The 144,179-nt window shown below is 40.2% G+C and overlaps 1 protein-coding gene and 1 long non-coding RNA gene across 2 annotated transcripts; one reads left to right on the top strand and one right to left on the bottom strand.

Moving 5' to 3' along the window:
- Positions 1-38,982: 38,982 nt before the first annotated feature.
- Positions 38,983-65,176, bottom strand: LOC129736278 (uncharacterized). Its single transcript, XR_008732636.1, has 3 exons — positions 64,609-65,176; positions 60,071-60,223; positions 38,983-41,242 (listed from the first exon to the last, which is right to left on the bottom strand). It is a non-coding gene; the product is annotated as an uncharacterized LOC129736278 (long non-coding RNA).
- Positions 65,177-65,304: 128 nt separating this feature from the next.
- PKP2 (plakophilin 2) lies at positions 65,305-109,793 on the top strand. Its single transcript, XM_055712483.1, has 13 exons — positions 65,305-65,709; positions 73,091-73,203; positions 75,809-76,503; positions 82,345-82,483; positions 85,477-85,684; positions 90,806-90,983; positions 99,629-99,746; positions 101,240-101,401; positions 102,116-102,289; positions 102,852-103,005; positions 106,281-106,470; positions 107,462-107,549; positions 109,092-109,793. The coding sequence occupies exons 1-13, from the start codon at positions 65,499-65,501 to the stop codon at positions 109,158-109,160; spliced, it is 2,499 nt and encodes an 832-aa protein (XP_055568458.1). The 5' UTR covers positions 65,305-65,498; the 3' UTR covers positions 109,161-109,793.
- The last annotated feature ends 34,386 nt before the right edge of the window (positions 109,794-144,179 follow it).

Here is a 144,179-nt window from a genome sequence, read left to right as displayed (position 1 = left end):
GTTTTCCTTCCCCTCTTCTCAGCACTGGTGAGGTTCAGCAATGTGTTCAGTCCTGAGCTCCCCAGTATAAGAGAGATGTGGACATACTGTTGAGAGTCCAGTGAAGGGCCATAAAGACAATTAAGGCACTGGAGCACGGCTTTTAAGAGGAAAGGCTGAAAGAACTGGAACTGTTCAGCCTGGAGAAGAAAAGGCTCAAGGGAGATCTTATCGATGTATGTAAATACCTGCAGGGAAGGTCAAAGAAGACAGAGCCAGGGTCTTTCTAGTAGTGCCCAGTGACAGGACAAGAGGCAACGGGCACAAACTGAAACATAGGAGATTTCCACTGAACATCAGGAAACACTTTTTTTACTGTGAGGGTGGCTGAGCACTGGCACAGGTTGCTCAGAGAGGTTGTGGAGTCACCATACTTGGAGATTTTCAAAAGTGATCTGGACATGGTCCTGGGCAACCTGCTCTAGGTGGCCCTGCTTGAGCAGGGATTTGGAGATGTCCTCCAGAGGTTCCTTTCAACATCAACCACTATGTGATCCTATGAAAACAAGGGAACTGATTCTGAGGAACAATACAAGTAAAAAGTCACGCAAAGAAATGCAGTCCCGTTAGACACTGTAGACAGAACATCTGGAGAAAACATGCACAAAGGCTGGAGAATTCTGAAACACAGCAGGGAAAGGAAGAGAACCCAGGCTTCTTGCTTTCTATTTCCAATCTGTATCTACAGATCTGGCAACTTCTCACAACTTTTCTTTAAATCTGAAGTAAACATATTGTTGATGGAAGTGGAAAACTCACAATCGCTATAGCACCTGAGAGTTGTTGAGCTTGGAACTTCTGTGGAAAATATACTGTGTAACTTACTGTAGTATCACTTTCAACCTAATGTCTCGCAGGACATTGCCTTTATTTAAATACATGTTTTAAATCTTTTCATCATTTTACTTGCTTGACGGTTATTAGCAATATTGATTCTTTGGTATTTCTCAGGCTCCTTGCAAATCTGATCAATTGATCAAGCAGGCTTTGGAATCATGAAGGTGAGTTTGTTCTGTCTAACATTTTAATATTTAAACATGTTATATCTTTACTGTATTTATACATGGCACCTGTCCTGGTTTTAGCTGGGATAGAGATAATTTTCTTCTTAGTAGCTGGTAGAATGCTGTGTTTTGGTTTTAGTATCAGAATAATGTTGATAGCATGCTGACGTTTTAGTTGTTGCTATGTAGTGCTTACTTTAAGTCAAGGACTTTTCAGTTTCCCATGCTCTGCCAGTGAGCAGGTGCACAAGTAGATGGGAGGCAGCACAGCCAGGACAGCTGACCCAAACTAGACAAAGGGATATTCCATACTATAGAACATCATGCTCAGTACACAAACCATGGGGAGCTGGCTGGGGGACGCTGATCGCTGCCCAGGGACTGGCTGGGCATCAGTCAGAAAGTGGTAAGCAATTGTATTGTGCATCACATGGGGGGGGGGGGGGGGGGGTTCCCTTGGGTTTTATTCCACTCTCTCTTTCTCTGTCCTGTTCATTACAATTGTTGTCGTCATTGTTGTTGTTATCATCATCATCATCAATTATTAAATGGTATTTATCTCAACCCACAAGTTTCAGCTTTTTCCAGTTCTCCTCCCCATCCCATTGGGGCGGGTGGGGAGTGAGAGAGTAGCTGCATGATACTCACTTGCTGGCTGGGTTTAAACCATGACAGCACCACAGGTATGTTGAAAATGCAACTTCTCATAACAAAATGACCAGAATATTGTGACTGGAAAAGCTTTTGATTCAAATGCATGGGTATCTATCCTGAAGTTACTAGGCTCAGTGAGAACTTAATAAGGATTATTTAGCATATTTTAAGAAATTGAACTTGGAAAATATATCACAGAGGCTTTTTTTTTTTTAATTAGTCACTAAAGCAACTACACTCAGAGTTGTTCTCACAGATTATAGGCTCTACTTACTGAAAATTATTCTCCCAGAGTCAAGAAATGCAATTAATTAAAATTACTTACTCATACTTACTGTATCCTTGCAAAAACTCTGTTTTCCAGAGGAAAAGAGACTCCAAAGAACTTAAAATTAGAAGGATAACTTAGTTGGATATAGGCACACAGTGTAACAGTTTCTTGCTTTTTTCAAAGTCCAGATTTCCTGCAAGTCCAGCAGGAATATCCTTTTGCTGAAGGCTGATCCTGAGCAACTCCCACAACTCAAGTCAACCCAATTTCACTGAAGGAGAGCAAACTAGAGGACAAAACACTATAGGTAATTATTTTATCTTCTTTTCCAACGTAAGGAACGTTTCCCATCTTCTGTTTCATTCTGTTAGGAGTCCAAGTTTAGGAACCCACAGAAGTCACTGTGCTACTGAAGGCATTCTTCATACCGATATCCAATGTAAATAACAACAGTATATAACTATGGAGGTAGCCAGTAAAGACTCCACAAACTATAAGCCAGGCCAGACCTGGACAATATTCAGCTTGCACTGACCGGGTGAGAGAATCGCCATGGTTTAGTCACACACCTAAGCATTCTCTCAACATAAAACAGGTGATGGAGAGGCGGTTTATTTTCATCAAATAGGACAGCTATTATTTGCAAGCTACAGAGTGCTTTCAACAGGAATTAATCTTTTAAAGAATATTTTTTGTCTCTCGTATTATTTCAAAACTGGAAATCTACCCAGTGACTTTGTCCCATATTTGCTGGAATCTGGACTTTCACTCTCTGTATCAGGATGCAACCAAAGTGGATATGTGCAGTCAAGAGTAATGTTAGGATCTTCAGGATCAAGGTTCATGTAAATACTTGATGATCTTGCTTAAATTGGGCAGGATGCAAAGTAAGCTCATTCATTATAAAATGACACAAGAGTCAAATGGAGGTTGGACAGATTTTTTTGGTACTGCATATACAACCTGTTTGGGCAATGACAAGAAGGGCAGACTGCTTCTGGTGCTGCTTCTCCTGCACAGGCTCTGTTCCACAGATTGTACTTTGGTGCTAACATCTCCTCAAGCCTAGAGTGAGTGTGATGTCCAGTTATCAACTATTCCCTTTCCCCAGTAAGAGTGTGGTGTGAGGCCTTCATCTGCGACATCCTCTTTCTCAGTGGGCTGGTGTTGCAGATGTCTCTTTCTATAGCCAGTAGCAAGGTAGACAAGAAGTATAGTCGCTAACAAGCTCCTTGGATCCTAACTTAAGTCTTGTCCATTAGTAACCCATATCCTAATTGCAGAGAAATATCCCAACCACCCTTTCACTTCTAAGTCTGTCTTCATGCCTTTCATTAATACATGACTACATTAAAGGATACAACACTTCAATTGCTCTTAAAAATTCTTCTAAATTGAGCTTCTTTGTGCACAGACCTCTTCAGTGCCTGAAATACTACTTAAAGCATGGACCTGTTTTCCCAAGGTTTACCTAGTAATTGCTGCTGACCACCTCTGTAACCTTTCCAGTGGCATTACTTGTCCCTTTGCTAACAACAACTTCACACAGTTCTTAGTTTCTTCCATTCAGCTAACAAAATTTCTTTCCTATGTATGTGATGCACCTCTCTTCAGCCTGCAACTAATAATAAGGTCTGAGGCATTAAAGTACAAAAATATTCAAAACTTTTCATCTTCAAAAAGTACTGTTTGTTCAAAGGAAGGAGCTAGGCTGATGTGCCATCTCACTAAAACCAACTGTGAAATGTGAAATTTTGATTTAGTCTTCAAGCAAGATTTCCTCATATCAGCTTCTTGGCATAAACCATATGGAAACAAATTATATAAACAACTTTCAGAAGGTGTATGAAGCAAATTTCTCCTTCTATTTCTAAAGGAAACATGAAACTGTTTTCTAATGTTAATAATCCCTACAATATGGGTACAATCAGTAAGAATTACATGATGATGAAGGCAATACAAATATTAATCTAATATTTTTCATGAAGAAGCCCAAAGACAATAGACAGCATGGAATTCTTTGATGGCATTCGGTAGAAAATTTTACTTTCAGTCAGTGATAGATATCTTTTTCATGGTTATATTATTTGAAGCAGCAGCGAATTAAAAAGTTTACTCAAAGATCCTGGCTTTTCAGATCAGAGAGTAGCACTGGGCATTTTTTAATTTTTATTACAGTATTATTATGCATGTTAACCAAATTGATTTTAAAAAGGCATTAATGTTTTGACAACACATTAGGGCACTTGGATGTGATCTGAAGCTCTATGCCAGGGGTCCTCAAACTTTTTAAACATGGTGCCGGCGCATGGATGAAGTGGCAGGCAGTCATCTGCGGCTTCTTGGTTTCACCCCTCAACCCCTGGCGGGGGGGGCGGGGAGTCTGTAAATATGGGGGGGCTGGATTGAGGACCCTGGGGGGCCGTATCCAGCCCGTGGGCTGTAGTTTGAGGACCCCTGCTCTATGCCAAAAACACAAATCTCAAGAAAAGAAATACAGTGCAGAACTGATTTTTTTTTTCCAGATGCTCCCAGCATTCTTCTCGGCTGTACCACAGGTGTTAATACATCTTCTTCAGCTTGTGCTATGCATTCCCAGGCACAGCTAGCCAGGCTATGAGAGTCAGTAGTGCCACAGGGAAATTATTAGTTCTAACAAGACAAGTGAGAATGTGCCTATTTTTAACAGAAATGGACTTCGGTCTCTTCACTGTCCTTTACGACTGAAAAACACTGTTTTGGAGGAAGGCTTAATGTTCAGTGTGTTTCTATGTTCCTCGTCCAAACTGTAAAGCAAGGAAGAGCTTCATAGGAAAAGCTATGTGTACTTTTTAAAAGCAATGGAATGTGTTTGTATCTAAGGATATTTGAGTTAAATATTTGCTTTGAAACAATTTCAGCTTCTTGCTCTTTGTGAAGAAGGAACAAAACCCTGCAAGGAAAAATAACAGCAGCTTATCAAGCCTTTCCTATGTAGATTACTGGTCACCGAATCCAATTCAAGTTAGTGTAAAGCAGAATCTGATGTCTAATCATTGTTTGCTAGCCTTGAGGAACTGAGTTGATCTGAGCTCAGAGCCACAGAGAATGTGATACTCCCTACTGAGAAAAGGGTTCCGTTACAATCGCCATTTCACAAGTCTTATCAGTGAAGCAAAACCCAAGAGGAGCTTAGACGTGATTAATTTGATGAATAATTTTCCAGTTATTTTCCCTTTTAAGAAGAAACTTCTTGGTCTTTGTTCTAAGGACTGTTCGGGTATTAACTGTGTAAATCAGACACAACTTGCTCTGGTTTTGGTTTGGGCACAACTTAGCTAGCAAGTGCATGCTGAGCATGCTTCCTGGTTCAAGCACCTTGGGACAGGAGAGGAACAACTCTTTTGTATGCCTGGGTGGCACAGCCATGAGTTTTAGGAAATGGGCTGCTGAGGTACTGAGGTATTTTAGGAAATAAGCAGAAGTTGAACTTTATGTGCATGGGGAATTTTAAGATGGAGATTCAATCACATCCAAATTAGAATTCAGATTCCAGTTTTGCAATGCACTTCAAAAAGCAATTAGCTGGTATCCCAAATAGGAATGTCTTTATGAAATGAAGATGGTGTAAGGACATTACTGTTTGCCTCGGGCAGTTTGAGAAAATACCTGAATGATTTGGAAATAAGCAGGCTGATCCTGGAAGTGAGAAGACCTGGGGAAGCAGCTATCAAGTATTTTCTCTGTGACTAACAAAAACACCAGGTGGCTTTACTAACAAGCAAAATGATTTTGCCCCACCATCTCCTTCTTTCCTCAGATGCTTTTGTATTCCGAAAGAAAACTCCATATATTGTAGCTAGCATTTATTTAATTTGTGATTCACAATCACATTAGGACAAAAAAGATGATTTATTTCCATTCTTTGAGAGAAATACTGATAAAATAATAAATGGCCTATTTTAAGTGATTTACTCCCTTTCCCCAGGCCATATTGTTATTGTTCTACATTCTCTGGCGACTCCAGAGATGTAGGTTGTCTTTCCTCTACCCTGCTGTTTAAGGACAAGCTTTCCTAGTCAATGGTGATCACCGTAGTTCTTCCTTATCTCTTGTGTTATCACCTCCTGAGCTATCCTGAGGATCACTGGAAGATGTGTCTGACTCTTTGGATGCCCTAGAGAAAGAAACATGCAAGGTTCTGGCTACTGAAATTCTGGTGCAGGACCCTAGTTTAAAAATGAAATGCCATACAGATGAAATTGTGGGATATTAACTATCTAACTTAAAATTAACATAGCCAAAGCAGAAAAATAGTTAAAGTAAATAAAACTTTGTTTTTAAGTTTTAAAACTTTTGGCTTTGTTTTAAACATTTGTTTTTAAAAAGAATCAAAATGGACAACATAGGTCCAAAGATTTATAAAGTCAAGTGACAGGTGTAGAAGTAAAGCTCTAGTCAATTTAGTTTAAGACCAAAATGTAAGTGTCTCCCTCTCTGTACACATCCAACAAGCTATTTAGAACATAACAAGTGAGACATCTGATTTGTGTGCATATACTGTGTCCTCGGATTTAATACAAAGCAGTAAACTTCAGTATGGGGAAGCAGACTTGCTTCTGTATCCCATTTCCTCTTCAGAATTTCTCTGCTGTGTAATTAAATTGTCAGCCGATCATTAGCCCACTGTAAGTAAAAGGCTTTTTTCTTCCTGGCTGGAAATTTTGACAATCCACATTCAGACTTTCACAAAGCATGTAACTTGACAGGCAAAGATTATTCAATCATAACACTGAATTAATACGTTCAGCTCATTATTGCTTTTTTTTTGTGACCAGACAAAACAGTAGCTTATGATTTGGGGTTGTAATAGGGGGTAAATTGTCTTCCTCCTTCTTCTCCATCACTCAGTCCTTCTGAACCTGAATTCTCACTCCTAGAAATTAATTTAGTTATTCCAACTTCCAGAAAATTACATCAGAACTTACGTGGAAACTTGTAACAAAAGGCTAAAATGGATTGTCTTCAGAGTTTTTAAACGGACTATCCCAAATATTATTGCTTTTAAAAAGTCAAGATAAAAGCATAATATCCTCTAGTTGTGTAAGAGTTTTTAAAGATTGCAAAATTATTACATGACAGGAAGTGGCAAAACCCAGTGAGTTCTGTATATTACCATGTTTTACATTAAAAACGGGACATTGTGCTCCTTCATAAAAGGAGCCCACACCTATGTGAGCCCACACCTCAAAAGCTCATATCCTTGTCCTCGGGTTGATCTTTTCTTCCTCTCCTCAAGCATTGGGTCTACAGAAAAGTAGCCATGAATCCTCTCTAACTTCTTTTCAGATGCTGTTATGTTGTTGTTAGGCTTGAAGAGTACCCCAGAGATCATCTTAAGTAATCTTCCCCACCAAAATGAGATCGCATAGGCTTTGTCCATCCCTCACAGATCTTACTGAAACCTGATTTTAAAGATTTCTGGTGAAAGCAGTTTCTCAGCATCTTCAGGTAATCCAGGGCTGTGCTCCACCATCCTAGCCAAGTTTTCTAAGTTTTTTCACCCAAAATTTTCTATGCTGAAAACCAAATTGATTTCTTCTGGCCTTGGAAAACAATTGGTGATTATCGATATTGTAAATACATATAATCAAGTCACCCTCAATCACCTCTCAGCAACCAAGTTCCCTCACAGACTGTGCTTTCTAAATCCTTCAGCATTCACTCTGCTGGATTCTTTTTACTTTTTCTTCACTTTAAAAATGCATTTCCCAGAGCAGAGAATATACCTTCCAAGGCTTCTTTGGAGTTAAGTGAGCAATGTAAGTAGATGTTTTGTGTACAAATTTCTGCTTCATTAATCTAAAATAAAAACTACTGTCCTACTATGTCTTTTCCCACTATACTGTTTTCTTTATGGAAAAATATCCACTTTCAAATTTCAATTTGCTTCCTTTTTTCTTAGATGCAAAACTTTGGTTTGTAAATACTTAAACACAATCTTTTTGGTTTCTGACCAGGTCTCCAAACTGCCAGTAGTATTTTTGGAAGTTTTCCCAAAATACTGAAAACTTTCGGCTTCATACAAGACACAAATTAAAAGATATAGTTTGCATTCTATTATGCACATTTTTCAGGAAGATGCCAAGCAGTATTTGACAAAACATAGGGTCGTAATGGAATTTACTCAGGATGTCTTCTATGATTGATGTGGATCCATAGACAATCCAGTTTTTGACTAGTTATATAACCACCTAAAGGTAATTATATGCATGATATATTTCCTCATCAGATTTTAATGTTTGAAAATGTCTAAAAACTTTAGAAGACTTAATTTATACATATATATATATGTATATATATATTTATACATATACATATCTACTGCTTTTCCTTTCTACACTAAGCTGCTACCATTCTCAAAATGGTAATCAGATAAATTTGATCTGATCTTTCTTGACAGTTTCTTGTTAGCTGCTTTTACAACATTTACATTCTGTAGGTACTTCCAGTTACTTCAGTAATTTGTTCCATATTGTTTCTGGGAACTGAAACTACACTGCTTGATCTAAAATTCCTCGGATCCTCTTAAAAATTTAAAAAATTTTGGTTTTCTCTAGTCTTCTAGGATCTCTTCCATCTGCAGCTTCCCAGAGATAATCACAAATCATTCAGCAATTACTTTGCCTTATTTCTTGGGGTGGATTTCATTAAACCCTAAGAACTTGAATGTACCATTCTTACATAAATATTCCACGAACTCATCTTTACTCTAGCCTGCATTCCAAACACCTTGTTAAAATTAATTTGTTAAAGTATCCAGCACAATCTATGTTTTCCATGAAGGTGAACGTAAACAATTCTGCTTTCTCTGATGAAAGCAAACAATTGTTTTCTCCATAGAACCTCTTATTCAATCTCTTTTCTTTTTCCCATTTTATTTCTAATGTATTCACTGAAACTTTTGTTGCTTGTGGTGTCCCTTGCTACTTGGAACACATACAGCGTTTAATTTTTCTTATTTTATCCCTATATGCTTGTGTAATTCCTTTGTATTCATCCTTATTTATGAACCAGCTTGGCTTCAGTAGTTTAAATAGCAGGCATTTCCTTAGCCAGCCAGCCAGGAATGCTTATTTGAACAAGGCTAGGGAGAGTGTCACTTCTGATGACGAAGCAACAGAGCAGCTGGTGAAACATCCATGAGTAATCTCTTGCTCTGAACAGCTATTTGCAGAACCTGTGCTGCTGCTTGTCCTGAGAGCCTCATGGAGCAAGGCAAGCTGCAGGGCACCCTGACAGTCAGGTGGAAATGATGGAAATGGAAACTGGGAGCCTAATGTGTAGGTTTTACATGTTCCATGCTTTTAAGTTATTGTGCACCTGCTATATGCCCTCTGACAACTTCAGTAGTGATTTTTGAGTTTTTGTTCTTCTCCCCCCACCTCCCATTTCCTTTCTCTCCACAAGGATTTTCTCATAGCAGTGGCATTCTGGCTGTTGCTGGAATGACTTGGTCGCAGAAATCAACACGGACATCTTCCAACTGTCCTCAGTGGGCACTGCTTTACGTCCTTAAGTTGTAGAGGGGCAACAGGCCTTCAGGCAGTAGAGGAAGAAAGGTAGGTGTCATATACATGTCAGACCTGAACTGTTATTCTTGTAATTTAGTTTTATTTTGCAATAGCAATAGTCCAGTCTATAAAATCTCGAAGTGCTGATATTGATTCAGATGAATGGCTTGGTGTCTGCTTTGCAGTGGGAGAAACGTCTCTCCTCCTCTTTCCCAGAGTGTAATTCTTAGAAAGAGTCCACTGCCTCCCTCTGCTATGACTACAATGATCCATAAATTGACAATACGGGTTTGTACTGGACCATTTGATGGTCCTGCGAACCATTTCTGAAAGTGATATGAAAGATTTGCATTAGACATTGAAAGTTACTGATGGCAAATGGCAGCAATCATGCACAATATACCATATCATGCTCAGTGTGTCTTAAGAGAGAAATTTATTTATACTCAACTTTTTTCTGAAAAGTAATGTTAAGTCCTTAAGTGATCTCTGTATAACCTTTTCCCAAAGACATTTCTTCATTTTTACTTTCTTTTTGTTTCTCTAATCTACTTTAACCCACAAAGCTGTTATAAAGATGACTGTCTAAAAAAAAAAAAAACCACGTCTTTTAAACCTGTAATTTAGAATTTGGGGGAAAAAGGTCTCTGACAAAAAAAAAAAAAAAAAGCCCCTGAAAAGGTAAAGATGAAACCAAGAATTCAGTTTCATTCTCAGTTGTTACACTTTTTTTCCTTTCTCCATAAGCAGAACAGCTACATTTTATGCTTCAGAGTAGATTCTGCCTGGCAGGGTGTGTCTTTATAGTGCAGCCAGAAAGCATGTCAAAAGTAAATTAACAGTAATTAGTTATGCACATTCACTGTTCTGGAGATGATAGTTAAGGCATTGAACTAAGATGCAGGAAGCTGAGGTCCAAATTTCAGCTCTGCTAAAGGTCTGTTTTGTGGGTTTTATTAGAAATCACTTTTCCACTTTTATCTCTTGATTTTGCTTTATAGTTAAGACTGCAGGGAGAGAACTGCCTGTGCATGTGCATAGCAAAGCAGCCTAAGAAAATAGGATCCTGAAACCATCTGGGGCCTTTACTTACTCTTGCAGTATCACACAACAAATAATCCGTGATAAATTTCACTTGTCCTCTGCAAAACCTTTGCTGAGACAGATTTTGTTATGTATTATAAATGCAACGCAGATTTCATCACAGCCTCTGCCAGTAGTTTTTTATTCTTCTGGGGTTTGAATGCCACATTGAGCTGCCTAGAGTCACTAGCATTGCTTTGTCCAACTGTTAGCTGAAAATACATTTTCCCAGAGCTGGCTTAATCTAATCTGTCCTGATTATGTACCAAAATAAGAGAGAAAGAATCATAACAAATGCTGGTCACATATTCATTCAAACAAGAAAGCAGGGAACGATTTATGTGGTCATATACATTCATCCCACCAAAGGGGAGCATTTTCACATCAATTTGATGGTCATCTAGCCAAGGAGAACAGGTTGTTCTCAATACAGTGCTAATTCTGGCAAAAGCCATAAATTCTGAACTACATTAGAAGAAAAATGGTCTCATCAGTGAAATATATGTTTTAAGGAAGAAAGAAGGAAGGAAAGAAAGAAGGAAAGGAAGGAAGAAAGAAAGGAAGGAAAGGAAGGAAGGAAGGAGAGAAAGAAATGAACCTTTAAGTCCTGCAAAATAAGCTTTTAGAAATGATGAAAGAAGAGAACTTATGTTTTCACAGTCATCTACTCACATTTTTCTTAAACTGATATACCAGAAAGCTATATACAAAAGGCAGGTTTCAAATACATTTATATACATGGAACAGTTTAAATGAAAAAAGGAGAGAAAAAAAAAAAAGAAAAAAAAAGGAAAGGAACTAAAGAGCTATAAAGGACCTAAACAGCTATAAAAACACAGCAGCACTGTCCCATCACAGGAGTTCTTCTCAATAGGGCAGACTCCTCTCCAGGGCAGCAACTCAGAAAACATTTGACTACTCGGGGAACTAGAAGAGGTGGTCTTGACAGGGTTTTTTCCCTCCTATGGCTTTTACCCTGGAGATTAAGCCTTTTGGATAACATCAGTTAATCTGTTAAATGAAAGCAGATGAATGTATATGTTAGGTCAGATTCACTGCAAGTACTCTGATCTTGGTTATGAGGTATGAACTGGGAGGAACTTAATGAAATTTAAAAAAAAAAATAAAATCATTTAGTTTGCCTGCAAGGGTACAAAGGAGTAGCATCTAGACCAGAGACTCTGACCTGTGGTCTTTTTTTCCCTGTTTGGCATAAGGGTTCTTACTCATGTAGATGATTATTTCTGTTCCCTTTTATAATTTATTGGGTCTTGATTAAGTATTTTTTGTAGGCAACACTTGAAATATGTAAATAACTTTTCTTCTTCAGGAATATTGCTTTAATGGGGACCTACAAAACCTCTGTCCCCTAGCAACAACTCTGTGCAAGTTCTACTTATAAATCAACGTCAGATAGGTGGAACACAGAAGGGACAGAGATATTAAATGGGTTTTATTGGTCAAGACCACTTTTTTACCCATGCAAAATCCATCTTGATTCATTAATTAAATCAGAAAAAAAACCAAAACAAAGTAACATTTGCCGTCTTTCTCTTGGTCTAATACCTACTGATTATCTACCAGTTGTCTCAGAAAGTCTGAACAGTTTTGTAATAATGAAATGCTATACAATATTATATTAAATGGCTACCTTGAAGACTTAATGAGATCTGGGTGTTTCATTAGCAACAATAATAATGATCGATTATTGCAATAACCGTAAAATTTGCTTATTGTAGAGAACTGATGTCTATGGTTTTCAAAGACTAGTTCTGCCTATTCTGGCTCATCTGTATATTTCATTTCCAGAAGCATTTGAGCAAATAATACAATGCAACCTGAATCCTAACTAGAAGTATGAGGATAGATATGCTTATTCTGCAAAATTTTGACTTAAATATCACAGATACAAATGTCATATTCATGATCTAAGAATAATACATTGTCTCCTTGTCTTCCACACAATGCTCCTTACTTAGGGTAAAAATTACTCTGATAAGAAAAAACAGACTGCAGAAGGAAAATCCATTTGCTGTTATTTAGATGAGAGAACTAAAAGATGCTTCAATAGACTAAGGAAGATGTAGAAATACATATAATACAGTTGTGTTATCTCTCTGCAGATGGTGATTATCAACAACTTTGGATGGATTTGTATAGTGAGAATGAAGGAAGCTGCTTAGCTTGACCCTTTTATAGTTCACTTTTCTTATCTTAATACTTGCAGAACCACTGCTGTTCAAAATAATTGGGAAAAACAACCTATTTTTACATTTCATTCTTAAAAGCAAACAAATCCTTTTGAATCAAACTCTCCAGAAAACCCCTAAGAAACATACCAAGAACAGGAAGTTTCAACCACCAAATGGTTAGAAAAAATTGCTATAAATTCAAAGGTGACAGATAGAAAGCATTGAGTAATATGCCTCAGTGCAGCACTGGATATAATTTAACTCAGAATTTGTTTGGCCATCCATTAAATCATTTACACCTTTGAAATGTGTAAGAACACAAAGATGTAAGAAGTCTGCTATAAAGGAGAAGGCAAAGTCCTGCTTCAGAAAGTGGCAGGAAATTTTCTGGGAGCATAAAGGGTCCCATTAACATCTCTATAATTTGATCTTACACCCAATACTGGCAGACAGCTGATTACCCATTCTGCACTCCCTTCAGCTGTAAATATTTCAAACCTGACTGGTTTATGTCCCTTCCCCATAACAAAGTTACAATCTCTAAAATGTTTCTAACCTATACAGCTTGTTGTAAAGGCATAAAGTCCATGGTCTAAGAAAGAAATTGTAGTCAAGAAATCAGCTTTGTTCCTGTTTGTCAGATTAAATTCAGAAGAAATACAGTATTAGTATCCAAGCAATGCAGCCTCTCAAAACAAAAGGAAGGCAAGAACTATTAGGGCTGAAGTAATGGATAATAAAAGCCAAGGGACCACCTGGAAAGTAGCTGTGCTTAATATGACCTTAGAGTCAGAAGTCTCTTTCTGAGCTCAGAAAAGCACATCTGAGATAGCCTTTATACTCAGTCAGTGCCAAACAGCCCCTTTTGTGCTCCATCTGGTTCACGGCACCAGCAACAGGAACATTTTTCTGATGTAAAGTAAAGCAACAATAGCATTTTTAAGTGTTGTAGGAGCTCTGAACAGCCCCAGCATTTCCACTCTGGCAATCACAAGAAGTCTTGTAGCCTTTTCACTGGCATCGCACACAAAGACACAGTCCCTCACACAGTGCTTTCATCTTGTTACAAAAGAAAGTATTTCTCAACACATCAAAAAAGAATCCAGGAAGGTGTAAATTTGGTGACAGATTTGTTTATATTTCTGAGAAATCTGGCTGTGTTTGTGCGTATATCATAGAGTTTTCTTATAAATGCAAGGCAAACTCCAGCTCTGTAATAGCAATGCAACAAGGCTGGGATTTCCAACCAAAAACTGGAACAGGAACACAAAAAGTGGAGAGGAAATGCAAAAAAGTGAAGCTGAAGTACAAACAACTTTCTGCAGAAAGCAGCACTGAACTTAGAACATAACCATCAACTACAGTTGTACGGTGGTATCCTGAAAACCTTCAAGGACAGAGATCCTACAAGCTCCCTGGGCAACCTGTTCCTGTGGTTATCTATCCTAACTGTGAAAAAATTTACCTTTATCTAGGTGGAACATCCCCTGCTACCTCTGTTCTCCCACTGTGCAGTGCTGCAAGGAACCTGGCTCTGTCTTCTCCTGAACACCCCGTAGGCACTGGGGGGCTCATGACGTTCTTTTTAAATATCTTCAGTTTGTGTTTGCTTGGTATTCACTTGGGGAACTGGTGAACTATTAAGATGGTTTAGAGATGGGGCACTTTTTATACTTTGGAAGTAGCTGACTACTGGTTTTGTTGTCTGTGTTTGTGGCGCCTACCTACAACCCCACTCAGGCCTCATGGGACTAAGAACTTAACACATCGAAATTGATTCCTGTCCCTGAAAGTCTAAAGCCCACAAAGAAAAGCTCATGAAAAAGGTACAGTAAACTGTTAAGGAAGCACAAGGTTAATGGCCAGTTCATATAATCACAAAGGTCTCTTACCCATTCTCATTTTGCTCATGGAGTACAAATATTCTGCTACTGCTTGAAAAGAATTGATGTTTCTCCTCATTTTTACCTCTCTAAAAATAAGGAAATTCAGGATGGCTGTCAATAATTTTCCACCTCTGTTCAATAGGTACCGTAGTAGCAAAATCAAGATAGACTCCTATATTTCCACGTCCATGTGCCCTTTCTTTTAGGGATTATTTTTAATCATAAGGAAGGTGATCACTGTCAAAAGCCAATCAGTCCCCCTGCCTTTTCTGCAAAGACATCCATTTCTTTAAGTCACTAAATTTTGGGTTTAATGTAGTTTAAATGACATCCCCATGTCTACTTATAGCCTGCATTGAGATTTAAAGTATATTGTATACATTAAGAGATGAAAGTTCAAATAAAACTCTGCCTGCAGGACATTAGCTTGGTGATTTACATTTGTCTGGAACTGTCTTTAAAATGCTGACATTAAGCAAGTGGGCAGAAACTGCCTCAAAGAGCAACTAATCTGTTGGAGATCTTTACTTCCCCAGTCACCCTGACCTCAGGCAGGGTACAGTCCCCTTCTTGACAATGTGAGTTATCCCCATGACTTGTGTAAAGACATCTTAGGTGGGTGCGTTTTCTGCTACCTCCCACTAATGCCAGCAAGAGTTACCATACGCTTCAAGAAAAGAAAAACTCTGGAAATTTCCACACACACACACACACACCCCAGGCAGGAATCCAGCAGTGACTTTGTGGCAAGAGCTACAAGACTCAAATTAGAAGTGAGCTACAGTTAGGACATTCAATGGTGGTGTCACTGGGTATTAGGGCTGTGCCTGTGTGTTTATTCAAGGCACTGAATTTGTTCATTCCCTTTGTGCTCTAGGAAAACCCAAATAAGTTACCTGCACAGATGGGACAATGGACTGGTTTGTGGCAATTGACCAGCTTAAAACTGGTGATTAAGTGATTGACTGAAGTCCGAACCACCTTCATCATTAAGTATTTGTTCCCAGAGCCATCCAAGCAGAATGTTGGGCAGTTCTTATTCCCCCAGGCAAGTCCTGCTGTACCAGATCAGTGTTATCCTTGTATGGATTATAGATATGAAAGTAACTGCAGTGGTAATATTTAGTTAGGAGGAAGTCAAGGCACTTCCCTCTAAAAAACAAAGCATCATTACCTTCTGGAGCAAACAGAGAATTATTTTGACCAGAGCAACAAAGTTAGCAAAAGTTTTATCATAAGACTATATCGTATGCAACAGAAGTTTTGCAATCCTTGTGGATTGTCAATTGTTTGGTTGCAAACAGAGCATCTCATAAAATAATGTTAACATTACTTCTAGGAATGCAAATCTTAAGACTTTGCTAACAACTGTCAAAATATGGAGAATACATTGGCTTCTACAGAAGCAAAAATCCCCAGTACATTATGGTCATATAGGACACTGACAGCAAATTAAATTGCTCTGTTTTCTGAAATTCACCTTCAGCTGAGGTTATACACTTCAGTAAGGCAAAGCCTTCATGTTTTTCCAATAATATACTAGCTCCTGTTACAACAACAAAAAAAAAGCTTGGATAGAAAGAGCCTTTCTCATGCATTCTGATGCTTCAAAGCATAAAAATTTCAAAATGTTCCCAAGATTTTTTTTTGCAACTATAATGGTGAAAATAGAAGAATCTTATCTGCTTGATTACCTGTAATATGGGAGTTAATCTGCATTAGGGCTGCCTGAAAGTGAAGAAAGTGCAAATGGTTTGAAAATCAACGATCTAGCACCATTTACAGCTGATAATGTAAATGGTAACTTTTAAAAATACCCATGTGATTTAAAGAAAAAAGAAAATCAATATTTTCTTCCTATTAGTTGCCAGTCTTATATGCTACATAAGGGAAAGTGAACTGTAGCTGAATTTCCACTGTATCTTTAAGATTTTAGAAATTTGCAATCATTTTTTCCTCATTTACGACAAGAAATTCAGAATGACCAGACTGTTTTCTGCCAGCATTAATGTATGGAACATGGAGACACATCCTTACAAGTGGGTTTTATGAGCAAATTTTTAAAAAAAAAATAGATAGTGAAGTAAATTGATGTTTTAAAATGGACTTGTTCATTGAGGATAATAAAAGGATGAATTTAAGATAAATATATAAGAAATACTAAAGGAAATAGTGTTTCCCAGAAAACTCTTGAAAACATGGGGTTCATGAGAAAGGTGATCATCCTGAAGCTGAACGCTGCATGATGGCATTTACATACATACATAAGAGATTACATTCTTTCTGTTTTTCCACATGCAGGTGGCTTCTGTTCTTTTTCCTCTTACGTTTGTGCTGTACTCTGTCGTTCTCCCTGCTGGTTTTACTGGGCTCTGATTTTCCTTTGTGGGTGTTAGTATAGGGTTTTCTGAATACCTGAGTGGTTTTAGTTTTAATGTTATTCGGTTAACTCCACCAGACATTTTCTGCCTTAGATTGATAAGAAAATCTTATAAGCCCCATTTTTTTCTGTACCTTATATACATTTCTTTTCAGTAGAAAGTTCAGAATTCCTCCAATACTTGTATTTAAAATTATGTCTTCCACTGATCCAAGTTGACTGAAAGTCATTCACCAAGCAGTTTGAAATGAAATCCTTCCCGGAAACCTATGGCCCACAGATTGTTTGCTACATCTCTAGAGATTTTTAGCTCCTCCGAAGACCTAAGTTGTTCCCTTTGTGTGCTCAAGACACTATCTCGGCCTCTTTTTAATCTTTCTGCAATGTGATATGAAGCAGAAACCTCAGTGCTTAGGCGCTTAATTAACCTCAATTGCACTTGCTGCTCCCTCCGTGCATCAGCAGATGACCGTGACAGTGACTTTACCCTGTAGAGTGACTTTCCCTCTGAAAGCAGGTTCCAAATATTAACTGAGCTGCACAAGACACCCATTACTTTAGGAATATTTTGTATGGGACCGTGAATAGGAACCTCTCTGCAGAAAACTTTTATTGATTCTTTAGGGAGATATCAGCTTGAATTCCCCTTGTACATACATGCACTTGACCTCCTGCAGATGCCAAGAAAGGATATCTATACATTCACAATATTTCCCTAAAACAGCTGAAAGTAAGCTAATACTACTGATTTCATCTATAGCACCACCAGAAGAGCCCTCCTGGCACCATTATTATGTTTGTCCAGCATGTCCCTGATGGCTCCAGAGGGGTCATGTTCTTGCTGAGATGAGCACCAGTGACCCAGCTCCACTGGCAGAGACTCCATATAGCAATATAATGGAAGGTACACCTCAGCCCCTTATTCCAACCTTCTTCAGCCCAGTATACAGCTGAGCCCCAACAGGAACTCATTGGCAGAGCATACCCAGCCTTCTTGTGACCTTGCCAGCAACTAACTAGTCCATCAGAAAGGGCACTTGTGCTGCACCCTTGGCTACATGCTGATGAGCAAGAAGCTGCCTGAGCTCCCTGCATGGCAAAACAACCTCTCCAGGCAGGAAAATATGCAGCTTTGTGTCCTAGCCCTCGGGAGCCAGCAGTCTGACACTATGGCTAAGGTCCAGATTTGCTGAGTGATGGGGCTTCTCAAAGCTGGATGCTCACAGTGCACTTGTGTGTGCTACCAGGCACAACCACCCCTCGGTGGCTGTGCAGGCAGCCCCCTTCCTTCCCCTCCACCAACCAGTTTCAGGCACCTACTGGGAAAGTTAGGGCTGTGACAATATTGCCTTAACTCCTGTTCAGAGCCATGACGAAGAGTAGATTCCCAGTAACAAACTCCCAGTAACTGGACAAGTGACAAAAAGACATCCTAGCAGCACCCTGAGGGGCTGTTGCTGCTGGAGGCCCCCAGGCAGTGCACGTCAGGGATATGGCAGAGCAACCCAGCTGCACCCCAGGGTCTGCTGAGGCCCTTCACTGGGGTGGCACCACCCAACACAGCTGCTATGCTCTCCTATGTTTAGGGAACCAGCTCTCCCTGGTTCCCTAAACAGCATTTTCCACTCACTTCTGGTCTCCTGAGCCTTACCATACACGGATCCAGGGCGACCTTACCGGAAAAGGTCAAAAGGGGGGTGATGAAATAGACCCACAGGTTTATGACCATAGCGGAGATGTACAGTGACTTACCCTGAGGTGGAACAGCCTTTCAAAGATAGGAAGTCAGAAAACTTCAGGATGCAACAGAGATACAAGGCTTTGGAAAGGTCATTTCCAGCAGCAACTCAGAAAGTCACAGCTCAGGATTCCAAAGTCCTTTGTCTTTTACAGACATCGGGCAAATGCCATTTTCACTAAGAACATGTTTGATGGCTGGCTGGTTTAGGTTCTTTGTCTGGTTTTTTTTTGAAGTGATAATAAACAGGCCAAACTAAATACCGACCTTCATTAAACTTGGATCCCATTAGCCTGCCTACAGTAATATTGCTGAACTATTGATAAGACCTTTGAATCTCACACAACCATAAATTAATTCTCAGGCTGCAGCTCCTGGAGGAAAGGGAAAGAATGAGGGAGGGGCAGGAGGTGGTAGTGGCGGTGGGGTGTCCCCCCTCTTTGCCTCAAACCCATCTTTTCACCTTCCCAAGCATGTCAGGCCCAGGAGGGGGTTGCTGCAGCCATGGGTCCACAGGAGGGACGTCCAGCCAGCCCCGCCGCCCCCACAGCTGCAGGCCCTGCAGGCCGCGGTCCGAGTCTCTGCCCCTTCTTTCCTTGATCTGTCCAAAGCACAAGCTTGTTTGTGAGAATATGGAGCAAAGCCACAGTAGTGAAGCTGTATTGCTTTCTTAGTAGCTATAGGTTTGTCATTTAAAGGATTAAAATGATGTCAACCAGGATTATACTGAGCACTGACATCTCAGGCTATTGGTGCATGATTCAGTTGTTACATGATTATGTATGTATGTATGTATGTATGTATGTATGTATGTATGTATGTATGCATCTGCCATTGAGCTGTCTGTCCGGATAATCTGACTTGGGAATGACACAAATGTTCTGTTTGATTCAATATGCTTAAAGTAACTGAACCCAGGCTTGAAGGAAAAAGACCAGGTTCGTACAGTTGGCAAGACACTTGTGCAAGTGTTACTGCGTTTATACTCTTGAATTTTCTTCTGGGGTTCCTCTCCCGCTCTGTGTTGATGCAGATTTACAAATGATACGTATCACAAAAAAGGAGATCCTGAAAAGTCACAAAAATCCAGTGTGAATTTCAATGGATGAAGTAAGTTCTGACAGAAGAGCTGCACTAGAAACATTATTTTTTTTCACTGGTCTGCTTCATGCATTCAAGCATCTTGTGGAAGCTTCAGTGTATGTTGTTCAGCACACTTCAGCAGTAGCTTGCACCCCTGGTCTGGCAGAGACTACTCCTCAAATACAAGTACACAAAGATCTTCTCATACCACTTACAGGACTGATTGCTTACAAAAAACTTTTTTCAGGTTTTGCTAGCTTTTATAAAACCTGTCTCTAAATGGATACCAAAAAGCTAATGGCTCCACAATCCTTTATTTCTGTAGCCTGTATTACACTACCTTAAGTGGCCAGCAAATTGAAAAATAAGCCATAAAACATTTGGGCAGAAGTGGCTTTTTTCACAGAATATTTTAAATGTGACCTACCAAAGATTCAAAATTGAAATTAAAAACAAGAAAATTCATTGTCAAACAACATTTTCCATTGTTAACTGTTTTTTACTTTCCTTATTTCCTTCTGAATACTTTTCTTTGGAAAATAAATTATAAGGAAATTATATAAAAAAAATATCTAGAAAATGTTGGAAGAAGACTTTAAAATTATCACAATTTTTCTGTTCCAAAATGAAACCTGTAAAGTCATACCAAATGCTTAAATTTTGATGGAGCAAACTGCTCTGTTAGAATGTAGTTTCTAGAGCCTTTCTTCAGATTTCTCTGTCCATCACGTTAGAGGAAATAATGAGCAATTTTGTTTGGCCCATCTTAATTCTTTGCCTAAATAAGGTAATAGATTCACTCCCCCTTAACAGAAGACACTTTCGCACCTCTTTGTGGAGTGACATTATTCCCACTGAGACTGCACTGAAATAGTGTATTTCAAGCGAGCAGAAATAACTGAATCTGCTCAAAGTGAATGTTTCTTTTAAAAAACTGCACCAGAATAATCTTTTTGCAAAGTGATTAACACATAAAGAAAATTTTTGATAGATATATTAACATCTTCTATTACCTTTACATGGGGTAGCACATCTAAAATTTTCATTTAATGTTACTTCTATTTAACTGACATTTTATGAGCAATCACTAAACTGAGTCTGACACAGCTCTTCTAAAGGGTTGCAGCAAAGTCCCTTTGATAGCAGAAATTACATCCAAAAATTAGTTCAACTTTTATTATGATAATCTCAAAATTACAGACCATTTGGGGAAAAAAAATCAAAGACTTCTACAGTGCATGCATTTCTCTTAAAAAATAAACTAATAAAAAATAGACTAGTAACATTTCACACACAGGAAAGCTGAGAAAGAGGCAGAGAAGCAAAAATCCTGCACCGGGTCACCTGGAAGACCAGTGGCAGAGCCAGGGGTAATTTCTGTAGAGTAATATCCTTATGTGTTTAATCCTATTGAATTATTCCACGTGTTTGGCCATAGAAGAACTTTTTTTCTGAAGAAACAAATCAGAAAATGTAAAACACAGCCTGGCAATGAAATCCGTACAGACAGAGCCCAATACCCAGCACAGACCCACTAGCATAAGTAAATTTGTATATGCATAGGGGGGATCTCATTGCATATGTATATGCACACCAGGGCTTAAATCATAAATCACAGTCTTAAACCAAGACATTTTAGCATCTTCACTCATAATCCTGCTACCAGGTAGATATATGGAGGACATATCATTTCTTCCTCCTTTATGAGTTGAGGATGCAGAGCTTTGAAATCCTAACAGGTCTGCATCTTTTACAGTTTTGGGTTTACCTGTAGCCATAAACAGAGCATGAGCTTCAGTTCAGTCACCTGTCCTGGGCCAGAACTGCCAAATTTAGTCCAGCTGTTGAATACATAGTTCTCCAAGCTTAAGCAATGCACAGAAATGAGAAGAAGATGTATTCAACTTAAGCTGCACTGTTTCAGTTTCTCCTTTGAGGATTCACAGCTCATTACAGAATGTTGAAAGTGTCTTAACGGCTTAATTCATCAGTCCAGACATTTGTGGATGAGGAAGTGTTTATAAATTATTTGTTCAAGGTATGTTGCTCTAATGAGTGGAATCTGTTCTGAGTCAACCAAGAGCCACAGTCCAGAGGAACAAGTGTTCATTAGGATGAACAGCTCCGAGAATGAAAAGAGAGGTCTAATAAATACAGGACTGGTATTTCTTAATGCTTATTTATGTTTTCATGAGACAGTCATTCAGAGCATCATTTTTTGACAGAATCTGACAGAAATATTTCTAGAGCTTATGGCATTCTTATGTCCACGTTTCCCATTTGAGAATGTAAGCAAGGTCAACAGCGTGACACCTGGCCAGTTTTTCTGCAATTTCAATTGTGTTTGTTTTGTACTTGTTTTTCTTAATCTACCCACGTGATCAGACATACCTTTGCCCTGGGTTCCCAGCATGGTCAGGTCACTCCTGTTTAAATTTAGAGTATGTGTGGGCAGGAAAAAGAAAGTAGCGCTTATGTATCAGCTGCCTTGTATCTGCTGCAGGAGAAGCACAGGATGCTGAGTTCTTGGGAAGGCAAGGAAAGGTAAAAGATCCTGTAATTTCCCTGTATGCACATAGCTCAGGCCCTAAACTTCCGTCTGCCTACCCCTCACTCTGCCACTTGGCAACACACGAGTGGATGCAGCAGACATATCTCAACCCTAATACAACCTCTCAGGCAATGCTGGTAGTGATGACTTTTTTCCACATTATGTTGGAAGGAATATTTCGTAACTTCTAAAAAAATAGTCATTGCAAAGCGTTCTATAAGCATGGTGCTTCTGAGGCTGCACTGGTGCCACATCTGCAGAAACAGTGCTAGAGTACTAACTTCTGGAATCTTTTCTGCGTCTTCTTTCTTTTGGGGAGTTTAAAGGTGATGAGATCTGCTTCAGAGAGCTACCTACTGCACAATGAGTTCAGGAGGTGAAGATGCTTAATTGTTGTCTGGTAATAACCCATTATCCTGTAAGTTTCCACTCAAAGAGAACAAACTGTTTCTCCCAACCACTTGCTTAAACATTTATCCTTGTCAATCCCTCTCTTTCCTTGTAGCTCTAAAACCTTTCTTTACTGTGTAGAAGGAAGAAAATGTTGTGTACTTTTGTGAATGTAAACACATCAGTTGCCATGGAAGCAGGCGCTGGAGCTATGATTACTGCCTGCAGCTGCCACATTTGCTAGGTGCCCAATTACCTTACCTGGTTATTGTAACAGAAAGGAGAATGAGCACAATGCACATTACTTAAGAAAAATGCTTCTTGACTGGCAACTATAAGATAAGTGGCCAAAGGGTTCATGATCTGTTGCTTGCAGCACCCTGTGTCATGTATTTTCATTACAATATATGTTACCTAAGGAGCAGCTGATTAACATAGATGAGAGCAAAACAAAAAACAATGATGAAGGAATGTGTTTATAAAATATGAGATAGCTTTTCAGCTTAGGATAAACAGCACTAGAAGTGGGAAGTGTAACAGTCAATCTTATTTTGATTGTTGAAAAAAGAAGGAAAATATAACTTCCTTTTCTAGAACCAAGTAGCCTCAGAGGCCGTTCAAAACAGGACAAATAAGCATCAGTGTAAGATGATTATAGATGTCAGACCATTCTCTTCCTTCTCCTAACCCTCCTGCTCACTTTGCTCCTTTGCAATCCACTTTGTTTCTACTATAAAACTTTTCATACAGGGCTGAGCCTGATCTAATTAACGGACAAAATAACAGCTAAATTCCGAAACAGAGACCCATGAAGGGTTTGTCTGAGTAGAGTTCCCTGCATCAGTCAGTGTGAGACCTAACACAGACAGCAGCAAGACAACTAGAAAGCCTGGGCTGCACTCACAAGCAAAATAAGAGAGGGAAAGCTTTTGAGCCAAATTGCTGGCAAAGCCTTGAAAGCATAAGCATGCAAACAGTTTTGTCTGAACACAGCAGAGAGCAGGTCTCCATGTCTGCTCTTTGTAAACGTGCAGAGCTGCACACAATACTTGACTCCACCAAAGTTCCCTCTTCTATGCAGAATTAATCCCTCCAGACCCCAATTTCTGTAGACAACAGGTCTACAATGACAGTGTGAATGGATGCTAAATGGATTACTGTGTAAGGACGGAAAGTCTGGAATTTTTTTGCAATCATCTATGAAAAGTGAAGGACCACATCTGAGATGCTGCACTTTCCAGGTGTCATGCTATTACTGATGACAGGACATCAGTCCTGAAAAGTGACATCCTAGAGGTTTAGTCCTTTCCAGCAGGTCTTGTCCATGCAGGTTCTTTGTTAATTTGTTACAAGAAACACACATGGACAAAGCAGATGAGACAAAATGCAAGATGGCTGTAAGTGGTCTAGGCTCTTTACAGTATGTGCAGCATTGCCCTTAAGTCACCTCTCCGTTCTGTCCTGCCTCAGGAGCAAGGCCAGTGTGCTAGAAAAGCACCTGAGCTGGGAAACCAATGGAGAAGACCATGAAGAGACAATACTTAGGATACACTTTGTGGACAACCTCAGGTGCTCCAGAAGACCCAGACCACTGCTTTCAGCTGTCGCAGTCTCCCAAAACCCCTCCCAAAGGCATCCCAAACACGTCCCAACACCAGACCTCCCACATGATCTCCTCTTGTGTAATGCCATAGCACAGTCAGCTTGGAGGTGGTCTCCTCACAGAGGACTACCAGCTAGGACTCTGATTAGGAAAGGCTATATGCAGTGCCACAGTCAGAGTCAGGGCCAGTCCCCACCCTGCCGGTAACAAGCAGAGTGGCACTGACATGATCCAGCCTAATGCCTCACTCATGACCTCAAGTTCCCTTGGGATCCACCAGCTTTGCCCTTGCCTCTCCCATATGGCATCTTGCAGCTGGCCAAATGCTATGGATAACCCATGTGGAATTTGCCTTGTCCCCTTTTTCTGGGGCAGTGGTGGTAGAAATTTCCCTCCCTGTCTTGGGGAAAGTCCTTACTAGGTCAGTCCCTTTCCCCATCTTGAAACATGGACACAAAAGCCCAGAAAGGAACTCATTTCTAGCCACTTGGTATTTAGCACTTTTGATCAGTATTTATTCCAGGCCTGACCAAGATACAGGTCCTCTAAAAAAGAGATTGCTCTGCAAGGAGATGATGGCAGGCATTGCTAGTAAGCCCAGGTCTGGCAGTCTCCTTGAGGAGTAAGGAGACTCTTCTTCTCTTATACATTCCAAAGATGTAGATAGTGCCCGTGGTTTTTCAGATTTGGGGATAAAAAAGCCTCTGGAGAACATCAAGGTCCCCTAGGCTTATCCTTCCTTCTTCTTGAGCCTTTCTCACCTGTCTAAATACACAGCATATGTCAAGCAGTGTCCTGGGCTGGCTCACTTGTCTGAGTACTGTAGACAAGTTGAAGGGAAGACAAAAGCTAGAAGCACTCTACCAGATGTGCCATAAAGCATAAAGGTCAAGGTCAAGGATGTGTTATCCCAAATTTGACACGGATGTGCTCAAAGCCCCCTGGAATCATTTCTGTGGCCCAACATAGAGATGTTGGTAAGGTGGTTTTGTCCTGAGCGCCCTTACAGTGGCAGTCTTTGGGAAAGATACAGGAGAGTAGGGCTGCTATTTAATCATAAAAAGATGGTCTAGCTTTAATTCCTGATTCGGCCTATTATACTGTAAGTTTACTTCTGAAGGCATTCTCTTCTAACCCAATTATTAATGTATGCACTTAGATTGCAAAGGGCGCCCAGGAGATGAAACATGCTTAAGTGTTTTGCCATATGGGGACAGCAGCATGTACATATTTCTGAGGCGTGAGCAAAAGTTTATAAATTAAGAAACAAAACAGTGAATGCCGTTTTATGGATTTCTCTATTTTAAGATAGTTTAGGTAATAAATTATTCCTTCCTGTTCTGGGAAACTTGTTATCCAAAATATTCCTTCTTTTTTTAATAGTTTTGTAAAAGACTATAGCATGCAAAATTGAATAGGGCAAACTGAAGTTAAAACATGGATATACATTGCAGAAAAAGTATTTAAACTTTCTAGTATACTTATTAGTATCCATTAGGATTTTTAAAGAATACACAGAAAAGTGTATTTACATACACTTTACACTTTACATACACAGAAAAGTACTTTACATTAGCAAAGTAAAATAATTAAGCATTTTTGTGAAACCCATTGGATGTGAATCCAGCTGTTACACCTATCTCTCAAAGTCTGGCCCCTGGACCTAAAGCAATTAACCTTGAATCATAAAGGGCAATAGAGCTTCCTAAGTCTAAAGTTTAAGGCATATTGGTCACAGAAGATGTATCTCTCTGCTAGGAAATAAGATCTCATGTGAGTAGAGGTAGAAACCTTACTGCAATTAATCCTTCATGTTTTATGACTATTTCAAGTAATTCAGCTCACAAAGAATTTTTTAAAGAAAAAAATGCATACTTTATTGTTCTTAACACAATAAAATAGTTGCATTATATCCAAAACCATACTTCAGAAAAATAGGTAAGAAACTATCTCACAGATTACCTACTAATTTAATTAATTTACAAGGCATAGTACATAAATTATTAGCTTAGCTAGGAGCTGTGATAATTTAATCTAAGATAGATCTAATACAATTTAAGTTTTCCCTAATGATTTATCAGAGAGGAATTGGAATTGCTTTTAAACAAATCTGAGAAAATTATTTGAAAAGCAAGAAAATATTTTGAATACAGGTAGCTTTTAAAGTTGTGCAAACCAAATTGTACAACAATTATAGTGTTGGATATATTATTATATATTATGTATATTACAATTACAGTATAAATTCTTATTCAAACAGAAGTTAATAATTTGAATCTAGGACTTTGTTCTGTTTTATCTTTTACCACTAATTAACCATTCAGGTATTTTTTTGGGCAAGGGAGAGACCTGTGTTCCAAGTTTAGGACTGGACTTTAATGTATTAGCCATTTATGTTTGTTGTAAATATGAAATAAGATTGTGATTTTCCATCGTTGTTTTACAGAATGCCATGGTTTCTTCCTTGGTTTCTTCTCTTATTCTTGTGGAATTTTGTAAACTGCATGGTGCTAGTAGTGTTTTCCCTGGAATTCAGCTTGCATGCATCTTAGACCAATTTCTATTTTTTGTATTTATTTATATTTTATTTCTGAATCTTCATATTTAGAAGGTGAGTTGTAATAGGGAAAAAAAAATCCACTTACATGATTTAATAAAAGAGTTTTTTATTTATTAAGAACATAAAAATAACCAGCAGTGAGCAATCTATACATTTAATATTAGTACTAGCAGTACAACAGATAAAGCACAATACTGAACACTTCAATGTCAGTAAACACTTTACATTTTCTAAATAATCTCCTAGAATTAATCACAGAAAATTATAAAATACACCTCCCCTCTCCATATTCACAAAGTTAAGCACTCACGTGGTCCCCAGCCTCCTTCACAGCATGTGTGGTTAAGGGCATCCATGCCGTTTTCTGTGGGTGTGGGTGCTCAAGCATTACACATGCCCAGGCTGCTCCCTACAACCCACTCATCCTCACTGCAGCAAGAAAACACCCTACAACATAACATATGCACACTGCAAGTGTGGGTCCCTACCTGCTGCACCAGATACCATCAGTCCAGTAGTTGGGTACAGGCTACTCGCAGCCTCTGACAGAAGGATGCTCCATCAGGCGCAAACAGAACTCACGGCACTGCCAGGATGACTTCTGGCGGTGCCCAACCTGGTTTCATTTTGATACCACTTCTCACACCAACGCCTGTCCCCCTTGTTACAAATTTTCATGCTTCTAATACAATTCAGCCTGCTTCCTTTTCTCAAGAATGTCTCCGGTGTCCCCTGGTAAGTGTTTAATCCTGCAAATGGTCATTTTAGGCAAACTTCATTGTTGTTGCTTTCCTCTCAGCATTACCAGTTCTGAGGCAACCACCCTCCCAGAGCAGAAAGTGTGGAGTATTGCATTTTCATGCAAGGTTTGTACGCCTGCTGCTTTCCTACCCTGCCTGCTTACCCATGACATCTTACCACGAGTGGCTGCACCCATTTCCTCACGATGGATCATTACGTGTAGAAAGCAGCTCGATGGGATTGACATACAGCGCTCCACTGACAAAAGTATGACAGTAGGGAAACTAACGTAACTCACTTAGCTAGCCAAGGTCTGTTTACAACATTTGGTTTATAACCTCAACTTCCACAGCCACTCACCTGTACGTGGAACAAATAGCTCCTGCTCAAAGCAGAACAGCCACTGCATCTGTTCATTAACCCCCAGAGCTGAGCACATAGCTTGTTTGTTCTCTTATCTATTACCGAAGGCTTCTGGGTGCATTTGTTGCCTGGATGCTCAGGGTCATTTGGACAGTGCAAAGCCTACTGGGGGCAAACTAGCCAGCATTATCTTCTCTGTTTTGTTACATGTTAGCTACTGGCTATTTCTTCTTTCTCAAAGAGTTATGCAAATCTAGCAGGTACAGCATTTTGTTTTACTGTTGAGATTCAAAAAGCAAACATGAACAAGATCCCTCCTGATATATTCCCAAACAAACTTGCATTCAGACATAGCATGTAAAGCATTTCTACAGACTATTCAACAGCATCTCTTTCCTTCTCACCACCCAGAAACAGATTTCACATTGTGCTGATTACAGCTGAAGGGGAAAACATCTAAAATTATTTAATCAGACACAACCAAAGGGTGCCCTTTTGCAGACTTATTTTGCATAACTTCAGCTATGTAGTTATGAAGCAGATTTTAAATCATACTATAAGCAGCAATCCAACAATGGAAACCAACTGAAAATTAAGAAGTCATTTAATTGGCTGAAAGCAATAGAGAGCTACCTTTTAACCAGGCAACGCAAATCTTCCATGCCTGAAAAATTACATGATATCGTGACATTTTAATCACCAAAGAACTTTAACGTACCCCATATCTAACTACAGCAAGGAGCACTTATTTTAAAGTATCTTAAATTCCTGGCTATGTCAGCACATATGTAATGTAAATCTGCATGTATTAAAGGAGGATAGGTTGTTAAAGCACTAGTCTGCAACACAAGAGAACTGAGATTTGACACCCTATGTCTTTCCCATGTTGTCTTGGGCAGTTCACTGATGTCCACATTTACAACAGTATCTGATATTTAAAGATGCAGGCAGATGCCTAGTGAGATTTGCAAAAGTTGGGTACAGGCCACTCGCAGCCTCCAACAGGAAGGATGCTCCATCAGGCACAGACAGAACTCACGGCACTGCCAGGATGACTTCTGGCAGTGCCAAACCTGGTTTCATTTTGACACCACTTCTCACACCAACATCTGGTGTGCATAACAACGAACTGGGTGCATAACTTCCACAGTTTTTTTAATTCAGCACATGCTGGAATCAATGGACAGCATTCCTCCAACCTCAGTGGGTTTTAAGTCTATACTTTCATTGCCTGTCCAGAAAACAAAGAAGTCTTCCTTTGGGCTACTTTATCCCACTGTAGCATAACAAATGAACAGACATGATTCACATTAAATGTATTACTTCAGTGACCCCAAATAATTAAAGGTAATTGCAAGCAGGCAGCTAGAGGGAATAGCATGTTATATTGCACTCTGTAATTCACAGCAAAGAAAGTGGGCCCCTGATATACTGGGGCTGACGTTACTCATACTTGGTGAGAAGCAGGTATTAAAAATCCTTTGGTACACATCTCAGCATTGTGTACACTAGAAGTTACTTATTTAAGCATGTACAGTCCTGGTAGTTCCTTTTGCTGTCTCCTCATTAATTAAATCCCTTTGTACTGTATGTGTTGACTTCTAAATTACATTTTGTTTGACCAGTGTCAAACAGGGGAATTCAAAGTGGAGTTTGCTGCTGGTAGAAAGAGCGACTATGAAAAATATCTTTTACATGCAAGTCCTATCCACAGTGCTTTGGCAATGGACGTGGCTCCCAGGCTCTAAGCCAGTCATTACTTCTGCTTACTGGACAAATTAAAATCCCTATAAAAGTAATATTTAACTTGGGAAGCCTTCAGTTCTGGATCAATTCATTCTGATTTAAAACATTCTGGTATAATAAAGCTGCACACACCAGGGTACCAGCTGAACCAAATTCTTCCTTCATAGATATGGAAATCAGAATCTACTTCTATTTAAAATATGTCTTACGTTGCCTCACATTTTTTACATTTTTGTTATCACCTTTTTGTTTCTTCCTTCACTAGACATAAAAGGGAGAAATGTGCATTCTTCTCAGTTTCTCAGATCCATTACAGTGTGGGTCTTCAATTAGGCACTTATACTGAATACAGTTAACAAAACAAAATTCAGTAATCTGGCCACTAAAAAGAAGCAAAACCAAGAAACATTCACCGTAAAATCCTTATTTCTTTCCAAGTACCTGCTAAAGTGTATTTTCTCAATGATCTAGTATGTTTTTGAGTCAAAATCCTGTCTTTTCTCTCATCCTCCATAGTCCACAAGAGGTTAGCCACAAGTGTTCCTTCTAGCACGAGCTCACCTAGACTGTTTCTTATGAAGTAAGAGGAACATATTCTGCTGCCCTTCTTTCCACAGCATACCATAGCTGGCTGGGAAAGAAGGAAGCCCAAAGAAGTTACGTAGCTCCAGTTCCACCTGGTTTCCCTTGGCAATTAAACCAGGTCATTGGAGCGTGGAAGGATGGTTAAGAACACACCTGGCAAAAGTCCAAATCTACAGTCCACTGCCTATGCCATGACTTAGACAAAGACGCTATGTCCTTCAAGCAAGGTTCTGAAGTTCTCAGTGTCATTTCTGAACATGGGTGTCCTACGCAGTAGCACAACTTGCTGCCCCTCTCTATACTGCAATTTGATGTGCTGGTTCATATATTTCCAGTGGGTTTATTTCCTACTAAGAAATTAAGGAAAGAAAAGAGCAGTGGAAGAGCCCTTGTAATGAAGCCAGTGACTTTTTTCTCTTGAGTCAAGTTTTGCCAGTGTATATATTTAATTTTACAACTGGATCATAAGTGAACAAAGCCATTTTTAAATGAAAAAAAAAATCCTTTTTTCATTTTTCAGACTTTTTAATAGAAATTGCAAAATATTTTGTTTGGGATTTTAAATACCATGTTCTTACTGAGCAATCACATCTTCATGGTCCTTTCCTTAGAAAACTAGAAGCATATTGGAGGTTTCCTAAGGACAAACTCTGGTAGATGACTCAGCCAACTTCTGCATCTCATCTGACATCTAGCAGCCTGCCTCCTTGTGTTGTTTTCCAGACTTAACTATGCAAGATGAAATTTTCTTAATAAAAAAACCCCAAAACCTCCCACCATTACTAACACAAGTTTATCTGAAAAATTTTAGAAAATTAGGAGTAAGGGATTGACCATGTGATTTTCAGTACTGCTAAGAAATTCTCTTTGCAACTGAATTTATTTTATATCATGCCATGCAAATGATCTGGAATACAGAAATCCTGTCTGTACCATGCCTTCTAACATAAATAAAGCCTTTTCATTTTCAGGTATCTTGGTACCACTGTGAAATTCTGCTTTTGTTTCCAGGAATGGACAATGTCTCTGTGAGCCACACCACAGTAAAAGCCAGCCAGTACAGCTGATACTGTCCCTGTCCCCTTCCTGCACACAAACCCCGCTGAGTAGTGACTTCCAAACCAGCTCTGCATTACTCATCAGCTGTGATGGGCCACAATTCCCTAAAATTTTGCTTTAGGAGAGATATATTAGCAGAAACTCATTTCATCACCCCATACCAGACTGAGAAATTGTTATCACCTTTTCTTGGCAGTCTCTGTAGGTCTGGAAAAGAAAGTAAGAAAGTCTTGTGTGTGTGTGTGTGTGTGTGTGTGTGTTCTGCTTTCATCTGACAGCCTTCTCAGTCCTCTTGGAGGAGCTTATTTTGAAGATCTACAAGTAAATCCTTTGTACCACTACACAGACACAATTATTCATGGTGGATGCATAGATTACAAGAAACAGCTATTTATAGAGACCACATTTTTCTCTCTTTCTGGTTTGAAAGAAGAAAGGAGAATATTCTGAAGGTCTAAATTGCACCTACATAGGTGGACAAATGCCTTTCACAGGGTGAAATGCATTAAATTAGGAGCTTTTAAGATCCAGCCTGTCAGAAACACTAGACTTAGAGGCTAAGGTTGAATTTAGGCTGACTGAATATGGCAAATAACCTCCAGCAACATAAAGCAGTTCTTGGAAGCTAAGCCCTAAATCACCAGCAATGTGCTCTCAGTGATAAAAGAGTAAGACCAAATGTTTCCAGCACACCAGTAAAATTCAGCTGATGTTTTAAATATAAACTGGAACTAAAGATTAAATCTACAACACTTGAAAGCCAGATTACAGAAGTATTACTTTATGCACAACCAAAGCCCTGTGACTTTTGGTGCACTGTGATTTTGAATGTCTCACCTGTACTCAGGCCATTAATCCAGCTTTGTCCAGACTATTCCTAGCACTGCAGCCCCGAACAGCTTTTAGAATCTGCCTCAAAACAATATCTAATCTCCAGATAAACTTTCCAAAACAGATGTTGGTTTGAGGCATGGGACTGAGTATCGTTTAGTTCTTTTGTATACAAACAAGACACTTTTAGGCTGGAAATATCTATATACATTACTGTAAAAGGGGATGAGTCAATTTTACACTGAGACACAGAGCACTACAGCTTTTACTTTGAACAGTTTTGAGATATGACCTGTAGTGACAACAAAAAGAACAGCTCCTCCGGGGAGTGCTCAGACACCTCAAAAACCTATTTCATGCTCTGTGGTGCCTGCGTAACTGTAACAGGGGTCCAACAACAAAGGTGTCTTTACCATGAAGATGATTGCTAGTACTGTCAAAAAAAAGCTTTACTGAAAAACATACATCAGGTAGTAAACACATGATACAATAATATAACCACCTTCTGGGATCCCTGATTTTATATTCCTCACTGATAATGAAACTATTCATACATAGGCTAGTTAAACTTGAACAGGACACTGTTGTACGATATTAGCAGCAGTGACAGATGAGAGACACAATCATAAAAGGGCTAAAAAGCAATTCATGTTATTTGACTGTTTAAGGTGGGCTTTTAAAGGGAAGAGCAAGTTGGATTAAAGAGAAATAAAGAACAAATGCACATTCTCTCCCATCTGAGCTGGTTACAGCAGGGAAATGATTATTTGGCTATTATTCCAAAGATTTATTTTCTGGATGGTGAATGCAAAATAAATGCAATTAAAAAAAAAAAAAAAGAAAAAGAAAGAAAATATTAATGAAAAGCCTTGAAAAATAAATGACTGGATCTGTATTTTGCTTTGGCTTTTATTTAACCTCTCACTAGCTTACTGCATGTATCTTCCTTTCCCTGGTAGTGGCATGAAGCCAACGTTTTGCTCAGTATCTATGGTGGGCCCAGGCACAGGGAACTGCAGGAAAAGGAAAGATAAGAAAAGCTTCACTGACCGGCAGCTGACCTGGCTGCCCAGGAGGACAAGCTGCTGGAAATACGAAGGCTGCTACCCAGCTTCACAGTGTCACTGGAAAAAAATTGATCCAGCACTGAAAGTAATTTATAACTGGATATTTAAGGCAAGAACCAGGAAGAACACACACACTTTTACACTTCAGTAAATGTCTCCAGGCTTGTTTTAAATTATTTTACACACGCTTGTTGTGGTGTATTGTGTACAGAGCACTGGCTTTGTTTTATTTGCATTGTCATTACCTGGGTTTAATAGTGTTCGTTGTATTTTCTTAGGCTAAGAGAAAACCCATTTTAGCTCAGGCATACCTTTTATGACCTTACTAACAGATTTACGTTTATGGTACCCCTTCAATGTTAAAACCAATGGCAATATTAAGAGAGTCAAAAATAACAACTTTATAATAAAATTGACAGAGTAATATATATTTTCAGCTAGTTATAAGTTATCCTCCTTTTCTAACAAATAACATTTACATTACAGAAACTAGTATTTGAGTGGAATAAGTAAGATAGAAAGAAATGTACTCCATCAGCGACAGAGTCTGTCATTAACCCTCTTGTCATTTTTTGCTCAGAAATATTTGTGAGATATAACTTTATGCTGTGGTACTGTTGGGATCAATGGCTATCTGCCCACAGGCTTCAGCAAGGTCAATATATCTTCTTGACCTTTTGATGAATAGTTAGCTTAGTGGTAATGTGACAAGAGATAAAAACGTCGCATTTAACTAGCTTATTATGCTTTACTCGCCTTTTAACAACTCTTCTGTAACTACACCACTATTTAAAAAGTCAGTAAAACAGTGCCTTACTTTGTCCAACTGTAAGCTACTTTTGTACTTCTACATAGTGACCAGACAAAATTGTCATCTGGGTTTTTTGTGGGGGTTGGGTTTTGGTTTTGTTCTGAAAAGATCTTCTTTCCTGGAAGTAGATAAGCTGATTAGCTGCCCTTTTACAGGAATTCGATCATGGGAAGATATAATACTGCAGCACTAAGTACTTCGTTGTTTTATTATTATTATTATTTAATTGTCTTTTGTGACTTTAGAACACCATTATGGAGACCAGAAAGCTATTAGCAGCACAGTATGTAAAGTGGGAATTGTCTCTTGCCCTGTGGCCGTCATTTAGCAAAGTACTTAAGCCACTTATCCAACTTCATGCAAATCGTCTTACAGTGCTTTGGTCAATGCTGATGTAACTGCTAAATGGGTGCTTCAGTACATTGCTGAGGAGGGATCTAATTATTCATCTTTTCAAAACTGGGCACACCGTGAGCTCTTTCAGTGTAGCAGGTCCTCCTCTTAACTGTCATAGATGCCATAGCTATTCTTTTTTTTTTTTTTTTTTTTGTCTGTTAGTGTTTTTTAAGCAGCTACTTCACAGTAAGAAGCCCAGTACTTCAACATAACTAGCAGTCTGGGCCTTGAGGGGTTGTAAGTGTGGATCTCCAGTGTATCTGGATCCCAGCTGTGCTTTGCTAGGAAATCACCGCCCACTGTAGGATTCATCTTGCTAACTTCAGCCATCTACAAGGCTTATGTCTTCATTTTTATTGATGTCCCTTATAGTCAGCAAAGTGAAAAAGCAATATCTAAGCAATGACTCAAGTGCCTCATTTTAGACATGTACCCAAGAATGAGTGGAAGTACATAGTTCTTTCTAGTGATCATAAAGTCAGCCTGGGGGTTCGGTTCGTGTGGTAGATATTAAGATTCCTATTATGACCACTCTGGCTAAGGAAGCTGTCATATCAGGAGGCACATAAACAGAAATGCAGTCACCCAGAAATGTTAGAGTTGGGCAGACATCTAATCATTTTAGGAGTCTTAGATACCTTGAAATGTCCACTGCTTTATGAGGGATGTTGCCTCACAGTCCACATGACTACATTTTGCTCCAGGTGAAAAAAGTTCTTGCAACCACAAATCCAGAGGTCTTCAGTATATTCTGCATAGGGTCCCTTGCATGCATTGAATCTAAGTGAGCAAACAAGACAGAAAAATATTAAACAGATTAAATCTAGATTCAGCAGAGATACATGATTTGTGTGTGCAGTCACTGGATCCATAAATACTAGGCTGCTGCCCTTTTGAGACAAAGGTGTTTAATGAGTACATACAGTTAACTTCTGCACTAGACATATAAATACCTAAAACGGGGAATAAATCACAGCTACTAAAGTATTTCCTTCCTCATAAATCAGTGTATTTCTAGTAAACAGCTTACACATTATGGGTTCTTCACATCCACCCACATGTATTTTACTTCTATTTAAGCTGAAATAAGAATCTGAGATCCCAAAATGCTTCCTCCTACTGCCAGATAAATAATGAGACAGAGCCAAGAAGTCTGGTTTCAGAAATTATTAAAGCACAAATCTCCATTCTGTTCACATAGCACTCATAATGCTGCACTAGAAAGATCCAGGTCCACAGGTAGCACTGCAAAGTATCTCATCACTGTCAGTACTCATCATAGCCAAACTGGGAAGAAAATCAAAATGTTTTGGAATCAGCAGATCAGTGTTTCTCCATTAAAGGGGTGCTGACCAAGGGAACTAGGCATCTAGGTAGCATTTTAGCTTTTAATACTTCTGTAAATGAAACCTGTTGCCTTAGTACCAGAACATGTGGCTTTATGTATGACTATGTTATTTGAATGGACTCAGATTATGAAACGGCTGCAATTGCTTTGTATTGGAGACTTGCCTGCTTTATTCTTAAAAGACTTCCTGGAGTTTTAACTGACAAAGAATGAAGCAACAATGTTTTCAGATTTCCTTCAAAAACTTTTCATTCCAAGGACTCACTGGAGCTGCCAATGAAAGAAAATTCTCCATTTAACAATTACAGTTTGGTATCTCTGACTTGGGTGATCACCTGATATGTTATACTGATTTTGCATCATTCACGTTCCTTGATCTAACTAGGACAAACAACCCTGCAGAACCCAGGTATAGCACACAGACTCAATTATTTCTATGAAATAAGTCATCATAAAAAATACAAAGTTAATTGAATCAGGTGAGATCAGTTGTTCATAAATTCATACCGATTAACCTTAATTATACTCCTTTCACTTAAATTTGTTATGAGATTGTTCCATTACTTTTCACTGACACCATATCAAATTGACTATAATGAGCCATTTACCCCCTTTACTGCTCTGAGATTGTGGCATCAACTTCAAAACCTCTAGAATATCCCTGTATTTATTTCAATGTAGTTAAATCAGTACTCTCTGTCATGGTTTAACCTCAGTAGACAGCTAAGTACCACTCACTTGTTGTGCCTACTCACTGGCAGGGCAATATGAGGAGCAGAAAAGGCCTTGACACTGTGTAAGCACTGCTCAGCAATAACTAAAACATAGTTAATCAGAGATAGGTTTGTACTTCAAAGCAGGAAGTTTATGTTCCTTTAATAATTTCTGATTTGTGTTAGATTTTAGGTTTATTCTCCTCATTTCATGTGTATTCACCTTTTGAGAGATTTGGTGACAATACAGGGATTGAATTTTACTTATGGTTAGCTGTACAGTACACACAGAAAAGCTGAAATTTCATTTATTATTGTTACAAAACAGGATAAAAATCAGAACCTGTGTGTGCTTAAGCCTCTGCTTTATGAACACCTCTGCAAGTGAACGCATTTAGTTCAAAGTAAGACTAATAATTTTATCAGGCTAAGCATTATGTAAGATATGATTCCATTAAATAAATGGGAAATAGGGGAGCATTTGCTTTGCTTTGGTTTTGTTATCATTTTGGAACCAATTGTGTTGCAATTAAACTCATTTAGGTGATCTATACAATTATTAACACATTTTTGTGTTAAAAAAATCAAATCAACCTGGAAACAGAAGTTTCCTATATTACCTGGCTTCACTACATTGTTCTTCACACAATTACTAATATTTTTTTTCAGATCTCTAAATAAGCATGTGATTTTTTTTCTCACATTAGCCATTCACATTTTTTAAACCACCTATATATTATAGAAGTTCACGTTGTCGATTCATCTGATGAATGCAGGCAGCCCACAAATCTGTTAATATAATCTATTTCAGTTGAAACCAGGACATAATGATTTCTGTTTCAGTAGCAGTCATTCTTTTTCATTTTTGAAAGCATAACGTCTCAGTTTTCCTAACGATCTGTTAAAAATACAATGGAAATTGTTTGTTTTTAAGGTATAAATTGGGCCCTTAAGTATTTCCATTTCAAGCACACCCTGTTGCTGTTTACAATAAATCTGTCCCTTTCAGGAGCACTGATGATTGGTTCCCTGACTTACTCTCATTAATTCATTTTAGGGTCTCTCCTAATGTTATGGAAAATGTTAGAAAACAAATTAAGGGATAATATATAGCACAAGCCTGTTAACAAGCCTGTTAATCTAAGACTATAAACCAAACTGTCTCATTCAAACTCTTAGTTTGCTATAAATATAAAAAAAAATGAGCTTAGGTGAGAACAGAAGGATATGGAAAAGGTTTGCTCAGTCTTTGCTAATATTAAGGAATTATGAGAGGTTATTTTTCAGAACAAAACTGAAGAGGTAAGGAGAGCAGAAATAGTTGATGACATTAAACGGAGTTAGGGAAAGAGGTGACTTCATCAGAGGTTTTGTATTCTGCAAAACTCTGTCCATTAGGTTTTCCTCTTAAAAAACCTGCTATTTTGATGTATCTCTCACCATTATTTTCAACTGAGGAAGGTAGGAGCACTTGGCTAAAATGTTTCGGTTTGATCAAATCTTTAAAGAATGAAAAGGAAACAATGGAACAGTAAAATAACAGGTCTTATGTGCTCGGATATTATTGTTGAATGCATATGTTTTAGGCATATCCTGTTAAATTTATGACTGGAGTTAACATGCAAAAATATAAAGGGTTAAAGACCTTCTACACATGGTCCTCCTGGGAAATTTCCAACGAGAAACAAACAGTATTCGGCTGCTGCCTCCCGTGTCAGTTATATTATCTTCCCAACATCATTAAATGGATCCCGAGCCTAAGAGTGATGTAAAACAATTATTGCATCAGTGGTTGCAGGAAAAAAAAAAGAAGAGACGAAATAGCGTTTAAAATTTTATCGTTGTAGTTGAAAAATATCTCATAAAATATGCAGCAGCATTTTTTCTCACTTTTGCTATTCAGATGGCTTTTGAAAGACCTTATTAAATCTTTAAAAGAATTGTGAGATAGTAACTTGGGCTGTAACAGCTTACAGGAATGTGCGTGATCATCCACATTCCAGCACCGGTCTGCCTGACAGCTTCTGCCAGAGCACTTAACCTCTTTGAATGACTTTCTCCCCATCCCTGCTGCAGAGATAACATATGCTAAAAATCAAGAGGAGAAAGGTTTTCAGACAGAGGTTTTACCAGATTGTCCCTTACTAAGATGGAGATCTGAGGAAAACTGAGACCTCTGGGGACAAAAGCTATCCACTCCTTACTCTGCAGGGAACACAGGGAAGCAGCCCGGAGCTCCACAGCAATTCACAGGCTCTTACACAGTATTTCAACTCAAACTCACAGTACAGATTCCCATAAAAATGAACTATGTCGGAGTGAGACAGAGGCAAGTTGTGGTGCTCCTTTCATCATGCTCAGAGTTGAAGATGTCCAAGATATTTCTGGGAACAATCGCGTTGCCTTCATTAGTACAGTGATGGATTTCAGCCTGTACTTATGTATTAACTGGGACCTTTCTAAAGATAACTCATACGTATCTTCATATTCTCCAGTTTTTGCCCTGTGATGGCTCCACCCTTGTCTCTCTCCCACAGCTTCCATTTTGAGGTGCTGTGTATTGCCACACAGAACAGGCTCTCCGCAATCCACCATACCATCCAGCCAAAACATTTGGAACAATTTAGTTTATTTTGGATCTCGTGCTTGCTTACTGGTTTGTGTTAAATGGTTTATCTATCCCAAAGTTTACTGGATTTTTTTAAAAATTGTTTTAAAATGCCCACAAAAAGTATGATATTTCATTTATCACTTACCAGGTATTGGATTTTCTCCCTTAGGGTTTCCTGCTCCAGTAAGACATTTTAAGTTATCCGTTTAAGGATTACTTGGTGTTAGTGCATTCCAACAGGAAAGGAACTGTGATCCCATTGAAGTCCACAGATGCCTGAAAGCGTGTAGTTTGCAAAGTGTCATACTTCTATACATGGTATTTGTGTGCATAATATAAAAGAGTAATTTTGAATCTGCAAGAGTTAAAATTATGATGGGATTATCGTCATAAAAAGCATTTTTCAACCTGTTCATAGATTGAGAGATGTTTCTTTTTTGATTCATTTTTTCCTGGGGAATATCCTTTCAAAAAACCCATGAAATAAATATTTTCCAAAGTCTTATTATCATTTTTGTTATGGTTTTTATTACAATAATAATTGCTGCTGTAATGATAATATTATTAATATTGATAGTAGTAGTAGTAGCAGCAGTAACAATAGCAATAATGAGTTACCCTCCCAGATGTTTTTTGCTGCCCCATGATGTGAAAAAAACAACCTTTTGCATTTTGGCCAACACTTCTGCTACTGTGAAGATTCACTTAGCACTGAGAATACCCAGATTATGTGAAAACTGAGCAGATTTCATTACCTCTCTGAAAGATTTCATATAGAATAAAGATACTAGATGACATTTAAATCAAAGCAGCTTAAGACCTTGAGATGCAAATGTCTTTAGTCATCTAGACTTCTTTTGCATTGCATAGTGTCTGCATGTGCAGAAGCTCCCAGAAAGTTGCCTTTCTCTTTCTGTGGGAACACCTGAGGATACCTAGAGTCCTCCAGTGTTCCTGGCAGCAAAAGAGTTGCACAGCATTGCACCAGGGAATGGGAAGCATTTCTTGAGGAACACAGTTCTGGCAAGAACAGGATCTCAGGTTAAGACAGGCCACACCACAGAGACACTGATCATAACCGTGTGAAATGCAGCTAGAAAAAGATTCCTTTGGGAATGGCTTTGGCATTTGTCTCAGTCTGTTTTGGTGGTGCTATCAGTTAAAGTCCCAGCAGACAGAAGGACAGACCAGATTACTAAGAAATGGGGCAGGCAAGGTAGTACTTTTTGCAGCTAAGGAAGATGTTTGTGACCATTCTGGCACAAGTATTCGAGCATATTTGATAAGACAGACAAATGTTTTACAGGAACAGATGGCTTCCAGACCACTCTTCCTTCCCTTGAGCCGAGGCCATGGTCTGTGTCTGTCTCAGGTACAAAAGCATGGCCTGACTGATCTCCATACTGTGACACCTGGGCTAGGTGGATCAGCTCCCCGATGGCTCCTCAGAGTTTCAGGAAGACTCAGCGAGCTGTGATTATCCAGACTTCATTTGAAATACTGATACCAAGTTAATCTGTTAAGGGAGGATATTTTGCAGTTAACTCAACATGACAGAATGCCACTGCTACCTGCCAGAAACACAGTATATGGCTAGGTCATGCAGTAATCCATAATCATTCTGGTAAAATATGTGACTTGGGACAGCAGGGAATATGTATCATCCCTCACAGTGTGGATTAGCTTGATGACGCTGATGCTCCTGTCAGCTGGAGGAAAGATGTTTGTTGGCTGTGCTTAAACTGCCTAGTATTGCAGAAGATGTGGCCATCACACACTTGGCCACTGTGAACTTGCATCATGAACTTGCATTTGTGATCAGCAAAAATGCACAATCAGAGATTCCTATTTCTTTCACAAATGCCTTCTTACACAGCCAAGGACTTCTTCAGGTGGGTACCAGGTGGGGATATGAATCCTTTTTGCCATGCTGCATGGGTGGCTCTGCTGAGATCAACTGCAGGCTGATAGCAGGTCCCAGGAGCTGTAATATATGAAAAAGAAACGGGGAAATGACTGGAGACAACAGTCCAATCTACTCTTAAAAACCCACAAGTCTGTCAGAGACCTGAAGCATTGTCAAGGGGTAATCCAAAATGTGTTTGCTGCATTCAAACCTCTCTAGAGGTTTGTTGGTGAAAGAAATGCAAAGCATCAGAGAACATTCAAATAAACATCCCTGCACTGGAAATGAAGTGTCTAAGTCAGGGTTGCCAGAACGAGCCATTCAGAGTCTAGTGTCTTGTCCTGTGGGAAGAACTGAGCACAGCTTGTGGTTTGGTGGGGAGGCTGCTGCCACCTGTCTTTATTAAGATTTAATTTAATCCTCTCCCTGTTTCCTGAGTGCCCTAACTAGTTAAGCTCCCTCCTTTGTAAGTTTAATTTCCTGCTTCAGCCTGCAGGACAAGAAGTCCACTTAGGTTCATCCTTACAAATGCACGTGAGCTTTCCAGGGCTGCCACAATCTCCTCCAGTATAATAAACACATCCTGTGTATAATGCTTAGCTCAGACAGCACTACTTCTGCGTGTACAACCACTACTTTTAGCAAGGCTGGTTAATGAATGTAGAAATTATTCTATAAAAGCCACACATGGAGAATTTCAAAGACCTTTCTATTTTGCAAGGTTCCAAAGCAGCTTGTTGTTTCTGAAAATGTATATTTTAAACCTATTTCAACTTCTTAACAATTTCACCACTAATTTTCTGCGCAAAATTGACAGGAAGATTAAAGTTTGGATAGTATATTCGAAAATGACATCGATGTTTGCAATAAATATCTCAAATATTTCAGTGGCATGTTTGATTTTTTTTATCCTAGTTTCATTTGTAACTAAAAAGTGGGGGCTAACCCTTCTTTTTGTAGGAGTTATTCCAAAATTCTCTAACTTTCTGTACAAGGCACTGGTTTTTTATACAGAATTCAAAAGAGGAACAGTTCCTATACTAAAAGTCCTGCTCCAAGCTCAGCGGGAGAGAGGCTCCCTCCTGTGGAATGTGAGGTCTCTGTAACTTCTCACACATTAAAAATCCCCTGTGGAAGTAAACCATGCTTTATTTAGTTATAAATTAGTTACATTTTTGAGGTGATCAAGAAAATAGGATAGTTAGATATAATTCTATTATCAAAATCTTTGAGATTAAAAACTCTGGGCATTAAATTCTCAGTGAAATCTCAGCAGAATACCTTGCTGAATTTACTTCCACGGAGCTGAAATTTCTCCCTTTATTTGAAAAGATTGGTCTAGAAACCTTACTAAAGGATGCTGTTTTCAAATCTTCTAAGAGAAGGCCAAGCAGATTTGAAGAAAATAATGAAAAAACCCAGAGTAATGTAGGAATTTCCAGTTCAGAATATTTCCCATTATGGAGGGCACCATTCAATAGCTATGAAGCCAAATAGCTCAAGAATAAGAAAGCAAGCTCCCCTGATGGCATCCTCTCTTAGCTCTTCTTTCCTGTTTTAAAAAAAAAAACAAACAAATAGAAGATCTGGAAAAAAGATTTGCAAATGGATGATGCTGACTGCAGTTAATATTTTTCCATTTTTTCTCAGGGAAAGAAACACAAGCCTCTTACTTAAATACCAGAAAAGTAGTAGTTCTTAGGTATATATCTATAGCATTGTCAACCTTATTATCAAAATTCTATAGATTAAAATGCTTGTTCAACATAAACTCTCTTAATTTTCTCTTTTTACCCTCATGTGCTTTAAAAATGTTTGGAGCATTCTTAGGGCACCAGGACATTCGCTGAAAAAAAGAAAATGCTGTGGATTTAATTCCATTAAAGACATTTTGAAACAATTCTGCATTTTTAACTGCATTTGGCTTTTGGATCCTTTTTAATGAATGGTATATATGCAATATCATTGCTACATTTCCAGTGCTCCATTTCTTGTTGTGCATCTTTTGAAGAGCCTAGTGTGTTCTGGTTGTGTAAGATAATCAGAGAATTCAATCAAGGAGAAATATTTGTCTGAGCTTTTGATTAGTCTCATTAGATTTTTTTATGTTACATTGCAACATTACCTAGATATGAAAATATAGAAAAAAACTCCAAATAAACAATATAGTACATCCATTATATTGTTTCAATTTTTAACAACTTATTTCAGCTTACATGAGCAAATTGCTGTGCATGTTATCCTAGATATATAGGAGCTACCACAATGAGAATAAGCAAAACACTCCTTTAATTTTAGCATGCATATCTATTAGGCCTGCAGGAATATAATTTATATATAATTATAGACAGTAGGTATTTCAAAACTCTCATCAATAATTAGTTTAGCAATTTGAAATAAATGTACTACACTGGATCTTCATTTTGAAAGTTGATTATTAGGCCAATTGCTGTTTCTGAATAGGTTAGTCCTATCCAGATGTTGTTGGTTTATAGAGCCAATACCCCCAGGGATAGTAAAGATAAAGTTCAGTTTCTCTCCTCAGTGGCTATGTTCCATTAATTTCACCACTGGCACACAATAGACACCAGCCAATTTGTTTTTTAGATTATTGTATCACTTCTTAATAAAGAAATCATAATGTACATTTTGTCTCTCACATAGAATGAATGAGAAATGTATGGGGAGAGAACAGTAGCCTCAGCTCTGTTCTTCCCCTGAGCATGGCTGTGCTAGACTCTGATCAGCTGATCCAACATTGATCACGAGCTTACATTGCCCTTTTCCTTTTCACCAGAACAACATTTGAAAACACAACTTTATCCAATTAGACGTCAACTTTGATGTCAGTCTCATATTGCAGATTGAGGTTGATGTGTATGTTAGCAGATTTTTTTACAATTCTTTAGACGTTTTGATTTCTATACATCACCTACCTGCTTGTAAGAAAATTTATAGTTTACTGAGATAGAAATGCCTATTTTTATTTTCCAGATAAAGTGCTGAACCTGTTTCATTTAAGCAAATCAAACCATATTTTTAAACACCTAATGTTTTTAATAGAATATATAATACGCATTTATAAATAGACATGAACAAACACTTGTATTAGTATGTGAGAACAATTTCCTCACGTGAAAGATATTGCACCCATGCCCACTGATTTCGATATGCTTGTATGCTGTTCAAGTTACCAACATCCTATTTCTCAACTGAACAGATGTTTCTGTATGTGCCCGGCATAAGCCAGTGGTACATATGTATGTTTATAAAATAATTGTTCTAATACTATTCAGAGAAAGGACAGTAACATAAGCTAAGTGTATATTTACAACACAGCTAGCTCCTCAGCTTAAATTCCATCTTGCCTTGGTAAAGTGGCAAATTATCTCACTCTTGATCAAAATGGCTCTTGAAAGTCTCAGTAATTGCACACAACATAAGTAATTTCATTTTAGAAACTATACAAGAAGGAAGATGAGCATCCACATATTAAAATTCAATATGGCAAAATCAGATGCAGCTGTAAAATTAAAGCTCAAGTAAATAATCTGCTCAGTGTAGCAGGTCTGACTGCAAGCATAATTACTCCTTTTGTAATTAATTTTAATTAGGTGAGAAGAAGATAGGTAGACGGCTTTAGTAAACAAATCTTAATAAACACAATCAAGAATGGTATTACATCAAAATCACCTGATAAAACTTTCTTTTCTGCTATTAGGTACTTGCATTCATCTGTTTTCTCTTTAAATATGTATATTTGAGTTTCTCCAAGAATAAGAATGTTTGTGATATATGATTTATGTTACAGACATAACTGTTTTCCATTACATGCATTTGCCTATGCCTTGAACAGGTGGGTCAGAAATTAAATTGTAGGCATATTATATCCTGAGATTAGACAGTATTATTTCAGTTACATTTTGGAATTTGATTTGGGCATGCAGATACCTGGACTGTCAGAATCAGAGACACACAGAATAGTCGAGGTTGGAAGGGACCTTGGGAGATTCTCTAGCCTGGCCCCCTGCTCCGAGCAAGGTCAGCTAGAGCAGGCTGCTCGGGGCTGTGTCGAGCCAGGGTTTGCATATCTCCAAGGACGGGAGCCCCTCCACACCTCTGGGCAGCCTCTTCCAGCGGATAATAACCCTCACAGTATTCTCTCACTGGACACCAATGAGATACCACTGAGTGACAAAAGTGGCAGCATCAGGATCTGTATCAGAGACTCTTGGCGTAGGCTTGGTGAAAACCAACAGGATCTGTCGTGCCACTTTTTCCCCAGTGCGAAAAAATTTTTGGAATTTTTTCCAGAGTGGGTGGGGAGGATTTCACTGCATCTGCGGCTGCAGCAGGGGGGTTGCTCTTTGTCCTCCAGATCCTCAGCTGTGCCTAAGGCAGTGTGAGTGCCACATAGACTTTTTCAACTCCTTGCTGCCCAGTTGAGAAAGGACAGCAAAGTGGCATCCCTCCCAGCTGTATATGGCAACTTCCATTGTGCAAAGCTATTCTGGCCCCATGCCCCTTTCCTGGTGCCAAAGGTTATGACTTGGGGGCAGTCTCAGCCTGTTACTTCAGTATCAAGGATGTTTTGGCAAAGTATGCAACACCTTTGTTGGTGGTGTGGCCTTCACCATGCTGCTGTCTCACCTGAGGTCTGGCATCACTGTAAAGTCTCCTCAGCTTTGGCCATATGTGGAAGCATCACCTGCACAGGAACACGCTCATGCAAGCCATATTCCTCTGAGCACCTTCCAGTATTGTAAGGCACTCAGCTGGGGGATCTGCCTTCTGTTGAGGACTCAAACCAGCACTTCCAAGTGTGCAGGGTGAGGATGCCCCACCTCAACAGTCCCAGCTGGAGGAGAGTGGTGCGAGGGTGACCAGTCCAGCGATCCTTTTTCCCTTGCTCTGTATTAGTCTGCATATTGCTGATGGAGCAGATGGTTACTTGTGCTCTAACAGTAGGTCACTCTTGGAAAATAAAATCCATAGTGAAATGAAGAATAGTTCAGAAATAAGCCAAAAGACCAGAGTCATACTGACTTGGCACAAACTAAGGAAGGCTTGATAAAATGAAAGGGAAAACATCTGTCTGTACTGTACTTCATTTGCTTACAAATGAGCACTAGGCCAGTTTGCAAGTTGTACTTTTGAACTCCAGCGAGATTAGTTCAGCTCTGTTTTTCTTATTCAGGTGAGGATAAGTGCATTTGAGAAAATGTATCACTCCTGGTGTTCGCTAATACTTTGAGGCAACATGAAGCTGGATTTATTTTATCATTGAAAATTTATATTTTGAATTTTTCTAATTACTCATGAAAGTACACAGTTAGGGGCTTTTAAGATCAGGATGCCTGTTTAATTGCAGAAATGATATGGCAGACAGAACCGATAGTCCAACATTACAATTTTATCATTTGGCTTGACCGAGGTTTAGAGGATTTTGGTTCCAAAGAAAAGAGTGTAAATAAAGCTGTGATGGTCCATTGCATTTCTGGTCTCCAATGAGGCTGGGAATAAAGGTGACTTACAATGATTTGTACAAATTACCCTGGTCAATTAAAAATTGGCCTCACTGACTCATCTTATCTCACACAAACAGCCTAATGCAACAGAGCAATAAATTCCAGTCCCTGAGAGGCCAGCACTCGGATTTGAACTGGTATTATAAATTCCTGAAATTGTCAGCCCTAGGCAGTTTTGATTTTCCCCTTCTCTTGCCTCACAAAAGTCACCACAGCTTGGACGACACATGAATAAACAGATCTCCAGCTCCTGGGTCAGCATCTATAACAAAAGCGAAAGGCCTTTCCTCAGCCTTGGCCATCTCCTTGTTTTACCACAGATATAAGATGCAGCTTCTGTAGTCTCCTTTTCTGGAAGCCTATGGTAAAAAGAGCTGTGACTGACTTTTGAACCTCAACAATATCTGTATCACCTTTCCTAACTGTGTTTTATCTTTTTTCACCATACCCTTGGGTAGCACATGACAATATTTAACCAATCTCAAACCTTTCATGGAAAAAGAGAAGGCTGAAAGGGTCGTACAGAGGGATCATGACCCATGACCATAGACCACTTCTTCCAGACCACCTTTTGTGCCATGTTCAATATACAGACCAGTATTCACCTGAAAAGCTGTTTTCCTTTGCTTAGGAGTACATTGGTTTTTCTTCTATATGACACATATTGAAATGTATTTTTGACATAAGCATTTGCAAGTTTAATGACATCAGACATGGCAATTTTAACATCGTCCCTCTCTCCCCACAGGCTCCTCCAGGATCCTCCTTTGAGGGCCTTCTAATTTTAACCTTTTTTTTTTTTTTTCACTACAGTTTTGTTGACAACCACAGCAGTACACGTTTGAGCCAAAGTCTATTACAGCTAATTGAGGTTTTTGATTGGCATGATTTTGGATTGTATGCTTCACTTCTTTTTACTTGACAATTAAGAAGTTAATTAAATGATTCTGAACACAATTAAAAATTGTAACTCGGCAATACATGAATTGATATTAGCTTGTACATCCCACATAATATTTGTAAAATGCCTTTTTATTTGTCAGCTGCAGGGCAGTTAGCGTATCTGTGATTGTCAGATGATAGTTTAATAAACTTTGAGCATGAGATTAAACTGGTGTTTAAATCAGCCTTACACTTTGGTTTGTTTTTTAATACAGCACAATTTAGCTTTCTTAACAGAAATTTTCCTGTGTAGATTTGAAACACCTAGAAAAAGAAACTAAAACAAAAAATAATATGAAGATGGCTCTAGAAAGACCTAATTTAACATAGGAAATGAGATTTAGAATTAATTCCACCAAGAAAAATTACATGGTAGGAAGAGCCTGACTTTATAAGATACCTGTTTTCCTGCCTTCTCAAGTTTCCTTATGATTATCACTTAGGTGACTCAGCACTGGGATAAAAAAAAACCCAACACATTTTACTGGCATAAAAGCCTTGACAGGATATGCACCCCTGTTCACATTCAAAGCAGCTGTTTTAAAAATTAATAAATAAATGAAATAAATAAATAAAAAGGGGGGCTCCAACAGTCCCTTAATTTTTTTGGTTCATTCCCCACAAAGAGACACTTTTTAATCCTTTACCAGCAAAATAAATTGGAAAGAGAACATGTTTCTATTGCCGTCTTAAAAAAACCTATAGGATTCAACTATCACTCAAAATGATATTGTTGGAAGAACAAGCAAGCAATTGCTTTATAGCTAAAAAAAATACCTAAGTAATCAATATTTTAAGCCCTATGAATCTTTGGAAATGATGGCTTCTCTATTGTCAAGTAATTAAAGTACCCTGCCCTCCCTCTTTATTTGCAAAAATTACTAACACTTCTTTAGACACTCCTGATGTTACTGAGGGTTATGCTACTGAAAAGTCAGCTAAAGCAGGCATCAGGCAGAAGACAGTCTAAAGCACTAATCAGAACATGAAAGCATAGCTGACAACAGAAGAGTGGCTGGAGATAAGAAGCATTATTTCGGCTAATATTACTACCCCGCCAAAGCAGAACTATGTAGAACAGCCAAATGAAAGCGTTGTTTTAAGAATGCTGCTAGCATGCATTAAGACAGAAAGAATGTAATAAAATGACCTCATTTTAACACCAGTCCTGGTAAATGTTACATACAATAATATGATTTTTATGCATGCTGGTTTGAAATAGCTACTTTGAGCTTTCACACATGTAAGAATACAGAATTGTGTCTCCATTTTATGTTTCATTCCCCAAAAATGTCATGAGATTACAAAGAAATACTACAAGTCAATTATTATCCATAGGAATAAAACGGTTTTGTGATTTATACTTTCTAGTTGATGGCCAAGATAGATATTGAGAACAGCCCCTTGGGCATTCAGTTACCTTCAAGTGACATGGAAAACACACACAGAATGTTCATAATCAACATTTTTTGGCAAAGCCATTTTAATTCTTCAATTCCAGCTCCTTCATGTTGTAGTTTCTTTTTCCTCTCTCCACTTTTATTTGGGTAATAAAAATGTACTTGTGAGATTAATGCCACAGCATTAAAGTCTTACTTCCTAAAGAAGCTGGAGTTTATTGCTGAGATTGGACAATCCTTCACTTGAATCATTTTTAAAATTCAGCTTAATGCAGTCAGGTTCATATAAAGTTCTTTCAGTTGTATGTACTGATCAAAATCTAAAGTTCTTACCATATCAACAGGCATTTAAACAACACATGAGTCATTTTGCAATATTTTGGAATAGCCATTTGCTGCCCTATGGCCCTATGCTGTTCCATTGTTTGCTCTCTTGCCTCTTAGAGCTGCAAAGTACCTCTGCCCTTAATTCTTCATTCTGACCCTTCCCATTGCAAATTCTCCTTTAAGTTATTTATAACCAGATTTGCTTTGGTCAGGCTAGAACTGTGCATATTCTATGTGTGTCTTAGTTCTGACATTTCCTTAACTCAAAATCCTTGAATTTATAACCTTGGTGTTCTTTTCCTTTAGTCCTGCAAGCTCTAATTTACATCATCTGTCAATGATTTGAGAATTTTTATGCCAGGTACTAGTTCCCAAGGTGAAGGACCTTTCAATGATGTTAACTGTTATTTCAGGTCCTCTTTCCTCTGACAGTTTCACAGAGAAGTCTCAAAAAAGGGGAGAGGCAAAATCTGGCAAGCACTGCCTTCAGTGCTAATACTGTGTGCACTCTTGCCTTATTTCAGCAACTAGTCCTCAGTAATAAAGTCAGAAAAAACAGACACCAGAAGCTGACAAGTATTTTTGTGTTCACAGAGCTGGATCACCTCCTCCTCTGCCTTTGCACTTCCACCCTGCTTGCCTCTTTGCCTTTCAGCTGAGCCATCTAGGCCAGCCGTAGCACTGCTTTTACATCTTTTCCACTCAACATGACTGGTCCCCTGTTGCTTCTTTTCCTTCAGCAGCTGGCATATGCACAGCTAATAAACACTAACACATGTGCCCAACCAGCCATTCTTCACAGTCTCAGTCGCTCCCTTTGGAGCTCCTTGTCCCTGCTGGTCTTCCTCTTACAGACCCAAACCACCATGATCACTGCACCCCACCCTTGTGCAGAGACCTGCAGAGAAGAAATAGTGACATGCAGACTACACGATATTCTTGTGACCCACATTGTACACACAAAGCAGAAGATTAAATGCTCAACAGCCTGCAAGAACTTACTCTCCTACACTGCCTTTCTGGGAAGTTCAGCACAATGGTATCCTGTTACAGACTTGGTACAGACTGGAGAGGGGTAAAATCTGATAAAAGCTATCTAGTCGACAATTCCTAGGGAAGAAATAGCATGTTTCATAAAGACCCAAAAGAGGGGGGGAAACCACACAGGCACTGTGTGGCAGCACAGGAAGAACAAAGAGCAGTAGACCAGAAAGTCATGAGAAAGAACTGTGTGTATAACACTACTTGCACATCTCTGTGCGACGGCTTAGCCTGATTCTCCTTAAATATGCTTGACAATAACACAGCAGCTCCTCTTGTTTTAAGGACTATAGAGTCATTTACCTCAGTGACTCCTAACCTAAACTGATTCAAAGGAAGAATGAAGGCTGACCCCCCACTCTCTACCATGTTAACTTGCCTGCAGCACTGTAAGACAAGCAGTTACTTGATAATTATAATGTTGCTAATTTCTATATATTCCTATATCTTCTTTACTGCCTAATGCTTGCAGCAAATAGAAGCCCACTTGAGGATTATTTTTTTTTAAGGATTTGTTCAATTATTTGAATTGGGGGTTTCTAAGTTTCCCATCAATATTTCAAGCCAGGTGGTACCTTTCAAGATTGAAGGTACCGTTGACTTAATTCAACTTAGCTTGCCTCTGACACAGTACAGGTTATTTCTGTGAACTGAAGCATCTCTGGCAGATGAATAACCAAAGCGACCCTTTAATTTTTCACTGTAGAAGCCATCTACCTTTGTGAGAGATTTTTAAACCATTCATAATTACCACATCTGAGATGCATCTCTTAGAGGTTGAATTTAAAGCTAAAAGCTCTTCTGATCATCATAGTTAAAGCTCACATCTTTCAATCCATCATCATCTTTGACATGCAAGAAATGTCTTCATTTCAGCCATGACTTATCACTGCTACTTCGATGTAAAAAAAAAAGATGACATTGCTGCTCAAAATAAATCATGCAGCAATCTTCCCACCTTCAGTGGCCTCCAGGTCACGCTACCCAGTCATTACTTAATAGCCATCATATTTTATCCCTGTTTCTCCTGAACTGTTGTGCTTATGCAAAAATTGCTTTCTACAGTTGTAAACTCCTGGATGGCTTATAATATCTCTGAGTGTAATTGTCTTTTTTTACTTCCATGTCATATTGAAAGCATACTACAGTCTATATGTTCTTCAGGCCTCAACCCCATAGCATGTATCAACAAGTGAACCTACAATTCCTTATGGAAATTGTATCAATTTGGTCTCAGCAGGAGAGAAGACACGATAACGTAACCTCCTGCTTTTGGAGAATATAACATGGTGGATATGAAATATGCAAATTCATTGGTATTTTATGAATCTCCAATTCAGTTTATAGTGTGGCAGCTTCAGGCCACCCTTCATTGTTTCATACATAAAATAACTTCCTTAAAACTTTTACTGGCCTGTGTGGACAATCAGAAAATGTCATTTTTCTTTATTATTTGTCTCATTAAAAAAGTATAGAAATAGAAATCTGAAATTAAAGTATCCAAATTTTTAATGAGGTATTTTATGATATCCTAACACATTTCTGCTTTCAGAAATTTATTTTACATTTTCAGATTTATGTTTATTACAATAGTTTAGTATGTTTATAGTCTCATTACTATGCTTGTTGTAACATGTAACTTGCCTATATTTCCAATCTTTTATTTTTTTCCATTAAAGAGACACTAACAATACAAAGGCATAATTGAAAGTTCATTAAAATTTGGAGTAGATGAACTCAACCCCAAGTTCCAATTAATGAAGGCTCTATTTTCAGCATGAATAAAAGCTAACACCTCTTCCCATCCCTTTTTATTATTTTTTCTTCTTCCTGTCCTAGCTTCTGTCCTCTTGAGAATGTAAAAAGTCACTCTTTCCCTGTCTGTTTGCTGGAAGCAGGTTCCATCTTGCTCAGGGTAGGTCATAGCTCCTCTTCTCCTTACCTTCTGATCTTTGGTCCTGCCTAGGAAACACTGCCTGTCTGAGGTCAATAAGATAACATCCTTCTCAGCTAAAAAGAGGACATGTAAAAAGTAAAACTGTCCCCTTCCAGAACATAAGGAACTGCAAAGTCCCTCGAACCCTGACCATCACTGATAGTGCCAATGATGCAATCTTTTTTCTTGCTTTCTGAGGACTACCTCAATAGCTTGTTTTTAGTCCTCAGTGGGCATCTCCTAAGATATCCCTAAATATACAGAACCTTTCTTTGTTCCAATAAGCTATTTCCACATGGATTCCACCAAGTAATTTGAAAGCTCTCCCTTGCACTTACCTTGGCTTTTACTTTTATTCTGGTAGCCCTGTAACACCTCCTGCATTTACTTCAGCTGTACTTCAGCTGTCTTGAATCTTACTTCTCACAAAAAAGCAATAAGTTCCTATTGGCTGATTTGGTGATGACTTTTAACCTTCAGCTGTGTTCTTCTCAATCTGCTCCTCTTTGTCTCATCAAGAGCATGACAGCTGTTGTTGATATAAAGAACAGACAGTACTGACCATGAGTCCATTCTTCTCTTTCTGCTATGTCTGATGATTGTTTCTGCTGGTGTTCCTCAAGCAGAGTTCTACTTTGTCATCAGCAGAAATTTCACTAGGTATCCAGTTTCCACTTGCACTTTGCTACCATTTCTTTTGACAACAGTATTATAGCAGTGCAGCTCCAAATGCCTGAGTGGAATTATATAAAGTGGGAAAGGAGAATAAGAGTTCTAATCTGCATATAAAGAAACATAATGAACTCAGGAGTATAGTGAGTCTCACAGAAATTAATTGCAGTGTTTCCATGTGATTTTGAAGTCAAGTATTATATAGGCACATTTTCTTATAACTCCATTAGAAATGTGATTAGCTATATTCTAAGTTGCCTTTTTCTAAGTTTGTACAAGGAAAATAAACAATACTTTGAGGAATTGTAATTTTAATTGGAGATTCAATTGAGGGAATAAATCTCAGTGCTTTTTAATTTACTTCTCAGTAGGCTACAAGGTTGTATAATTTCTGAAAAGGATTATCACTGTGTAGGAAAAGTGGCTGACAAGTGCAGTCACACTTTTCTTCCATGTACAGTAATCACAAAGAAATAATGTCAGCAATTATAAACCATTTTTTTAAAAAAGAACACAAACAAGACCTTTTGCTTGACAACTGTAGTTGTGTTTAAGCAAAATAATCAGTTTGATGCATAGATTCCTTCTTTTTGTTAATCACATTTGTTTCACACTGAAGCCTGTAATAATATATAGTTATTCTTTATAAAACAGAAGACACTATTTATCTTCTCAAGTACTTCTCCTTCTGTAAAAGCCAAAAACAGGGATAGAAGATTCTCTTATCTACCTGAACAGCATTATTGCTAAAAGATAAGGAGCTATTTGATGATAAATACAACGGAAATGGCTCAAATAATCTAATAATTGGAACAAATGAATTGCCAGCAAAAGGGTAAAAGTCCTGGACTGGAGCTCAGGATTCAAGATCTGTATGACTTTAGGCAAAGTGAAGTAGGCGATCTCCTAGAGTTTTCTATTGTCTCCACTTTCTAACTGGCAAGCTCAAACTTGTCATACAGCTTTTCACCACCCTGGCTGCTGGACTAACTTATTGTGGCTATTTCTGAACTGATGGACTCCAGGCTGTTTCTGAGGTGAAAACAGCCTGTGCCCTGGCTAAATCCCAGTTCATAGAAGGGTACAACACACAGTGGTCCCACCTTTTCTCTCCTCCTTCCTCATACCTTGGCTTTCAGAGGCAGGAAGCGTGGCCACACAAAGCTAAACATCACATTGTGCAACCATGTTTTTCTGTGGTAAAATTCCCTCTCAAACAATCAGAAGACCAGGACATCAGGATGTAACCCAAGACATTTTTGTCCCCCACCCTCAGTGCAAACAGCAATCCATGAGAAGATACAACAATGAGCTCTATACTGCTATGGTTTTGCGAATCTGTTAATAAAAAAAGAGTTAAACTCCTATGTTTGTTTGGATAAAAAATTAATTCCTTGGACTCACATGCAACCAATTAATGCACAAATCTATGCTCTCCACCATAAATTATTTGTTCTTTGGTCTTTTGTCCATGTGGAATTGTAACTGATTAAAAGCTCAACATCTCTGGAAAACTACTGTAGTCCTGTTCCGTAGGTATAAGTAGGCAAGAAATCAAAAATTTCTTCCACTCCAATGAACTTCCTTAGATGGAAGAATGAAAGCATTATTCTGTGCTTGTCTCTGCATACCTGTGTGTGCTTATACAGGTATAAATCACATTACCTGCTGCCATACCTAACAGCATAACACAGCCCAGCACTGAAAGCGTTCAAAAAGTTCAGAGCAGCTTGCACAATGAGGTAGGAGGGGAAGCAAAGAAAAAATCCTAGAAAGCTGATACAGCATCAGAGCTCTATATTCTATAGAATACTATAAACAGTATTCAACTTTCTTGATTTAAAATATTGCCAAGATGTTGTTTCAGTGCTGTGGAATATAGCAGATATCCTGTGAAGACATCTTTTCAAACATCTCCCTATGATGGAAAAAAGAAGAGCTAAATTACTCAGTGCAGGAGGGAATAAACAAGCTGTTGCTGATGGATACCAGTAGTGAGAGGAAAACTAATGGAAAGTAACTCATGCATGCTTTCCAACTGTCTGTAGTTTCTACACAGACAAATTTTCATGTTATTTTTAATCTAAAATGCATACCATTACATGTATGCATTTTACATATATGTATGTCTATATATTTTTGATGAAACTACTTAATTTCCTTCCAACACTGCATTCTCTTATGTTTGGTGTCTTGCAATAGAGCAAGGTCCATCTCATCTGTACTGCTCTATTCTGAGTTATACTGAACTCTCTGGGGAGAGGGAGAAAGGAGAAAAGAGCATGAAGCAGCAACAGGGACTAAGAAACTCCCAAGAGAAGCAATGGGCAGCCTGCAAGAGGGAGCAGACCCATAGCCATGGAGTTCAAGTTGCATGCCTGCCACTCACTGCCAGCAGATTTGATCCTGTGCCTTCATCTGCCAATCTCACAGAAAATTAACCCAACAAAAAAGAAATGGTTAGTTTTTCAGCAGCAGCAAGGTAAGCCTTCCTACCATGTCGCCAGACTACTGCTACACCCCAACACAAGGGAAAAAGCAGAAGCATTTAATTGGAAGTGTGAGGGAAAAAGGGGGAACTACCATTTCAGCAGCAACCTATGTGAGAGGTGACATGAAACAGTACCCTGAAAGAGATGCTTCCTTAGCAACCCAGAAGAGGCTGTATGGGTTTGTTTGATGACAGTTGCTGAATAAGGGTAAACAACCAGACCTGGCAAGGATCAGAGTTGCCAGGAGGCAGATTTATTTTATTGCATGTTTTAACTATAAAAATATCTTAAATAATTGTCATGTCCTTATTTATTATTTTATATTTTAAATGAAACAGTGATTTAATAACTGGAAGCTTTTGGTGTCCTTTTAATATTAATAAATAGTTTAAGGAAGAAATTCCAATCTTTGGCTGCACATGATTCCCAGTCTGGTAAGGCAAACTTTCTGCAGGGCTCTTAGAGAGGTTGACAGGAGGCCTGTCAGTAACAGAAGATGCCCACAGTGATCTTTCCAGTTAAATTAGTGGCCACTGCACTTTGTGCAGTCCCTTCTTCCAGCTATGATCCATCCAAAAAAATATCCTTGTCTGTCTAGACTGCTCTTCAGCTGAATATTCCAGTTTAAATTACCTGTTGCCTAAATTGCCCGTTGAGATATGGGCTTTTTGCAGCAGCAGGAAATAAGTTATCATCGACAGCACATCTAGGGATCAATTACGTTTCATCAGTGTCAGAAAAAGTACAACTTGAATAAGAATAGCCAGCCCGGATTCAGATTATGGAGAGACCAACTGATTAATTTTTAAAAACGCCATAAGCATATTGCCAAAACCAAATGAAACAGATTCAGCGGACACCAAGCCAATATTCATTCTTGCTGTATTTCCATTACTGCCAGTGGCTTCACATCAGGGAGATATTTGGCCAGATTACTTCCGATTTTCAGGAAGTGCTTTATCCCATTATCCCATTCAGAGTTATTGTCTGGAGTTGACGCAGAGGGGTGAAATCCGGTGGCTGCTGGCACAGTATATCAGAGTAATCTGAAGTGTACAAGAGAAGGAAATTCCTATAGCTTCAATTTCATTAAGCTAAAAATGAAACAGGATACTACAGAGGCCATAATGGGACCACATACTTTCCTATGATCTACATAAAAGATTCCACAAACTGGCAAAGGAAGAAACAACATCCAAATCTCCTGAATCTCCTGTTAATATTAAAATGATACTTAACTTCAGAGACACAGCACACAGCAAGGAACAGTCCACTGGCACAGAGAACTTCTACTGTTTAGATCTAGCACCTGGATTAACAGATGGCAGATGCTGTGGTACTGACAAATATACATGAATGTATTATGCAACAAAGGAGCAAAGGGTAGGGAGGACATAAAAGTGTTCAAGTATATTGATCAAGCCATAGCTAAAGCATGTCTGTAGAAAAATCCCTGAAGTTTCATTTCATTTTGCAGATGGCTGTAGGTAGGGAACTATTTGCCAAATATTATGTTTTGGTGATGTTGTCAAGTTCAGTTCATGAATACATGTAAAACATTTTGCAGACTCTGGAACAAAGCAAGCAATTCACCTTGGATTTCTTCCATCACTTACTGCCTACAGACAAGGACTGTGTTTCTTTGAGTATTTTGGTTTAGTTCCTTTTGACCCATGGCTCTTTCCCACAGATTAAAACTATGTGTTTGTGTGTGTGTGCTTAAACACTTGACTTTCCTCACTAAAGCTGATGTGTATCCGACAGCACCATAGAACACCTTGTGAGACCATCAAAACTAGAGCAGTGGTTAGATGTCCAATTGCAAACCTCAGATCTCATACAGAAGTGTCAGGCAAGATATTTAAAAGCAACTCTCAAGGCAAAGTATATATATTACCACCAGCCAGGTCAAGATAAGGACAGCTAACAATAGTGACAAGCTAGGTGAAAATCAGATTCAGAGAGTCTGCCAGGACTGGAAATACCATAACAGGAAAATTTGATTACTCTTATGTTGATTTAAATGTCACACTGGAGCATTTTTAGACATTGTAGAGGAATGTTTCAAGGATAAGCTACTCAGGCAGCTAAAAGGGGAGAATCTGGTTTTGATTCTCTTCCCAGTGGTATTTTTGGTTTGTGCCACAACGATACTATCAAGGACTAACTCTGTAATAGTACATAAAATGTGTTTATGTTCAACATCCTTGCAGGCAGCATTAAGGCCAAGGAAAGAATCCTCTGCACTAATGTGTGACTTGAAAATGTCAGCTTAGAAGCAGTCAAAAAAGCTAACTGAACATAAAGTAATTATTAGGTATAGAATAGGGAAGAAAATAGGAAATAATTAATACATCATCGTATAAATCCAAGGCATCTCAGCTCCTTAAATACTACATGCAGTTCTGGCAACCCATCTTAAAAATGGTAGAGCTAAGCTAAAAAAGTGATGGCTGATAAAGATGATCTACAGTCTGAAACAGTTTGCAGGCAAAGAGTGATTAAAAGGTTAGGACTTTTCAGCCTAGAAAACTAATTGCAGAGGAACATAATAGTGAACTGTATAATCAGTAGCACAGAGAGGATGAATAAGAAACTTATTCCTTTTTTTTTTTTTTTTTTTTCATCTACCAAAAGTAGATGACATCCAGTGAAATTATCAACTGGCATATTCAAAAAACAAAAAAGGGACTATACCTTCTCATACCCTACAATTAAGCTGTATAACCCATTACAAAAGGGCAATAGTGATGCAAAAAACCATTATTCAAATTCATGGAGGAAAATCATTACAGACAATTATACACAAAGGTACTGCCTCTGACTAAAGAAATCCCTGAGCTGCACATTTCTGTAAGCTGCAGAAGTATACTAAGAGAGTATTACTCCACCTTTGTGCTGGTTTTATACTAGGCATCCACTGTTGGACACCATGACAGTGTGCTAGGCTACCTAGATCTTTTGTCTGATCCAGGACAGATATTTTTCTGTTCTTATGTCACTCCCTAAACTGTGCTGGAAATGCCTAGAATATGAACTTTTTCATTGTATTATAATCACTACTACCACAGTAACAAAAAAAACTAAAAAAGAGAAAGAATTATAAAAATCAAAAAGTATAGGAAACAAGGCAGTTATCTATACTGCAGAAATGGTTGCACTTATTTTCAGCCACGATCAGGTTGGACTGTACTTTTCTTGACCTGGCTTACCCATAGCAAATTACTATCAAAAACGCTCCAATAAAAAGTTAGTCTAACCTACCCAAAAAAAAGGAAAGGGAAAAAAAAAAAGAAGGAAAGAAAAAAAAAGAAAAGCCCATTGGGAAATCATTGTGTTCATAGAGCAGCTCTCGACAGCAGTTCTTGCTGGCCAGCTGGACCTGCTGGTTTAACACACAGATTGCTTATAAACTATTCTGGCAACTGGAGCCTATCTGAGAATTTCCTTTCCCAAGGAAACAGGCCAGCCAGCTTTGTGACTGCTTTGTGCACAAAGCTGCTAAAGAAAAGTTAAGGATCTAACCCAAAATGAATATGCATGTACACTTTGGTTTTCTTCCAACTTAATCTCCTGTATGCATTAGTGCATTCTGTCATTTTCTTATGATGACTGGTTTGGATGCATTAATCTGGCATTATGTGGATGTCTATTATTACAGATCTTTCATGTGTGCATCCTCAGGTTGTAGAAAAACAGTATGATACAGAAATATTCTCCCACCATGCATTAAGCAACATATCAAAAACAGATTAGATAGATATCTTTGATATTTTTGATATAGTTAATCCTACTTTACAGCAGGAAATGAGCAGGACTTCTTGAGTCCCTTTAGCCCTGTTTTCATCAACGTCACTAACTATAATAGGAAAAGAAATTAGAATGTTGTAATGAAACCAATAATTTTAATTTTGCCTGGAGGAGGGGTATCGACAGTTCTTATTTAAAAAAAAAATCCAGAAAAAACCTAGTTTTATCTCAAAAGATGCTTTGATGGGGGAAATATGGCAAATAAAATCCGTTCTACTAACAGTAGAAAAAATGTAGTTTAAAATGTTGCTCTACCATTGTCCTCAATAAACACATCTCATACATCAAAATCAGGACCCAAAAATTAAAAAAAATATTTTCAGTTTCTGGGTTACGACATTTCTTCAGGAATAGCGTTTAATTCCTCCACCTTTGACTTGTACATAAAGATAAGACATCAGTCTATTGGATGTATTGTTTACTTGTACCTTAAGGTGAAGACAAAAATCTCCCACATGCAGCCCCTAACAAAAGAGGGCCTTGATAAAATTCAGAGCCTCTAGATGAATGCATGCAGCAGCAACTCCAATATACACTGGTGTTGTGCTCCTGTGTCAACAGTTTAAGAGTATTTATACCTCCACCTACATATACAGCATGTTCTTTTACTACAGTGACCAAAACGCTAATGCATGGTAAAACAACCATGCTTGAGACAACTGAGTAAGCATGTTTTACTCAAAGCAGTGACAGCAGATTACTGAAATTAACTCTGCTTCATTCCTTTCATTCCAAGCCTTGCAAACAAGTCACATTACCTTGTTGCTCTTTTTAGCATAGTGTTTGATAAGACTATTTGAATATGTCTTCCTAGATCTTTCCTGGCTGTCTCCCCAGTGCCCAGATGACTCAGAAACTGACAGATGCCAAGCACACTTTGTTCCAATAACTGGTTGTATGCATCTCTGAGCCTAAAAATAAGTAGAAAGAAAGGAAAAAATCACACTTTTAAAGTATTACACTTGATTACTAAAGGGAGAGACTAGGAATGGTAGGATAAAGCAGAGCACAGGGACCTGGACAGAAAAGAAATGAGGACAAGGCAGCAAGCCTTAGGCACAGGCAATTGGCCAGGGCAGCAGGTACTCAGCCAGCAAACAACCCAATACATGGGCAGGCCATGCTGTCACTTTATCAACGCTTAAATGCAGCATTACAAACTTTGCCCATGATTCCCTGCTGCTTGGTTTTGCCCACGTTGCTAGCAAGCCTTGAGCCAGCTGTGATAAACTGTAAGAACAGAGCAGTCAGGGGAATGTTATTCACAAGATATTGACTGGCTAGGACAGAACGGGCTTTACCACCCCCCCCCTGGAACTTGTCCTCCCCCTCCAGTTCACAGTGCGAAGCTATTCCTGCCGAACACAATGGATAATAAATCTATACTAAACCCATCTCCTCTGCTTTTGTTCACTGAAAAAAATACCTTCCCAATGAAGCTGTGCAACCAGGCTCTCCCCTGCCCGCAGTGTGAAGAGGAGCCCACTAGCAAGTAAAACAGGCCTGGACCCGGTTGAGAAATTGCTACAGAGGTGATTCATAGTCAGGGCTGTTAAAAACCTTATCTCAGTTCTCTCTGTTCCTGCTGTCTCATCCACTGCATCAAAATCTTTTTACAGCATCACAAAGGACAGATGACATTGTACATGAGGGCAGCCACACAGACCGCCCTCCCTTTCCCTTGGAGACTGCTCTATCTACTTCATGTATCAGACTATGATATAACCCCATAACTTGTGCTGGGCATAGCATCCAAAAATATCCCCTGGTTGAATGTATCCTGATGTATCTCTAGCAATAGCAACCCATTCCCATCAGATCAAGCTCTGCGTGACAGTGACAGTATGCAAAACTGCTCAACAGTCAGTGGCTCAAGCAGAGGCTTTACCTAAGGGCTGTAATATCTGCCAACATCAGCTGCCACCCTGATATAGGCAGGTTAGATAACACCTCCAACCACAGGAAGAAACAAATTGAGGCAAGACTGATGAAACAAACATTGCTTTTATCACCCAAGTCAGGATGCAAGTTAGTCCTGTCCTACTACACAACAAAAAAGCCGTATGCCTGAGGAGCCACTGTTATCTGTGGCTTCAGGACCATCCTGAACTCCTGCAGCCCTTGGCTGTGTTGAGATGTAAAGCAAAGCTCATGGCCATATGATAGTTTTGATATGACATTTCTCAAGTCAGGACATTAGTCAGCTCTAGGCTATGGCCTGGGTTTTCCAAACTAGCAGCTGCACACTCACCTTATCAAAGTGAAGAAAGGCTTGCGATGTTCCAATGAGGATCATTGTCATCTTGTGTGTGTGTGTATGTGTTTTCTTTCCTCAAGCCATCTGCCACTCCCTTGAACCCTGTTTAATTCAGGTGGGGAGTCCCAATCACAGGTCTTACTGCTTCTATAGCTACATCTCCATCAGGCTGAGAACTGCTATCACACTCATTTTACCAATGCAAAAGTAGCTCTTTTCCCCTAGGGGTGTCTAAAAAAGTCTTTAAGTTATCCTACAAGACAAAACAGATTCTTTTCTGTTTCTCTGCTTCCGAAAACAATGCTAGGATGAAAGAAATGTATCTGCAACTGTGAGAAAATACAGGACTGGTGACTGGTACAAAAGCCAAATTGATTGAACTTCAGTTCTGTCTCCTATGACAAACAAAATTGCAATAAAATATCGATCTTAGACTTTCTAAGCACGGAGTTAACTCCTTCCTGGGTACTCTCCAAGTCTGCTTTGGAAGTTTTCCCTTCCCAGGAGCAGCGCCTGGGAGCGGGCTTGGTGCGGTTCGGGCGAGGGAACGCGCGGTGGCAGTGTGGCCCCTCGCCGGGCTGTCGCCGGCGGGGCGCGCGGGTCCCCTTTCCCTCGCGGGGTGCCCCGGGCGGCTGCTCCTGACCAACCTGCACTGCATAGAACACCTTCGACCGTAGGATAAAAACCAACCAAACAAACAAACAAAAGCCCACCAAAACCAAATCAAACAAACAAAAAGAAAAGCCAACTAAAAAAACCCCAAACAAACAAACAAAAAACCCAACCAAGCAAACAAACAAAAAAATACCCAAAAACAAAACCACCCTGAGCGGATGGCCCTTCTTTTTCCACGTGGTCCTAGAGACACACAGAGGAATAACGTTGTGTGTATTTAAGACAAAGCCCTTGCTGTGGAGCTGTTTCACGTTTAAACTGAACACCTCAACGTTCATACTTACACCCATTTCCTCTAAGGTCCACCTGCAGCTGAAAATAATCTGGTTTCAGGGTACAAACCCAGCTTGTCCCGTAAGTGCCAACACGGGGGGGGGGGGGGGGGGTGTGTGTGCAGAAAAGTGAAAGCACCAACTACCACAGCTTTCATATAAATATTACTTGTGGGGAACTTCTGATGAAGAAAGGTTACATGCTTTAGGCCAAGCACATCTGGTCAGAATAAGTCTTAAAAGGAGTATCTGGTTTTCTGATCTGCTTGACTCCAAGACAAGAAAGCAAATGTTTTTGTATGTGATTCCTCATCCCTTAGTCACTCATAATTAGATCTTTTTTCCAAAATTCTAACGAGCAATCATTCATGACAAGTTGCAGTCCTTTCAGGGAAAACCCCAACTAAATTACTTTGCATCTGCAAATGGCACTGGTACTATTTCCCTCTCAAAAGACTCAGGGTTGGTGGGGTTTTTTTTTCAATTCAGTCAAAGAGGTGTTAATCCAACATAAATCAGCTTCCAGGAATTGCTATTGATGAGGCAATCAGTTACATGATATTTTCTCATTTTCTTCAGTTTAAGAAAAAGCCTTAATTCATTTCTATTTCAGATCTTGGCTGAGCATTGTCTGAATTGCTGTGCAGGCAAAATTCTTTCTCTCTCCCCTCCCCCCACCCCTACCCCCTAAACTTTCCAGTCAGCATTCCTAGTCACAAGGAGAGAAACCTATGTCAGAAATGTCATTAACAATTGTAAAGCTTAGAGCAAACTGCCATTTGTTTTCTCGGAAGCACAAATAAATATACGCAAGCCCAAATAAATATACACAGTTGCAAAAGAAACCTGTTAACAATTCAACAGTTCTTCCAACAGAGGCAACGCCAATGTGCCAAGAGTTTCCAAACCTGTATGTGGCATCAGTGGCATCTGAGGACAATCTTTATGAGAGTATCTTCTAAATCCTGAATCTATTTCAGGTGTATTTTGTGCGTGAAACCAAATTGCTTTCGACTGTAAAAACTATCCAGAATTGATGTTTGTGCTGGAGTTCAGGAATGAAGAAGACAGCAGGGAAACGGAGGAGGGGGGGAAATGTTTCACATTTTTTAGACTATTTTCTAATCTCAGTCATCCTCACTCATATGTGCTGAGAATGTACTACCTATTGTTTACTGAAAATGCTTTTGTGACTGCCTGTAAGTCAGCAAAAGGGTCTAATATAGTTTCTAACATAGTTTACATTCCTTCCTATCTGTGATGTGTCTTCCCCATTGTTTTTCCTGCCTTATACTGCCTGTTCTTTCGTTGTTTTATCCCTCCACTTTGCTGTTACATTTTTTGCCCGCCCATCGTAGTTCTGCCACATACCTCCAACTTCTTCCTCTCCAGAAATTCTTGCTCCTCTTTCCCAGCTGGTACCCCCACAGCTTATCTCCAACTTTTTTGTTCCTGTACAGAACCTTTCCTCATCTACAAGGAAGGAGCGTGTCACTCTATTTCTCTTAACTAGTGAAACTGTTCTCACGTATCATTAATGTGATCTCTCCAGTGATACTCCACATTAGAACAAAAGGAGATGACATTAGCCAGACTGAGAAGAAAGGCCAGAGCTCCTTCCCCCCTCTTAGAGAAAAAAATGGGAGACAAAGAGTAAATCGGGGGCAAAAGGATTCTCGACTCCTCAGCATGGAGCAAGTTCCTCCTCCCCATCCTGAGTTTTATGAGAATAAGGAAGGTGCCCCAGTTCCTTATGTTACAGTATATCCTGAGACAGGGATCGCCCAGTTTCACCACCCCGTACCCTCACCCCTGCCTGCACTCCTGGTAAATCCGAGCTATGCCAGCTCATTCGAGACTTGGAGTGCCTCTGAAATTACAACACATGAAGATAAAAGCCACTTGAGTTTTCATTTGCTTTTGAAAAACATCAACTTTTCTATAAAAATACCTACATTGCACTTAGTGGGGATTATTACTATATTTTTTCTTGATCGTGCAGTCCTCGATCACCCCCTTCTTTTTCTAAAGCCTGCACTTTCCTTTCCCCAAGTCATTGTACGTTCCCTTTTTCCTCCTCCTTTCAACCCACCGTGAGCAGTGTTTGTTCAAACGGCAGCTCCAGGCTGTGTCCCGAGACGGCGTGAGGGCTCCAGCCTCCCCGGGCCCACGGCCGCCGCCGGCGGCGCAGGCCAGCACAGACCCCGGCGAGGGCACGGCCAGACGAGGGGTACAGCCGTTAATTACGCGATTCCCTCACCGCCTCTTTACAGCGGACAAGGGGAGAAGGCGGCTTCAATTCACCCCTCCGCAGATCCTCAGAAAAGCCTGGAAAGCACCTCAGGGAGCCGGGGAAGCCCCCAGCCCCGCGGCCCGACCCGAAAGCCCCGGCTGCACGGCCGGAGCGCCGAGCTTAGAGCGGTTCCGCGCCTCACGCTTCAGGGCGAAACTGACACGCACGGGACGCAGCCGCGCGTGACGGACAGCAGTACCCGAGACGTGCGACGCGGGATACGCGCGGGCCGGGGCGCGGGGGCAGCCTGCGTTCCCGCGTGTGAACGGCGCGGGGTGTCCCGCGGGGGTGCGCGTGCCGCGGGAGCGCGGGCCGGGGCGGCACAGGCCCCTCGGAGCTCCCGGCGGGCCGGGCCGGGCCGGGCCCCACGCCAGCGGGAGGGCGGGGAGGGGCGGCGGCTGCCTGAAGCGGCGGCCGTGCCGCGCTGCCCTGGGCCGGGCTGGGCCGGGCCGGGCCCTTCGCCCCGGCGGGAAGGGGAGGGGACGGGCGGGCCGCCGCGGCGGGCGGAGCGGGGCGGAGGCGCGGGCCGTGCCTGGCACCTGCGCGGCGGGGGGGGGCAGAGCCCGGGGCGGCGCTGGGCGCCTCACGGCACGGCACGGCCCGCGGCGGCTCATCCCCGGAGCTGGGGTGGCGGCGGCGGCGGCGCAACAGGTTGTCGGCGCAGAGCGGAGCGGCGCCCGGCTGTGCCCATGGCCGGCCGCGGCCCCGCCGAGCAGGGCTACATCCGCACCGTGCTGGGCCAGCAGATCCTGGGGGAGCTGGACAGCTCCAGCCTGGCGCTGCCCTCCGAGGCCAGGCTCAAGCTCGCGGGCGGCCGGGCCAGGGAGGAGAAGGCGCTGCGGATCCACCGGCAGGTCCAGCAGACGCTGGCCAGGAAGAGCCGTGGCTCCTTGTACAGCGGTGAGTGCCCGGCCCCGCGCCCCTCGGGACTCTGTGCTGGTGGCGGCGGGAGCACGGCATGGCCCCGGGGCGGGGGGGACCCGCGCTGGCCCCGGGGGGGGACCCTGGCTGGCCCCGGGCGGCCGCATCCGTGGCCGCGGCTTCTCCCGCCCCGGGAGGTGCGGGCTGCTCGGGCAGCCGCGGTGCCGGCCGTTGGCCCGTACCCGGTTTGACGGAGAATCGTGGCTCCGCCGCTTCTTCCCTTTCTCTTTTCCCACCCGAGTGAGTCAGGAGTTTCGCTCTTCCAACTGCGGACTCGGGCGAGTAGCGGGGCCTGTGCCCTTTTGCCCCAGGGAAGAATCGAGCCAAAATTCTCATCCAGCAGCCTCTTACTGTGCTTATGTTGATACCTGCGCCTTACCCACTGGCCCTGTCTGCGAAATAAAATGGGAAGAAACGTAGGAAAAGTTTTTCTTGTTTTGCTTTGAAAAAAAGAACTAAAAGGATGTTTGGAAAAGGAACGCTAGGAAAGGTGTGAGTGGGAAACAGAGCAATGATGTGCATGATACTAATTGAGGTGGGTCAGTCCCTGCATCTCAGACCTTGTGGCCAGCAGGCCAGGTCCCTCGGCAGGGCCCACGCAGCTGTGTCCTGTCCCTGTGCCCTGTGCCCAGCCGGGCCCGAGTGGACACCAGGCACTTGCAGGGTGGCTTTGTCAGGTGCTGAGGGTTAAGCTGCTTGAGGGGTTTGGTCTTAGCTGTGAATGTTGAAGAGGTGTGTTTTTTCTCAAAGAAAATATGTAAGTAAATAAATAAAGCAACCCTTACCATGAAAACTTTAATCTTGAGTTTAAATAGGAAGATATGGCAGACTTATAGGCTGTCTACCACATTACTCACTTGTCGTTAAAGAAGCTGTCACCTCTCGTTTGCAAAAAGCTGTGAGCCAAAGGTCTTTAAATTTGTAACAGTACTTCACTTATCTATCTTGTCAGTCAGAGGAGTATTTCCCTGTACTTCATCTAGATTCTATGTAAAAAATGTCTCACGCTGAAAAATGTATTACAATGCAGACACATACTCTGCTCAAAAAAATGAAGTACACAAGCCACATGAACAAGTACACACAGCTGTGCCACGTGCAGCTACACATGCAAATCCTTAGCGTGTCTTTTTTCATTTAAATAAGGTTTCTAAACACTTTTAAAGTAGCTTAATTTCTTTTTCGCTCAACAGAGAGCCTGGGAAATGTTTTTTAAGGAATAATGGAGATATAACGTAGTGTCATGACCCTGACATCATGTCTTTAAACCATGCACAAAACACTGTGAAGAAGTTCCCATCCTCCTAACTCATCTTAACTTCTCCGGAATACTTTAACAGACCTGGTGTCTTGATTTGCTTTGTTTTTCTAACAGTCAGGTGTTTGAGCCCTTTGTATTTCTGAGATGCCAAAACTTTTAAGCTTCAGGATCAGGAGCGGCAAATGACATGTCTGTTATATGTATTGTTAATGTATAAAACAAACGTTTCTTTTTTCAAATGTATTCCTGTGCCTAACTCGCCATACATTTTTTAGTCCCACTGCAAAACTCAGAAAAAATAAATGGAAGTGGAATGTATTCCATATATTTGTACATACATACATATATACATCTATGCATATCTATCTCTATATATCTTAAATATATATGATGTGAATCAAATGCCTATCGTGCATTTAACATGTTGACTTTCCTGAAAAATAGGTGTAGTGCATGTGTATCCCAATGTGCTTGCTATATAGACTTGCTCAAAATCTGTTTTTGAAAACACTTGAATTCTTGTATGTAGGGTGCCTTTTAAAAATAAGCACTCTTTCTCTGAATTGTAAGAGAAATATAAAACCCACTTTCTCTGAATTGTAACAGTTTTCTAGATACATGGGTCCCATATTCTTTGCAGTTGCAGGGAAGACAACACAAAGATTTAGGAGCAGGTCAGGCCCCTGTGATATAACAGTCCTATCTGTAGAAGTATTTGAGATTCAGCTCAGCAAGGTACTTAGCACATACCTAATGAGAGTATTCGCATACATGCCTAAAATTAGCTAAGCACATAACCACTGGGTATGAAAAATCAGTGGTAGTAAGATCTTACCCAGTATCATCTGTGCACACCCATTTTCTGCTGACTGTACTGGAATCTTTGAAGCTGCAAAAAGTATTCTGTCAGGCAGCGTAATTTCTCCTTAGAGTTTCAAATTAAAGGTGTTTGCTTAGCCTTCAGCATTAACTTTAAATGGCAAAACATCTTTTTGCCTCCTACCCCTGTACTGTTTGCTGTTTCATGTCCTGTCCTTGCCCCCCCCCCGGGTGTATTTCCTCTTTTTTATAATAGAAATTGAGGTAATCCTCAGATTTGAGGATTTCACCAGCTGCCAAATGATTGAAGCTATGTACTGCCTCAGATCTTGACAAGATGTTGTCAAACGTTGTTAATGGTTTTTCAAGCAGTAGTTTAACAACAGCTGCAACTTTTCCAGTTCATCAGTTGCTGAACCTTTATAACTTAAAGATTACGCAGCCCTTAAAAATTTTGAACAACTAAAGCAGGTGTATCAAATTTCTGAATGCTGTTTAAAGGATAGAAACAGAATGGTAGATGGTTCAGCCTCATCAAAGAAAAACAGCATTCAGAATCACATACCTTAATGACTGGTGTTTTTCAGCTTGCATATGACACAACACTATTGATTTTTTTAAGTGCTTTTTTAAACTTTATTCTGTTTATGAGTCCACTTGCCTCTGGTCTTCTTTCATTTGGATTTTGACTGGCTTTTAAAATTCATCTATGGTATTTCTGTTTCTTTAGTATAATCCCTGGACCAAAGTCTACTTCCCTGTATATCCTGTACATCCTTAGCAGTTCCACTGTACAAAAATAGGGCAGAATTGAGTAATGTGTAACACAAAACAGCCTGATGAACTGCTGTCTATGTAGAGATTATTTGTCTAACACAGTTTTATAAACACAGCATGTTCATAAAAAACAGGACAAAACTACTGTGATTTCCAAATCAACAGCATCAAATACAAGACAGTTACAAAGAAAGCCTTATCTATTCTTCATAATTCTTAATTTCTAAAATTCTTAATATATTTTGTTAAACCTGCTTTTATAGGTTTGGGGGAATTTTCTATCCTCTAGGTGTGTATTTTGCAGAATTCTGACCACATTAAGTGCTTCATAGTGGTTTTCTGTTTACATCTTTGTGAGAAAAGGAAGTAGAAAAATTCCTTATTGGTGACTTCCACTTTTTATTGGTTTCATTAAATTCCTCACCTTTGCTTCCTGAGCCAGAAGAAATTTTTTTCTGAAATTTGAGCACTTGTGTAAATGACCAGCACAAAGTAAAAAATGTTAGAAATCTCCTTTGGGACCAGACATGTGCTGGCAGAGTGATGAAGGAGCACAATCAAAAAGAAAGCTCTTTGATCTTTAGATGAAGTGATTTAGTGAAGTTTTTGATATGCTGTTCTTAAATATCACCATCTCAGTCTGTCGTGAGTGGTGGAATATATATATATTAAAAAAAAGGATTAAAAGATGACAGTCCAGGACACTTAGGAGTCTGTGTTGCGGGTATAATCACACACCTGCCCTGAGCAAGAGTGGACAATGGATACTCAGCAGGTGGGCACTCGGGATGCATGAAAATATTGCAGTCCTTAATAGACTTCTGTGTACAGGTTACAGCTATATTGATGCCTGCAGTGGGGGGTTGAAAGCCAAAATTTGGCTTTCATAGTAACCATTCAAATACAAAAGTGCTGAAAAAGTCTCACAGCTGAGAGTTAACGCTGTACATGATTTAAGGGGAATTTGCTACATCTGACTCCTTAATGGAAGATAATTCTCTTTTTCATACATCATCTTAGAGATGCCTCTTGTCATTGTTGGGTTTGAAAGCCAAGCAAACAGGAGGTTAATCTGTCTGCAGCCATAGGCAGTGATTGCTGGGGAGGAACTTCCAAGGCCTTTGGAGATGTTGGACCTGTCACATCCAGGGGAACAAAGGGGCCTTGAGAAGAGCCTCTGTGAAGACAGATGGGATTTTTGCTCAGTCATCTGTAGAGTCTCCTTCCTGATAGTGCAGTTATTTTGTCAGATCTCAAAATTTTGTCATAACTGTTGCAATATCATGTGATTTTTGCACAGCTTTTATTTTAGGTGAGGAGAAGAGCAAAAGGGTTTAGTTTTCTACTGATCATATCCAAAGCGTTCCTGAGCTGCTTTAGTTCATACTGACGGGGGAGAGGGGAGACTGTGATAAGTGGTTCCTCAGTTGCCCACACTTGGGTGTCAGCTGCTGTCTGAGATGCCTGAGTTTTCCAGAATATCCTCATGGGTTGACAGACATGATGCAGGGCCTGTAGGAAAACCATCCGTTTCTTGACTGGCTGCTGGAAATCCTGTGGTATCCTATGGCCTCTCAAATAGTATTTGTTCCCTATGGATGAGTAACTGAATTGCGTGCCTGTTTTCTGAAGTGAAAGTTTGTGTAAGGCTTAAAACAGAGTCTCACAGTTAGAAAATATTAATCTTAACAGTAAATGAACCCATAATACATTTAAAAAAAAAAAACAACACATGCTTTTTTTTTTTTTTAAGTCAGTTGTATAAGAATGCCTAATTGTTTCTGAATATATGTAATACTGAGCAAATCTGAAAGATGGGAAAGACATGTAGGTTTCTGTAGCATGGTGAAAATAAGCTGAAGGGGGCTCACTGGCAGAGGCAAGTTTGGATCAAATCACCTATTCTGCATCTCATAACTAATGGAAAGACACAGCATTTCAGTTACCATTTTTCCCTTTAACACACTGGCTTTTGGCACAAGTAAACAGCACACAGTAAAGACATATGTTTTATGTCTACCTAATAAATCTACAGTTAAAATGCTGGCAAAATATTTTACTGATGTGGTAAGAGCAAGAAAGAGATACTGTAAATGCAAAGTGAAATTCCATAAGCTAACATATGTGTTTATCTCTGAAAGAGAAAAAATATTTAGTGATGGATAGATTCCCAGGGAGACTGAAGGTTAAAAAAATAGAAATGCTTGAAGATAAATAACTGAGAGTAATTTCTCACTAAGTAAACTGGACAAAAAACACTGACTATAAAGAAATAGAAATGTTTGTGTACTTGTCTTTAAGGACTTATATGAAAGTACTTCAATATGCAGCAGTGAATAAAGTGAATCTTTAAAAAGCAGGCATAGGCGATAGCTGAGATATGGTGTCTTACTGGGCACCTGAAATAGTCCGTTGATATGGGAATTATATTACACAAATGAGAGATTTGTATCAATTTTCAGATTGTGGATGTTGATGAACATTGGCTGGAATTTTTTGCAGTATAATACAAGCTTCCTCTTAACTGTTTTCTCATGTACTTAGGTAACCCTTGGGCTATGATAACCTTGTAATGTTACACAGGAATTATTACAATCCACATCATGAGTGAGTTTGACCAAGCTGCATTGTTCCACTCTCATGACGCAAAGTTACAGTGAATGTGTCTTAACAAATCACCTAATACATGTTTAAGTCTGTCTCATGTGGCCAAAATGAAAGAACTGGAAAGCATGAATAAATAAGCAAAGTAACTGCAAAGTATGATTGAATTGTGCCTCGAATGATGGCAGTCTGCAATTATATTGTATTGTGTTATACCATATTATACTATAATTTATATTTTATTATAAATATTATATATTTTATCTAATATATATTTTATATCTCACAAATTTGTACTTACCCAGGTAGCTACATGCTAGTGAGAATAATTCATAAATTATTGTTACATGAGTATCTTGTTTATTTTCATCCTGGTTGAGCCTTTTACTAACTACAGACACCAAGGATCAAAGATACAGGTGTACTGAAGTTCCTAGGGATACTCACGTGCACCTTATGAAGCCCAGGGACTAACTGCACAAACTGAAAGCCTCAGTTATTTGGCACATGTACACCAGGTGCTTTCAAAAATCCTAATAGGCACTTGCCCACAATTTTTTGGCACCTGAATTCGCATGGGTGTGTAACTCCTACTATTTTTAGAAGTGGAGACTTAAGCAGTTTGACAAGTTAATGATTGGCTCTTTAGATTTCTTTTCTGTAGGATCTCAGGTAATATCTGCTATTTTAAAAATTCATGGACAATTAACTTCCTCATTGACCACTGTTCTCTGTTTAGCCTAAACTTCTGTAGCATACACCGGTCCCATTTATGGCCGATTTGAGGTATATCTTGCTTTCATCTTCTGTTTCACCTCTTTAAACCTGTCTGTGTTATTTATATTCTTATATGCAGACTCTCACTTCACTTTTCTTTGAAAATGCATTGTATCAGTGAAAAAGAAACAGCCTGAATTTGTTGGTTGATTGGTTGGTTTTTACTTAAAAGAACAATGCAGTTTTAATGAAAGAAGTAATCACAATGTGCAATTTTATTTTCAAAGCTGAGTCATGGAAAAAAAGAATCAGAGCAGATACACTGTGGATCTTCTACATTATTTGTAGGATTACTGAACCTTTTGGGTGCAGATTTGAAGTGTCATTAAACAACCCTACTTTACAGCGTCATATGCCATGTGTCTCCATAAAGCATATAATTTGTTTGTGGACTCTTCATGCTCTTTGGGTGAAGCACTGAGTAGTGAAGCATTACTTGCTCTGGTATATTATCATTAAACTAGACCTAAGGGAGAAGAAACATCAGCAGTTGAGGTAGACAGCTATGAAATACACAGTCTATACTCAATGTTTGCTATTTGTTTACAGTGGTACATTGTGAAAATTACATCTCTAGAGTGTACAGTAACAGAGGTATTACGTATAGCCCATATTTCTCATCTACAATCTACAGCTGCAGTATTTTGATTTCTTGTGCACTATGCATGTTATAGTCAGCCTCTAATGTAAACCATGCATATATATTCAAAGTGGTTACAGTTGGAAAGTAAGTGTTCTTAGTAGCTGTTCAGTGATACTATTTCTCAGTACTTAATCATCTGTCATTATCTGGGATATTTAAAGTATCAGCTTGCTTTGCTAAAACATTTTTCATTAAATAGCTGCATGAACAACAAGACTTCTAAAAGTTAAAAATATGTCTTAAGTTAAATAAATAGGAAACTGAAAAAATGGCTTGTATCCTCAGAAAGGTTTGCTTAGCCATGTTTTGAATGCAATACACCAAATGCAAAAATCTTTCCATCATTTTGCTGTATGATTTTCAGTTTATATTCTAGTAATGGCACTGAACACTGGGACATTTGCCTAGTACTGTAAATCATCCTTTATAACAATATCGTGTTTTGTTAATATCTTACTAAACTTAGTCTTTGGTTACAGGCAGTTTGCACCGTGCATCCAGTGTTCCAGAGCGTGTCTATAACATGGGGATTACTGAAAATGATTTTGTACCAAGAACTCCCTATGGTTTTTCATATTACCAGTCAAACCAGGTGAGGAAAAGAAGGAAAAAAATATAAATAAATATAATATCACATGTATAATTTATTCATTTTGTTACCACAGATAGTAGCATGTAGATGGTGTTTCAAGGTTTGCTTGCTTGTTTGCTTTTTAAAGCCTGATTTCTAGAAAATGAGGTTTTTACAACTGAGATCTGTTAATGTTTTCCCCCCTTCCAATGACATCTGAGACCAGTGGCTAAATTCAACTTGGTTGTACAATCCTGTGGGTTTTGTGAGAATTGGTGTTAGGGTAGAAAATGAAAAACCATATTAACACCTCACTAAGGCAAAGGGTGTGACAAGTCAGATCTTCATCCATCCCACCAGGCAGCAGCTCAGTCAGCACATCAGTAGCTCAAAGAGGCCGAAGGCCCTACTGCTGCTCACCCAGCCTAACGGTTGGAGGTTGCTGGAGGAAGTCCAGCAATCCCACATGGTAACAGGTGGCATGGGTAGGAGCTGGGAATGTTGGTGAAAGAGGTTAGAGAATTATGTATACAAAGACACCGGAGAACCGATTGCTTTAGTTTCACAGTTATTTTTTTCATTTTCACATTCACAAAAATTCAATTCACAAAAAAAAAAAAGGTAGATTGTTCCTTATAATTTAAAATAATCTTGCTGTAACCTGATTTAGCATTATAAGAATTTCAGCAGTACAATCCTTGCAATGCAATGGTGTTTCTAAACTGTCTAATCATAAATTCACTTGTTATTTTAACCAAGTTTTCTTGGGCTCCTGGCCTGAATGCTAAGATAAATAATTGGTTTTCTGCAGGGTGTATGACACAGCTTAATAACTAGTATGATCCTATCTGAGGAAGCAACCATATGACTTGGAAATCAACACAAAGCTCAATAGCAATGCTGCTGCATGATCAACATTAGTAAACTGAAAGCAATTCAGCTTGAGAACAGAACTATTTCTTTAATAAATAGCTGTATATGGAGGGACCAATTCTTTCTTAGTTTTAGATTACTCAAGAATGGCTTCTCGTTGTTAAAGAGAACAGCCCAGCTTCTGGCCAGTTAATGAGGCAGCTCTGGCTCTGCATGGAGAGAGTTAGACCTGTTTACATAAATACATTACCTTCTCTGTCCTCCTGTCCACTGTTCTCACCTCCATAATTTTTGATGTGAATCCCTTCTTTCTAGAAGAGAGCAACAAGGGGAAAACTGGAGGTGTCATAGTAACCACAAGAAAATACTATAGTTTAGCAGGTGGGATGGGTGGAATAGAATTAAAAAAAAAATTTTTTTTTTTCAAAAGCAACAGTATTTGTCTTGTGTGAAAGCCAGAAAAAGCCACAAGGTCTAGTATTTCCAAAAGCATTTATTTCCTTATTCCCAAACAAGAGATAAAGATATCCTTGCATAGCTTCTGTAGAATGAACAGATAGGTCCAGTGATCCTTGCTAGTTTCAGCAACCTTTACTCCTTCTGTGAGCAAATTTTTGCCTTTAGTAACTCCTCAACAGTGAAATTAAGGAATTTCAGTCTGGCAACTATCTGCTAATCACAATCCCTTCCATTAATAATTTGTGTAAGCTGCTCAGTTTACCTTAAGAAATACCTTTAATGTTATGAAACTTTAATACACCATGGAAACAGTATATATGGGGCTTTGATTTATGGCTGGATGCCACTATGCTTACTGATTTAAAAAAAATATTTGGTCATGACTCCTCTATTTCAAGGCCAGATGGTTTCCCAAGTTGATTTAGTTCTGGAAAGTCTTGAATAGAGTATGATGTCTAATTTAGAGAGTAAGAAAAAGGTAGAAAAATTCTAGAGGCCTCCAATGGCACCTAAAACAGAGGTTGAAGAAAGAGGGTTTGTTGAGTTTAGAAAAGAGAAAATTATAAAGCAATATGATGATCCATTACTGTCCATGCCTATTTGGGACAGGAAAAGAAAAATCATCTTAAATTGCAACTCTAGAGTTAGGGAAACTGTTGAGATGGTGAAATGGTCATTTTGGTTTCCTGGGAATGTTATGTGATATCCTTCTTTTTTAAGGTTAGACAAACAGGGAAGGGACTATCTCTTTTTACTAGATCCTACCACAAAGTGAACAGGAGGGCTAATAACCTTATATTAATAAGATTAATAAAATTAATAAGAATAATAATGCTGACACTTCAGTATGATATTTCAATATCTGACTGATCAATTTTCTCTCTATTGGACAGCTTTGAATTTAATTTTAGTAGCAGATGTGGGTGTTAATCCCCAAGGTGTTTCAAACTGAAATTAAATCTCCATTAATAAACAGACTGTTCACTACCAGATATAATTGATGTACACACCTATTTTGAATTAATGACAGAAGACTTGATGCTTAAACTTTGTCTTCTAATGTTTAGACCATACTTCTTCCTGCCTTTGTTAAGCAGATGCAAAGAAGTGTTGCAGAATCTGATTTAATACACAATTTTGGTGATGTTCACATATTGTTTTCTGATTCTGACAGCAGACCTTAGAATTTTTATCTTTACTTTTTTGGTTTGGTTTCTTTGCTATTAACCTTTTTAATATAGATCTTTGCTATGATCTTGCTGTGACTCCTGTTATTTTATGCACCCTTGAACAGGTGGCCTCACCATCCTCTTATACAAATGGCTGGGGGACGAGGATTACTTACAAGACAATGGAAGAGAGAGCTCAAAGGCAGCCTCTGAAGAGACTAGAGGTTTCACCCCAACAAAGTCCTGAAAGACTGGCATATGTGTCCAATGATTTTCACTATGATGGAGGGATTTCAACTGGATTCTCCATGAGGCATGGAGATAACAGGAGATCCAGTGGGACTGTCCCACCAAGATATGCTCGGTCTGAGATTGTTGGTTACACCCTTCATGATTCAGTGAACAGGGGACGTTCTTTTAAGAGACACTCCCACATGGGGGCTGTGAATGATGCCATCCTTGATGGTGTCTACCCCAGCCCCACTGTACCTCTGTACCATCAAGGAGGCAACAGTCACAGCATGACCAACCTTTTGGAGAAAGAGAACTACCTAACCTCAGGCAGTGCAATGGGACAAGTGAGATCACCAATTGCATCACGTTTGGGGTCTCAGAACAGGCAATCTTTAAGGTCCAGCTTGTACCAAACTACTTTCAGAAGCACACAGACCAGGAGGGAAGCTTCCCAGCCAGCTTCAATAACTAGTGTCACTGCGGAAACAGATGGGAAGAGGATGCCATTGACAGCTGCTGTGGCAGCAGCAGGGAGAAATGGTTTCCTGCAGACTGAACAAGCCACTATCAATGGATCTCAGCTAGGGTAAGCACAGTGCAGGACCTCCTTTGGTTCTGGGGTGTCACAACTGAAGGGAACCTGTTTGTTTAAAAAGAGAAAGTAAACTAGCAGCTTGTGGTTCAGCAGCCAGCACAGTGTATGAAATGTCAGTGCAGAGGATGCAGAACATACATTTGCTTTTAAAAATCCACTTCCAGTGCAACAGAGGAAAGGGAGAAAAAATGTATGTGTATGTAGATACTGCAGGATCCACACCTCCTGCTCAGGTTTGGGACCTCTTTTGCCAAGAGTTAATCAATTTTATAAGGAGACATGAAGTAGTGACTGAGTAATTTGAAACCCAACTCACAATACACAGCAATGGATTGGCAAATTTTGTGCTCATAAAAGACTGGGTGATTTCAGCATTGGTTCTCATGAGAATAGGTCAGAAATCTACTAGTGAAGCAGCTTTTGGCAGATTGACAGTTTCCAGTTAAAAGTCCTTCATGGTTTGAAGGAAACTTTTTAGCTTTGATAAACTTCAGTTAAAACACAGGCAGAAATTTCTTTTAGCTCTGCAGCACCATCCATCCCAAGAACAAATATAAACTGCTCTGAGTCCCAGGATCCCAGAGCTTCTCACGGCCTTGAGATCCTACATGCTCTGAGGACACTATCTTAATTTGAAGCCCTTCTAGCTCCATGGCAGAAATTCCCAAAGCTGCACCCAAACGTCAGGAAAATTGTTTAAAATCTGATGAATTTTTTTTTTTTTAAATTACCCCCACCCTCTGCCCCGAAATTCCTATCCAGGCAAGATTTCAGAATGTCTAAATATGGTTCCATTTTCAAAAAAGAAAATTTTTCAGTTCTGAAATTCCCCTCAGGAGTGATTTTTTTATTATTATTTCAGAGTAATTCTGAATGTTTCCAGAGCTTTTAACGTTCTGTGGACAGAACAAACCACTGGGTAAACAGGAGATGGTTACTTGCACTGTTTACTGTGGTTTCTGTTGCTGTTTTATAATCCAGAAAGGAAAAAGGATCACAGGGTTTCTCATATAAGTTGATCATGGTCCAATTTACAACAGTGTTACTAAGAAATGTCTTTTTCTGTAACTGTGTAGCTGTTAAGTTCATTGTTCTGAAGGCCACCTTTCTTCTTTTTCTAAATTTGCTACCGTGTGAGATGAGGCTTCGTCTGGTACTAGTGCTACATATAGATCAGGTATTTTCTGTCATCAACTACATGTTGTGTGTTATGACTAGATTTACAAACACATACAGTCTTGTGCCCACATCTGATCTAGATTGAAATTTTCTCTTCTGTGTGATGCAAGAGTTAAGAGATCTGGTATTAATGATGTGACTCTTAAGTATTCAGTCTTTCAGTCTTTATAGCAAGTAAGTCCAGAAAAAACAGCTGAGAGCTCACAACAGCTAAAGATTTGGGAGTAGTGATCTTGAAAATAGGTACTCAAGAGGACTTTGTTTCTCAGTAAGACAATTTATAGACACGTATATATCCTACTGACTTAATCATTTCCTTTAAGCACATTCCTGAGTGCATTTCTGAGCCAGAACCAGCAATTTTGGTATTTAATTTTGTGTAGGAGCAATTTTGGTTCTTTTGCAGGTGCAGACACTGCAGTCTGGTTGCCTGCACAAACGTCGAAGCATTTTTCATACCTGCAAATGCAATCATCTATATTCAGTCATTATGCAAGTGGCTTGCCTGAGACCATGCTGAACTCAGATGTAAGATTGGTGACCTAATGGAAATCTTTTAGACAGCATAATTCCATAAGTTCCAGTTTCTCAGTTCAGCTTTTGCTGGAAATTACAGAGGAAAATGATTAGAAGTGCTGTGAAAGCCTCTAAAGTTCCTTCCGCAGATATTTACAGATTATATTTATCTCTGTACTTTTATTTAATTTACTTGCCACATACCTTGTTTAGATTTTCAAATATCCTACATTCTACTTTAGTTTCATAGCTAGGTTTTTGAGGGAGTGAGGGGCTCTTTATTCTACCCAAAGCTAAAAAAGTTTCTGTATAATATAATAGCTGATATTAGTGAAGAGGCTGGTGAAAAGCAGCATGTAAAAAACAATTCCACAAGAGATTTGCACCACTAGGTTCGTAAATGATGAAGAAGAATCTATAGCCATTTTAGCTGACTGAACTCAGTATTTGTTACACATGCTTATATAATAACGTGTCTGTGGTATCCACATGCATTATTACCATTTTCAGACATCTAAAATACACATTTAGTAGCTCCCCTTTGTAATTCTCACCACTGGAAGGGCTTGATGCAGAAGTCCTGTTTTGGTTGTAGTATATTCTGGTTCATCCACCTCCAGCTACTATACAGTTTAATGTAGAATTATTTAAAAAACAATAGACAATTTTGCTTTGGGACATACACTGCTATCAAATCAGAGATACTTCACCAAAGTCCATCATTTCACCAGTAGTACAATAATCTCTTCTGACAAGACTTCTTAGTTTCAGAAGTTAGTAGAGGCTTTTGCATTTCTTGTCATTTCCCATTGTCTTTGATTTCAGGTTCTCATTATCTGCTATATTGCTCCATTACCTGTTGCTCCCTTAATAATGGAAGCTGGGGTAAAAAGATAATCATGTTTTCTAAGTAAGTTTTCCAGAAATTTGTATTTTTTTATGCAAACCGCAATTTAAGTCTTTCCAAGGTTAATTAAGAGGATGTAAAATAGTTGTGTAAGGTTAAAGAAAAGTAGTGGACTAGCTGTGTATAGTATTTAAAATGTAGAAGAATTAGCTCATGCTATGAAATCAAAGTAGAAAAATCAGAGTATAGAAACGTTGTCTCTGTATCTTCTGGTAAAGTGAAGCATTTAAAAAGATCCTCATATCAAGGGCTTAGGAAGAGATTCAACCTGAATCTGTCTGAGAAACAGCTCCTTACAGAATCTGACCTCTAAATGTGCTGTGAGCTGGCACGAAATGATTAAACAACACAGTGTATATATCTAAAAAATGTTATATTCTGGCAATTAAGGTGAAGTTAGGACTTGTCAAATCATTCTTCTGTTTATCAACCTTTGTCTGAATGTCCATTTGTTTGTTGTCATTACACATGCCAATTAGAAATGTAGCGATTAATTTTGCCTGTAAACATTTTGACTGTAGGAGTCATTCATTGCATCAAATTCTATTTTGATGAGACCTAGGACACTGCATAGGGTGCTGCAACTTTATAAATACCATTGAGAGTCAAAGAATATATTGCATTACTTATTACTGTCAGATGGACTGTTAGTGAATGTTATTTTTATCCAGTGAAGAGCAATCCTAGTATGGCAGTGCACAATAGGAGAGAAAGATTTTGGCACGTGAAGTATCAGCCGCGAATGGATAACTGGTGAATGGTGGGCTGTTCTCAATCTCAGTGCAGATTTACACATCCAGCACTTGGTTCTCTGGCTGTACGTGTGTTTTTCTCAGCCTGGCAGTGACTGCTGATGGACCTTTACTACTCTGGGACATCCTTGGCGTCCAGGGGCTAAGTTCCCATGTGGATTCTCTGGTGTCCTATGAAGGATCAGCTCATGCAGCAATCTTGACCTTGGATGGTCAGAGTCCTTGGACAGAGTCCTTCTCTGCTGTTAGTCACTGAAATGACTCATAATTTAATACATTGGAGATGTCTGCCGCTTTGTAGAAGGAGACTGAATTTGGTCAAAGTGGTCCAAAGTTATTGCAGTGACTAACAGGGAAGTAGGCATGCTCACATGTGCACATAAATAACATGGTCACAAACCCCTTGATTTAAGAAACCTGACTTAAAACCCAAGCTTGAAAAGCCTGTCTTTCTGTTCTACTTTGCAGGAGAGGAAGAAGAAGAAATATGATCTGGCTTTTTTCCATTACTCATTGTTCAAGATCTTTAAGTAGGTTTCTGATCAGTACATCCAACTTGCAACTTAGCTACTTAGTAGCTACTTTGTTGTAAATGCAGGCTAAAGTAAACTCTGCAATCCTGGAAGCAGTAAGCATTGCCAGACCAGAGCCCAGGGCACTAGAGATACTAACCATAGTTCTGTCTCATTTCACTTTGCTTTAACCTCTCCATTGCCATCCCCAACACACTGTCCCCTTCATTTCGTCTTTGTCTTGCACAAGCATGCCTCAGCACCTATAGATGCAGCGTATTTGATCAAAACACTAACTCAGGGGAGAGGAGAAGACAAAAAATAACATGATTTATACCAAAGGGAAATATAAAGGTGGAAACCTCAGGGTATGGGAATATAATTTCATTTGCAACAGGTGCATCAAAATTGCTCTTTCATTTCTTTGCTGTCCTTGCAGCTATACTAATTGTCTTTTGCTTCAGCAAAAGCAAGCAGCAGATGATGATTTGCCATGTAACAGGCAGGAAAAATTCCAACAAAATCCATTTTTGTGTCAGAAACCATGAGTTCATTATAAATATTTTTTATATTTATATAAAAGTTGGATTTCAGTGCATTTGTAGTAAGATTCCCTGTGAAAAATTTTCCTGATTTCTGCCTGGTTTGTCCACCTCGCTGCTCCGCAGGCCATTCTGGGCAAGCCTGGAGGCTCTTTCACTCCTGCTAGTCCATGATTGCCACAGTCTCAGAGCTGAACTGTTGACTGACTCCTGGTGCAGTCCACAAATACATGCTTCGGAAATGTTTGTTTTCTCAGTATCAAAACATTTCATGTTTTGCTTTTGTGAACATTGTTTATTATTTAATATTTCTGCTTCATTTAAAAAAAATCAAAAATCAATTTAAGCCAATTTAGTTCCTTTATTTTGGCATTACATGTAATTGTGTCAAAGTTTTAATTTTAGATGCACTTACTGAGATGATTATCAGGTAAACCATTCTGACTTTAGTAGCTCTGAAGTAGGGAGTTATTGGCAATGATTACTTGTTTCACTGTGGTTCACAGATTGCCCTCTTGTCCCTGTCTGGCCAGACGGGGATCTGGTTCTACACAATTATTCAGTGTTAAAAAAAAATAGAATACTCATGGGTTTGTCCACTCCCCCCTCCCCCCCCTTTTTTTTTCTCTTTCTAGGTGGAGAGTATTTGAAACAAAAAGTAAACAAAAAGCCTGGGGAACATAACCACCTGTCCTAGAGCTAAAGCACCTGATTATGCCATGAATTGTTTTGTGTTCCATTTGCTGGGGAAAAAAATGGGTCTGGTGACCTCCCTGTCCAATTTTTTATATCATTGTCTAACAGTTATTGTTCAGGGAAACATACTGGAAGTTAGGAGGAAAGTAGCCATGCATATTTTTAATCCTATCACAAGTGATGTATACACTTGATTTAATGAGTGATGTTTTTATTTTGTCCCACCTGAAAAAAGGCTTTGCCTATCTACTTCAAACTGCAACAACTTCTATAAACTTGAAAAAAGCAGGTACTGAGCCCTGCTGGGAACTAAGAAACTGAAGAAAGGCATGAAAACAAATATAAAAAACAATTGTCCTATTACTGAGAAAAACATCAAGGTATCTTCATGATCAGTAAAAGATACTAATTTGGTTATGACGTTCTTTGGATCTTAGTCCTTCATCCACCGGTTTCCATTTTGTTTTTATAATTTGAAGCATGACTTGCTTTGTCCAGAACCTCACATTGTTGCAACACTTCCATTTATGATTTTCTTTCCCCCCAGAATATTAGTATATCTTAATGCTTTTATAATATTTTCTGCTGCTGGAAAGTGAATAATTTTCTAAGAAAAGCTAAAGTTACTTGAAAAATACAAAAATTCCTGTACTGCAAGACATTTCACAAGCTAAATGATAATTTTTCTGCAGTCTTGCTTCACTATATTTCCTGTCTATACTTTTAAGGAGCCCAGAAGGGGAGATGACTCTGGAGCGTGCAGTAAGCATACTGAAGAGTGAAAATACACAGTCCACACATAGGATTCTTGCTGCAGTGACTTTCATACAGCATGAGTGCTTCCAGAAAGCAGATGCCAGAAGAAAAGTAAGTAATTATTTTTATGCAGTTACAATCCAGCAGCGCAAATAACTTTCTATACTGTATCGCACTGTGTACCAACATGAAAAAACAAAGAACACTACAAGAAACCTTGTAGGATACTGATGTTATTTTCCCTAAAATATGCTGATGCTTTTTGCTGTAGATTCTTTTAAATCCATGGAATGGCACTGGTCTATGCTAGCAAAAATTTGGTCTTCAGCATTTTGTGATAGGAGACATAGAAATGTAGAATAAGAATTCACCCAAACAATCTGTAATTGCAGATGTTTATGACCAACTTTTGAAAAATCCCATTGATTAAGATCCCACAAGCCTCTGCAGGCAGGCAAAGAGCTTTACTGCCATTACCAGTTATTCCTAAAGTATAACTTAAATCTCCAGTTTGCAAACTGAGTTGATTAGTTTCTATCCTATCTTGATGGTTATGGAGAAAAATGTCTATTCTTCTGTCCTGTTGATAATAGTCTTTCATATATGTAAGGACTGATAAGTGTGTATCCACTTAGTCTGCTCTTTTTCAGGCCAAACAAACATAGTTCTTTCAGCCTTTTATCATGGAGTCTGAATTTTTTGTCAATATAATTGTTCCTGTCTCTCATTTCTGAATGGCATGCTTACACCATTGGTACAGAAATATCCCAGAAAAGAAAGCTCTGGGAGTACAGTGCAAACTTATTCAAGTGTCAGGGTTTTCTAGGACTGCACAAATGTGTTAATACAGTGTATGGATTAGCCAAACCGGTAAGTCCTTGCTGGAACCGCACACATACATTTATACATTATCTGGATCAACCAAATTTATTAAGTCTCATATGAATGACTTGTTAAGTCTCTGACAAGGATTTTGAATGGGCATATTAAAAATATTAATTTCTTCCTTTTCTTCAAATTTCACTATTGAGCACAATTATGGCTCTCTGGCTGAACAGTTCTATACATTAATGTGTAAGGTGGTTGTCTATTTCAACCATTAAAAAAAATTCTTACACCTGCTTTGTTTTGTATTATCTCAGCGTTAACTCCATATTCATGTATATGCAGTCCAGTTCAGTGTCAGCCAAGCATCACTCAGTCCTTTGGTAGTTTTAACTTGCTTCACAGTAGATCAAAGTCTGTTTTGGAAAAAAACAGCAGTACAATTAGTGGTCTTCTGTCTGAGGACAGAGCTTCAGAACTGGATGTTTGAATGTGGTTTATTATTCAAACCTCTCTCTGGCAGCTTCCTGGAAAAACAAGTGGATGAGTAAGAGTTCAAATTGGAGCAGTCAGCCTGAAGCCTTCTTCTATTTTCCTGTCTATCCCACTTTTCCCAGCTGATATTTTCTGTTTGGTGCCCATCAGGCTTGTTCACGTTGGCATTGTCATTTCCCCTTTTTAGCCATTCATCCTGCATTCCTTTTCTTTGTCTCCCGATGCTTTGTGCCCTGATACTTGATAGTCTGTGGGTCTAGTGGCTTTTCTTTTTCTTGTGAACTTTTGGTCTTACAGTGTTTTGGGGAGTTTTGCCTACTGATGAATATTTAGGAAGACCAATCAACAACTTTTGTAAACTCTTTTCTGTATATTAGGTCAAAATAACATCACTTTTTTTACAACAGCTATAAATCCCTTAAAATTACCAACAGAAATAGTGCATAAATGTTTTAAAAAAAAATCAGCTACAGTATCAGTGTCAAAAGGGCTTATCTACTGTAATAAAATAGGTCGATGTGCCTTCAGCATGCTTTATGCTCCACTTACCTTTAAGATATATATTTCCCTATATCATTCTGCTAGCATCTAGACGATCGCTGAATGAATGCAGGGGCAACCAGGTCAGCAGCGCAGTAGCAAGAAACTGTGCCTTTTGTACAACTGAATCAGAGGGAAGGCAAGCAGGCAGTATAGTCTGTCAGGGCATGAAGGGCAAAAGGTTTTGTTACATTTATTTTCTTCATGTTGCCAACACCTGTTGGCCATATTGAATTCTTTTTATCATTAAACTCTGGACTACTCAAAACAGTTGTATCAGATTTCTAAGTCTTTCACATGCTGTTGATTCTACACAAGGATGAGTTTGTCCACAAAACCATATGGCATTTTGAGATGCTGGAGGAAACCGTCCTCCATTGTACATGAGTGTAAAGTATTTTCCATAGTAAACTCATTTCTGAATGAGCCAAGGCTTGCTTATGCCACATCACAGCTCATGTGGGATTCATCATTTGCCACAGCATGTAGAACTTGGAAACTATTTGTTTCCGTACAGCTGCTGTAAAGTAACATCTTCTTAATTCTTCATTCATTTGAGGCCAAAACCCATTTTCTAAAGAGTTAGACATTGAAGAGTAGTCTTTGTTAAATGTGGGTGGTTCGATAGTTAACTAGCTTACAGTGTTTAATGGTCTACATTTTGAAGTTTGCTACGTCATTATTTTTTTTCTCAGTATGGCACAGATAAGAAGTACTAAGTATAATGTATTCTTATTTAATGCACTTTCAATACGTGCACAGAAGTTACCAGAGAAAAATAGAAAATATTGTCTTTCCATCAGGCTGGCTGCTGAGAAAAAAACCCAAACTTGGCACATCAGGAACATTTTACATCCAGAAATCTCAGAGCAATTTATAAAATATTCTGGAGTTAAATCTCAAACATCCATTTCACCAACATGGAAGCTAAAATACAGAGCGATTAAATGTCTTGTCAGAGAGTAGAAATCTAAAGCAAAGCTGGAAGAGATTTAGTTTAATTCTCTTACATTAATTATTAAAATATGATGCCTGCCTTAGTTGTGGATTTTAACTATGACTCATATGAAATCCCAGAAGTTAACAGTCATGACCAGATGATTAATGATCTGTGGTTCAAGTCTTTCAAAGAGGAGCAAACAAAAAAAGTCCCTATGACTATTTAAAGTTTTGCTGGAGGGAGGAGTGAAGTTTGTCATTTACAGTATCTAACTATTCTCTGCTGTGTTTTGTTTTCCTCACAGGTTTTCTCGCTTGGTGGTATCCCCAAACTTTTACAGCTTCTTGATGTTCAGAATGAGGACATTCAGCGGGCAGCATGTGGCGCTTTGAGAAATTTGGTGTTTGAGGACAATGACAACAAACTGGAAGTGTCAGAGCAGAAAGGGATCCCGCTCTTGCTCCGCCTACTCCGACACACAAGGGATGTAGAGACTAAAAAGCAAATAACAGGTAGTGTTTTCTGCAAGTCAAGCACTAAGTTTTAAGTAACATAAAAATTTTCCCTGTGAAGTACCTGATTGTATAGTGACAAAATACAAGAACATTGTCACCTATTCTAAGGTCTTCCCTTATGGTGAAATTCCAAGGTCCTTACTCAAGACAAGTCTTTAAGACAGTAAGAAGGGACTAAGAACTGCAACTTCCCCTCTTAAAAACTTCTTCAAAAATGACATGAGTCTGTTTGCAGGAAGCTTGAAGTCCTAGATATTCCAGAAAAGAAAGTGAGGCTCCAAATAGCAAATTCTGTAGAACCATTTTGGTGAGCAGTGATCAGAGCAGTCCCAGAGATGCCTGGGACCGTAATTAATGCTTGCTACTTAAGCAGCAGCTCAGCCCTCACTTTTTGACACTGTGCTGCCACTGCATACTGGGACCTCCTTGTTGAAGACTGTCCCCCAGAACTGTCAGGTGTAGTAGGTAGAAAGTGGTCGTCCTACTCTCCACATACCCTACTGCCCCAAATTTCTGCTCTGAGCTTTCTCATTTCTATCTATTTACACCTGAGTCTGTCTGAGATCTGTGACAAACAGAAAACTGCCATAGCAACAACATGCTTCCTTTCTGTGTGTAGGAGAGAGAATTCCTGCTGGACATCCATTGGCTGTAAATATCTGTGGCACCATCTGTGGAGTGACCTGTATTGTGGATTCATTCTTTGCAGGGCTTATGTTCTCATCCTTTTATTTCCAATGTCCTTGAGGAAGAACTGTTAAAAATTAGTAGGGCCCACTACAATTTTGAAGGAAGAGCCCTTTGGATCAGAAACCCCATATTATACCCCTTGTTGTACATCAGTGCAGCAGAAGGAATAGTGGGATGAAATGTCCACCGTTACTCACGAAGAAACCTGTGGATACTGCCCTGTTGGCTTTGCAGCAACCAGTTAAGAAATGTCCACTACTTCATCCCTGCCCCCCCTGCTTGAATCATAGTGTGCCTCTGGGAAGTCAACTGCTTGTGACCCATATTCATTCTAGTTAGCAGGCAAGGGAAGAGCAGGGTCCTATCTTATAAATAGAAGAAAACATTATGAATAAATGAATGGGGATTTATTTCAGGTGATCTTTAAAGATACGAGGAATGCAAGCTATTAAAATAACAGTGCTTGAGAAGATACAGAGAGTGTCAAGCAGCCCTGCCTTGAAGCAAAGGCATGTTGAGACCTTCTGTAATTTTGCATTTTTTTAAGTGTTTGAAATACTGTGTTCCCTAAGCTGGAGAACAAAGCTTTGTATTGTTGGCTCTTTTGGCTCGGTTCTACAGCTCTGCAACATTAAAATGTTTTAAAGTTTTTCACATTCATTAGATGCAGAATTGGGTCACTTAGTAACAGCATAGTTTGTTGTCTTTCAGTGCTATTACACACCAGTGAGGGAAGCAGTGAAAATGGTGGTACAGTGACCAGAAAGCTAATGGTCTTTTCTTGATAGCAATTTCATCATTTCTGACAAAAGCTTTGACTGTTTGTGCAGGATAACTTATTATGGATATCGTGAATATTACTGTCTTCCCCTTCACCAGTGTGAAAATGGATTAAGGAGCACCTTCTTTCTGCAATTACTGCTGTCATTGAACATGATTACTTACAAAACATACAAGGCACCAAGAAAATATTTAAGCAGTATGTTGTAGTTTGTGTAAAGCAAAATACTCTGATATACTTCTATTCACATTAGTTGCAAGGGATGGCTTTAAAAATTACACCAGGAGAGAAGTATTTCTTGCTTTGTTCAAGACCAAATGTGCAGTCAGGAGGAAGTGTACTGGTGAAAATGACACTAGGGCATACTTTTTGCCATCACTTGAGCGATTCTTCCAGCTCCCCAGCAAGCTGCAAGGAGCCTACACTGCAAGGGGCATCCTGCCTGACTGAATTTCTGTGAGAATATTAACTTTGCTTCCAGCCAGTTTTCCAGCCCACACTTGAAAGACAGGCACGAGTGGACTGCAGACAGGAGGTAGACAGTCACTGTTAAACATATGCTTACTAAGGTCAGTGCTTCCAGACGATCTTGACACGTACAGTGATATCTAGGAAACACTGGAATTACTGTCCTGTTCAGACTGACTGTCTACCCTGAGAAGGGCTGTAATGTAAGGGTTTTCCAAGCACAATGCAGACCTCTGAGTGCTTTTCTACCAAAACAGTTAAACCCTGCTGACCAACAGTTTCCCTGTCCAATTGATAGCTCACCTTCAAGTTTTGTTTCTCCTCTTGAGTTACCTTTGGCTTCCTGCAGGACTAGTGGAATATGATAGCTGTGTCTGCAATTGCACTGCGGTGTTGTAGCGCTTCCAGGTTAATGCTGAAGTTTTGGACTTCCACCTGGTCAGCATGACAAACCCACCTATCTTTCCACATCATACTTATTACTTCCCTTCTCTGACTGTAAATTAGAGACTTCCAAACGTGTGATATGATAATTAGCTGAATGTGTTCCCTCATAAGAGATTAGTAAAATAGACTTGGTACCTAATACCACACTGAACTCTAGCAAAAGACTCCTGTCCAAGGATTGAAAGTGTATGATACTCATTAATAAAGATGTCTAAGCTCAGCTTTTTTGTTTCTGTTGCTGTGTAGGAAGCATGGCACCAGAGCACTCCACCTGACAAAAACACACAAAGATAAGGAAGTTGTTGGAGAGCAGGAAGTTAAAATTCCAGGACACAGAGGTTTTCACATCCTATACTTCATTACCTGTCAGAAATGTCATCTAATACTTGTGCACGTGAAATAAGTACACGTCAGCCTTAGAAGCTTATCTTTAAGGTCACTGGCTTATTAGTATCTGCAGTGTTAATACAGCCAAATGCATGCCTAATATTAATGCCTAATATCATATCATATATTCTTAAAGAATATTTTGATGGCCTGTATTTTCTTCAAGACCTAGGCTAAGGAATACAGTCTGAGCACAGTGAAAAGACTGAAAGCAATGAAAATGTAGGGAGATAAACGATGATTTCATCAAGTGCTGTGCTCTGCCTCAGCCTGTGGATCCCAGGAGAATGCACAAAAAGCACCAAACCAGTACCCCCACAAAAGTGGCTTTGTGCTTATGACAATGGTTTGAAAGGTGCCAGGGACATGTTAACCTAATGCCCCTGTGCAGAAAATAACTGCCTGGTTTCTCTGTCCAGTTTCTGTGCTTATACGTCCTCTTCTTAGGGGGAATGAGACCTCCTCAAGATTACATTGACTGAATTTTCATAAAATCATTGATACAAGTAAGTAAAAGAACAAAGGCTTTGTCCTTTGACATACAAACAAACTTCTTGCAAATCTCTTAGGAATGAGGTTACTCCTGAATAGTAGGAGAGGATGTCATTTGGAGTCAGTGCAGGAGCCAAGACAGGAATGATATTTTGTAGTAGTTGGAGAGCATGCTGAGGAACAGTAAAATGGCTGTGGTATGAAAAAACCAAAGAAGATTAGCTTTTGAAGGTCAGCCAGATGAGCCTCCAGGCTTGATCTTGTTATCATGCAGCATAAATCTAAGGAATGAAAGGAAATTTTTTACTGCAGGGAAGATTACAGCACAAACATAACTGTCATTAAAAGAAATGTAAGTTTAAATGGAGACCTCACCCATTTTCCCAAATAACCATCTAAGGGAAAACTGTGCCCCTATGAATGCATTATAGCATAGCTGCAAGGAGGGAGCCCACCCCTAAAGACATTTTCTAATGTGAACAAATTCATGCACATGCAGAATGTTACTGAGAAACTTTCAGAGCCCTGTAAGACAGTGCTTGTGCGTAAAGGTAGGATTTTTGTTGGAAAATTTACAGTGTAAGCAACATCTCAAATTCTGTTCTGACACCTCTGTTCTAGGTATCTGTCTATAATTCAAAATGCAGTTGTGCCTTTCAATATGATATTCTCCTCATGCCCTTGCATTTGAGCCATTCTTTTCTTAATCTGCTTCCCTCACCAGTTCCCTTCGGACTGCATGTCTGATATCTTATATGCCTTATTTATCCTTCAGGAAAGTACATTCTTCCTTTTATCCTCAAATTCAGAGGCTGAAGAGCTGATCCCAGAAGAAGGAATGGGCTCCTTCTGGCTGGCCTTTGTTTTGAATTTACTGTTGCCCACAATAGATGAAATTAAATTCAAAGTGTAAGCAGATACAGAAGAAACTTTTTTTTTTTTTTTTTTGCTGTGAACTGATGGAAGGAACATACTCTGCTAGTATTTGGAGGAGGAGGCCTGTGAAACTTAGAGCAGCAAGATGGGGAAACAATTAATGCCTTTGTAGTGAAAAGCAGAAATATATGTATTTGTCCAGGGGAAGAGTACTTTAAAAAGAATTGTCATCTATTGAAATAAAACATAAGCAAATCTGATCGGTGATACAAGTTTATAACTGAGAGTTGTTTTGGTGTTTGGAGACTGTGAGTAGATAAGGGATGTGGCATTACTCAATTATTTGTTTAGCGACAAATGTCTGGACAGTAACAGCGAGGCAGTGTTTAACAGCTTTCCCTCTTACGAGGAATTTTGCTATCAAGTGTTAGAAAAACTTGGTAATAGACATCTCTTGTATTCCAGCAGATTTCCAAAGACCTGTAAGCTCACTCTCTGTACCTCCCATCTACACCCTTTGCGTGTGATTTTTTTCTCCTGCTCAGTGGTCTTTACTTGGAAGTGTTACTAGTCCTGCCAGGTATCTAGAAAGGACAAATTCCTCCCTGGATGTGTGGAGAAAGATCACTCGTGTCAGTGGTGTTAGCTCTGTTTAGCTTGTGTCACTTTGGTAATGGAGAAGGTGGTTGCTGCAGATGGGCAAGGCACATGAAGAGCCATGGGAAATCTGTGCTTCTTAGTCAGGTGTTAGGCTAGAGAGCTGACTTCAATTACGTGGATAATTGTGCCCCTTATTTTGCCCCATTTCCATGCCCTCAGATCGGGGCTGATGAACTCTTATCACCCTTCTGCTCCTCTTCAGGGTATCAAGTGCAAGGCAGGCTCCTTCACTCATTAACATCAAGGAGTTTGAGATTAGGTCTTTCAAACCATGGGGGAGTCTTTTTGCCACTCTGATTTTATTTTGGATATTGCAGGTTTGTTGTGGAATTTGTCTTCAAATGACCAGCTGAAGCACCTGTTGATTAGAGAAGCCCTGCAGACACTGACCGAAGCTGTTCTCATCCCTTACTCGGGTTGGCCAGATCGAGATTACCCCAAGTCAAGTGTTCTACCTGACCCTGATATCTTCTACAATGCCACAGGATGCTTGAGGTGAGCACTCAGTCTACAGGTGCACAAAACAATAGTAATGACAAAACAGTCCTGCACACTTGTTTTCTTTCTTGCTTTGAACTTTGATGGCTCCAAGAGAAGACTTTGCAGACAGATCATATTTTGAAATGCCTCAAGTGTGTCAGACCAGAAGAATTACTGCTCAATACAATGAAAACAGCTTGCTTTATAAGGCTTGTGTATATTGATTTGTTGGGTGTGCTACAGACTAAATATACTCACAACAGAAGATAGTAATCAGAGGGGTGGTTGCAGTGCATGCCGGTATTGAAGTCAAAGAGATCCTTCACTGGATAATAGTTCTTGGTATGATGTATAGTATTAGCCCCTGACAGATGATAGTAGTAAACCCAAAGCTTTTTTTAAATGGTTGTAGGAGTGGTTTTACAAATGAGCATTGGAGAAAAGCTAGCAGTAACTTAAAAAACCCTAAAGTTGTATGATCTGCTGATACAAATGCAAGAGTGACACTTTCATAGGATGTACAGTTCTTTGACTTACATAAGTATCCTTTATAATTACTTTGTTAATACCTTTTTTCATAAGCAATTCCTGCTTCATTTTAATTTCTAAAATTTCTGAAGCATAAGAAGAAACTGAAGTCACATGAAAATATACCTACTCTAAAAACTTGGAACAATTAAGACTCTTATACATTGCTTGAGTATGTGTCTATACTCCTGGCTCACAGAACAGATTAATGATTGCATTTTTTGAAAAGTAACAGTGCAAAACCCCGTGAAGAGTCCTAGACTAATGCAGGTAAAGCAATAAGGTTTATTTCTTTGAAATGCAATTTTGTAGTTGTGCTGGAGCAAAACACAGTTATAGGCAACAATAGGGTTTTTATCATTGCATGCCTCCATTTAGAGAATTTGATTCTATGTGAACAAGAAACTAGTCTTCTATGAAGAGTAAAGAAAATTCACTGTATACACATGTCATTGTTTCAGGGTAGCCTCAACAGAAATTTGTTGTCATGTATGTTTTATTCAAGCAGTGGCAATGCTGTTTACAGTGGATAACTCGTTGTGGATGGTTCCTTTGTGCAGTCTCAGGTTCAGACACCCAGGAGTGTTAGCATTCCCCATAAGAACCACAAAGTTGGCAGCTTTCTCTCACAATTTCTTCCCTTTGTACTTTACTGTTCTATAGCCCTGTAAGTGCCATTTGGGCTACCAAAAGACTAGCATAGTTGAAGGATTAGTTCTGGTGTCATAGGTCCATCAGTGGGACAATTGAAGTGCTTGTGTACCTAGAATTTTCTTTCAAGAGACTGAGCAAGTCGTCTTCATCCACAGCAATATTAGGTATTAATAGAACCACAGTATTTTCTGCCACTTGTGCTGGGTAAACTCTGCTCACCTGCTGTAGTACCTGCTGAGTCCTACCAGCTTTACCATGGGAGCAGTCCTTTGGATAATAAGCAGAACATGCTCATCAGCGGCCAAGCCACCCTACTTTTCTCATCAGCATATAAACCACAACTAATAGTTACATTCCATAGCATCTCCAGGGTCCCTTTGGATAAATTAATAAAGTTAACCTTCAGCCATAATCAATTCTCATCTAAACAGATGACTCAGAAAGGGGACATGGCACCTGCAAGCACATAGAAGTATTCAGTCTTCAGCTGCTGCCAAAGATGCTTACTTTGATGTGTCATAAACTACAGCTAAACTGATTAGAAAATGACTTAACCTAAATTAGGAAAAAGCCATTTTTTTAAACCGAAGTAAACGCTGTCCAACTTTCTGCATGTATTCAAGTAAATTGAGGCTAGGTTGCAGCCAAGGGGTGGATGAACAGATTTATAGTTGTACATTTACTACTGCAGTCAGCTGATAGCCTCATGAACACAGGGGCAGCTGAAGTATAAAAATCACATCTTTAATAAAAACACCTTTTAAAATAACTGTCCATGAAACTGTGGCCCTTTGTGAGTTTAAATTCATTGCACGTTAAGTAAAAACAAATATGAGTATAAAGAGGTGCATGTCTTTTGTTTACACATTCAAAAATGCATGAAAGGACATAGTTCGAAATAATTAATGAGTAATGTATGAGTTCAAAGGTGTGGCCTGAGTTTTAAACTCTTCTTAGTAAAGTACAAGGAATTAAGTTTGAAATTTAGAGTCTTTTAAGCTGCCCAATTTTTCCTTGCACATACATGCTTTGCTAATGTGTCCTATAGCAGAGTAGTTGTATCTATATTGTATGAATTTTTACTGCGTAAATAGCTCCATATCTTACTCATGTGGTTTCAGAGGACAAATGAATTGTTAGCTATACAAAATACTCAACAATAAAGCACCTTTTTCTGGAGGAACTCCTGTCAGCCGACTAACTACTAATTAGCTTCATCTCTAAATAGTAATTAAATTTTATTTACTCTGATGGCTCAAAAGCAAATAAAGAGAAACATTAACTATCCATAATAAAATGTCTCTAGCTAATGCTAGTAGTGCAAGCAGGTTGTCTTTTTTCATGTTAATTATCCAAAGCTGCATTTGTACAGAAACCAGTCTGGCTGTTAGGTGTGCTGCTCAGTGGTGGCATGACCTGTTCCTCTCCTGCATTTGGACTACAGAACCATCTCTTCCCTTTGAGCCAGCTGATGGGGGCACATCAGTTTTACTGTGTTATTACTCTTTCTGAGCTTGTTGCAGTGATTTGACGTGACTTGATATGTGATAAATAAGGCATAACAGTAGCTGCATTGTTTTTAATTAAAGTAAATCCTGAACATACCTTACACTGTACAGAAAGTCAATGAGAGAGGCTGCTCCAGAATCACGGTTAGCTCTGCAACCTTAATGAAAAGTAGCTCGGACTGGCCTTATCTGGATGCTCAAGGATACATTACCTATTTTAAAAGTACAATGTCCTTCTCATTTAAGAGCTTAAACACTGGAAATTATAATTAAAAAAAGAAGGGCTTGAAAATTCACACGTAAAGTTGATCTACAGGATTGACAACATACTTTCTAGTAGAGAATAGTTTTTTATGAGGCTTACCGTATTTGTACAGACCAAAAATCCAAGATTTTTAAGATTAACCAGTTTGCATCTGTTTATTGGAAATTAACACACTTCACAAATTAGGTCATTGGAAGTATTCCTTCCTTATGTATTATTAAAAAAAGAAGCAACAACTCTACACAAAGAAATGCTGAAGACTAAAAGAAGAGCACACCACAGAGTAAAAAATACTGTGCACTGAGGGAATGATGTTACTAATGAAGTAGAGTATATATATTTGCCAGAACATAAATCTGTAATTAGTCTTCCCTTTTGTAATGCTAACATGTTTGTTGTGCATGTTGATAAAGTCTATAGCCTGCAGCTTCTATTACAGGGTAAAAATAGTACTTTGAAGTGCAATACATTATGCATAGTACAGTACTTAGTCATAGAAGAATGCCAAAACTTCTTTTCAAAAATGTACATACACCTATAGAATGAAAGGGACACCCACAGTTCAAATCTAACACTATCATCTGACATGGGCACATGTGCTGTGCCACACAGTTACCAACTAATAAATTAAAGTTTTCTTCATCCTTTTTGACAGAATATCAGGAGAAGTGAATCCACATCTAACAGATAATATTGCAGATACTAACACTGGAATGAGTGAATGACCAGAACACCCCCCATTCTGCTAACCAGATATCTAACAAATAGATAGAAGTATTGCAGAGTCCTGAATTATGGCTGCCGGTGTCAGTGTATGCAGTCAATGATAAGGAAGTCTGATGTTAGAAGGATTTGTTAATCCCATTCTCTAGGTCTGTAGTTTGTTTTAAAGCTTTGCTTCTGACATAGTTTTGCAGAAATCACAGGTCACAAAACTTAACATAATAAAAGAAAGCAGTATACACCACACAATTCTGCAGTAGCAGTTAGAATAAATAATGGTACTAGAATCATAGAATCATTTAGGTTGGAAAAGACCTTTGAGATCATCAAGTCCAACCATTAACGCAGGGCTGCCAAGTTCATCATTAAACTATGTCCCTAAGCACTGCATCTATGTGTTTTTCAAACTTCTCCATGGACAGTGATTCCACCACCTCTCTGGGCAGACTATTCCAGTGCTTCACCACCCTATCAGTGAAGAAATTTTTCCTAATATCCAAACTAAACCTCCCCTGGTACAACTTGAGGCCATTTCCTCTTGTCCTGTCGCTTGTTACCTGGGAGAAGAGACCTAGCCCCACCTTCCTACAACCTCCTTTCAAATATGATAAAAAGCACTGTGCCCTGAACAGGCAGAGTAAGTCAAATCAAAAGACTTCACTGGTTGCCTGACAGGCTGAACAAGTAGAATTGGTATATTGAACTATCTAGAGGGGTATTGCAGAATTTTGCAGACAAGTCTTGTTGTTTTTTAAAGGTAAAGTCACTTTTTCTTGGCCTGACAGTCCTACACTTAATAGTTCTCTCTCCAGTTCCAATACAAATGAGTAGAAGTCTTTAAGATACTTAGTCTCCTCCTCCATACTCCACTGAGTCTGAAAGGGTAAGATAGCACCAGCATGCAGAATATATGGGTTTGAATATTATTTATATACATAAGTGGATTTCTGCCATAACTTTTCCTCTGATTAAAAGGAAGGCTTAGTAGAAGATTGTGTTATAGTTTGAAAGCTGATAATGATCTTGTTCAGTTTTTACCTTCAAATACCAGTTCCCAAAAGTTCTGCAATGCTGAAGTCTGTCCCTGCTCCCTTTTCAGCTCTTTGTGAATTACACAGTAACCCACAAGACAGTGGAAAACTGTAGTTGGAGGAAGTAGTATCATTGCATTTCAGACCACAAGGCTGCATAAACATCAACTTCCATTTGCTCCGAAGAGAAGTGAAGCCAAAGCTCTCGCCGTGTGTAGAAAAGCGTAGTGGCAGCTCAGTTTCATAATAGAAGCTTCTAAAAGAACATAAAGCAAATGACTGATGATAAAAAGTCTTTGAACCAAGGCCTCTTGCATATCATTGCCATTCCTTTAAGTTTATTTCCACCCATTCTTATCTTCTCTTGCCTCCTCTTCAGTTTATCTGCTCCCCCAATTCCTGAAAGGAATTTTGTTATTTCCAGCGAGCAGCTTGCAGCCTGGTGCCTGTAGTTACTGAGTAGATCCCAGATACCTTTCCCTCCCTGTTGCATTTTTGAACTGTGTAATGCATGAAGGGAATAGAATTCCCCAAACTACTTCAGGAAATTTTTATCACATAATTGAGTTAAATTCAAATCACCAGTTTCAGCAGAATGAGTCTGAGGAGCAAAAGCCCTCTTCTTATCAGTCATGTGGATCATTTACAGCAGTGCAAAAACCTTTTCAAACATAGTCACCAGTGTGTGACTCAGTGCTGGCGTAAAGGGAGTATCCGTTTCATTTGGTGCCATTCTGTTTCTTCCAAAATCACACCTGATTTTAATATGTTACATTTCTTTGTATTTACCTCACATCTCTGGATTAAAACAGTATTTCCCAGCAGGAAATTAGCTGATCCTCGACAAATGCCACAGGAACATGGGCAAATGGCTATTTCAGTTACAGATATATAGTTACACCATGCATGTGTGCAAGAGAGAACAGAAGCAGCAGATAAGGGATGAGATAAACAAGGCACATGGATAGATACAATGCCTCCACATTAGCAGGTGGTATAGTTAGGGCATGTCACCAGGATTACCATATTTAAGCATGCCAGAAGTCAGAGTGTTTTAATAGTTAGATGATGCCAAAACTAAGTTCTGAGTCATGCAAAGGAGAGCATTCCTACAAGCAGCAATCTCCCTACGGCTGTGTTCTCTCCAAGCTCTATTCTCCCAACCGTTCAATACCAAAACAGAGCAGAGATATCAGAAACAGGGTAGCAGAAGAGTTTTTCTATGAGAAGACTCTTGATCTTGACTCCAGTTGATTCTTTTTTCCACAGATGTATTTGTCTCAGTGTACTTCTGATGAAAATGAAGTAAAACAAACTTGCACAGCAGACCTGAAGATTTCTAGGTAGGCTTGAAGTCTCACCATGGGGGTTGCCACAAGCCACATTACTGGGCCAACCCAACCATGGCAATTGTCCAAGCACTGAATATTTCAAGGCCTTCAGGAGCTCCACTACGAGAGTCCAACTCCTGAGCTCAGAGGGAGGCATTCCAGTTGACAGGAACCTCAAATCTTAGGAAGCCAAGATGAAGTCAGTTTTGCAATTTTCATTGTTTCAAAAAAATTATTTTTTACATTTATGTTTCTGTGACACTTCTCAGAAACATTCATTTTTTCCCAATCTAATATGATTTTTATTTCCTGGAATTTCTCAAGCTTCAATTAGCAAACAAACTTTCAACAAGGTTTTGCTTGAAATGCTCTTCTCTGCCTTCAAACCAACTCTGACCCTATTCAGAGTAAGGTGTTTACAACTGTACTTGGGTGAGCAGGAGAGCAGGAGCTCTTCCCTTCCCAGCCCCTAAAAGGTGAACAATAGAGTGGCCATATGTGTACAGACGTACACACAAACACCAACATCTCTGACTGGATGAACAGTAGAGCATAAGCTCCTTAACGAAACAGAGTTCATTAATTTATTTCCTTTGTACAACAGGACAGTGCCTCTGATTCAGGCTCTTCTCTGCCTCCTGAGCTATGAAACTCTGCCCCACCGTATCCATGCTGGATGGCAAGGCCAGGTGATGGCCTCTCCTCGCACAGACTTTCAGCATGATCATAGGTGTCAAAAGTCCAGGGATTTCTAGAATAATGTAGTGTGGCGAAACAAAATACTGTATCAGTTGAAGTGTCTTTGGTGAGGGAAATTCCACACTTATCTTTTAATAGTATTTTTAGTCTGTGTGCCTCAGAAACTATTTTTGCTATGATCTAGAAAGGCTGTAACATGTACATTTCTGTCAGCGTAACCATAAACGTATGAAAGGGTGACATGCCTCGAATGTGACATATATAAGTAAAATTAAATTCCAAAGGGATGTTTATAGTAGGCTATGCCTACTACAGAGGAATCTGAATATTGGTTCTGTGTTATATAATTCCATGAGAGGATAAATGAACTCATAAATAGGGATATTGTTAAAAGCACGACCTAAACTAAAACTGTAATTACAGTGCATTAGTATTTAATCCAAATATGTACTTCCTGGGGGGAAAAACCATAAGAAATGCTTTGGCAGTATATAAAATGGTACATTCATTTTACAATCATAAGCCACAGCAAAGTTTAAAGCTGCATCTTACTGGCATTGTCATTAATAAAATTTTAAACCTTTCTAATTTCCAGTGGGTAAAGTAAGCATGCAAACTAAACGCCCTGAAATTATCTAAAGCAACATGTCCCTCTCTGTTTGTGATGGACGCTGAGTGGGTTATATTTAATGTTACTTCAAACAAAGAAGCTGGAATGTGATACTGCGTGCAGCCTTTTGGCCAGCAGATCTGTGGGAGTCCAAAATAATGAGGTCTAGGTTTGTAATTTCAGCATTCCATAATTAAGAGTTTGTTCAGTTATAAAAATAATTACACGCAAAAATTGCGTTGTTACTTCCCAGGAAGTCAGTAGCTTAAATAGAGCCAAACTCAAGCAGCAATTGTATGTTTGGCTTTTCAAGAGTTTTCAAGTTGTACTTGGATTACCACAAAGCATGGAAAATGTTAGTGGAAAACAGGGCAAACAGTGTCTTTCTTAGAGTCTGAGGAAGCAGAAAGTGTGCAGAGCAGTGTCTGAGCTGCTGTGATAGAACAGAAGAAGGCATCTGCAGACGGCATCTGGCATTTTCCCCTCTGACTAAGCAGCTTCTAGTGGCTTCAGCTTTTTTCTGCTTAGATGCCAGCAGCTTCTTTGGGAAGCTGGGAATCAGCTGAGCATGGGGTATTTTTTCTTCTTCCTTGTCTCACGCTGCTGGTGAGCAATGGCAGTGGCAGCTGTGTTGCAATTCATCTGCTCAACGTTTTGCCCAGCAGTGGGGCCAGGCTGCTACTCTGACCTACCAGCTCAGCTGCACTCGTGTCCCCTCTGACCTGCTAGCACCCCTCAGAGCATTTCCATGAGCACCTGAATTGCCACATGAATTTGGCCTCATAACTGACATTGGTTATCCTTACATGTTAATGGACAAATGTAACTAAAACTCTTAGAACGTGTGTCTGTTGATGAGTCATCTTGGATCAAAAACTGGTTTAGTGTAGGTAAATGCTAAAAGACGTTTGTGTGCATGGAAAATTTTGCAGGTATCTTTCCTCTGATATTTTGACATAGTTACTGTCCTAAATATTAAAAATTTAACTAAAAATGCAATAATGGAAAAAAGATCTAGTTTGACTTTTAAAATGATTAATTCAACTTTTAGATTAAGATTTGAGTCAGGTCTTACTTTACCCATCCAAACACAACAGTTTGTTTTTCTGGAGTATTTGTTTTTGTCTGGGAATGCACTGAAATGCAAGTTTTACTTAGCAGAGGCTCAGATTATTTTACAGCTCTGAAGAAAGGAGGAAGTCAACCTTAACTTCAGTATCTTTAAGATTTAGCTGGAAAAGTTTGTCGGAGGGACACAAGGAAATATCTTTGACTAAAACTCTTCTCACCAACATATTCCTTCCTACACAGAAACATGAGCTCTGCTGGCCCAGAAGGAAGGAAAAAGATGAGAGAATGCAACGGATTGATTGATTCTCTTGTGTATTATATTCAAGGAGCTATTGCAGACCATGAGCCTAATGACAAGGTATTCTTTCAGTTGAAAAGCCTTTTCCTAGGGGAAATTGCTAACAGAACTTCTGAGTTTTTTGTTGTTTAGAAACCAGTGTTCAGAAACAGTTGTGATGTAATTGCCAAACTGATTTCTGGGACTTTTAGAACTGCCACCAAAGACAAAAGTTCAGTAAGGAACTTTTTGAAGTATTATTAACCTGCAATCTAAAGGAATCACATACCATAGCATTGGGAAAACTTTTTCAGAATCACTACAGCGCACTAGAAATTTCTGTCTTTTTTAAGAAGTGACATAAAGTCACAGCTTTCAGAGATACTGAAACACTTAGAGTCAAATGTTATGTTTTTGGTTGTCTCAGGGAGCTAGCCGGAATTAAAAAAAACATAATCTGGTTACTCTCCTGTGTATTTAGTATTTAGTGCTATATACCCCTTAGGAAATGAAGAACCTAAATCCCTTTGGGTGTCAGTGTAATTAACAAGCTTGCATCATTTAGAATGGGATTAATTTTCCTAAGTTTTTTAGAAGTTATACTTGCTGCCTAAGCCAGTAACTACAAGGACATTACTCCAGAAGCCAGTTCCTCTTATTCTTTTCCTCCCACCACTGACTGCAGATGAACCCTGAACATTGCTTAGGCTAGATGCCTGTCTATTATCTGGGCAAAGCTGGGTGAGAAGACCAGCTGTCACTTATGAGAAGGTTAGCTGCAGGCTGTGAGGCACTTCTAGCGTGCCTGCTTTAAGTTGTGCTGTGTAGCAGTAATTACTGCACTGTTGTAGCTCTATTCAAGGATTAGTTACTTGAGCTTCTCCATCTCCCTGTATTCAATGCCATTAGCTTCAGGGAGAATCCAGCACATTACACTTGTGCCAATAGCTCCCTGCTGCATTTTGTCTCAAACCCACTCATTCCTTTTTTACTTTCGAAAATGGAGGAACAGGTAATAAAGGTATTTGCCACTAGATTCATCACTCAGAAATTGTAGACCTGACCTTAGCCATGCCCAGAAAGGCACATCTAATTTAAAAAAAAAAAAAAAAAGTTCTACGATAGAAAAGGGCTTTTTCCTTAGGAAAGATACAAAATTTTCCTTTTACTGACACTACGGCGAGGTGTGTACATGATCATCTTTACTCTTAAGCTCTTAAACATTCCTTGGCACACTTCTGGTCTGTGCCAAATAGCACTTGCCCAAACAATTCCCAGGCACAACTCAGGAATTATAATGTCCCAGGACCATTTCCAACAGGCATGCACCCTGCCCCGAATGCAAGCCCTGTGTGCCAGTTGGCCTCAGTGCTCAGGAACATCCCAGGGCATGTTTAATTTATCAGTGTAAATGCAGTCTTGTGGATGACTGTGGCACAAAGACTAGCTCTTCTGTAAGCCATTAGAAGCAGTTAGTTGTTGAAGATCCAAAACTGAAAGCTCTTCCCATGTCTCTACATGTCCTTTCAACTCATGCCAAAGCTTTCAAGATTTCTATTCTTTTGTTATTTTAGGCCACAGAGAACTGTGTGTGCATTCTTCACAATCTTTCCTACCAGCTAGAGATAGAGCTCCCTGAGAGCTTTGCCCAGAGCATATATATGCAAAGAAGAAATATTTCCAGCAATGATAAAACACCGGGCTGTTTTGGAACACGGAGCAGAAAAGTAAAAGAGGTAAAGCACATGCTGAGTTACATCACATTTTGTTGATCAGTTGTAGCAACTTCTGGATAATAAGGCTGTAATCTACTTAGCGATCTGTTATTGATGTATCTGGTTGTGTGACACTTACTGGCCCCAAAAATGTAAATTTACTGACAGCCTTTCCTAACACCCATTATCTTGTTCAGCTACTGCTACTGAAGATGGCATAGAAATTCACTTTTTGTTAGTTGGGGAATACTGCCACTCAGTTTCATCCCCTCTGATGGATCAAAGTGGTATCTGAACCATGTATAGCAATTGTGCAAGTGCCCTGTCTATAAGTGGGCATTCTGATGGTTTCACCAGTGAAACCAGCAAAAGGTGACTTGTCACTTCCGTGACTTGCTGGGTTTGGCACCACCTCAGGACCTCTTCTTTTGATGCCATGTGGTACAGATCACAAAGATCCTGGCAACTGGGAGTTCTTGGAGGAAAAACAGGTATTAGGCCCTAGTGTCCGTTGCTGAGAGATGAGAAGCAGCTCCCCCCATACCTATCTCCTCTTTTTGGACAGAGTGGCCAGTATAATTAAATATTGAAATATTACATGTAATTTGAGTTCACAGCCTGACAATCTGCAAATAATTTGGTCATAGAGAGTTACAAAATGGCTAGTTTCACTTGTGATACATTAAGTCATATAAGGTCACTATGTCTAAAAGCTTGATCTATTTATGTGTTTAGAAGCAGCAGGATACCCCGCTACCTGAGGAGAAGAGCAATCCCAGAGGTGTTGAATCGCTCTGGCATTCCACACTGATTAGGATATATCTGTCCTTAATAGCAAAAAGTACCAGAAACTATACCCAGGAAGCATCCCTGGGAGCTCTTCAGAACCTCACAGCTGGCACTGGACCAGTAAGTCAGCTTTTTTCTTTTTCTTGTCATTTAGTTCTGAGTGTGATTGCATAGAGTTTAGGGCTGCAGTGCAACATGCGTACCACACTGAGCTCAAATAACCACTGAGGAGTCACTGGCTCACAGACTTGATCAAGCAGTGCAGCTATTTCTTGCTTGGTAAATACGGGGACTGCTTCTTCTCAGTCTGTGTACACATCCATGTGTGGAAGTTGCTGATTCACTGCACAATGAGGCATGAATAGATGTTAAAAGCACCAAAATGTGGTTTTGTGGAACATAATCAGTCTTGCGGAGAGAAAAAGGTTCTCACACTACCACAGATCACTTTTGTGGTGGAGAAACTAATGGCCTCTGTCTGAGGAACTGGCCGAAGAGCACATGGGAGAAAGAGAGCTCAAAACTTCCTTTGTATCACCTTCCTTTTCTGTTGCAGCTCATAGGTAGCTCTGGATTTAAACTATTTTATGCATGCTTAAACTGATGTAGAGAACCTGCTGCATTTTTTGTGAGGCTATACATTCACAGTAATGACACACTATTGCCATGTACCTTATAACAGATGCCATTTGCAGTGGCCCGGACTGTTGTTCAGAAGGCAAATGGCCTTCCAAGTATTCGAACTATGCTTCATGTAAGCCACCCGACGGTAAAGAAGACAGCAGTCTCACTGCTCAGGAACTTGTCTCGCAACACCTCTCTTCAAAGCGATATAGGTGAGCAAAGACTAACATTGTCTCTTGGGCTTTCTTTCTCTGCTCTTTGTACCTTAAAGTTTTCTTCTTTAAAAAAAAAAATGTGCAAAAAAACCCAATATGTGAGGTTAATAGATTTTTAGGTCAGATACTTGCAGTCATTATACAGGGTTGAAAATAAAAAGTTTTGCCTAAGTGTGGTGGTTTGACCCTGGCTGGACTTCAGCTGGCCACAAAAGCTGCTCTGTCACTTCCCTGTGCAACTGGACAGGGGAGAGAAAATACAACGCGTGGCTCATGGGTTGAGGTAAGTACAGGGACATCACTCAGCAATTACCGTCATGGGCAAAACCGACCTGACTTGGGGAAATTAATTTATTACCATTCAAATCAGAATAGGAGAATAAGAAATAAACCCAAACCTTAAAAACATCTTGCCCCCACCCCTCCCTTCTTCCTGGGTTCAACTTCACTCTTGATTTCTCTACCTTCTCCTGCCCAGCATCACAGGGGGATGGGGAATAGAGGTTGCGGTCAGTTCATCACATGTTGTCTCTGCCACTACTTCCTTGTCAGTGGGAGGGCTCCTCATGCTCTGCCTCTGCTCCAGCATGGGTTCCCTCCCACAGGAGACAATTCTGCAAAAAATTCTCCAGCGTGAGTCCTTTCCACAGGCTGCAGTTCTTCACGAACTGCTCCAGCGTGGGTCCCTTCCATAGGGTGCAGTCCTTCAGGCACAGACTGCTCCAGCATGGGTCTCCCGTGGGGTCACAGGTCCTGCCAGAAGCCTGCTGCAGCCTGGGCTTCCCACAGGGTCACAGCCTCTTTCAGGTATCCACCTGCTTTGGCGTGGGGTCCTTCATGAGCTGCAGGTGGATACCTGTTGCACGGGCACAGCCAGCCTCACCATGGATTTCACCATGGGCTGCAGGGGAATCTCTGCTCCAGCACCTGGAGCACCTCCTGCCTCCTTCTGCACTGACCTGGGCACCTGCAGAGCTGTTGCTCTCATGTATTCTCAGTCCTCTCTCAGGCTGCTGTTGCTGTTGTGCAGAGGGTTTTTTTCCTTTCTTATATATGTTATCACAGAGGCACTGCCACCATCACTGATGGGCTCAGCCTTTGCCAGCAGCAGATCTGTCTTGGAGCTGGCTGGTTGGCTCCATCAGACATAGAGGAAGCTTCTAGCAGCTTTCCATAGAAGCCACCCCTGTAGGCCCCTAGCTGCCAAAACCTTGCCACATAAACCCACTACACTAAGACTCTAACCTCCAGTTTTCTGTAAATTGTGTATTCCTCATCAGATACTTCCATTGATGTTACTTTCAAAAATAGATAATGGAATTATCTACACAGATTTGGAGAGGGAGTTTTTCCTCTGCTTAATATAGGGTAAAGGAAGATGAGTGCTGAGTTCTGTGCTGCCACAGCTATGTAATCCTTTGCAAGAAATCATAGAACATTTTTAATTCTTCTAGCGAAGTTCGTTTCTTCTTCTTTTAAACACAAAGCTTTGGAAGCTTGCAGCTTACAGTTTTCCTGCATAAGTTTTTTGAGAATGGAAGCTAGAAGATGCTATAGACAAAATAGTTCAGTCTTTTTAGAGAACCTTATTTCTAATATGTTATAATTATTTTCCCATCGGAAGCCATTTCTATTCTGAGTATCCTTATTTCAATGTAATGTACATTTGAAATCTTTTCCTACTAATAGGATAAAATTTACATCAGTTGTTGTCCTTGTCCTCTTCTGTGTACCCACCAATGGGGGAAGGGGAAATTACTGGCATACAGCTGCCTCATGGGGCTGATTAACCTCCACAATTCTGCAGAGCAGTCTCCTGAGCACCATTTAATCCTTAGAGAACATTCCCTATTAATAAAAATATTATAACACATTGTTGGGCTGATTTCAAAGGGATAATCCACAAGATGTTAAAAATTACAAGAGGTGAATCCCCCAGAAAGAGTAGAAATTAAACTGAGGAGAAGCTGGAATTTCATCAGGAAAAGCAATTTATAAAAGAATGTGGGAAAGACAGAATAGCAGGAAGCTTTGGAGGAAAGGGCTTCGCCTCACAGTCATTTTCTTGCTTTACCCATGGTTGAGAGAACTGGGGGAATTACAGATAAATCTTATCTCCATCAGAAGGTGTTCTTTTTGACTGACTGAAAATATGCGTGAATTCAGTTCAAATTCTCCAAACAATTTTGACCAAAGAAAAACATTTGGAAGGGCACACTGTTTCCTTGTGTCTGTATTTATCAAGCAAAATGAACCTTTGATATTAAATTGAGATAAATCTAATATAAAACATCTGTGAAAGTAAAATTATTGAAAAGCATTAGAAAAAATCCCATTTTACTTGAAAAAATAATGTTTGATCTGAACTGATATTTCCATGAATGGAAAAAATGGACTATCATGTCTGACATGATTGCTTTGACTAATACTTAAGCATAGAAGGTGGTTCATTCCATTTTAAAAGTCCTTTTCTAAATGGCATGTACTTTAATCTCAATATGCATGAACCTTGTCACACACCCATCTGAGGAATGAACAGAACTGACAGAGCAAAGCACTGTGTCCAGGTGAAACAATGGATAGGGAGGGGAGAATGGGCCGAAATGCCCCAGGCTATTGCCCAGCGCTACTTCTTACAGTGGGAGCAGCTGGCATGAGCTCTTGCTGACTGCTGTGATTTTCTCTGTCAGCTCTGGTCCACGTGGCACGGATGTCACAGTGTACGGTAGGGCTCAGCTGCTGTCTAGAGCTGTTTGGTTGGCTGGTGGGGTCACATTCAGTGCGGTCAAAGTGATGGGGTGTTTCTTGAATAGGGTTGGACTTCAGGGTATGGCATTCTCATTATATAACTCACACACTGGCTCAGAGGCTGGGTGTGTGCATCCGCTTACAGCCGATCACTGATAGGTGCAGCACTAATTGTGCTGTAGCCAGCCTTTCTCACCTGGTTGTGTTCCACTATACCCATGATTACCTATAGGACACACAGGGTTCCTTGGGAAGTGGCAGCCTGCTGCTAGCACACGCCTAGTGACCTCACTACAGTACATGAGGTATTAATATTCTGTAAGAGGCAAATTACGTACTGTCCAATTTAGTGTGGATGCAACTCAACCTAAATTCTGGGGGTGTAATGCAGGTATGACCATGACTGCTGTGAGAGCACACAGCATCCTGATGTGTGGCAGTGGGAGGAATAAGGTCTTGTAGGACCCCTAGATAAATCTGCACCTGTTACTAATGGCATTATTTATCTCTCTTCCAACTTACAGCTAGAGAGGTTTTGCCTGATTTGGTCTCAATACTTCCTGAGTCTGTCCTGGTTTCTGATATTGTCTGTGAAACCACGGCATCCATCTGCTACACCTTGTTCAATTTGACACAGAACAGTTCACACAATGCACGGCTTCTCCTGAATGCTGATGGCCTACCAAAGATTATTACCATCAGCATGAATGACAGGTAAGATGGTTGAGAAGCCTTCCTCTCTTGCTTTTCCTTTCCCTGGGGAAAAAAGAAACTGCAACCTCTGCCACTTGTGAGGGAAACACCATTGCATCTCACGGTACAGGAGAGCTTAAACAAGTGACCAAGATGTGAATAGAATTGCACATACTGGGAAATGCAGAAAAATCTCTTACAATAACTCTTGTATCCACAGCTAAATGTGCCATGTTCCAGCATTTTAAATAACTCCTCAGAAGATAACTGCACAAGTTTGTCTATATTCTGATATATATATAGTGGCTGATCATCAGATCTTACCTGTCCCCCAAAAATTTCTATCTTTCCTGTTCCTTGTAACACAGTCCTGAAAATCTTTAGGAGTAAAGCACAGGGATACATTTTACAGAACTTATAGAACTGTACTTAAAAAATGTTTGTAAAGTGACATTTTAGAGAATATATCTGAAATTCCTTTAATCATTCTTTAATATGTAATCACATGTGACCAATATTTACTGGAAAAATAATGTTTTATGAATACGAATAATTATTCTGTTTGCCTTCCTATCTTTTTACAAAATGAAAGAGGAAATCCATCTCCGTAAAGGAGACCTCATGAGGCCCTGAATAGTTTAAATCCTATCTAACTAACCAGAGATTTTACCTGCTAGAAAGATCCTTTTGAATGCTTGTTATGCTGAGGTGTATTTTCCTCAGCTGAAAATGAATAGTATGATAGCTGCTCTAAGATGAAGGCTATAAAGAAGTGCTTCATTTCTCCCTAATTTTGAAGAATGAGTGAAGCAGGGAGGCATGATTCATTTGTTTCAGTAGTGAGGACAGCATGAAACACGCTAGAATACCTACAGAGCAGTAAAACAGCATTTAGGAGGTAAGAGAGACAGAAAAAATGCTACAAGGTTATGTTTGCTGAGGTCTGCATATGCATTGTGATTATGAAGTGGGAATTTAAACATGTTGTATCATTCTTTTTGCAAAATCACAGTAACGTGTTCAGCAAAGCTAGTAGGGCTGCTTCAGTCCTCCTCTACTCCTTGTGGTCACATACTGATCTCCACAGCGCTTACAAAAAGGTAAGATCTGGGTTAAAGAGAAGGCATGTTATCTGTTCTTTCAGAACTGGAACCCTCTCATTTGTCCTTTGGGGCCCTCAGCACTTCTGCACTGTTAAGAAACAACCTATGATAGGATTTCAAGTGGTCTCTGAGTTTGGCATTTCTATTATCTATCTATATATCTATCCTGCACAAGTAATGCATGCCCTTAATTTTTTCTCATCTGTGTTCATATTCTCTCCCTCTGTGGTTTTATATCCAGTGGCAAAATTTATAAAAAAACCTAGCTGCTGCCTGACAGAAGTTTCAGGTGGTGAGAGGTGATGCTCAGTAGGTGTCCATCCACCACTGACTGAACCAACCTGACGCAGAGGGCCTAAGGTGCCAGCAAAAGCAAAGGCAGGGCAAAGCAGCTTCCTGTTTTAAAAACAGAGCCGTTTTGTTCATGTTGTTTGTATGGTTTGGGAGCCCAGATGTTACTTACATTCAGACAAAAAGCTAGGACCTGGAAGGGTACTAGCAAACTTTTACTGCCACAGTCAAGCTCAAACTGGCATGACCACCATGAATCAGCCAACAACCTAGTTTGTTTCTTTCCTTTTGAAGTTCTAGGACTGCTTTTTCAACAGACAGCTGGGTTGACTTCAACTGACCTACCTACCTTCAACCTGTATTTCAGTTTTCATTCCTTGTTCTCTTGCCGTTCAGAATTTGTCACCTAAAATTCCCAATAGCCTAAAACTATTCAATTTTTTCAAGCTCTAGCCTTTATCATTGATTAGTCAACTTGTTCCTTCTTGCAGATCTTTTGTTGAAATTTGCTCAAAAAAAGTTGTAGTGTAGTATACTTTAACAGTTTTACATCACACTCAGCATTATACTGCCTCACAATCCAGAAATCTGTGTTCAAGAATAAGGGTGCTGTACCCATATAAACCCTTAACTGGATTTTGTCATCTGTTTTTTTGCAACTGCATTCCTGACTTGACTGTACAGGATTACCCCTGATGGCATGAATTTTCTGAAGTTACTAGTACTTCAGGTATACCTATAAGACACATTTTTTTGGATCTGAGTGTCAAAAAATGCTGATTACTTGCTGTTTCTGTACAAATTGGATCCTCTAGAGATACCAGGTATGGCACTGAAAACTGTAGGCAACCTAAGGCCTAGACATTTTTGAAAAGTCAGTGTAATAAGCAACAGAAATCATTGATCAAATGAGAGTGATAAAATCCTGAGTAATTTTGGCATTGCCCAGTACTCTTAATTCAGATAGGGTTAATATCAGTTGACATTAGTCACCTAAGAGTCAGGAGTCTGTAGAGCTGAGCTAGAAGAATAGGTCAGTGGCGAGAGTTAAGCAACTCAAATGATTCATCCCACCTATCTTACACTGAATGGAGTCATTCCTGGGAGATGCCTCTTCTGTCCCTGTAGAGGACTCTGCCTAGACCCCTACCATGGCTCCATATCAAGCTTTTAGGCAGCGGAACCCACCCTTCCCTTGCAGAACAGGCACTGAAGATAATGAATTATTCTGTTTCTTTCATTCCAAAGGCTGACTTTAAGAAGGCAGATTTCATCAATACCCGGACCACAAAAGCCTATAACTCACTAAAAGATTGAATCACAGCATACCACTGAAGACAAATGAGATCATACGTCAGTTAACGTAACTATCTTCACGCGATTGGTGTTGCCATCATGAACCAGAAAGTATCTCAGAAAAAAGAGGCTGATTTTATGTAAGACTTGAGTGACCAGAGGGTAGCTGTTTTATGTTTTTAATTCTAATCACTGTGCTGTTACTGTATATATCAACATAAAAATAACCAAAGATGGATTCTTCAGGATGTCTAGGTGAAGGTTCATCCAGGTTAGTTTTGTCATTAATCAGACCTTCAGATGACTGCCTTTAGTCTAACAGACATTTATACAGAAAGGTTTGAAATGCTGATTGGCAGCAAATTCTTTTCAGACTATTTTATACAGATAGTTTTCTACAGTGGGTAAGCATCAAGTACACTGCTCAGGAAGGACATAATAGTTTTTCACCCTTTTGTTTCTTCTCACACACTAAATAAGAATCTTCAGACTGTGAGTATACACAAGAAGCTGTTTCACTACCTGCATTATAAAAGCACGAATGAAGTTAAAATTATTATTTTTGTATTGATTGTGTTCACATGCTAACTGGTTCTTAAGCCTCTTTCCTTTGAGATTTCATCAGCAACAGCAATAAAACTGATTTTACGTAGGTCTTATCACTCCTTACTCCTCTCATCCTCCCTCACGTGGCTGTTGGAATTTATAACCGTGTCCAGAAAGGGTTTTAACTAGAACCACTATGTTTCAGACACTATGTTTCACACACTTTGGGCTGCACCCATCATTCTTTGCTAGTTGGTGGAAGAGTTATTTGCTGGTGAATCAGTGATTATTTTAAGAAAATTATATTTTCAAAACAATTCTGTTGATAATCTGTGTATAACAAAGGGAGTGGAGTCTTGCCTTTATTTTTTAATAGATACATACATACAAGAGGTTAGGTTCTGTGCTACTTAAGGAATTCATCTAATCCTGCTTCATATGCTTTTACTTGAAATCATCCTCCCTACAGCAATTACGTGCAGTGTGATAACTGAAGGACTATGTCTGCACATGTGAGAATAGGTAACAGGAGGACAAAAATTCCAAAGCACCTAAAGGATGTTCCCATTATATGATCCTCAGAGAGGGAAAAGAAGCACTAAAAAACCCCATCTGATACCTTTAGTAAGCAAGATTCATCTCAACAAACCAGTAGTTAAACTGTCCATTAAATCAATGGGAAATTTATATAAAAATATATAAAAATCTGTGGATTGGATTATCAGCTGACATGATCTGGCATTGGTCTTCTGAAATCAAGGGAGTTAAGCTACATTTTTGGCAACCAAGACTTTGGCATATGTATTTACAAGCCTTCCTGCATGAACAGAGCCTGTCCTGTACCCCCATGCTCAACTGTTGGCACGGGAACTATTACAGCTGCTCTTATCAAGAAGGGGATGCATAATCCTTCGAGTTCCTACCAGAAACTTACCACCAGCAGACTGTGACATTACACTGTATCCAAACTTATTTCTGGATATTGGGGAGCTAAATTCTGCTGGTAGATGCACATAGCTCTCATAGGGTTCCCAAGAAGTCCCACGTGCGTGCAGAACAGAATGTGTCCTGGGGAGGTAAGCAAACAATGCTGCTTCCCCACCCCAGATCATTTTCACAGGTCTGTTAGTCCTCTGCATTTGCTTTGAATAACTCAAATGAAATGCATTCCAGTAAGAGGTTTTAAAAATACTGTCTTTTTAAAGAGGTTGTTTTCAAAATACTCTAGGTCCAAAAACAACATGGGGAAGGGAACTTGCAGCACCACACGTTGAGGGAATTGTTTTTACAATTTTGAAAAATATGACAGAAAACAGACAATTAAAATTTAACTTTTTCTTCTAACTTGTTAAGCCAAGTAACTCTGCATATGCCATGAATGAATAAACACCAGGAAACTTGGATAAGTCTGCTTTTACTGCCCAAAATTTAATGGGAGACAAAATTAATATACAAAGAGTAACCTGAATACAGAGTAGCATGGGAATGAAGAACTGGCAGTGTAAAGATCAGGAAGGGGGCTTTTAGAAATACTCAAGCGCTGGTTTAGTTCTGTGAAACTCACACGTTATTTAGAAAAATACCAATGCTGGGCATTTTTAAATGCCCTACTTCTACCAGTAAGGTGTCCTTAGGAAGGGGTTGCAAACTCTTCTACATTGCTTCTATTGATCCAGTGATCTTAAAGGTCTTTTCAAACCTAAATGATTCTATGATACTATAATAGTGCCTTTTGAAAATCAAAGCAGTGTTCAAAAGTCATGAAGTATTATCAGATCTGGCAACAACTGAAAGCTATAAACAGGGATGAGAAGCAATGACACACCTTATTACAACTGATCTCCTACTCGTATGCAATCAAAAACATTTCATCAGGACTCCAAAGAAAGCAAAGAATGTTAGTCAGAGAAATAATAAAGTGTTCTCTTTAATGCAAAAATAATCTGTCTTTGGTCTTTGTTATTAGTGAACCTACTTGCTGGGATGCAGCAACTGTATTTTCAAGCATTAGCCCTTTCTTTAAAAGGGAAAATTCATTTTTTTAATTCAATCTGGTTACAGAGACTTAGACTTCTATGACAGGAGAATGTTATTGAAGGCAAGCTGTGTAATGCTCCTGTTGGCATCAGAGTACAAGACCTGTCACAGCTTTATTTGTCCTGTATTGCTGACTTATCAAGCACTTAGCATGCTCTGTCTTCACCTCTCTTTAACTGGTATTTGCCAGTAAACTTTACCATGGGCCATATCACCTCACTGGAGATCACAAACATAATTAGAATCATCCTTATTGTAGGGACTTGAAGAGTATAGCCTACTCACTTGTTCCTTTACAGAGAGGAGACTTGAAACCTTGAATTTAAACATACTGGGTAGTTCCAAAAAGTCTTTGGCTGAGCAAGGAACTGACCCCACATCCTCTTTTCTTGAGATACTGTCTCAACCACAACTCAGTACAACCACCTTTCACTGAATTATTTTAGTAGAAACTCTTAATTAGTATGGGTAGTGTTGTAGTAGATACCAAATAATATAGACAGTCATTCATTGCCAAAGAATTAGTCATTCCTCATTTAATCCTCTTAACTTTTTTCTACTGTCATTAGTTCTTAATATTAGTGATTTTTCTTCTCCCTCTCTTGCTAAATAGAATTAAGCTATGTAAAATATTTCATTATATTGTGCATGGACATAGGCTTTATGTTACTTTGCTTTTTTGTGGGGTTTTTCTTTCGAGTAGGAACATTCTATCTATTAAGAATGGTTCAACCCTCCGTTCTGGTCCCATACAAAACTGCAGGTGAGATTAACTGGCACCATCATGAGCCACAATACAAGAAGCCCAGCCCTTTCACCAGCTACTGCTTGGCCTGGCAGTACATCCTCAAAAGGCAACCTGTTAAAGCTGAGGGTGTCTCAGACTGCCTGTTTGCTTCTTACCATGTTTAGCTCTTAGGCTGCAGCTTGCCAGAGGCATGTTTTCGTGCCTTTAGGATTCAGGACCAAAATGCCCAACAGTATTCCTCCACAGCCCTCTTGGGGGGTGGTTCATGAGGTCGCCCAATGAGCACAATCACAATGTGAATCACACACAAGCTGTGCAAAGTGATGAGACAAATGTTGCCTAATTATTTCATCTCCAGTAGCTGCTCTTCCATTTTTTTACTTTAATTGCTTCTGATGAAAACCTCAGTTTACATTCCTGACTCATACTCGAGACCCAGCCCATGGGGAAGATAACATGACCTTAAGGCATCGTCTGATATGAGAAAAAGATCTGGAGACAGCAGCAGAAATCTGACTGGAGAAAATACACATCTGAGCTCAACATCACAGTGCATCAAGGACAAGGCATGAAGAATCAGGTGTTAATATGATCGTGTGAGTTTATACCTAGCATTTTGGTTTAGATGTTGCACAGCATCTGCCCATTGAAAACCCAGCAGGGATATCTGCTCAAATATACCAACGACAAAACTGGTTTTATTGCAGGTAGTATAGGTAGATCAGGATTTTGCAGTTCTCTACAGTTATACTTTGGATATTTTAATAGGTTTGAGCATGATGAGGAAATAAACCTATTTTATCTCATTTCACATGTTCAGAGCCAAAAACATTTTATTATACACATTAGAGGTATTATCAGCTCAGGATCTGGAATTAGTTTGCTTGCATTCTTTCTTCAGCTGTATCTTCCAGTGCTGTGTCCAGTGTGACTGTGAATAATTCAAGTTTACAAATTTTTCCATTACTTAACCTAAGCTCCTATTCCCTTATTTGTATCCTATTATTCTTAGTGATTGCTCAGATCAGCCTAAATATCCACAGATACAAAAAAGAGGAAGCAGGCATTTGCCTTACATGTCCTTAGCAGCTACAGTTTAGAGCCAATACTGCAAATCCCCCCCGAGGTATCAGGGCCTTCTGAACATGTCCATGCCCTTGGTCACAGAGCAGGCAGCACCATGACCCTGAAAGGGAACAGGGACACACCAGCTGCAAATACAGTGCTCGTCCTTAACATCTTTTTTCCACACTGACTACATATTCCCTCTGAAATTGCACAAGGCTTTCTCTTACCTATGCCCGCATTTGCAGTCCCTAAGCTGTAACCATCTATAGGGCCATAAGCCAAGCTGCCACCACTCATGACTTGAGAGGTGTTGGTCTCAGAAGTCCCCAGCCTGTTCTTACTTTCAGGGGCTCAGAAGGACACCACTACCGCCTCCAATGTATTTAGGCATCTGGGAGCCCCTGTAACTTAAATAAGAGATTTCAGGTGTCTCTCAGTTCTAGAGAGATTAAAGGGCATTGTTTGACCCTCACAAATAATTCTTACTGTGTGTTCACCAGGAACTGAAATAGCCAAGCCTGCACCACTGCGTGAACACACAAAAATTATAAGAGTGAAATGGGCTTTTTTAGCTGCTGCCTAAGAGGGTAATATCTTTCTGAAAGTTTAAAAACTTTCTGAAGCCCATGAAGGTCATAAGATAATTGGCCCCCACCAGGATAGCTGTGTTTGGCTTGGAATAACAACAAAATAAATCAGTAATGTTGTATTATCAGTGTTGAGATCCGCCTGGAAAGTTCACACTGTGCCTCAGGATACATGAGATACATGAGCACACTTGAGTTTAACTCAAAACACTGGACATTGGGCATAGCCCAATTAAAAACCGCATGAGTTTAAACTCTACACAACTTTTTAAGGCTGGAGAACCTTGGATGTGGAATGCAGAATGACTGATCTGTAACTGAGATTAAAACAGACTTTGTAGAAAATAAACTGTTAACTAAACATGAGGAAATAAGCTTTTTCATCATAAAATTTGCCCTTTGTACTAAAAACGTTGCCACGTAGTTAGGATGGTCTCTGTGATGTTTTTGTGCTGTGGTTAACTTTGCATTTGCATTGTAGTTACACCACTGTAACACAGGATGCTGCGGGGAGAACAATGGAGGCTTTCAAAGACAACCTTTATCGCTGAGGGGGGACAGGGTGGCCACGCAGGCTGTCTGCTCTCCCTGTTTGCTAACATGCTGGATTAGGTGTGTTATTCATCGGCTTCATGCTTAAAATGAAAGCTAGGATTATAGGAATTTTAGTCTATCTCTTTGAAAATTAAAATAAGGATCCTTAGGAAGTTTCATCTTTTCTGATGCTAGGAAAAAAGCTGCTCTAAACATATGATATATAGCCTTGAAATAATATTTTATTAATAGGATCATATTTCCTGCTTGAAAAGCATATGGACAAAGATTAGAGGTTTTAAAATAAAGGGAGGCTATGATGAGAAACCCAGGCCTAATCATACACGTGCTGATGAAAAGGAGAATCTACGAAGTAATGTCTATGAGCAGCATGGTTGTCTTCTTTTTTTTTTTAATTATACTACTACTCAACCTGAAAATAATTAAAACCTGGAAGTCAAAAACTGATGCTTTGCATAGCAGTAATGTTCCTGCAGGTATTATTGCAAAAGTTTTGGCACAGCTTAAATGACACGAAGAGACGGTGGGAAAATTGTCTTCTGATGTGACAGATTGGAGCAGAGGCATTTGAAAGAGGTGTGAGTGCCAGAGCAGGTCAGTGAGCAGGGGGCAGGAAAGCCGGAGCATGGGGAGGAGGGAAGGGAGCTGGCTTCTCTCTGGTGAAGAGTGAGTGATGCTGAACCTCCGGTCAGAAGTGTTAGTGGACAGGGCCAGGCAGCAAATGCTACCCTGACAAAAAAAATTATGAGGTGGGCAAACTGTGGAAGTGAGAAAGACGAAACAAGTGGTGCGGAAAGAAAAGAGAAATTTCAGAAGTTCTGAAATTCACTTGGCAGACAGCAAAACCATCTGGTTGCCAGGTCAGAAGCACTTCAGCACCTCCAGCAAGGACTCATCTCAGGAGACCATCACTGCAAACCCCACAGGATTGCACACAATTCCTTTCCCAACCTGTACATGGCGCGAATGAGAAGCTGGAGTGAATATTGCCATGGTTGAAGGGCTGGGCATTGCTAAGGGGTTTTGTTTTGCAAGATTCTGAGGAACTGCAGATGGAGCTGGGGGAAGCCTGCACTGGTCTGGCACTTGCCTTTCGTACAGCCACGTCTGTGGGCCAGCAGCCTAACCAGTGCGGTGCCTTCCAAACACAGCACAGATTACCCCTCCACCAAGGATTTTTTTTCTGTTATGAAGAAAGGTGGACAGATTCACCATTACCTGGGATTAGGGTTGTAATTAAGTTACTGTGAGAGCAATTATGGGTAGTAAATAGGGCACAATGAATTCTGTATTAGTCTATAATATGCTATAATATGCTAATATATTAGTCTGTAATATGCTAACCTATAAAAGAAGAGGTATTTAGTACACCTGAAAGACATGGAACTGTGCTTTACAGGCAATCCAATGCAGTGGCTACAGAGGTATATTTCTTAAATTGACATTTTTTAAAAGACAGAGAGGAAAAAAAAAAGAGAAAAAACGTAAGAACCTGAGATGGTGTGATACAAGAAGGTGTTTATATGTAGATTTAAAAGTTGGGCCCCACAGTTGCAATTTTGTGTATTTTTCAATGGAAAAGTGCTTTCAAATCCTACTGTTCTGACTCAGAAAGAGAAAGGCCCAGCACCCCCAGCCTGATCCACCACAGCACAGCACCGGAGCAGCTTTGGAGGAACGTTTACTGGTTCACATGCAAGTTTTGCCATGTGACTTGAACAACAAAATGTCAGGCACATGGTGGTTGCTCTGTCCTTGTGTACACCCAACTCACGGCAACCACCCCGGCCCACCCCTGAGCCATGTGAGGCTCTACCTGTCTGCACATGGTGTTGAACAGGCGCCTTTTTTCTCTCTGCTGCCACAGCAAAAACAATGCTCACAGCTAGCCAGCTGCTGCATGTCATCGGGCTGGCTCCCCTCCTGTGCCTGCTGTACCAGTGCAGAGCAGGATGCCACACAGTGGGGACACCCGTGGGGAGGCTTTATGGAGCAGACACGTGGCCTGTGGGACAGATGCTTTGGCAGGGATTATTTGAACAAATCTGGGGTGGGCACAATACGGCAGCTGTGGGGGGCTCTGCGCAGCACAGAGGTGAACAGTTGGTTTCTACCTGTCCTGTGGGCACTCACTCCTTGGGAAAAATGCGATTAGCAGCATCGATCCAACAGTTGTCGCAACTGCAGTTGGCAAAATCCTTGGAAAGTACATTTCTGCTCTCAGGTTCTCCATTAAAGTCAGCAAACATCAGCTAGTTGGTTCCCAGCTAGGAAAGAAAACGAAGGTAAATAAGGTGTAGCCCTGGACAATGGTCCCTGATCTTTTATGTGTTTACACCAACCACCTGCACTGGATAGATTATTTTGCTCTGTCACGCTTTAAACTCGTGCAGTCTGGTTGTGGGGCCTTAGCTAGAATCTACTTCTCTGTAGACACGCAGCTAAAAAAAAATAAAAATCAGTGTAACATCTCAAGCCAGAGAATCCTTTTAGCCCAGTTCTTGTTAAACATTAAATTCTTGTTAAATGCTCATGACCCTGTGGTTTGGGCAAGACACTCTCCTGACTGGTAACAGAGTCACTGGCAAGGATTCTTTCCTTCACCCCAGGCAGTCCCCCCAGGATGTTTAACTCTGGCTATGAGCAAAGCCCCAGCATGACCTGCTGTCTTCACAAAAAAGACAGCAAATAGCCCATAGCTAATAACGACTTTCAGCAGAAGCATCGTTATTGGAGGGGGACAGTTTTACATTCTTGTAATTTAACAATAGGTTTTTCGGGGTAAGAAGAGGGAGGTGAGGAGGAAAAGAAAAGGAGGGTTTCTGTCTTCCCAACATTTTTTCTCTTTCTGGGCCATTAACAATAACTCTTTTCTTAAACTAAGCAAAATATGATTCTTCCCTCATTGCCTTCCAAGATAAATCAGTTAATGTTTTTTTGGGAAGGCCTTTGTACAACATGCTTGCTGAAAATTGCACACACGATGTAAAGTACAAATCATCTTTGCTTTGGCCTAGCAGACAATTTCTGAAGGTGACATTTCACTAACAAAGTTGAGACCAGAAATAATCCAGCAGTTCCATCTCTTCTCTCACATCAAAGTCAGTTCCGTCTTCTGTAAAATTAGCAGTGAAGTCAGGGTAATGTATTGCTTACCTCCATAAACCCCAAAACCCATTCCCAGACACAGGAAGGTCAGCACAGGGTGGAAGGAAAGGAGGGTCCCAAAACAACGGATGTTGCAAGCATGGCTGGAGGATTTTCTTGCCAAAACAAAGTGAGATACATCTGTTTGGGTCCATCTTCGTTACAACAGTAGCTGAGTTAAGACAATGGTCGCTCACAGGTCTACAAGCTCCACCCAGGTAGGGAGGGTTAAGGTTGTAACAGTGCAGGAAAGCCCCGTGGGCACACAGAGACACACACACTGGTGTCTTGCAGTACCTCTGTATACAAAGACCTGTATCCTTCAGGGGGGTGAGGGGGAATTTAAAAACATGGGTTCTGTAAGGGATACCCCTAAAATAAGGGGTAGCTCATTGCCAGTGGTAAGAGGTTTCAGAGGCTCTCAGGATTGCTTTCCAACCTGCCATTTCACTGCAAAGGGGTACATCAGGAGATGCAACCTAGCTCAACTGAAACTTTGTTCACATGCAGGATAATTTCTGAAGGCCAAGAGAGCCATGGCAAACATCTCATGCCTGTTTATTACTCCTTGAGGAGCTTTGATGTGAAGCATCTTCAGAAATATTTTTCTAGTTGTTGGAGTCCTGTATTTCCCCAAACATACTTCTCAGAAGTGGTACCATAATGTCTGTGGGAATACCCCAGATCCAGCATTTCTGTGTAAAGTGGTGTTTAAAAGCCCTGTGTGCTCATATTCCCTCTTGATGCCAAGTCACTTACATGTCACTGGCTTTCACCCATGGCTGAATTCAGCAGACCATCACCATACCGCATCACTTGCCATTGTCTTCTTCCTGCTATGACTTTCTCAAACCTGTGAACCCTTCCCTGTATAGCTCTGACCCTTGTAATTTGCAGGTAAGGAGATGCAACCTGTGCTGTGCAGTACCTAGATCTTTGCACCTGTTTGATAAACTGCATCCATGATAAAGATTTCATAGGATAAAGTCTGATTTGGAGTCTTTTTTCAAAGGTTTCTTATAAGAGACACCTGTCCCCATAAACAGCTTTCTACACTTAACAGCTTTTGAGGATGTGGGAGAGGTAGTTGTGTGAAAGTTGAACTTGTAGTTTGATATAAACAACGATGTAGTAAAACCTCAGGCTGTAAAAAAAAATTAAATCACCATGCCTTGGATTTTCAAGTTCTGTTAAAAGCTTGCTGTAACTGAAGCTATTAACTTTTTTTTTTCACCAGCAATAAAGCAGCATGAAGTTTAGACTGTTTAAAAATCCTTTGTGTTCATTGGCCTATAGTTTTTAAATGCTTGGCCTTAAATACAGCTAGTTTTAGAAGCTCAGGAGTTTTGCCATCCTGTGCTTTCATTGGTGTTCCACAGACAGGCATATTTCTCTACAGCATCTATCCCTGTTGTCACATACGCTGTACATTATGCACATATCATTACAGGTGGTCAGCTCTTCCACGTACACCAAATCAACTTGTTGCCGTCCAGAACAAACTTTCCATTTCTTTTAGCATGTATTCTCACTGGTCTTTGCAAAACACAGGCATGCTGCTCTCACAGTTGCGCTGCTGCTGATGATGCCTGCACTAGAGAGTAAGGGCTTACTAGTGGAGATAATAGTGATCTTGCCACCCAGGAGTATTATGAATAACTGAAAAAGTGTAAAAATAACTTCAGGTTTGGATGTTAATATTATTCAAGAGAAACAGCCTACAAGTTTTCTGAAATCAAGTTTCCTAGGAATACTGTGACCCTCCTCAGGAGCAGAAACAAGACTCAGCAGTTTGAGGGTCTGCAGCAGGGGCACACAGACTCAAGCACTTGGCCAACAGATATCTCAGTGTTCAAGAAGTGCAAATCTCTGCACTGAGGGTGGAATAACCCTGGACATCAGTGACCAGCTGAGCAGGTGACCTGCCATAAAGGGCCTGGGAGTTTCAGTGGAAACCAAGTGAAACTCAAACCAACAGCACATTTACACTGTGAACTGGGGAAACAGCAAAATGGGCTGTGAGGAGAAGCATGGCCAGCAGACCAAGGGAAGTTATTGCTCCTGTTTGGCAGGGAGTAACACTGCACTGGAGTGCTGTGACTTGAACCTTCCCATTTAAGGAGAGAGATGCCAAGAAGCTGGATAGGATCCAGCAGAGAGCTACCAAGGCAGTGAGGAAACTAGAGCACACAGAGTGTAAGAAGAGGTTGAAGGAGAGGAGGCAAAGTGAGGATGTAAAGCAACCTACAAGTACTTGAAAATAAGCCCCAGAAATGGCAGAACCAAGCTTGTCACAATAGCGACAGGTGGGAAAGCAAGGGGCAACAGGGCAACAGCATCAGGCTGAGGTTTGGAATATTCAGGTTGGGCATTTGTAAAAAATTTCTTTCCAGGAGAGTGGTGCCAAACTATAAATGGCTACCTAGAGAGGTCAGAGACCCTCCTTCCTTACCAATTTTGAAAGCCTGGCTAGAAAAAACAGCATGGTGACTCAATACTTCCTATTCTGTGCACAGTGCAAATGGTGACATATCCAGTGCTACCAAGACAGTTGCTGACAGCAGATGACATTTTGATGGTGCTTCTGTGTGTGCTTCCCTTTAGTACCACATCATTTCTACAGGATTTTAAAAGCTTCTTGGCATAAAGTGAAAGAATAACAAACCAATTTATGTTCATTGGGATAGAAAGATAAATTCTTTGAGCTAACTTTAGCTGAAGACTAGGAAATATTTTCCAGTTGAAGGCAATCTTATCCACTAGCTGGGGATTCAAACTCCATGTGGCCCTGCCTAGCTACAGAAAGTAGACCAGGACATTTGTTCCAATTAACATTAGCATTAACTTGGTTTGGCCAATAACACTAGAACAAGATGTTTTGACGTAGTAGCATGAAGAAAAACACTTACTTATTCCCTAGCACAAAGCCTAGCTTCACAGCAAAGCAGACAGTTTTTCACAGGTTTTGAATGCTTCTGTACTTCTGTGTTGTTATTCTAATCAGTCCAACAGTTCTGCATCCATGAAATTTCATACAACCCTTACCTAAAAGAAAAAATACATGTTGAGGGAAAAAAACCCAACACTAACTTACAGACTTTCCTGAAGTGGCTCTTAAAATCATCACCACAAAAAAGCTTCCCCATATCTATTATCAGAACCTACTATACTTTTTCTTGAGCTTTGATTCTTCACAATTCTGACAGCTTCCTTTACCATACTTTTATCTTTTTGTCCTCTCTTTTCAGTATAACTCTCACATTACAGTTCTAATAGTCACCATCAGTCAGACCAGGCCAACTTTGGAAATTCCTTTGATCAGTTCACTATTCAGGAGCTTATACGTGAGCCCCACATCAGAAGCAGCCGAGTCTCTTAAAGGACTTTAAGTCTTGCCTAGCTGATGAATAACACAGTCAATTGTGAAAAGGTCTCAGACAGAGGAAACCCAACCTTGTTAGTTTGCTGTTTTCACAAGCTGTAATCAATAGATGGCTTCTAGATGGATTCAAATCTTGGATCCTCAGTGCAAATATTTGCATCATGTGGCACTTGTTTTTCTCATTACAGTTACCACGTTGATGTTAACTACCATGTTCAGTAGGTAAAAATATTACAGGTGATCATTAGTTAAAGTGCTAGGACTTGGATGTATAGATTCATTTTGGCTTATGGACCTTCATTCTTTTCATTCAGGGGGGGAAAGGGGAGGAGTACCGTATACTGTTGTATGTATAATGTACCGTAGAGTTCATCTTCGTCTGAAATTTTGGAGCTTCCTTTGTCATTAATATGATAAATTAGAGATCAGTTTTGTTGTGCTCCTTTTTTTCAACAGCTGTGAGATAGAGATGCTAGTTCACCTGGCAACCTATGTGTAAACAAGCCATGGGTTAAAAATGTGTCCACGGAGACTGAGCTTTTATTTTTAAACATATTTAAAAACCTAGTTCCTTCTTAGGTAAAGGGAATGGGAAAAGACCTGGGCCTGTGGGTAGCAGTTAATAGCTGGATAAAATTTGTACTGCATCTGTCACTTAGCAAGTGCTGAACAAAGGAAGGAACAGAATCATAGCTCACAAGGGAACAGCCCAAAATCATATGAAAGAACTTCGTACTGAAATAATTTACTTGTTATGCCTCCGAGGCAGAACGCTATAGTAACTGGCTATTCTAACAGCAGTAATGAAGTTGGAGGTACTTCATTCACAACATAAATCTTGTGTTTATTTTCTAGTTGACACAAAATTTAAGGAATATCTGCTAAAAGCCCCATGTCTCAGCAATTATGCTGTATTGACCAGCCTCAGTTATAGTTCTGTGAAAATATATGAACTAGTCAGCAGTAATTACTAATAGAAGAGTTAGTCCTGTCCTTACAAAACTGAGATGCATGTTACCCTGCAGAGCCCAAGCACAGAGTCCAGATACAAGGTAATTGAGTAAATGGAGGTAAGTGGTTTAGGAACCACCTGAGACCTGATCATGTAAGAAAACTTTATCCTGGAGTCTTCCTTTCAAGATGTTTGAGGCCTCAAGAAGCTTAGTTGCCATCACAAGTCACATATGAAAACTGGAATTTTTATTCCTAAGACATAAAGGCACTTTAAGAACAAATCATGTAATACCACTTGGGAACAGAACTATCCTTTAATATTGCATATCTAAACATCCGCATATACAAAAGTACAGAGGAAATAGCCTGAACACTGTGCTCAAACTTCATTCTCTGCATAAATGTTATGGTTCAGGATGTACTGCAGGAAAAGACCAACAAGTTTTACCTGTTCTTGAAGAGTTTACTGGATTCCTGCACCCAAAGGTAATCTATTTATTGTTGCTCACTTGTCAGATCAATGAAAGGCTCTTGTCATCAGTAAAATCTGTTATGAACTAGATGCCCTTCAAAACAACAAGTCTTCTCTGGCATTGTCTAGAAGAGCAGTGGGAGAATTAACCTCATCTTTGCCATCTCAAACACACAGACACACAGCTCCTTTCTACCCAAAAATATCCACCTCAGTCTACTTTCCAGCGACAATCCATGCCACTTCCTCAGCAAAGTACTGATGTGATAGTTTGTTGTTGATGATGCTTTTGAATGCTTTGAAAAGGCTTATGGAAAGAACTATTTGCACCCTATGGAATTTTCTCAGTGTCTGCTAGAAGCCCACGTGTATGTGAAATGAATGTACAGGGCTGTAAGCCACAGGAGAAAGCTACTACCAACACTGTTCTTCAGGGCAATGGGAATATCCATAGCAACTCAGCATTTCAGAGCAGTGTAACAGTTTAGAAACAAAATAATTACTGTTCCTGGCAATACTCACTTATCCCTGCAGAGCTGGAGGCAGTAATATTAATATCAATCAAATCTTTCCATTAAGAAGTACACAGTTATATGACCTAAGTATACTAACTTGAAAATCTGCTTTTTTTTGTTTGTTTTTTTTTGTTTGTTTTTGTTTTTTTGTTTTTTGTTTTTTGTTTAATAGTCCTCTCTGATTTCAGTAGATACATTGCTTTGGAATAGAGCTGCTCTTTACTGAAGTTCTGTATCAGCAATGGACACTGTGGAGCCCTCCTGATCATAAAGCACACATGGATGCAAGGCCATACATCACCTTCCCATCCTTACTGAAAAAAATAAAAAAAGGAAGGTCCGCATAACTTACAGCTATAGAATGGACAGGCATTAGCTAAAACAGAAAAGTATTGGGTTTAGTGTTTTTTTCATAATACATAGTTTGCTCTTCCTATTAAAAAGTAAATCATAGATTTTCCAAATGTGTAAGTAATCCATCCATACTACAGCTCAACATGCCTGAACATAGCTGTATAAACCAGCTTGATGCAGACGCTCCTGCAGCCCAGGACTTAACCACAGACTAAGATCAGGAAAATTACACAACTGCATATCAGCCGTGTAACCAAAGACCTGGAGAAATTTCTCGAGTGATCAGAAAGGCCACAAGGACATGGATAAATCTGTCATTTAACACCACTTTTTAACAGCTCAGATGATTTTTATCTCCCTGATCTGACTTTGGCCACTGACTACTTGAAGACACCTGCAAGAGGGTGAAGCTTACAAGTGCTGTGCTGCTTTTCAAAAGTGGCATTCAGCAGACGCACAGTGCACTAATCCGGTTTATTTTCGGAAACATTGATTATATATATACTGACATGAATTGTAAGTACCTGCTTCAGATAAAGTGCTTTCTTTTGTGCTTTCCTGACAAACTAATTTTGTAGCTATTAAACAAACTTGATATCAAAGAGCATCAATGCTCCGAGCAGCACTACCTGCATTCATGAGCATTCAGGCTGCTCTAACCACAGCAGGATCAGGAGCTGGTTGGGTGCTACTACACCTTTAAGGTCAAATATCTATCACCTTATATATATATATATTTTTACTATTTCTGACAAACAAATGTAGATTAAATACATTCAGCAACTCCCACACATGTTTTTTGTAGGAGCTTCCTCATGCAATATGCTAGCTCAAGAGCACCTTTTTGCCAAGAGAGCTTTCCTATCACCTACGTTGTTTCTAGAAAGGTGTGAAATCTACTCAGGCACAATGAATGCCAGTGTCTCTCTATATATATGTGTATTTGTGTGTATCTATACAAATTTATGTACATTGGTTATAAGAATGTCCTCAGGAATAAGGGAAAAAAGTCAACTGTTGAAAGTTAGGAAGGACCAGCAGTAAAATTACATTTTTAGTCTGTCCTCTCATGTTTCCAGCATCTGCTCTGCATTGGAACAGAGAGGAAGAGTTTAATCTTGAAATGAAACTACAGTCTTAATGACAATCTAATGTCTATGTCCACAAGAATTCACAGTAGTTTACAAGTAGTTCAGCCTGTGTTGGCAATAGCATTTTTTGACCCTGCCTTACTGCTCAGAAACACTTCATCTAGCTGAAATGCTGAGATGCCAGCTGCATATTGGCAACAGACTGTCGTTCTAAAAATTAGTGCACTTTCTTTTTCTCAGCAGTATTAAAAACCACACAAGATAATTACGGCAGTTCTGCAACTCGAGCAGAATGCTGAACCTGCCTGAGCCATTCTCTCACTTGAAAGTGACATACCAATTACGAGTTTCATTTGGCTAGAAGCTTTAATTTATTACATCTCAACATTATGCTGAAGTTGTAACTTCATTTCACACTGCATAGGCCCATCCCATGCCAAGACAGGGCCAGATGCACAGATAAATGCTGAGGAGAACTTGCTTTGGCAACCCATTCCTGCAATCCTGGAAGGAGGCATTTAGGTGCCAAGTTTAGATATAAGCTTCTGCTACATTTTGAATGCTTCCATTGAAACATGTCTGCAGTGCATTTACAACCTTAAAGCGAAGTCCCATGCCAAAAGGTATCTGTAGAAAAGTAAGAATGTGGCATATTTACAATATTACTTTTAAATGTCCTTCTCAGGGACAAGAACAGCAGTGACTTCTCCACCTACCAGCTCCTCAAATTCACCTGGCGCCTAAAAGAGTACAAATATAGAAAAACAACAAGACCTTGTTTCTCACTCACATTACAGAGGAGATTTAGAATGGCAAGCAGCTCAGGTAAACTAGAACAACTAGTTTTTCTAGCCTGATGTGGGCAAGGAACCCCTTCTAGAAACAAACCCTTCTCATTTCAGAATACCCTTCTCACAATGACAATAATAATGATAATCATACATTAATGCATAGCCTTCCAAAACACATTTCTGCCAGAGTCAGAAAAAACACATAAGAAAATGGATTCCTTTAACATGTGAATTGTTGAAGAAGCTACTGCTCATCTAGGTCAGTTGCAAACTTTTCCAGAGGGAAATAGTTTTACATTGGCTGCACCAGAGATGTGTCAGCATGTCAGAGCAACCCTCTGGCTCTGCAGACAGCTAACAGCAGCTTTCCCACATGGTGTGCATGTGTACGTGTGCATGCACATGCATGTGTGTGTGGTGGGGAGGCTGCCAAAAAGCAACACAGTCTTTATAGGCAGCGTCAGTACAGAAACCTGCACCTGGGGCTGCCGCTGAAATAACCATGTGGCGTTTCACTGCTCGCAGGGGTGAGCACCCACCGGTGCTGCCACCCTGCTCCTCTCCCCTGGGAACACAAAGCCAGGCAGGTCTGCCTGCCAGGGAGGACAGGATCCAACTGGCTTTTTAAGAACTGTCTGGAGATCCTGACTGCAAACTGATCCCAGTTCATGCTCAGAGCATTTAAGGCTTCATGCAAATGTAGCTCCCTTAAGGAAAATACTAAAAACATCTTCTAAGTGTTCAAGAAAACTACATTTCTAGCTTGGCCAGAATGAAGAAAACAGCTTAATTAAAATGGCCAGATAGGATCATAACATTTTGTATTTCAACTCTATAGTTTTATAGCTCTGCAGGAATTATTTTGCAGAAGCTGAGATCTGCTCAGATTTCTTCTTAAGATACTATGTTTCCTTTCACAGGGAACTCTCACTTCAGTATTTGTGCTAATAAAACCATTCCTCACACTTTTATTTCACCTGTGCTGCGTATTCTTTTCCAGTTCTAAAAAGGCAAACGAAGAAAATTGTTCCAGCAGGGCTTGGCACATGTCTAGCTATGTAGCCATCTAAGAAGTTTGAACTGTATTAATTTCAGTGGCCTAATTGCTTTGTTGATAGTCTCAGTACAGCATCAGAACTGGCCAAGTCAAATAAATGCCTGCACTCATTTTCAGCTTTCCACATAGATCAGAACGTGCTCTAAGAGGACTCTAAGCTACACACAAGATCTTGCTAAAATAAAGGAGATAGATGAAACAAGACAGTTTGGATGTAAAACAAGTTAATCACTGGTCTAATAAAATATATATTGCAGGTGTTAGGGTCTAGTAAAACTAGAACACTTAAAGCCAAATAATCTCTGGAGATAACTTATTATCTCCAGCACAAGTGGCAAGGTTCAAAAGAACCACAGGATGGTGAGCATAATGCTTGCCATTAGAGCAAGTAAAAGGCAGGAATTTACAGACCAGTCAAACCAACCTAATCTCTGGCAAGATATATGAAGCTCCATTCCAACCATAAACAAGGACAGAGACCGAGAGTGCCTAATACACTGGCTGCTAAGAATTTACTAGGTGATCTCAGAATGGCTTCTGTGACCCACATTTGAAAAATGTTTCTCCCATTGAAATTAAGCTGGAGCAACAGTAGGCAGATAGAGTCCCTGGTTTGCCATCACCACTGTACCTTCACTCAAGCTCAACAAAAGAAGACTGACATCAAGAAGAAAGATGTCCTATGATTTAAGGTGAGATTTAATTGAGTTTAAATTGAACTGAAAGAGAAAAAACAAATGGATGAAACCAAAGAGTGATTGCCTCAAGGTATTATGAACCATCTGTTAATTGTACTTTGGCTCTCTTTGTAAAGGACGCCTCTCCAGTCTGACTAGTTTTCAACTAGTTGTAAATAGCAAGTATTCGCAATGCTTCCTTAGTGAGGTTATTCAGCCCATGATCATTCAACAGTTTTATGGAGCACTCAGAAGCCCAAAGCTTGTGTTGAAAGACATTTACTGTGGAGAACAAAGTAAATGCAGAGAGCCGCAACAGGACAGGGAAATCCTGTGTTTCAATCTGGATGTCACTGCTGAGTGTGGTTTTGTAATAGTTCAAACTGACTGAAATGGTTGCTTTTCCTCCCTCATGATTATGCTTTCTTTCTGCCTTCTCTTGCACCAATTCCTCCATTTATTTGATGCCTCATTCTCTGTTTTTGACCTCCTTTGCTGTGGCTCCTTTGAGCCTGTGTAGCTCTCCAGACAGCTTGCCTGGGTGTCAGACGTGTGTGGCGTTAGGCCAGGGCAGGCATGCATGGCCAGGGGCAGGCTGGGGCTCTGCCTGCAAAGGCCCCAGCACGTTTCAATCTGGCATGTCACCAGCCTTGGCTATGGTTCTGACATGCATGACCTAACAGGCACCTTTACTCATCAGAGGAGGAAGAATTTTGCTGTTGTCCTGAGGAAAAATCAAAAACATAGTGGCAGTAACTGGATCTTTTAGCTATGCTCTTTCTTGCTATTCTTTCATGCAGTTGATATATATATGTGCCTTTCAGTGAGGTCGCTGAGTCCCATCACAGGTCTCCAGCCAGCCTCATTGCTAGTCCATTTGCGGTGCTACACCTGCAGGTCAGGGCTTTCATGGGATGACAGAGTGAGCCAGGTCCTGTGAAACCCAGTGTTAGCTAATCAGAAGAGAAACACTCCAGGAAAAAAGTATGTCAGTGTTTGCATGCATGCCTGCCATACCACCCCATCAAGCTCCATTCATGTGGTGACCCAGGAAAGTGGGTCATAACCTTATATGTTAGAGTCTGGAAAGAGCTTCTCCCTTCCTCTTTCCTTCAGAGGACAAGAGGAGTCATCGTTTTCAAGTCTCCTCTTGCTTGAAGCTATTTGACTCAGGTCCCAGACCTGTACTTCCTCCCTAGGAAGATGAAAAAAACCAGAAGCCTTGTTGCTTGCATTGTTTTGTGATCATGGATAATGTTAATTGCCACAAAAGTAATTAATTTCAGGAAGCATTCTCTTAGATTGCCCACTGAGTCAGGAACATAACCACTAAACAAACCATAAAGATACATATCATAGCCCATTATTTCATTCATCTTGCAAGAGCTGCAGTAGCACGTATAACATGCAACTCACAAAACCTAAACTGTTTGCCTATTACCTGGTAACTTAAAGCCTTCCTTCTGACCTGCCGGCCAAAACAAGCTCCTCTGCTGGATTAGCTGAGGACTTGCATGGTGGAAAGTTGCAGCATCAGGCCTCCAGGAGGGTACAGCATCCCAGCTGTGCGTGGTCCGTGCATTGGTAGTGCTGAGTCAGAGCAGTTATCCCACAAGAACTAACAGGATTCAGGGAAGGACCTAACAGAGTATTTTGAGGCTAGAGCAAAGTGGAGGTGCCTAAGTCAAAAGCTGACCTTGTCAAGGAGGGACCTCATCAGCTACTGCCAGGACTTACTAGGATGGTATTTGGATATATATAAATAATCTGGAGAAACAGGAATATTTGTTAAAAGAAAGGGCTGTGTATCAGACTGTGTGTTTTCTCCTCATCTATACCTGCTAGTCAGGGGAAAAACTGCAATTCTGTTGCCCAAAATACCACTAAATAGTGCTACCACATTTCCCTGCTGCCCGCTCCCCCCATCTTCTTGAACAAGCCTTAAAGGAAGAAAACAGAAAAAGCACTCAAGGGGAGCCTGCCCCAGCTGTGCAGGCATCAGCCATTCCAGATGTGGGATGGGAATAAGAGGTGCAGCCTCCAAGTGCCACTGCTCAGGAGGGCCTGAGCACAGGGGAGATGGAGGTTCGGGGTGGGGACGTATGTACATCTCACCTCTGCCATACGCACCCAGCCAGGGACTGACTCATGCAGTTTCACTCCCCTGAGTCCTTTGTCTACAGCTGGGATACAGGACTGCAAACCACAGCGTATCTACGCTTGACAAGCTATATCTGATTGCTCATAGGAATAAAAGGCGGTTGGAGCTATTTCATTCATAGCTGGCCAATTGAACTCTGGACAGGAAAGCTGCACCCTTCTCAGTCTCCATTCAAATGGGGTTACTCTGGGTTTTCACGTTTCATTCCCACTGAAGATCTCTCCCATGCTTTACCGTAGCCGCAGCTCATGCATGAGCAACCGATGCAAGCGTGCAAATTCACAGCTGTGCAGTCAATCCCCTTGCAGCAGGAGGAGAGCATTGCCCCCTCCTGCCAGCCCCAGCCCCTCCTTGCTGCTGGGACCCACCCGCTGGGTCTGCTGGAAGCCAGCCCAGCAGAGCAGCAAAGGGAAGGCGTTGGCCTCTGCCTGGGAGGTGCCGCCACGGTGACTTACTTGGCACCATCTCTGCTGCCACACCTGGCAGGCTTTCCAGGAGGGACAATAATTCCCAGTAGAGGTATTGATGAAGCGATCCAGCCTCGCTGCTGGGACCTTGCAGCTGTTGCCACCTTACCTATCACGGCAGCGACAGCAATGGCAGCACAGCTGCAGCAAAGCCATGTGCGCAGACTGAGGGTGGGGGAAAGGACACCACACCAGAGCCTTCTGCCCTGCTGCACCATCTCCCCAGGAGCCGTGTTGCAGAGCAGGCACAGCTCCAAGGGCTGCTCTGCTCTCCTGAGACACACGATTGCCCGCAGACCAGACACTGCACATGACAGGCACTGCAGGGCAGGGGGCAAAGAGGCACCCCCATCCAGCCTGGCCAGCCTGGCCTGCAGCAGCCCTCCCCAGCATGCCAGCCAGAGAGCACAAGCAGTTCTGTGCCACCCCACTCCATTCAGCCCTGCATAATTTTCCCTCATTGCTGGGCATGCATTCCCACACTGCTGCAGAGCAGATCTGCCCTGGAAGGGAAAGCGTGGTGATTTCTCTTATAAACCAGATCTCTATAGCATCAGGTAAGAAACCACCGTTTCAGAAACCCTGAAAAAGATTTCAATTAAGATCTACAAGAAAAACATCTCATTTTGGGGCCAGAAAAAAGTTGTATTTCATACTGAACAAACTATTTTCCTACTTCTAGCTTTTCCTTTCTTCTTTTTTTTTTTCTTTTGTATTACCAAAAGGGAAGTGGAGAACAAAAAACGAAAAAGGACCAGAGATGCACAAAAGTCCCCAGTGACCAGCCATAACATATCCCAGTTAAACTCAGAGGTAGCTCATGCTGGTGGCAGAGTCCCAGTTAAACCACTGCAGCTCACGTACCCTAGAAGCCCACAAAGCACGTACCAGTGTGTCCCTCCACCACACAATGTAACAGGACCAACCAATCTCTCTTTCACAGATGGTGCTATAAATATTTAGGCCCAAGCTAACAAAACAAAATAAAAGAGGACTAAATGCTTCCAGAGTGCTGGCAGGGGGGACCAGGCAGTCCAGGCCCACTTCCAGTGAGCCGTGAAGGAGTAATGTAACTCTGCTGGGAGCCATTTGCCAGGAACAATTAATCAGAATCCCTGTGCTGCTGAATAGCAAATTTCCAGAGCTAACAGCCTGCTTATCATGAAGCCCTTTAGTTGAAGTACCACTAACCCCACCCTTCCTTGAAAGTCCTAGTTCCTTTGGTAGGGTGGACTCCTGTGTGCTGTCCTAATCACCAACATATTCATCACTTCTCCAGGAGTTTTGTAAGAGGACATGTAGCCACATAAGGCAGTTTTAGTGAATATGAGCTGGACCCAGGAGCATTTGGACATGAAATCAGTAGCTTTGACATAACAGAATCAAACTATTGAAGGCATTTAGGGTGTGGATGTAACATGAACCATATTGAGGAAATAAAACCTGACAGGCTACCAAAGTACAAAGTAAGAATATTGTTTTGGGATCTCATAGGTCCTCTGATTCTGATAAGAAATTGTCCAAATAAAACAAAAGGAATTATGACAATAAAATCAGTGTTTACCGATTGAAAGTTAAGAGCTATTGTCTTCAGTTTCATGTGCAAGTACCCTTATTCCAACTGTGAAAAAAATAGAAAAAGAAAAAAATGCATTCAGCCTAACGGGGTAAACACACTTCTAACTGAATAATCTTATTCCTTTTCATTATACAACACCTTTGACTGGTGAAACTCCTCTGTGACAGTTTGACAGTCCTTTCAGATGTTATTGAGCACTTGAGACTTTGTGGGGAATGAGAAAATGTTGTTTGGTCCAGAGATGCCGCTGTTGGAACGTGCCCCTGTTTCCTGCAAAACAAGCATGTATAAATGAGGAGAGGAAGGAATTCAGCCAGAAATAGACACTTTTGACCCTGGCACTCTATTCAGCTTGCAATACTACTGCTGAGGAAGTAAAAACAGCTTAGCTACAAACTCCTTCCCACATACCAGCAACTAAGCTTTATAAAGGCACAATTTTAGTGCCTTGTAGCAGTTCTCTGAAGAGTCACTTTAGCCAGGGAAACCAATATGGGGTCAAAAAGAGAGCATGGGATGGGATAGACTGGAAAATAAAAGCAGGATGATGAGGAGCAATACGGGATGAGGAAGATGGCAATTCCAGGTTTATATTCCATAGGTGTTAGCTGTAGCCAATGGGACTCTTTGCTGGAAGGTGCCTTTTAGCTCGAGTGAAGACAACCTGAGTGTGTTGTGGGGTTCTGAAGACCCAGAAGACACTGGTTTGGCAGCCCTGAACGCCTCAGTGACTCCCGAGATGAACCGTAGTTTATGGCCACGTGCAGCCTATGGAGGTGCCCCAGCGAGAGTACATCAGTGGTATAAACCCTATAGACATCTAGGTTTTTTGAAGGGGGTTCTGTTGGTTTTTCTTTGGGGGGGGGGGGGGGGGGGAGGGGAGTGTGGGTTTGGCTTAGTTTCATTATGGTTGGGGTTTTTAAAGTTTTCTCTTATGCCGGGTGCTTGGAAAACACCTTGACATTGTAATTTCAAATTCAGCAGACCGCTTCAAGCCTGTGTTGCCTCCATTTTTCATGTATTTTTGTCAATGACTGTATGTGAACAGGCTGAGCTGGATTTCATTACTTTTTCCAATGTTGACTCAGACTGCTGGTACCAAGCCAGGTGCCAAACATCCTAGAAGGCAGGAAACTGGCTTCTGAATCTTTCTGATGAACTCCATAAAAGATAGCAACTCTTTAGGGCAAGGCTGCCCTCCGCAGGACTTCTTGCTGAGTGAGGAGATGACAAATGAATGGCACAGGCCACCTTTCCTTTCAGCTACACAGAATTTGGGGATATTTTGGTTAATATGGAGTACATAAACTTTGATTCTGAGGAGAGTTAAATGCCAGTCAAAGGAAAGAACTACAACCGGCATGACTTGGGCAGAAGGCCCCTTAGCCAGGCAGACCATGGCTGGGTATCCCATGTCAAGTTTATAGAGGAGAATTTTCATTTCCCATGGGGGAGAAGGGAGAGAAGAAGATGGAGGCCAGGGAGGTGGGATTTCCTCTCTCCCAAGCTGAGGGAAGTTCACTTGGGCTCAAACCATGGGAGGGGGTAGCCAAACAGAGAGTTACTGGGAAGGGCATCACTACTGAGCACAAGTGCTGTAATGCCTTCAGCTGGATAGAGACAAAAGATAAATAAATCACGTTTCAGATGCCAGGAATGCTGTAAAAAGAAAGGTAAGCAGGAAACAATGGAAGGCTACTGGGCAGCTGCCTTATTAGCACTTCACAATTGTGAGAGGAGAGCTTGAGGCTGGGCCCTTCAGCAGCATACCTGAGGGGAATGCACTTATTGTGCTTAAAGAATATTATTCATGGAGGTCACCTAGACAGATGACCTGGGGAGAAATGAAGTGATAAAATGAAAACCTCGTGTTCCGTTAGGAAATTTGCCTCTGCAGTTGTTTTTTCTGTGCCTCAGACTGAACTACACTTCAGTATTTATGCCAAGTAGTTTTTCCTATATCATATATCTTTGGGTTTAGCCAGGCAAAGGGGAAGTAATAAATTTGAGCATATAGAACAAGGGAATAAAATGCAGAAGTTTTATATTGCCGTCCCATCAGTATGAGAAAACATATGAGATCTTGGCTCAAGCAACAATCGAGCAGCATTAATCTCTCTCAAGTGCTTTCTTGAGAAACAGTGTCTCTTATCTTAGCCCCAAAGTTACCTTTGTTCCTTGCAAATTTCTGCCTTAATCCCAGCAGAGGGATGGCTACGCTTTCAGTAGGGAAAAATTATTTGCAGAGATAACAAACCTCTTGTAACTGAAATGACAGATGGAACTCCTAAACTCACAGGGAGGAAATTCACAGAACCCAGTATTTCCCATTTTAATCATTTTCATGCATCCCTCACTCAGGCAATTCATCCCACATCAGCACCGACAGTGGGGTCACAACAAGTTCAAGGCATGCTCGCACCAATACCTGAACAAGGGGGTTTGTGCTGTAAAATCTGTTTCCTATCTGGATTACAGGAAGAAGCAGGATCTGTACCAACTGTTTCTAAAACTGATGGGAGATTAAGACAACTGTTTTTATATACAGCCCAACAACAGATTTATTGCTTTGAAATATGTAATCGAAAAGTCTTTTCCTCTGCCTCTTCTGATCAAAACACCTGGGCTATAATGTCCTGCAAGGAAGTCTGTGTGTTGGAACTGCAGCCAAAATTTTAACCAGACAGGCACAAGCAGGTGTTGAGTGGAAGTCACGGACGTGATTTGCATCAGGTGAGCATTACTATGGCTGTGCCAGGGCAAACTTAATGGAAGCTGGTGTCTCGCCCTGGCAATATCAAAGAAGAGAGAGACTGCTGCTGGCCCGGAGTCCCGGCACGCTTCAGCTTCTCATGGCCAGCACAAGTATTTTGAAAGCTCAAAAAGAGCAGGATGAGGCCTTTTACAATTCTGTATGCACATACAACCTATCTTGAAAACCTCTCCATAAAAAATGAGCAAGCCCTCCTCATCCAGGGGCAACCTGATGGCTCTTTCTGTTTACCTCAATAGGAGACTTCTCCCAAAGTTGGTCTCCATTTGTTGCAAGGAACTGACTTGCAGGTCATGGCTTTTAGTATTGATTCTGCCATCCTGTTAAAATCACATTCCTACACAGGCTTTCCAAAGAGATCTATCATTTTAATACTGAAAAGCTACAGTTCCAATCTTCACACTCCTAAGGTCTGTATGAAAAAAAGCCTGCAGTAAAATGACTGTGATTTGCATGGGGCACTGCACACACTTGAAAGCCAACTTTATCTTCAATATTTAAAATGTATATATATTCAATTCGCCATTTTTGCTGTACTTGAGAAACAGTAATGGGACCCCCCTCGGGGCTAATTTAATATAGTTTTGTGAACAAAGCATCTGCTTCACGTCTCCAAGCAAATAAGTTTAAAGTCTTTTACAGAGTAGATTGCATTAACCTTTCTAATTATTTTTCTCCTGAGAAAGCACTTCCAGATTTCTCCTGTCAAAACATATTTCACTCCTGAAGCATATTTACCACCAATAATTAAAACCAAAATGGAGCAAACACACACAAAGTCTTGTAAAATAGGCAGCCCAACAGCAGAACCGTGAATGCTGGAGAGCCTCACGGCTCCGTACAGCCTTGGAGCTGCCTGTAACAGCTGATAACAAATTCCATCCAGCACGATATGTGTGCTAGCTACAGATTAACCAAAATAACCAAACCCCTTGAATTTGAGGTCTGAGACCAGGAATGCGTTTAGTCCTCTCATTTAAAAAGTCCTGTGTTTGTGCGAAAAACAGATGCCCGATTGCTCCAGTGGGGCACTGTCTGTGCATTCCAGCGTGGCCGAGGATCAGTATTTATCACCAAAACAACCCCAGGATCAGCCATGGCATCTTTAAATGACTGAAAACAGAGTGTGTGTCCTCCCTTTCTCCCACTACCCCAGATTGTATACAACTGTTTTATGTTACTCCACAGAGCAGCTAAGACACTGGTGTCTTCCTATGATAAATACCAGCACATACACTGGGAACTCGGCGCGTCTACAGCAGCGAAATGAACAATGAACAACAGTGCAGTGAGTGACCCAGCGGCTGCTCCCTTTGAAGGGATATGGAAATCAGAGAAGGCAAACTAGCAAGGATCACCTTTCCTCTGCCTCCATAAATGCCATTCACATACCACTTGAATTTTTAGCTCAAACCTACAAAGGAAAAAATTCTTTCATAATGGCCACATTGAACTGAGAAACAATGGAAAATTGCTGATTTGATTCTATTATAAAACACACAGAATTATTTTGTACTAGGCACAATAGTACTAAATTCTGTTTCAGCTCGGTATAATTATAACCGGCCATTCATACGCTGAAATTACATCAAAGAGCAGTTTATTTTGAGTAATAGTACATAATTCACCCTAATGTATGTAATTAGAAATGAAATGCAACATGGGCCCAGGCTTTCTATCAAGGGAGAGTGGGAAGTGCAGACTTTTGAATTCATACTTTGTAGGAACTGCTTAATAACACAACTGGTAAAGATTAATAATCCATCACAGTGCAACAGATCAGGTAATATTAAACAACCAAACAAAAATTAAGCTGCTCAGCACAAAGGAAACCAATTATAAACACAGTGGAAATTATATGTGCCAAAGCTAAATTAATTTCTGGTATAACTCCACTATTAAGGGAGGGGAAAAAAGGAAAAAACATTAAAAATGCACTTGGGGCTCAGTTTCTGCAGCATGTGGTATTCCCAAAGACAGGCTGCAGCTCTGCTTTGGTCAGAGATGGCTGCCCAGCCTTCCAGGACTGCAGCCCTGGAGCAGCACCCCTCAGCCACATCTGGGATGGCAGGAGCAACAGGACAGATGGACAGCAAGGGCAGGCTGGAGCCCACCACCCACCCCCTCAGCCCTCAGCAGGACCATGGAGGACACCACAGTGGGAAGGGTTAGGGTGACCACATCCTAGTACCGTGGAGCAGCTGCCCAGCTGCAGGAGCCTCCGGCCAGCCCTGAGGGGTCTCAGCTGAACCAGCAACTGCTTTGGGCTACAACCACCCCTGAGTGCCCGAGAGCAGCTCTGGGGGCTCTCCAGGGGTCCTGGGCCTGTACTGCTGCTGCTCTTTGCATATTATACCTAGCCAAGTGAAACGATGTCTTCATTTCCCTGTCAAACCCCTCCACACCATAAGCCTTTTTCCATCCCAAAGTACTACTGACTGGCAAGTCAGCATTTTTTCCCACCAGCATTTGACACTGTTTTTTTAAGTTTTTAAGATTCTTTAAGTAAGCACTTAGAGATACAAGAACCATGCTACTGTGTACCAGGCAGCAAATAAAAATAATAAACAATCTGAAGGAAAGCTGCTGACACGGAAACCTCTCTGTAGACTGGAAAGAATGAGTGGAATACAAATGAGCAAAAAGCAAAAAAGGGTTTCAAGTGTTAAAGTGCAGTCTTACAAAAAAAAAAAAAATGCTGCCTGCAATAAACGAAGTAGAAATGTCACTACGATAAAACATCTGTATCATGCAGCACATGGGGAACAGGCACAATTCATAGCTAACGACTGCCTACCTTTCTAAGTACATACTTTATCCCAGCAGCTGCTGCATAGTATCTTGAGCTGGTGTGCCACCAAAGCTTTTGTAACTGCTTTATAGTCTAATAATTCTGATTGCATTTAATGGATTTACCACTTACTTCTGAATGGCTGCATTTAAAGCCTTTTTATCCTGATCATTTATCAATGTATTCTGTGGTTCTGCTTTGCTATCTGTCATTCAAATTAACGCTGAAATTTGTCTTCAAGAAGAAGGCAAGGTGATGTTTATTTACCCCGAGAAACAAACGTTATCTTACCTAGACAGCCAGTCAAGGGGCTACAGTGAACAGAAAGGTTTCCCTTTGGTTTTCAATATTGCTTTTGACAGAGGACAGTGGCCACACAAAAGATATACAATGGTGACAAAAGGCTGAAGAGATCCTGGTTGGTCAAATACCACCTTTCTCAAATTTCTCATGTAAAGACAGTTTCTCAGAAGTATCTTTTCCACAGATGTTTTTCCCCACCTGACTTGACTCTTCTGCGCTCTTCCCACTTCCCAGCTCTGACCTTGTTTATTCCCAGGACTTGTCATCAGTTTAAGCTGAAACAGTACCTTATGGAGGACACATGGCTCTCAACATAGCCATTTTTTGTAGTTGGAAAGAGAGGGCTTTTCTGAGGCTGTTGTGACCGGAGATATGGAAAGCACCAAAAAAACAAAGGCAATCAGTCACAGTAAGCGAAAAGGTGGACTTGCAACATTTGCCAGTCCCTAGTAAATATCTCAACATATTTTGGAGGTAACTAGCAGTTGTGCTGGATTATTAAGCTTTCTGTAGCACTTAAAGGACCATCACAGCAGCTGCCAAAGCTGCCTGTGCTGAGTGCAGGCACCACGGATCTGGGGTGTTTAGTTTGTTGTTTTTTAAAAAAAAAAAATTAGCTTCTGAAGTAAGCTGTGCTCTTCCTCTTTACTCAAATGTGTTTGACCAAAGAAATGTCAGCAGTCCCTAATCCAGTTCTTTGGAAGACAGACAGCAAAGAGCTAGCTGCATTGGGTTTAGCCAGCTAGGACAGTCTCCAACAGCAGGGTTAATCTCCCCATGCTTTGCTCTTTCTTCCTCACATGAGCTACAATATATTTTAAAAGGGCTACAGGGTTGTATTTATGTATATGTGTCTGTATGTGTGTACATTTATTTTTATATATATATTTTAAAAAAACCCTTTTCATGTATATGTGTACAGATATAATCTAAAAGGTTATATAGTAATCGTGGTTACAGTTAATATATGTTAAAAATGATCCACTGGTTGTGTGTAACCACAATATCAAAGCTACACATGGAAGCTTTTACCTACCACTGTTAATGAAATTGCTATTTATAGAAAACATATTTGTTAGTGTGCTTATGATAAAGATTGAATAATAAATTCCTCAGAGTTATTTGAGGTTCACACACACAAAATTAAAGTGCTTACACAGCTGTACCTGGACTTCTTCCCTTTTATTTGGTAGTCAGGAGTTATCCTGGGCTCTGAAACAGCTTGTCTTGTTTAACATTGAAGTTAGGCAATGTGAACGGCTAACAATACCCTATAGCAGGCCATAATGCTAAGAAACACATCATACTGAAGAACTCTCCTTACTTGTAAAGATAATCAAGAAATTGCAGACAGGGATATACAGGACCATCATTCGAATGGTTTTTGTGTCACTGGAGTCCCACAGAAATAAGGAGGATTGTCCGTTGCCAGATCTGTTTCAACAGGTTAAGGAAATCTTTACATCTCCATTACCCAAACCATGACTGAGCAGTTCCGATTTCCACGGCCGTCTCGCAGCCTGCAGCTGCTGCGCAGTGCTGGAGTGGTGAAGGGAAGGCAAATAACGGGCCAAAACCCACTACTTTAAGCTCTGGGGACGTGCGAGACCATGGCCGCACTTTTGGCTGAAAATGAGAGTGAGCATTAGGCTGATCGAATACTCTGTAGCAGCCATCGCCTCCAGGAGTTCACTGCTCCCATTGATGGGAGGCATTACGGCTTGGGTTGGATCACCATGGAGAAGCTGGTATTTCTGGCTGCCCTTCAATCCCTGCTGGCTTGGCCTGGCCAACATCGTAACTTCACAGCTAAAACCAGGCTTTGGGGCCGACAGACGCTTCACCCAGACACTCACTGCAGCTCACAGCCAGCAAAACCCACTGCTTATTAAAAATATCATGGTCCTGGGCTATCAGTTTTTACCAGTGTCACACAGAAGCGCTGATGTGTCCTTGTGCTGTTAATAAGCTCAGCTGCGATGATGATCCCATGATTAGCTTTAGGCAGGCGAGAAGTGGCTGCATCTTAAGGGCAAGGAGTGATATTTAGGAACAGGCTTGCACCAAGAGCTGCAGATGAAGGTAGCCACTTTTCAGGCAACTCAGAAAATAAAATGCACCCTTCTGAGACACATGGCATCCCTAGACGGCCCGTGATTCCCTGGTGGACCTGCCTTCCTATGCTGGCCCCACAATGCCATGTTCAGGCTGCCCAGCACTTTGGGGAGCCACATGTGAGGCTGCCCCAGGGGAGGGGATGAGCAGGGGGCTGAGGGCAACCCCCACCCAACAGATGTCATCAAGGGGCTCAGCCCCACAGGGTACATTGAGGATGTGAACCAGGAGCAAGGGGTCCCATAGGGAGCAAAAGGAGTTGAGGCTGGAGACAGGGCTGGGCAGGGGCACCCCTGTAACGTAGGCAGGACAGGTGCCCAGGGCGGAGCTGAAACGGGGTCCTGGACCTCAGTTAGGCTGGGGAGGTTTCAGGGGAGGCTAGACAGGGTGTGAGGGCTGGTAGCGCCCTCAGGGGCCAGAGAGGCTCCTAAAAGTAGGGGGCACACACAGAATTACCTGTTGTGAGCCCTTAGCTCCTGAGTGTTACCTACCTACATGGATCTCAATTTTATTTCTGCAAATTCACTGCTCACTTGCTGCCATCCCTGGACATACCAAAGTCCTCTGGCTGCACGATAGCCTTTTACCAGTAAAACTTCCCCAACAGGTGAAAATCTTCCCAGAGAGATCTAGAAACATCAAAAACCATACAACACTAAGAGTCACGGTGCCTAACTCAGGAAAGAAAGGCTAGGCACCTCTCCACCTGTGATACCAGGAGGCTCCCAGACCTCACGTTAGATAAGCAGAGCACAACACACTGTCCATGCAGTCCCTGGGCTCATCCACAAGCCCAGTGTCACCAAATGCTCCAAATATCTGTTTGATCCCTCATCTGAGCAACCTGAGCCTCACATCCACATCCTAGGTAAGAACCGTAGTTAGTGTAGTTAGGTAAAAGGGAGGCAACTGGTGACTGACATTTGTGTTTAGAAAGACTGGGTGCAGGGGCTGATCTTCAAGAGGAAGCAGACCTACCTATTCCATCCTGGTGATAGATACACCTTCCTCCCACATGGTAACTAAATCCCTCAAGAGTGGGTTTTAAAATGTCCCCGGTTCATAGCTTTTGCCATTTTTTTACTGGTAGAGATTTATTCACTACTGCAAGCCTGTTCATTACTTAGGACTTCATTTTACTGGGAGGACAGGCAAAACATTTCCACTGGTATCAGTTTTCCCATGCTTGAGCTTTCTGACATAAACATGCAGATGCACAACAGGAATTTAAAGCATTTCTTAAGCCTCAGCTGATAAGAGCAGTTAGACATTGCATCTGCACCAAAAAAACCCTCCTGCATTGCGCAAATCCTTCATTTACTTCTTGGACTATTACTGCAAAAACACTGACATATCTCCCCAAATAGAAGTGAAACTGCAAAGATACACTTATATTCATTAGCTTAAATGTATTTCCTGTCATGTTGCAATTTAGACTATGTCTGTCCATAATTTCCCATTGTTTCTTCATATTCTGTAATGGACTGTAGCAAATACTCCTTCACTTTGTATTTAGACTGGGAATGCATTTGGGCACGGATGTCCTTTATTTTCCCATTTTGTAACTGGGCCTTGTAACAAAGCATCTCCGGTAACAGAAGGAACAAGCAATTTTCCTCTTAGTGGACCCTGCTTTTGAAACAAAGATTTTTTTTTTTCTTACAAGCCTAGCAGAAACATGAATTTTAAGGTTTCTCCTCCTCCTAAATTCCATTCAGCCCTCATTCTGATATCTTCGTGATGCCTGACAACCAAGATTAGAGACAATAGTATCTTGATACACTGCAAATCTCCAAAGGCGATTAGATTAGAGCATCCTGAAATGTCTTTGGCTGCTGATATCACCTCCTCCTCATCAGCCAATCACTAACCACCTACTTTTCCACATTGTTTATAGGTATTTCAAGCAGCACTGAGCTTAATGTAGATCCATAAGAAATTCCAGTTGGTTATTCCCCTCCATTGTGAAAAATGAACATTTTTCTCTATCTTTTATCAGTATTTGCAGCTTGCCTTATCATGTATGTGGAGAAGTCTGTGACACGTTGAGGTAATTCCCACAGACCTGAAAGATTTCAGCTAGAGCCCCACTCTATAGTTGTCCCTTATCACGTAGCAATAGACAGGGTATGAATAGCCTGAACAGAGTGCATTGACTAGCAATTCCTGGGAAGAAAGAATGAGCGCCTCCCATCCCGGAGTGGAGCAGGAATGTAAATTACTAGCTTTCAGACCACAAAAACATCAAATTAATCTCTGAACATCAATGACAGCTACTTATATACGTGATGCAGTATAGGGAAAATCACCACCAACCTGGAATGAAAGCTGACACTGTTTTCTACATCAGGGAACATTATATCTCATCACTTGCTTAAGTGGTCACCAGGTTCCCGCTCTTTGGTTTAAATATATGCTGAATGACTTAAATCAGAAATGGAAATGTGCAATACAACAAATGTTTGGTACCCATGTCAAGATACAAGAAAAAGAAACGACATAGTAAGAGAAGTGAATGATGAATGATGTACTAATCTATAGGATGATGTACTTATGTTCACCTAAAAGTTGGGAAACATCCAAGGACCCTTATTGCTAACATGACGGATGTACTAATTGCTAAGTCCTTGGATTTGTCATCTTTAAAAAGGTCATCTGGTCCTAAGTTCCTGTTGTTTATACAACTTTTCAAAGACAAGGACTTAAATCATGGTCACTAGTTTAGTGAGATATGTAAATGAATTCCTGGAATTGTAATGAATATGTAAACAATTTCCTGGAAAATTAATGAATAGGTATGAGTTGCCTGTATAAAGAGGGGACTGAAAAATCCCCTCAGTGTGCATGACTTTGGTGGAGCGATCCCTCATGCACCCAGCACTGCCAAATAGAGATAACCTCCGCTCACTCGAATATCGGTGACTGATTCTTTAAATCAGAAGACACAGCATTATTGTGCTACATACAAATGCCAAGTGCTGCAAAATGTCCCAGGTGTCTCACAGAAATATGGAGACACAGTTAAAGCCTACCCAGTTTGAAAACTCTAGTTTGCTTAGAGTTTGAAAACCACATTTTGAGATGTAAAAGCGAGGAAGGGAAAATGGAATTGGAAGGAGTAAGCAATATTTTATTATCTATACTGTATCTTAAAGAAGATATTCTCACCCCATTTCACTGAATGTTTTAATGTGTCAATTCAAAGCAGCACGACATCTTCTGATATCAGATAAACACAAGTGAATTTCAGCAGGATTTATGTGGATGTTGGTATTTAAGGTCAATTAAAACATATCTACTGACTTCATTAAAAGCTGATTCAACAAATGCAGAACAGATAGAAGACTGGAGGAACACAGGTAGAATGAAATGTGCTGCTCTGAACAGAGCCTGGAAAGCACTTCACTCCCACTGCCCAGTCTCCATCCCAAGCCCCACTGAAACACAGTCAAGGAAGATTTTAGAGATTCCAGGAAGATTTTCTGGGTTGTTCCTGGCAAGATAAGCAGAAATATTTCAGTAAAGCTTTCTGTGGCTGCCCCTGAATGCTTAGATCCAATCCTCTTCTCTGCCTTTTTCATATCCTACCCATGCTAATGAGCACCAAAATTTAGGGAAGAAAAAAGTGGCTGCTCCAGGAAGCAGTACACTAAACATGCTCATTCACAGAGAAGAATTTACAATACAGAACACTGGGAATTTCCAAGAATGGCTTTTATTTTTCTGAAAGAAGACTATATGGTGTGTATCTCTCTCCTTAGCACTGTACTTTCAGGCTAGCGGTCATACGCTGCTCCTCTCTGCCCCTCTTAATTCTCCCTTCCCAGACACGCATGCTGTTCTGGACGGTCACAGTTGTCAGGGTAACGTCCAAAACCCATGGATTAATAGAATTGTGAAATTATCTTCGCCGTTTGACGCTACAGAACAATTTAGGCGGACAGAAATGCTGAATCTCCCCAATTACAACCAACACTGAGTTGTTAGCCTTCTGCTTGTACAGCCAATTACATGTGATGTCTGAGAAATGGCTTGCATCAGGGTTTGTATCTAACACCTCACCCACAAGCTGGTGAATTTAACGGGAGAAAGCTGTAAGGAAAAAGCATCAGCCCCCTAGCTCCTCAAACATCATGTCCCAAAGCTCACTTTCATTTCTTCAAACAGCAGCCAGCTTTTTAAACCTTTTTTTTATGTAAGCTGCCAGGAGCACAGCCTGAGGTTTGTGTGGCTGCAGGCTGCGGAGTGTATAAACAAGAAAGCTGATACGTGCATGCAAGCAGTCTCCAGAAACAGAGGAGGCTTGAAGGATCACGCACATTTTCTCAGAAAAAATCTGCTGTTATCAGCTTTGAAGACAAAGTTTGCTTATCAACTGTCTAAGCAGGCAGATTGATGTTAACAGATAGGGTTAGAGATACACCACAGCCCAGGTGCCTTTCAAAAGTATGTGCCGCTGCCAAACACGGGTCCCTGTTTGTGTTAACCACTAAATCCCATGGTCAGTATTGTGCAGAGGGTAGATCAGCCAGCTGCTTCTTCAAGCCTTAGAAACTGTGGATCTTGAATTCTGAGAGGACAAGGGCACATGTGTACCAATGCCCTGGCCCAGCAAGACGTTTGAAAAAACATGGGCAGTCGGTAGGCTTGCAGAAGTAGCTGTATGTTATTTGAAATACACAGCAGTCTCAGCACATGTGCCCACAGAGATCCGACAGCCTGAACACCTACCTAGCTCACAGGCAGCATTTCATCACAAATCCTGCTGATGATTGAAGTGCACATCTCAAAAGTTATTTACTCTTTCAAGGCTTCCTACTGTGTTCCTCTCCTTTACATTGGTATTTATTCACTAAACCACAAACTTGGG

Source organism: Falco cherrug, chromosome 5 (assembly GCF_023634085.1).
Source record: "Falco cherrug isolate bFalChe1 chromosome 5, bFalChe1.pri, whole genome shotgun sequence".
Lineage (NCBI taxonomy): Eukaryota > Metazoa > Chordata > Aves > Falconiformes > Falconidae > Falco > Falco cherrug.
This window is presented reverse-complemented; position numbering and strand designations above follow the sequence as displayed.

Excerpts from the sequence above, each read along its gene's own strand:
- PKP2 (XM_055712483.1), top strand. The coding sequence starts at position 65,499 with ATGGCCGGCCGCGGCCCCGCCGAGCAGGGCTACATCCGCACCGTGCTG. Across the intron at positions 65,710-73,090 it reads CCGTGGCTCCTTGTACAGCG|GCAGTTTGCACCGTGCATCC; the intron begins GTGAGTGCCCGG and ends CTTTGGTTACAG. Across the intron at positions 76,504-82,344 it reads ATCAATGGATCTCAGCTAGG|GAGCCCAGAAGGGGAGATGA; the intron begins GTAAGCACAGTG and ends TATACTTTTAAG.